This window comes from Toxorhynchites rutilus, chromosome 3, assembly GCF_029784135.1.
Source record: "Toxorhynchites rutilus septentrionalis strain SRP chromosome 3, ASM2978413v1, whole genome shotgun sequence".
NCBI lineage: Eukaryota > Metazoa > Arthropoda > Insecta > Diptera > Culicidae > Toxorhynchites > Toxorhynchites rutilus.
Window position 1 is genome coordinate 208,183,917 of NC_073746.1, and position 127,245 is coordinate 208,311,161.

The window sequence follows — 127,245 nt, forward strand, 5'->3', positions numbered from 1 at the left end:
CATTTTAGTTGGTGCGACTCTTGCCTTGGCAGCCACGATATTGACATCAATGTGTGACTCATATACACTCCTTAAGTATACTGCTGCTGCATAAGCATTCTCAGATGCATCAACGAAGACATGTAGTTCTCGTTCTTTTGGGTGAGAAGAATTGGCATATGAACGTGGTATTCTTATTGCTCTTGCTTCTTCCAGTTTTGTGTGCCAGTTCTCCCATTTTTTCTTTAGTGCTGGGTTTAATTGTTCATCCCATGTTATTCCACTTTTCCAGAGCTCCTGCATTAGAATTCGAGATTGAATTGTTATATGTGATAATAAACCAAGTGGATCGTAAACACTCATGCTTTGTGAAAGCAGTTTTCGTTTCGTAAACTCCTGTGTAACAGGAATATCCACCTTGTAGCGAATAAAATCCTTTTTTGTATCCCAATACACTCCGAGTACTTTTTCATATGATTCCTCAAATTTTCCTAATAAGTCTTCTTTAACTTCCGTTCTATTTTCTTCCGGGATTTGTCCCAATAGCTCATTACTGTTGGATATAAAATTTCTGATATTGAAGTGCCCATATTTGTGAATGGTAATAACTTCGTTCACAATTTTTGAGGCATTTTCTAAATCGTCGAAACTATCTAGGTAGTCATCCACGTAATGGTTGTTTTGAATGGCCTCTACTGCCTGAAGATGACTTTCTCTGAATTTCTCAGCATTTGTGTTTTTAACAAACTGTGCGCATGCGGGCGAGCAGGTAGCTCCAAAGGTCATCACTTGCATCACATACACGTCGGGATCTTCGTCAAAGTTTTCCCTAAATAAAAACCTTTGGGCATTTTGATCTTCCTTTCTTATTTTAACTTGATGAAACATTTCTTTGATGTCTCCAGTTATCGCAAATTTTCCTTCTCTAAATCGTATTAACACTCCAAATAGCGACGTCGTTGCATCCGGGCCTTGTAATAAATTCGTGTTTAGGGACTCTCCCTTAACCTTAGCAGCGGCATCAAAAACAAGCCGTGGCTTTATGGGCTGTTTATTTAGGTTCACAACTGTAAAGTGCGGTAAGTAAAATATTTTTGGATCACGTTGCTGCTGTTCTGTGGGAGTGAGTTTTCTAGCGTATCCCTTGGTTTCATATTCCTTTATTTTCTCAACATACCATTTACGTAGACATTGATTTTTACGCATTTTTGATTCTTGACCACGTAGTCTGTTCATGGCTGATTGATAGCTATGCGGAAATTGTACATCCTCCTGTTTCCAAAGCAGCCCAATTTCATAACTTCCTTCTTCATATTTCAAAGTGGAATTCATGATATCAATCGATCTTTTTTCATCGTTAGACATCAAGGTTTTTACAGGTACTTTTATCCCGAAATCTTCTAGGCTAAAATAATTTTCCATCATTTTATTGAAATAATCTGATGAATCAATTTCGTCGTTCATCAGCACGTGTCCTTTCAATTTTTTATGTTCGTTAGTTTGCCCGAACAAAACCCATCCGAGTTTAGTGTTCTGTGCGACTGGTTCATTAAATTTACCTGATCGCGTCTCCCTACCGCTTATCAAAAACGAATGCGGTAAACCTAACAGTATTTTTGGCATAGCATTTTCATATCCTTCGAGAGTTATATCTTCTAAGTGATTGTATTCTCGTCGTAATTCATGAATATTCATTGACTGTGAGGGAAGAGATAATTCCGACACAGTCCTCAAATTATGTATGTTATAACGTTGATTATTGCATCCTTGTATACTTAGGGAAATTTCTTCACTATCTAGTTCTTGCTGAGTTTCGCCATTAGTCCAAACCAGCGTTAAGGGGTTGTTACGCCCTTGTGTTCCAAGTTTATTTTTAATATCAGCGTGAATCAAACTTACTGATGACCCAGGGTCTAAAAATGCGAAAGTTTTAATTTCCTTTTTTCCGCAGCCCAATGTAACTGGAAGGATTTGATACAGTATTTTGTTCTCTTTATTTACATGACAATTAACGCTTTCTGTATTATTAAGGTTAGCATCTCTCTGAGTTGCTCTATGCAGTAATGCGTGGTGTCTAAGTTTGCATCCATCGATTCCACAAGGCTTTGCGATCCTGCAATCTTTTGCCATGTGGTTTGTATAATTACAACATGCTAAACATAGCCTGTGTTTAAAAATAAAATCACTCCTTTGTTGAACGTTCATATTTTTAAAAATTGAACATTCTGATGTCTTATGCTCGTTTCGGCATGCGAAACACTTTGGTAGGCGCTTCGGCCTATATTTTTGTTCCTTTACAGCATGTGTATTCAAATATCCGCTCTTATGAGGTTTTTCTTTCCTCTCCGACTGTAGCATCGTGGCCAACTCTTCTTGAGGTTTTAACCAATTATAAAGGTCCTCTAGCGTCGGTATAAATGGATCAATTATATCTCTTGTTTTCTTTGTATCAGCTACAAACTTGATCCATTGATGATGCAAGTCGTTTGGAAGTTTTAAAACTAAATCACGAATCAATCTAGGATCATTGAGATATTCATCGTGTTTTAGTATTTTTATATTTGTCACGAAACAATCAAGCGATGTTACAAAATCAATCATTGTTTGGGGTGATCCAAAATGTGGATTCCTCGCATTTAGCATTTCCTTCAATAAATTCGAATAAATGGTTTCGGGATTTCCGAACCGTAGATTTAGTTTTTCCATTATTTTTGGAACATTAGCTTTATCGATTAAAAGAGCGCTCACTAATTTCAGCGCGTCTCCTTTGAGATATTTCTGTAAACGATTTATATTTTCTAAATCGGAAAAGTTTCCTTGAAGGGTAGTTTCTTCGAACGTTATTTTAAATCTAGGCCATATCTTATATGACCCATCAAAATAGGGGAGGTCTAAGAGAGATTGCCGGTGTAACAGTCTATTTGAATCAGGGGTTTCTTCTCTACCCTCGTTCTTAATTTTAAGAGTTTCTACTAGAGCCCGCATAGATTCTCTATGGATATTCATCATCTCTTCTATTGGTGTTGGTTGTGTTTTTTGAAGTCTTAACAATTCGTTCTCTATGGTCTTGCATTTGGGGCATATCCATCTTTCTGTTTGTTTAGGTTTTTTATTTAGGCCTGCGCATGTCAAATGGAACCATCGGTCACATTCATCGCACGCGACTAAATCGTCCCTAGAATCAGGCTCATTGCACAAGCGGCAATTGCCATTCTTATTCCTAATGAATTGATAAGACATGACTAAACTAAAATGGAAAAATCACACCTTTTTTGTTGATCCGGTCCTATCTCCGTCTTTCCGTGTTGGTGCTTGGGCGATTCTCTCCTTGTCCTGGGAGGCCTTCTGGCTCGGATGTTGTTGTCACCTCTGGTGGTGCTACTGCTGGTGCTGCTGCGTCTACTGCTGCTTAAGGTTTTTGCTGGTTAATTCACTTATATTTGTCTCCGTTTGAAAGGAACACTTTTGGCATCCACTGCCGGTTTCTTAATCAATTCACAATGTTTATTTCGGTTGAAAGAAACACTTTTGGCATCCACTGCCGATTGAAGAGTTCGCAAATTATCTTTGAAAAAGACTTTTTATTCGCGATTAACACTGTTGGCATCCACTGCCGATAAATTTTCGCGAATTATCACTTCTCGCATCCACTGCTGAGAAGAGTTCGCGAGTTAACTTTGAAAAAGACTTTTTATTCGCGATTAACACTGTTGGCATCCACTGCCGATAAATTTTCGCGAATTATCACTTCTCGCATCCACTGCCGAGAAGAGTTTCACTTTTGGCATCCACTGCTATTTGAAGAGTTCGCGAATTAACTTTGAAAAAGACTTTTTATTCGCGATTAACACTGTTGGCATCCACTGCCGATAAATTTTCGCGAATTATCACTTCTCGCATCCACTGCCGAGAAGAGTTTCACTTTTGGCATCCACTGCTATTTGAAGAGTTCGCGAATTAACTTTGAAAAAGACTTTTTATTCGCGATTAACACTGTTGGCATCCACTGCCGATGAATAGTTCGCGAATTAACTTTGAAAAAGACTTTTTATTCGCGATTAACACTGTTGGCATCCACTGCCGATAAATTTTCGCGAATTATCACTTCTCGCATCCACTGTCGAGAAGAGTTCGCGAGTTTCACTTTTTTCCACTTTGGAAATCTTCACTGCTCCTCTCTGGAGCCACCATGAAAAATTTCTCTATTGAAAGAAAAATTTTAACGCTTTCGCGTGAGTTCTGTTACAATACTAAAAAATTTATTCAAAAGTTTCACAATATATACATGGTTCCTTAAACTAAGATTGACGAGGAACATCTCCTCTCTCTCTCTTGAAAACCGATAACATATCGGTTTCGTTTAGATCATCTACCTTCCTTGTCCCTTCTTCTAGCGTATGGTAACGTGCAGTCTGAGACGGCTGCACTACCCTAAGAAAATACCTTAAGTTTATAGCACCTCGTCGGTGCGCCTATCTTATTCTTGGATTTCCCCTTTCCATCCTTCGCTCTAAATAACATCCTTTTATTTTATTACACCCTGCTGGTGTATCTGGCTGAGCGCAGCTAGGGATGGAAAAGGGTAATAAAAATGCATCCTAAATGATGCATGCATTAAATTGTTTACCGGACGCTATTTAAATATTCGTCCATTCTGAATTTATGACCGGCAATAATTTCGAACTACAAGCGTTTTCTAGCCTAACAAAACACTTGAGCTCTTACATCTTTTAATTGCCTTACATTGGTCCTTTCTAAACGTTTCTATACCTCGCTTGGAGGTCTTTTCTAAATATAATCTCAAATATTGCTTATCTTATGGATCTGTAACTCGATCCGCGATAAGCCTCAGCTGTCCGTAACAGTCATATTTTGGAAACCTGAGAAGGTAACCGAGAGCTACACGGATGAAAAACCTCTAATTTGAGTTTCTAAATTCAATCTAGTGTCTGGAATTGAAAAACCAAGAACCAAAAAACGTAATATAAATATATAAATGCTTTCAACAAACTAACTCACTCCAAATGAAACCTGAAATTAGAGTCTTCTGACTCAAATTATGAAATTATAGAATTCAATATCTCTAACATAATGAAACCCTGGGCCTGACCATGAACGCCATTCAACGGCGAAAACAAGACGAAGTGTATTTAACCTTGCATACAAATCATCTCGTCCCCACCGCGAAGTGACGCTCAAAAATTCGATGCACCTCTGTACGAAAAAGGAAGCCGAATCGTATGTAATTGCAAGAAGTAAACGGATACACATAATTGCAGCGGTATGGCTGCCAATGCAAACCAAATGAAACCAGTATGATGTATGTGTGAGAGAGAAGAGAACCTTGCTTGAGAAGAGAAGAGAGAACTTGAGAAGAACAGCTCCACTTAGCTCAACCAAACAAACACCCTCTCTACACATACACACAATAAGGAACGTCACCGCAATTAACAGCGTGTGACCTTCAATTGCAATGAAAAGCAATATGTGGCTATGAACCTGCCCTACCCTAGACGTCTTTCCCTGGCCTCTCAAGGAGACGTGTTGTGCCCAGACAAGAGCGCTAATATTTGAGCGGAGAGGACAATTTCACACCATGACTCTCGCCTTTCGCACAAGTACAAGGCAAACATAAGACGATAAAAAGTGAAAAACAAGAACAATCAAGAACAATGTACGAATGCTGCTCGAAATTATGTCTCACTCGCTCTTCTGCTTTTCACCTCTTCCACTTACATTCCTCGCTCGTTCTCACTAGTATAACGATTGAAAAAAGAAAAAAAAAGCCTTCATTGCCACCTATCACACCATTCAAGCTACGATAATCCCTCTCGCTCTTCTAGCTCTTCCTCTCTTCAGCGCAAAATATTAGTCTTTTCTCACTAAGGCACAACAAATATTTTTGTGGTGTTGGCACAGCTAAATATGTAGTCATAACAGTCGTAGCATTATGTATAACTTAACACGTCCCTTTCGCTCCCACACACACACACATACACACATACAGGGTATAGGGTTTGATGGATTACAGTAAAATATCACAAACCCCGAAATTATCGAATTTTTTAGCAAAACACCCAAAGTTTATGGTCTTTGTGTGCTCTTCTCATATGAGGGCAACTAGGTTCTTTCAGTACTTGAACAAATAGCTAAATAGAAAAATACCAATCGCCAGTTATTTGTCTGCTAATATTCAGCATCTAGCCTACTGTGACGGGCCAGGTCAAGGAACGCTTTTCCGCTCCATCTTATATCGATACACTATTGGTGCTGGTTCACGTGTACGTACATGTACATTCATTACAGTACCTGATACGAAGCAAAAATGAATAGTCGAATAAAATATTCTGACATAAAAAATAGAGCTAAATAAATAGTGAAAGAAAACTTAGCTGGATCGTTTTGTTCTCTGTCATAATTCTATTCACAGAACAGCGGGGTTCCATTCCTCGGTGATAATATCACTGCTTCATAACAGATTCATCCTCTTGCGCATAAGTGTGGCGTTCGATTACGATAGCTAATTGTCACATACACGCACTCATCGCAGTACTCCAGAGAGAGAATGTAAACTATTACGCACAAACGAATTGCAGACCCGAACCGTTTTTACCGATAGAAGGAAAATCGGCTTGGGAATCGTAATGCAGAATAATGTAACCAAAACATTTTCAAAATCTCTCGTCTCACTTTACTTATAATACTTATTTTGCCAACACAATAACAAATAACTCCTCTCGCCACACAAATCAAAAAAGAGAAACAAGCGTGGAAACACACAAGTTATTCCAATATGAATCAATTATCGCGGAGCCACGACGAACACGACCGTACTCGATGACTGCTCACTCCAAACTCATCCTTAAGTCACGAGTGTATTTGTGAGTCATTTTACCACTATCCTGAGAGAAAGTTCCCAGAATAGTTTCTAAAGAGGTGGTATTCGTTCCAGGACCTCGGGACTCATGTTATGCGTATAGTGCATACAGTAGAGAGCTGTACGCAGATTACCATTACCATTTACGCCAACGGAACACTCAGCTTTAATCAGCGTGAGTATTTCAAAATTTTAAATCCATCGAAGTTTTGAGCTAGTACTACCATAAAAAGCTCAGTAAATCGAAGCTAGGAAACTGCAATTATATTTCCACTCTCATCTTTCTCTCAAACGCATGTTTTAGAGAGCGTGAGTTGCCGCTCTCAGTGTTATATATTTGTTTTGCCTTTCAAATGCTTGTTATGATCGTGTCGCACTGCATCATTACATTGCATATAGTGATGTCTAGATTTTTCATTTATTCGATTATCGATGATTCCTTGGGGTGGGTCTTTGAATCTTCGATTAAACGAATGAATATTAATTTCTTGAAATAATCACGTATCACGGTGTCATTCTGGTCGCGTGGTCTATCGGGTTGTCGATGTTAGATGGTTGGATAAAACAAATTATATAGCCTCATTCTTAGCCTAAAAATGCATTAACCTTGAGAAAGATTCTTTCATTAATCGTGATTACAGTGACAATTATTCGATGCATTCATATTTTGATTTCAAATTATTCGATACAAAATTAATCGATTATAACTTCAGATATTCGATTATGAGAATTAACCGAATGATTAACCGACGTCTCTATGTATAATCCTTTTAGTGTGCAGACATCGTTAGTAAAGCCACGCAAGATAACATGATTAGTTTTTGTTTATCTCTCATTACCGAAGCATCAGTGCTATTTTTTCGCGAAGATAGAATGTAAACACCGGGGAGTTGAAGAATCAAGTGCATTGATAGGTGTAATGTGAACTTGGAGAGTGATTTTACAACAAACGTTGTGCAATACATGGATTTGACCAGGGAGCCAATTACGAAAAGTAGAGCGGGGTGAAGCAATTGAATTGGTTTTATACACTTTCACATCCAACGCATAGACAGATCCGTAAACTTGCCAACATAATGGTTTTGATTGTAAAGATCTTACGTAATATGAGAATTCCAAGATGGTCCACTATCTTGCCTATACTGTTTTATTTAATGTTTATCATATGCATATTGATGCTGGCGTTTCCTATGGGTACGCGAGATGAAATAAACGGGAAACGAAGTAAAACACCAAATGAGTTTGATAATAGTTTAGATGTTGTAGCAAAGGACATTGATCAAAACACCATACATGAATTGACTAATGCTTTCGATAAGTATGTTTTATAATCATTTCTATATTAGAAGTAGCACTTACATTTGCGCGGCTATTTTTTTAGGGCAGACACCAATGATAATAAATACCTGACAATGCAAGAACTCGCTAAATATATTAATTTTAAAATAAGAGATCATATCGACTACGCAATACGCAGCAATCCAACTATTTTCGTTGATATTGACCAAAAACCTCGAGATGGACTAGTCAGCTGGGATGAGTATCAATCATACGCACTGCGTGATAAACGCACAAACGAAGGCCACTTGAAGACAATATTATTCGATCAGAATAAGAAAAATAAACAGGCCATCGCCCGAGACAAAGCTCTTTGGATGGAGGCAGCCCGTACCGACCCTATGAGCTTGACGTTGGACGAATTCCTTTCCTTCCGGCATCCTGAATCGAGCACAGTAAATCTACTGACTCTAGTGGATGACATCCTTCACCAGTTCGACATGGACGGTGATGATCGGCTCACCGAAACTGAGTTCTCCGACGTATTGCCAAATGGGATCGTTGATACTAACAGTAAAAAAATAATTCTCTCACAAAGCGAACGCGAACGAAGGGAAGAATTCACCAAGGTAATCGATAAAAACCGAGATGGTAAAGCGGATCAGGGAGAACTGCTTTCGTATGTCGACCCACGTCACCCAAGATATGCCATCCAAGAAGCTGCATCTCTGTTTAACTTAGCAGATAAGAATAACGACAAAAGATTGACTCTACAAGAGGTGAGTTCCAATAAGTTATTACCAATTGATTGCTATATTCCAGATGCACCTAAATCTTCACTATCTGTGTTACAGTTCGATACAAAAATCATAAAAATAAAAAAACGTTTTAAATTTAGCTCGTTTATTCATTGAATCTATGTATTCTAAATTGAAAAGATGTTGCTCGGATTGGAAGAAAACACGGTATTGCTTCTCGCGGTTTGTTGACTATTTTTTTACGTATTTCAGATAATGGCGAAATCATCAATATTTGTTTCATCTAAGATGATCAATACTGCAGACAGTTTCCATGACGAATTCTAGCGCGTTTGTTCCATATCGCAACTCTCACATGTCTTACATAATTTGTTGATATTAGTAATATGTGTTCAATAAATATATATTCTGTTCATAAGGTGTAAGAAATCCATCATTTTTTGTATGAACCTGAAGGATTTGTTTGCCAACACAATCATTCTCATAGACAGGAAAAAGGAGAATTCACATAGTGTCTGGTTTGGATTTTAAGATGAATGAAAAACCTCCCAACGAATATTCTGGCGAATCATTATCGATGCCTGGCGTTATGGTTTTGTGTACCTTCACATACACCGATGATTCTGCTGCAAATATTCGTGTTTGACAAGGCTTTGTCACTTTTTTTTAAAGACGTTAGGAAAGCTCTACCAGCCTCGTCTGGAACGTGTTAACCCAGACGTGTGAGGCTCGCACTCACCAAAACCGAGCCCTCTACTCGGTACCACCCGGTACCACATCTAGGCGACTACTTAGGGGGACGACTTTGCTCATGCACTTCACCTGTCTGCAACGCTGAATAGCGTTGTTTATACACTTTTTCTTTTCTATTTTTCGTATTCACGTTCCGTTGTTGCGTCACAATTTCAATTATGGGACAGAGTGCCGCCATCAAATGTTGTGCCAGGGCAAACAGTGAATGCGGTCTTCTACAAAAGTATCTTGGAACGATTATTGGCACGGATACAGCGCGTGTGACCCGATCAGTACCGATCTGGAGAATGGTTTTTGCTTCATGACAATGCGCCCGCGCACACCGCAATTTTGGTAGCGCAACTTCTAGTCAAACGAAAGGTGACTGTCATCACCCATCCCCCTATTCTCCGGTCCTCAACCCGGCAGACTTTTTCTTGTTTCCCAAGCTAAAGAACGCTATGAAAGGTGACCGTTATGACGACATTCAACGAAATGTGACGCGTATTATGAACTCTATACCGACTGAGCAGTTTAAACGCGCCTTCCGATACCTCTACGAACGTTCAAAAATTTGTGTGGAAAACGAAGGCCTATATGTAGAAAACTAATATCTAATCGTGTACCGATTGGGAATTGTCGTCCAACTTGACGCGCTATCCGTAACAGCCACCCTCGCGGGATTTATTACCTGTCAAACGTGTACCAATTAGGAAGCGTCCTCCAACTTGACGCGCGCCCGTCACAGTCACCCACGCAAAATCTCTTCCCAGCGAAGCTTCGATTACATCTACTCTCGTGGGGTATGCACCGGTTTAATGACGTCCTCCTTGACACTCACTCCGTCGAAGCCACCCTCACTCAGTGTGGCTCAGAAGCATGTCTGAACGATCAGCTGAAACTGCGAAAAACGTGTAAACAACATGTAAACTGTTCTCAAAAATATCACAAACAAAAATATAGAATCCCACCAAGGGGATGTCCACATACCACGTGGATAGAAAAAGCACAATTTTAGACACCCCCCCTCCCCCTCCGTGGACAAGCGTGGACTTTATCTATATCCCTCCCCCTGTAGTCCACGTGGACATTTCTCCATTTTGTGAAAAAATATAAAATAATTGAACTGCGCTTCAATTTCATTTTAAATTTGTTCCTATTTTCTTTTCTATGGCTGGACATTGATAGAAATGTTAGCTTTATAAATAGTAACGGTTTGTCCTCAATTTGTTTCCCAACGTTTCCCGTGACGTTATTTGTATAGATGTTTAGTTTTTTCCAAATCCTATTGACCTAGTTATTACGTTATATTATGTTTTTTATTCTTTATTTTTTGAGACTCTAAGCTATCCTCTCCTATTCTGCTAAACTGGTTCGTCGCAGCAAAAACGACCTAATAAGTGTGTTTACTTGATTTTACATACAGATACGGATGAACAGTTTCAAATTTATATATCACGAAAATTTGAACACATTTACACATTGAACTCTTTTTTCTGGTAATTTGGCGAAGATGTCCGATTACCAAAAACCCAGGCCAATGCTGGTGAATCACGGAGGGAAGAAACAAGGATCATTGGATCACAATTTCTTATTTAAATTTTGAAATACCATTTGGCATCTTTTCGGAAACAAAGCAATGTAGCAGTTTATAAAGGCTTATCTTCAAGGATGACCACAAATGCTTCCGCTGATCCCGTAAAAGTTCCGGAGGTTCTCGTATTTCAGGCAAACACAAACGATGTGTTCGACCGAATAGCGGTTCTCGCAAAGATTGCAAAGAGTGAAAGAATCTCCTGTTAAAGTTATGTAATATTTTGCAGTGGCCGGTCTTAATCTGGACAAGATTCGCTGCTCCCTCATCGCTTTCACGTTTTCGATCATGATTATGGAGCCCTTTGTTCCATAGAAACCACATTAGACGATCATCCTAGAAGCCCATGAATAATCAAGCTGGTTGACAGCATAATTTTCACTATTAAGTATTGTTCCAACCTCCGAAGAATATAGACATACTAACAAACAAGTCTTTCCATTTGCTGGAGTCTGTAACAATTTTTGGCGACGAGGTCATTTCAACCCACTTCAAGACGATTCAGATCATGCCCTTGCAAGATGTCTGACCAGGATTTGAGGAACGCAATTCTCCGGCTCACTGAACTGGTAGCTAGCCAACAAGAGCAGATTCAACTTCTCAACCGAACCGGTCAAGCCAACCAACCGGGAAGTGAGAAAATCATCGAATCGTTGGCCACGGGAATTGAAGACTTCTACTACGATCCTGACGGTGGAGTGTTTTTCGATGCATGGTTCGCGCGCTACGAGGATATCTTCAAGGTTGACGGCAAGAATCTGGACGATCCGGCGAAGGTGAGGCTACTCTTGAGGAAGATCGGCACCAAGTTCCATGAGCGGTACGTAAACAGTATCCTGCCAAAGCATCCCCGCGATTTCGGCCTGGACGACACGGTGAAGAAACTTAAGAAGCTTTTTGGCCGCCAAACCTCGCTGTTTAACGATCGCTACCGTTGTCTACAATATGTCAAGAACGAAGCCGACGATTTTTCAAGTTACGCTGCCTCTGTGAACAAGCATTCCAGCTGACCAAGCTCACCGACGACCAATTCAAGGCACTACGTTTTGTTTGCGGTCTACAATCTCCCCGCGATGCAGACATCCGAACTCGATTGATCGGTAAGTTAGAAGCTGAAGAACATGCTCCGCCAGCAGACGGCACGAAGCTCACACTGGAAAATCTCGCCGAGGAGTGCCATCGGTTGAACAATCTGAAGCAGGACACCAAGATGGTAGAGAAGCCCGTTCCGGAAAAATCCGTCGTCAACGCCGTTTCTACCAAGCCTGCTAAGAAGAAGCAACCGAAATCTCCGTGCTGGTTCTGCGGTGATTTACACTTTGTGAATGCCCCTATCAAGACCACAGCTGTAGCAAGTGCAAACGGAAGGGGCATAAAGAAGGTTACTGTTCATCCGTGGAATCAAAACCGAAGTCTGCAAAGAAATTCGAAAAACCGAAATCCAAGGAATATGTGAAGTCCAAAGGAATTTCGGTGAAACGCATCGATCTCCAAGGGAAGAGGAAATACGTTACCGTCGGATTCAATGGCAATGATTCTGTTCTCCAGTTGGATTGCGCTTCCGATATCACGATCATTTCTACGCAAACCTGGAAGGCGATTGGAAAACCAGCCATCAGCGAAACCGAAATCACCGCCATCAGCGCTTCCGGAAATAAGATCGACATGACTGGAGAGTTCCTTACTGAATTAACCATCCAAAGCGTGACGAAAGCAGGCATTGTCTACGTGTCATCAAGCTCCGATTTGGATGTCCTCGGAATTGAAACAATCGACCTATTCGATCTGTGATCAATTCCATTCAGCTCGCTGGTTAATGCTATCCATCATAAACCGGAAGACACTGAGCAAAAGCTGCGTACGAAGTTTCCTGAAGTGTTCCAGAGTACACTAGGCCGGTGCACCAAAGCGAAGGTTAAACTCTACCTGAAGCCCGACGTCCGTCCAGTGTACTGTCCAAAGAGACCAGTTGCATACGCTGCCCTTCCAAAGGTGGATGCCGAACTTCAACGTCTTCAAGACAAGGGAATAATCTCACCAGTGAAGTTTTCCGACTGGGCAACCTCAATAGTCGTGATCCGGAAGTCAGACAACGTTTCCGTCCGTATCTGCGGCGACTATTCTACAGGGTTGAACAACGCACTAGATTCAGATGCCCATCCGCTTCCGCATCCAGATGATGTTTTTGCTGATCTGGCTGGTTGCCGGTATTTCTCCCAACTCGATCTATCTGATGCGTACCTGCAAGTCGAGGTTGAGGAGGAATCTCAGAAGTATCTAACGATCAACACTCATCGTGGACTGTTCAAATACAACCGTCTGCCGCCTGGAATCAAGTCCGCTCCTGCTGCGTTCCAAAGGGTTATCGATAGCATGGTCGCTGGTATTCCTGGAGTGAAACCGTATCTGGATGACATCATGATTGCCGGTAGGACAAAGGAAGAACACGATCGCAGCCTCCATGAAGTTCTGGAACGGATCAAGACGTACGGTTTTCATCTGAGGATCGAAAAATGTCGATTTGGCCTATCGCAAATCAAGTTTCTAGGTCATATAATCGACAAAGGCGACTTACGACCTGATCCAGCGAAGACTACCGCAATTTCGCAGATGCCAGCTCCAATGAACATATCACAGCTTCGATCGTATCTTGGAGCTATCAATTATTATGGGCGTTTCGTCAAGCAGATGAAGGAGCTGAGAGCACCCATGGACTACTTGCTGAAACAAAACGTCAATTGGGAATGGACTGCAAGCTGCCAGAAGTCATTCGACAAGTTCAAAACGCTGCTCACTTCCGACTTGTTGCTGACGCACTTCGACCCGAACAAGGAAATCATCGTAGCAGGTGATGCATCCAAAGACGGCTTGGGCGCTGTTATTATGCATCGCTTCCCGGATGGATCAGTGAAGGCAATTTCGCACATTTCAAGATCACTGACCCCTGCAGAGAAATATTACGGCCAGATCGAGAAAGAAGCTTTGTCGCTGATTTTTGCTGTGACACGATTTCATAAAATGTTGTTCGGCCGGAAATTTACCTTGCAGACTGATCACCAACCACTTCTCAAGGTGTTCGGAAGCAAAAAAGGAATTCCGGTATACACGGCCAACCGACTTCAACGCTGGGCGCTTACGCTGATGCTGTACGATTTCGACATCCAATTCGTGCGCACTGAAGAATTTGGACACGCGGACCTCCTTTCAAGACTGATGAAATGCCATGCGACAGCCGATGAAGAATATGTCAATGCTTCTGTACAAATGGAAGCCGATGTCAACGCCGTTCTCAGTGATTCTACTTCTAGTATTCCCGTGACGTCTGAAATTATCGCTGCTGAAACATCAAGAGATCATGTTCTCCAATCGGTGGTGTTCCATATCAATGAAGGATGGCCCAAGTATTCCAAGGAAATTGATGATCCAGTTGTTCAACAATTCTTCACTCGCCGAGACAGTCTGCAGATCGTTCAAGGTTGCATCATGTTCGGCGATAGAGTCGTTGTGCCAGACCGTTTTCGCAAACGCATTCTCCACCAACTGCATCGAGGCCATCCAGGAATGGAGCGGATGAAATCCCTAGCGAGGAGTTTCGTGCACTGGCCCAACATCGATGATGTCGTCGAAGACTACGTCCGCTGCTGTAGATCCTGTGCTGAAGCTGCTAAGTCACCACGCAAGACGGACCTGGAGTCGTGGCCCATTCCATCGAAGCCGTGGGAACGAGTCCATATTGATTATGCTGGCCCAATCAATGGATACTACTACTTTCTGGTAATCGACGCATATTCAAAATGGCCAGAAATCTATCGCACTCGAAGCACAAGTACAACAAAGACACTGGAGATGCTAGACGAGATATTTGCAAGATACGGCAATCCCAAAACTCTCGTCTCGGATAATGGATCGCAATTTGTTAGCGCCAGATTCAAGCAATTCTGTGAAGAAGCTGGAATCACCCACTTAACGATTGCGCCCTACCATCCACAGTCTAATGGACAGGCTGAGCGCTTTGTGGACACACTCAAGAGAGGACTCAAGAAGTTACGAGAGGGAGGAAATCATCCAGCAACTTTCCGACATCTTCAAACTTTCCTTTCCGTTTATCGTTCCGTTATCACTACTCTCAGTATTTTCAAGGTTTTAAGGCAGGAGATACATCCTCGTTGTGTGCTCCCGTGGCCGAGTGGTTAGCGTCATAACTAACATGCCGGGTGTTTGGGTTCGATTCCCGTTCTTGTCGGGGGAATTTTTCGTCAAAGAAATTTCCTCCGACTTGCACTGTGATCACGCGTATTCTAGAGCTTGCCATTCAGAATGCATTCAAGGCGTGTTATTTGGCATAGAAATCTCAACTAAGTACTAATAAAAAATTACGCAAGTAATACTACGCTGAGACGGCGAAGTTCCTCTAGGAACGTTAGTGCCATTGAAGAAGAAGAAGAAGATACATCCTCGTTGTAAATTTTGACCACCATGTGGCCACTCTTTTGCCCCTAAAGTCGGAAAAAACTCGTTCGAAAGCTCATTTGCCAATGGCATTGGTAGTTGGAAACTGCGAGTTTCCGTTGCATTTATAAAGCGTGTTTCCCGGCAAATAGTGTAGAGCCATACATTGCAATAAATATAAATATTTGTAAAGGTGCACCCGTGGCCGAGTGGTTAGCGTCTCACATTCGGCCTTATTCTGCGTGGCGTGTGAGGTGAGATGACAATTGTCACTTATGTCACGCGATTCCACCAGGCGTATGCCGTGAGAAATCTCACTTGAATGAACTCTCACTTTATTACCGCTCTCAAATATACGTGACGATTGTCACATGAACTGGGATTTCTAGGTGACAATCGTCGACATGTCTTGAGGTGTCGACAGTGCATGAAAACAAATGAAAAAAGGAAGAGGAATAATAAGTGTTTTTTTGGGTCGTATAGAATCGATAGTAATGGTATTATATGTATCAATAAATTCAATTTATCTTCAATTTTCACAGTACGAAAGACAAATTGCAAGTAGTTTGTTTTTTTTGTGAAAGCGGTAGTGAGTCTGTTATTCCTCAATTGGACGAATAAGCACACCGAAATTATTTTCATTTCATGAAATCTATTTATTTTCTCTAAAATATATCTATCATATGGGTCTTGTGTTTCATCTATCTATCCGCAAGTCATCGTCACCGAACTGCATATCCATTTCAGAAGCCGTGGTATATGCCCGAGCCGGAGCCAGAGCAACAATTTAACACTGAGAGTGCACAGAGCAGCAGCAACTACGACCAAAACAAACAAAAATGCTAAACTTTACAGGATGCAATCAACTGTTTCACCAAATCTAAATCAAATACCTGCAAATTCGGCAGAATGTCCTGATACACTAACAACAGGCCAGGTTAAATCAGATCTATAGATACGGTACTGACTGCAGCAAAACAAATATCTGACCTCTCTGAGCGAAACAAATAAAATTCTGGGATGCCAGATGTTTTTTCTCAAATATATGCGATAAAAATCTGAAATATTTGTAAATATGTGCTAATGTCTGACATACTGACCAGCTTCGTTTATCATATGGAATCAATAATGTTTTGTCACTATTTTAAATAGCCTGCAGCAGGAATAAAAGGTTGTGATAAAAGTTAAATGTCTGCAAATTCGTGAACACATGTGCGAATGTGGCATCTCTGATCAGATTTGGCAACCAGCAGAATGAACGCCTTGTCACTTGCTGTTCATCCTCTCACATACATCAAATGAACCTCTCACGGCATCCGAAACGACTGTAGGAATAGAGTGAGGAGAGTTGCGTGATGGTGATGTGACAATTGTCATCTCACCTCACACGCCGCGTAGAATCAGGCCGATTATCATGCCGGGTGTTCGGGTTCGATTCCCGTTCTGGCCGGGGGATTTTTTCGTCAAAGAAATTTCCTTCGACTTGCACTGTGATCAAGTGTATTCTAGAGCTTGCCCCTCGGAATACATTCAAGGCGTGTTATTTGGCTTAGAAAATCTCAACTAAGTATTAATAAATGACGTTAGTTAATGCATACGTTGAGACGGCAAATGTTCCACAGGGAACGTTAACGCCATTCAAGAAGAGGAAGATAAATATTTGTAATGAGTCTGCTATTTCTTGAGTCGTGTACTGAGGATTATTCTTGATCTGCGTCTCGATTTGATTATCATCAAGAGTGACACAAACTTCCTAGACAACCCAATAGAAGTGTATTTCAGAAAATATTACATTTCAACGAAGATTGTCTTCGTTACTGGGTACACTTATCCAGAGATACGGTCTGTGCACCATTGAAAAAGAATTGTTTTCCGTGCTTCATGTTTGCAAAACTTAGGAGTTCTAAAAACTTTCAAAGAAGTAGTTTTTACATTGGTGGCGTTGTTTCCTCTAGGTATTGGAACCTTGCCCTGTGGATGGGTTTCTCCCTCGAAATTACTCGGATGGTTAATTTAATTTTGGAACCACTACGTTTTGTAAAAACGCCTAATCACACAACTTTACTTTATTACACAATACAACTAAAATTCACTAATTTATATTCAAATTTACGATGAGTTCTTGGTACATGGTTTTGGGTTTTATAAAAGGTTTGTCGTCCTATCCTTCCGAAATTGTAATGTTTGGGGTTTTCTATTGGGTAATGGGTGCCTCATTCAAAACCTTTTTGATCTTCTGTTCCTTTTGGAATCTATTTTCAATAGTTGCAATACTTTCCCTTGTATTTATTGTTTTCTCTTTTCCATCCCTTTCCTTTCATCAATGACTCTCTAAACTAAATGAAAGTAAATCGAACGCGCTCAGTTCTGATACGTTATTCTCAGAATACACATTTAAGAAGAAAAAAAAAGTTCAACGATATGAAAAAAATATGGATGTTCGCTAACAGACAGTTTAGACCCTTTTATTGATAAATATGGCTTTTCTGGGAAATGCAGAATAGGTTTCACGTATTGTTGAATACATAAGTGATTGTTTTTTTAAATATTCATTTTACGTGTCCACGTGGACATTATCTGAACCCCCTCTTCCCTCACAGTGGACAAGCGTGGACATTCTCGTAACCCCTACCACCCCTACAGTTGTCCATGTGGTATGTGGACAGCCCCCAAAATCATGTTGTCCTCATAAACCCAAAGAGTTGTCTACAAACCCTATGGATGCGGATTTTTGGTTCTGCTTTCACAACAAAACCTGAACTTTTGATCCTGACATGATTGGAGTGGACGATATACTGTGAAAGGCTTTTCCCACCCAAAACGAAGAAAATTAAAATGGGTTATATTTGTGATATAACCGCAAGGTTAACGCAGGACTATCGTTGTCATAGTAATGATTTGTTTGAACTTGCATCTAATTCAATTCTCAATAAATGGATATTTTGTTTTTCCTTGGAGTTGTTTTGCGGAATTATGCATGCTGTCCGCCCGCTTCCAGGTGATCGCATAAATTTTGCGCTGCTACTTCGAACGCAATCAGCGAATCGAGGCGATCGTGCTTAGGCGGTGGGACTGATTTACCCTTCTGCAGATGAGCAATTCTGGTCGTCCATACATCATCTCCAACGTCACAATTACGTGTGGAACACCTGCTGGTAGCAGCAAGCGACTCCTTACGACTTCAAGGGCATGACCCCTCAAACAGCGTTGCAGTCGGGCTAAATTTTCTGCGTCCGTGTACCCACACACTTGAGTAGAGTTTCGATACGAGCTGATAAACAGCGGCCAGTCTTCTGGATTTTCTGAGAAAGGTGCAGTTCTCTCGACACGACTTGTCTGACTGCCAGTTGTTGTGGCGTTAGGCCAAATCCGTAGCCATGTGGCAGTGCGGAGCTCGTGGTATAATGAGGCAATCCCTATTGCTGCCCAGTTTCACACGTTTTCACACACTTCCCATCAAGTAATATCAACCAAGCTCTATCGATTACTCACAAGATATTAAATTTTCATCTGCTGTCGCACTGTATAGTGAAAAACGTCGGAAAACTCGGGCTAGTGCTCTGAAAGTTAAATTTCATTTTTCAATCTTCGGCAATGGTTTTGTTTGTATTGGTGAAAGCTTCGTTATTTTTTCGACACTGATGCCAGACAACATCATCGAAACAGCTATAACAACCATTCAATAAAATGTTATTCTTGAGTCATAGCGCTTCATGTCATGAAAATCAATAGAATAAAATTGTGTTGATATCAATACAATTATTATTTTTACGTTTGATGGGTCTATAATGTAAGTTTTAGCAACTTTAACATTGGGTAAGAAAATTGTATTGCAGAGCTCAGAACACTGCTACGGCTGCCTATGCTTTCAAAAACAGTCAACGGAAAAGTATCACATTCAATCAAAATGCCTCGGCCAACGAAGAGAAGGGTTAAGGCTCCCCAACGTGAATATGTGAACACAATACGATCAACGAAGGGAAATGTGGAAGAACTTGTACCTTGTTATACCAAAAGAGCCCCAATTCGCATGTGTTATAAATTTGCTCATGTTACGCTCGCGTATAATCAGAATTTTACTTCATATGTAAATGCACTTTCTATACATATTTATATTTGCAATTGTTCATCGGAACATATCGTTCACACATTTCACTTTAGTCTGAATTGTTATTTTTTTTTCAAATGTACTCAAAGGCTCGTGTCAATGAAGCGCCACACAGTATGATAAGAGAATTAATCTATTTACGTGTGCTTTGCTCTTCTCTCACAAACACTATTACCCCATTTTTACGATTGGGTTTACCTATACTACTACAATGGCTAGCTTCCACCTTCACCTTAAATGACTGAGCTTGATAAACGGAAGAAAATGGAAGCTGATGTGAAGACTGAGCTACTTGTGGATCATTCCGAACAAGAGTTTGCGTGTCACTATTAAGCGGAAAATGTTTGCTACCTTCTGCTTCTAATCCCAGGTTACTACTTGGCTTACTTATAGTATTGGTCATTCCACAAAAACTAATATCGGCATTCGATCCTAACGGAATATCTGCGGCTGCTAGACCTTTTGACAGTTACAGTTGACTTCTGTTGGCGACCTGTGAGTGCAGCTCATGCTGAACATCGTTTCTGACGGTAGTCTTCTTGAATGGCGTTAAAGTTCCATGTGGAACTTATGCCGTCTCAACGTATGCATTAACTAGCGTCATTTATTAATGCAAAGTTGAGATTTCTTAAGCCAAATAACACGCCTTGAATGTATTCCGAGGGGCAAGCTCTAGAATACGCGTGAACATAGTGCAAGTCGAAGGAAATTTCTGTGACGAAAAATCCCCCGGCCAGAACGGGAATCGAACCCGAACACCCGGCATGATAATATGAGACGCTAACCACTCGGCCATGGGTGCCATAACGGTTTTTAATAACGAGTTTTTCAAGCTGTAAGTGGGCCCTCCTTGCTCGTACGCTGGAGGTGGAAGAAGCTGCTACACTGCTGCCCTTACTGGTGTTTCGCTTAGGCGACTTTGTCCGGGATCGATCATCGAACGGAATCGTGGATGATGGTTTTTGACACCTTGGGCAATTGAAGGTCCGATCCGCCGCGCTTATACCTTCATCAACACCTATGCAATCGTAGTGCCACCAAACCTTACAGTGACAGCAGGAGTTGTCACATGCTGGGCATTTGGATTCATCCGGTGTAACACAACGTGCGCTCCGTGTCTGACGGGATGATATACTCACTATCAATCTTTTAGATTTTGTCGGAACGGGAGTAAATATTCTTTTGAGCAATCAAACACCATGTGTTCTGGGTGATAATATTGCTAAAAACTATAATATTTATTGTAGTTCAGGGGTTATAATTATTCTTTTTCAACTTACATTGATACTATCCTCCCTTTTAGGTTATATCCACCAAATCAATCTAAATTTCCGGTGTACATACAAATCTTCTGCAATTCATTATATGGATATGTTTCAATTAAAATTCAGTAATTAAATTTACAATATAATGACTTACTTGGAAAATCAAAATTAATATATACTAATATTTAGCCACTGCATAATTTACTATTCTTGTGTACTCAGTTCACTACCTTGTTCTATAGAATGAGACTTGCTTTCTTTCCTGACATTCGCTCCGTCGGCTCCGTCATGCGTTGACAGAGGAAACGCATCGTAATTGCGTTCCGTTATGACCAAGGGGCATAGCGTTGTAGAGCGAAACGCTGTTACACTGTCCAAATGTGTGCGAAATCATATTCTACCCCACAAGTAAACGATTTTGCATGACAGAGGTTGACCAACCAACGCATCTTGCATCATTCACCAATCGTAAACCAATCGAAACTGAAATGATATTTCAAGAAGCTATCTATTTTTATAATGATTTAAATAGGTTGCTTTCCAACTCAGCTCAGTAGATTTTTGAACATTTGAATAATGTTATTTTCATAAAACTTCGTTTATCCGGTAGAGATCTATTAACGCTCAAAATCTTGTACTTCGACCGTAACCCCATCGTTTTCGAGACTTTAAATTTACACCCCAGGACAGAAATGGAAGATGTAGCATGACGAAATAATGAACATAAAAAAAAATAATGGGTGGGTGATATCTATGACAAAACCGATAAACCGGTTGACGTGGGACTACAATCATTTGTTTGTATTGATTTAATTTTTGATTGAATGAAACAATTTCCGAATTCAATATATTTGCTTTGTGAGTAAAAAGATTGTATGATGCCATGTGAGGTCAATTCATGCATGTGGATTGATTATGTTCTTACAAGTAAATTTAATGACAGTCCATTTACGTTTGGTATGATGACATCTTGGTTTTGAAGTCTGTATTAGACAAACACATTTCAGTTGGAACAAAAATGTCCCCGATTTGCATGTATTTGCAATTCCGAGTTCTAGAAGTCTGTAATAGGTTACCACATTTCAGCCTGAATAAAAATGCCCCCGAATTGCATGTATTTGTAATGCCAATTTCCCCACGCTCCTTGGATTTGAAGTCTGTGTTAGAGAAACAAATTTCAGCCGGAAGAAAAATACACCCGACCTGCATGAATTTGCAATGGCAATTTCCTCACACACCTTGGTTCTGAAGTTTGTGTTGGGGAAACACATTTCAGCCGAAACAAAAATGCCCCCGACTTGCATGTATTTGTAATGCTAATTTCCGCACGCTCCATGGATTTAAAGTCTGTGTTGGGGAAACACCTTCCAGTCGGAACAAAAATACCCCCGACTTTCGTGTATTTGCAAAGTGGATTTCCTCAGGCACATTGATTTTGAAGTCCGTATTAGGGAAACACAGCTCGGTTGGAACAAAAATACCCCCTACTTGCATGTATATTTGCTAAGCGGATTCCCACAGGTACATTGATTTTGAAGTCTGTGTTCGGGAAACCGTAAATCGGGCCAATCAAAACTAGGCAGTTAGGGCGTTTAGATAACGCTTGACATTTCACAGTTATTCAATTGTTTATCTAATGCAAAATAACATTTTATTAATTGTGATAGAAGCGTAGAAATATTCCGTATCAATTGATGCAAACATCTTTCCGATCCAGTAAGAAATGTTCGAGTTATAAACATTTGGAATCTTCAATTTTTTCTTGCATGTTCTGTGTTTAGGTTTTCATTTTACCCCCCATATACTTCGGTTAAACGTATTCCCACGTCAAAAACCAAGAAAGATTCTCTAAAATGAACTTTTCCAAAAGTGACTTGTATTGCTAGATAATACCATAAGTAATAACCGGTTACCTTCATTCAAAATCATGGTTTTTATACTATAGCCTATGGCTTCATCTTCTAAAGTTAACGTAAATGTTACAATGGATCTTTTCAAAAGTTACGCGAGATTCCATTAATTACAAGGTTTATAGTGTGTCAGTATCATTGGATGACCCTCTGTGAATCAAAACAAATGTTTTCCTTTTCGACCTGAATTGTCAAATATTCACCGAACGGAATATAAATCTCGCGTAACTTTTGAAAAGGTCCAATGTAACATTTTCGCCAACTCGAGAAAAACGTAGTTGAAGACCCGAACATTATTTCGCGAATTGTCTTAAAAGCTATCAATCTTTATCACTGTTTTCACCACTAGCTGTCAAGAATAACTTCGTAAAACCAATCGTAACAATTGTTCCGTGATTTGAGATTAAGGTTGAAGCCTCGGAGCGAAAAATGTTACATTGGACGTTTTGACTGCCCGCGTTTGCACATTGGACATATTACGTTGCACTATAAAAATTTGAAACTAACTAATAAACAACAATCCAAATATCAGCATTTCGTTCTAAAGACTGATAATTATTGTTATCACTCGTTGAATTGCACTGAAATCGATAACAGCACCTGTAAGGCCGATTACACATTATCCGGTTTCCGCCGGACCGGTTTGAAACCCAAATGGCAAATTTCGACCGTACCAATCTCTTTACGGCGCCGTGATGCAGCCGTCTACTGCGACTGCAATGTCCGGTGACCGGACAAACATTATACGCGATGACAGTAGTATTGTGTCGACATCTGGTGGAGACATCAGTTTGGGAATGCAAACCATTATCTATAACATTCTCAGACAATGAGACAGTTTTAAGTTGTTCAAACTTTGAATGAAAATTTTTACTTCGTATTATGTGATTACTCAAAACACGTAGAACTGACTCTTACTTAATTATTTTTGTATAACTTTCCTGATATTTTCACCAAAACTCATCATTATAATATGAAATCGCTATCAAACACAATTCTTGTTCAGGGTTTTTTCACTACTTGCGGAAGAACGTATTGCTCTATTACATAAAAACATATTTGTTGAAGAAAATGTTTATTTTCATTCATAATTTTTATTTTGTATACGAGTTTACTGCACCTAAAAATCCATTATCATTATCATTTCCCAAAAGCGGAGCACGAAGCTCCATACCATCAACTCGAATTGACAGTTGTTTGACATGTGTGTTAGTATGAGCCAAGGGATTGCTAAGATGGCCGCCTTTCAGTAGCCAGCATAGAAAATCATGAGCATAGAAATCATAACCTAAAATTCAAAATGAAGTGCTCCGCGCGATTCTTCGGCTGTGATTTGAATTGCAAATCGTCAAGAAAGCTTCCGGATGGGTATCCAAACATCGCTTGCCAAAAAAAAACTATCCAACTAATCAAATATTAACATATATGACTCCAAACATTAAACAATACGTGAGCCCCCTAAGCGCGAGCCCTGTTGTATGCTGCCTACGCTCAATTTGCATTGGATGGGATAGGGTTGCCAGAGCCCCGGTATGAGCGTATGAGTACAATTCAGGAAATTTATCGTCCCATGGATTAAGATGTGTGAGCTGTTGACGTTTGTTTGTTGTTTTTGAAATCAATTCAGAAGTCGGATGTGAAATGGATGCAGAAATTTTGCTTCTTTATTTCGCTGCTGTGGAACAAATTCAGCGATGCAAGTTTCTGCTCAAAGTGAATCAATGGTCACAGGCGTACGAGGTCATCATGGAGCATATTGTCACGGACTGTGTTATCAACGGTGGGTGGTGTCTTTCGACATATTGATCGAGTAATTTAATTAACATCTGTTTTTGCTTTGTTCACAGTCAACTTCCCTTATTTGGAATCGCTACTGAACGAGTTCAAATCTCCAAAAAGTTCATCAAAGGGCAGATTTTGAGCGACTATCGAGCTGAATGTGAAGGTTAGTTTTTGTTGATTTGACACACCAAAAATAGCTCTCTCTACTAATATTTTTATTCGGATCTCCACACAGTTTGGTCTGACCCGGGATGCTATCGACGACGATGTGACCGAGGCATCTCATTCGACATTCTCCGCTCAGGATCTGCATATTAACAGCTGTGCGTTCATGCGAAATGCGCTCGACAAAGCGACCTTTGCCCCGGGAGTACGTGCTCGAGAAATTGCGGCTTATGCTAAACGCGTTTCTGGACGAGGATTTACGGAAGTATGAGATAGTGTTTGAAGGAAAATTTAGATGTTAATTTTAGTTTAGTTTAGATTATTACTGCAATAGTGAAATAAAAATACACTCAAGAATAAATGAATGGGGCAAAAAATATATTGTAAAAATATATGGCATCAGAGCGTTTGAAATGAATCATGATATTTGTGTATGTCTGGGAATAAAAATAATTTGGCATATGGATAAGTACAGTGCAACTGGACTGGAGTTTTTATAATACTGTTTACGACAACCAAGTTTTTCTGTTTAGTAAGTTATTTATATTTGGTTATCATTGCAAATTTACATCCCACGGAAAGATTAGATCACAAAAAAAAGATATTGTTTCGTCAACACACCCGGTATATGACTGGATTTCTCCAAGAGTGCCACAAAAAATGTTTGGCGAGAAGTCTGAGCGGAATTATTATGGTGTTAAAACGGTTTACTCCTTTCCCGTTAGCTCCGCCAGAGACCTTGTCGTGTGAGCAGTTCCCATGTACCCCTAGTACATACTCTGCGCCCATTTTGATTCCTGCGCTTCCAAATCTTATTCTTGGATAAATCTTTTTCCTAGAACGATTGTATATTCAGAACAAACAAAAATCAAAATCGAAAACAGCTTGCATGTAGCAGGAATATTTGCAGCATTGTTTACCTGTCAATTCACTGTATAAATAGATGCACCTATGTGTATGTGAGTGATGCACGTTTTTGTGTAGCGTGAGGTGTCTTTCACATTGTTATCCGGTTATCCGTCCAAACCCAGCGGCACTTTTTGAAACCGATCCGGCAGAAACCGAATAATGTGTAATCGCCCTAAGAAACAAATTCCAAAACGACCGAAGTACGACTGCGAGTTGTTTTGACTGCTTTGTTACTTCGGACGTTTCGGCCGTCGGAGGAAAGTGGCGTCCGAAGTAACAGCCGGGTGCTTAAAATTCGAATCTGTACATTGGATATTTTTTGTATCGGCGACAAAAAGATGAAGAAGATAGATACGTGAACGATTGTTTTTGTAACACATTCAATGATTGAAAACTAATAGCGTGCATCCATTAACTCGATTTGTTTACATTTGTTACATAGGACCTTTTCAAAAGTTACGCAAGAAATGCACTATTTAAGTTGACAGCATTCTGAAACAATTTTGTCAGAGTGACTTGTTATCTATAGCGGACCTTACACGGTCAACTTTATTGACAATATGATGACATTTGAAAGCATAATGACAGCTGAACATGGCCGACAACGCAGAAATCCGGATTTTCTGATTTCCGAGCATCAATATCGTGACATTTCATATGGATGCATGATGTTGACGTTTTACCTCACGGACTTCCAGACTGAGTTGCCAGATATGCAAGCGCACATTTAATTTTTGTTAGTCTTTTTTGCGATTACAAATAAAATTTACAAACTGAAATTGTAGGAATCATAAATGGAAGCTTTTGGTTTGGAAAACCGATACTTTGAATAGCAAAATACGATACTTTTCACGATACAAATCAAAACTTCAAAGTAAACTGACAATGTGATGGTGAGAGAGTGGATGAAACTTAACAACGTTTTAGGAATTTTTTAACGTTGAACTCGGTCATTCTCTGCGCTAGTGAGCGGGTTGTGTGTTTCTTCACACTCCGCTATAAAATTTGGAGAATAAGAAGATCTGGGAAAATCACAGATGAAAAAACATCATGTGTTAATTCAAGCTACAGTAGAATCCCGATTATCCGCGGAATAGTCGGGCAAGCTCACCGCGATTAACGAAAATCGAGGATGACCCATTAAAGGACAAAAAATGCAAACACGAAAAGAGATGTTTCAACATAAAAACTATGTTCTATCAATACAGAAATCAATCAACTATTCATCTATAAGGTCGTGTACACCAGTGGCTAAATAATGTAAAAGCCATGACCACAACAAAAGAGCATGGGCCTACCACTCACTAACAAATTCCGGAAAGGCCTATTGATTTACTATGGAACTCGCAGTCACGAATAATCCGCAGGGCGGATCACCCGCTCGCGGATAATCGGGGTTCTACTGTCATAGTCTCATTTATGGAATAAAAACATTTGCTTGCAGATAAAATAACTTGCATATATTTTCGCAAACTAAAATAATCTGGCATCTCTGAAACTGAAAGGAACAGTCTATATTTGTGAAACGAGTATTATGATGTATTTTTTAGAAGAAAAACCGAATTCTAAAGTGTAAATTATGAATGAAAATTAACTTTTCCAAATCAAATTAGTATTCTATGTGAATGCAAATCACTTTTTTTCTGCAAGTGGTGAGAAAATCCCATACAAAAATTATGTCTGAAATTGACGTTATATTATAATAATACATTTTAGTAGGAATATCTGAAAATTCAGGGGAAATAGGTTAAGTTAAGGTTAGGACTACGCGCTTCAACTAATTAAATAATACCAAGTAGATATTTTCATTCAAATTTTACCAATTGAAAATTGCCTTTTAGCCTTCTAATCTGATAGAGAATAGTTTGGATCCCAAACTCAAATGTCGCCACTAGCCATCGCGGATATTTTCGTTGTCTCGGGTTGAGGGCGATATTGACCGTGTAAGGTGGAAAAATATTGATTGAGGTTAGATCAGATGTTGAAAGCCTAGCTGTCACGATATTGAAGACACTTATTGTCAATCCGGTTGATCGTGTAAGGTGCCCATATCAATTAAAACGGAAAGTTTTTGCAATGGAAGATCGGAAAGCTACGCTAAACAATTTCACAAATTTCATTGAAAAATCCAACCAATGTGTTAATGATTTACTGACAGAATTGGGCTGGGAAAGGTCCAAATTGAAGGTAAGAAGTGAAATATATTTCTAAATACTTTGCGCTTTTGCCGAATATTTTGTTGGTTTTGATAGGATCCAACGAATCATATTTTACATCGGAATACGCAGACGTATATTCACACATTTAATGCTTAACCATGGTGTCAAATACAAAAATACGTGAAACTGAAAGTTTTCCAACGCTTTAATTATTTTAAATTTTTGAAGGTTCCCTCGGAAGATCCAGGGCATAAGCGTTCACAAAGTGTTAACCGAATACATGGTGAAGAATTCCCAGAAACATTTCTGGATAAACACCATGCATCGTCTCTCAAAATAGGTAAAATGTTCAATTTTAATCATTCATTCATAATCATTGGAACGTGTTTAATATTAAACAATTTAGATGAACAAAAAACAATATCTATTTTCAAAGAAGCTATGAATACCATTCCTGGTATTCAGACAGGTATGTAAATGGTCATTTGCAGCTAAATACATCATACAGAAGTCGTTATTTTAGCCATACCTGTTGAAAACCTTGTAGACAGAAGTGTACCAAGTAGCCATCAGGATTTGATTATAAACTTTACGAAGGACGAAAGATTGGCACTCTACCAGCATGTTATACGTAATACACCCAAAATTGATCCTCCGGTTGACATCGAGATTAGGTATTGTTCTCATCGAAATAACTGCGAATTTCCGTTTAATTTCCTATAATTATAGTTTCAGGAAATATGATAAAGGAGCCAAAATGACATCACTAACGGAAATAGCTTCGTATCGTCGAGACATACGCCGGAGGAACCAAAAATATCGAATATCAAAGAATCCTTTAACATACAGAGAGGAAATCAAGAATCTCATTCAGCTTCAAACGGAAGCAATTGCCGAGTATCTTGGACAAGGAAGGAATGAAGAATCTAGAAGTGATGTACAAGGACACGATTTTCATAGCAAAAGTCACAAAAAAAGATCACGAAGTCGAACATGTGATAACGAAACGCGACCAAAATACGAAACAAAAAACAGAAGAACCAAGTACAGTGATTCGGATTATAAAACTAGTAAATGGAAACAGCGTAGTTAAACTGTAATGTATCATTTGCACAATTCTCATTTTGTGACATCGATAGCACAAATTTACCCTATTTATTTCATTCTCTGTATTCCGCGATACAAAGACAAGCATTTGTACCGCCAAAACCGAAGGAATTCTTCAAAGCTACTCTTCTTCTGTTACCATTTGGTTGCCACTCCTGAGATGTGTTCGGAACCAAATTCATTCCTCGCATATCACTAGGAACATTCTCCAGATTGATAGTTGGCGGCAGTTTCCCTTCGAGACATGCTAGTATTGTAAAAAGCGTTTCCAAGTTACCAGCCGCTCCTAACAAGTGACCATGTGCTCCTTTCGTCGACGAGAACGCCATGTCCCGCCAACTATCACTAAATAGACTTCGAATTGATCGAGCTTCGATGGCATCCCCAATTGGCGTTGAGGTAGCATGTGCATTAATGTAACCAATATCCTTTGGTAAAAGATTCGCATCATTTAGAGCTCTACGCATGGCAAGAATGGCTCCCGTTCCATCTTCTCGTGGTGCTGTCAAGTGGGATGCATCACCCGAAAGACCATATCCCAAGACTTCTGCTAAAATGGGAGCGTTCCTAGATTGAGCATGCTGAAGTTCCTCTAATACCAAGACAGCTGAACCTTCTCCCATAACGAAGCCATCTCGCTTGTCATCGAATGGTCTTGATGATTTCTGTGGATTGTCGTTGAAAGATGTACTCAATGCACGTAGCCTACAAAATCCTGCAATCGCAAGCGGACTTATACAAGCTTCGGAACCTCCAGCGATCATCACGTCCGCATCTCCGTGCTGGATAAATCGGAACGCATCACCAATCGAGTGCGCACCTGTCGCGCAAGCGGTTGACACCGAATGATTTGGTCCTCGAAAACCGTACTTTATGCTCAACTGGCCAGCAGGCATATTTGGTAGAATTCTGGGAACAAAAAAAGGACTAACTCTGTTGTAACCTTTCTTCAGGGCTTCATTAGTATCACAAACATCCATGAGATCTACCATCCCCATCCCAATGGCAACCCCAGTGCGCTCATGCGCCTGTGTGTCATCAGCCGCTGGATTCCAATCCGCTTCCTGTATCGCTTCTTTTGCAGCAATTAAAGCCAACGCCGTTGCTCGAGCCATAGTTTTCAACTCACTTTGGCTGAAACACTTCTCTATATCGAGATCATTTCGATCGATGTAGGCAGCCACTCTGCAGGGAAGTTTTTCGTATGCAGCATTCGTTAACTGACCGATCCCGGACTTTCCCGATAAAATGTTGCTCCAAGCAGCCGAAACATTGCAACCGACCGGCGAAACAACACCAACACCAGTCACTACAACTCGACGCTTTTCAGAGCCGAAGTATGGCGCACTTAATGATAAACACCGATGTGAAATGTAACAATAACGATAAACCTTTAACTTAGATGTACTGGTATTCATGTTGCAGTCAAATTTATCAATGAAAACATATTTTTACGTCATAATGAAACCACAAGCACAGCAGTGGAACTCCATACAATTCACTGACTAAAAAGTGTACACATTTTCATCCCTTGTTTACGTGAAGAATATATTTTTTTCAGGCACACTTGATTTGAGAGTGTATGGATTTCTACACTGAGAGAAATAATTAGTAAATATAACGAATTTTTTGGTAAATACTACCAATCTATAGTCATTTTCGACCGTACTAATAAACACATATGTCAAGCAGAACCATGATTCGGAAGCCCAATATCGGCTACATTTTCTCGCCGAAAATGCACGTATCAGAATTATATCCTTGTTATACCTCCGTATTGCCTTATGGGAACAATGAAAATGGTTAATACGCGCTTTTCTCACCAGTTTTCAGATATGACAATATCCAAGCTTACTAATGTTATCGAGTAAAATATACTAATCTCTGGTAGGGATGCGGGTTTGTTGACAATATGTACAAAAACATTTGTACATTCTACTAATTTTGCATTACCAAATGTATTTAGTAGTTTTCGACCGAGGATTTTTCTAAGGGTAGCTGTCTTGACGCAAGGTCTTTAATGAAGAATGAGAAGATGGGAAGGTTTATATAAACATGTTTATAATTACATAAGTTTATTCAAATATTAATATTGCTCTTATTTAACTATTCAGTGCAATTTTATCAAAATTTGAAAGAGAAATTAAAAAAGGAATGTTTTTTTTCAATATTTTTCTGAGATGGTTATTAAAAGTCCATGATTAATATTGCTTTATTATTTACCCTCCATTATTTGTTAATTTCACCTGCTTTTCGTTCTTTGACCTATCATTTTAACAATTCAATTTGAGAGGTTTAAAATTGCGACAAGATAAAAATTTGGTGTGAAAGAGCGAATTGTGGAAAATTAAGTCGCAAATTCTCTGAGCGTTATAATTAAAGTTCTTCTGTAGTATTTAATTTATGAGTTTGTGTGAATGACAGATTAAAGTTGATTCATAAAAGAATAAGATTTCGTTTGATATGACGATTTTTGAAATCGACTCAATGGTTGTAAAGTTATAAGGTTTTGTAAGAAATCTTACTTACTTAATCAGCAAGAGGCCCTAGTGGCATGTGCAAACCAACATATCATATCTTTTCGTTATCCGCAAACATGCCAAGCAGTAACTTAAAAAAAAAAACTCATAAACGACAAAAAGAGTCTTAGATTGTATATTTTTTATATATTTTCCACAGTTTTACAGTACCATTTGCTTATTGGCGTTTTTTTAGTTGGAGTGCCTTTTAATTGGCGGTTCACCAGTTGGAGCACGCGCCAATCAAAAAGCAATCATCTGTCATAATTGTATGTCAGTTTTACTATGTTGTTCCAATGCCATTTTTATCGAAGGGTCTTTGAACGTTAAACTCAAAAAATGAAGGCACAGTATAAAAGTATTTAGTTTTGCAGTTTGTTTGACAAATGTATTCGTTTAAAAACATTTATTAATATATATATATACATATATAAAGTGAATTATATCACATCCACTATTCAAGGAAGTTAATGATATTTTCTAGCATCAATCCAAATGTAGTAATTCTAATTAATGGCCGCACTGAAAGACATGAAAAACAACAAGAAAAACGCGAACTTTGAAATTTGTGAACTATTGCAGTATTACTTCAGCCATTCCATGACAAACTGGTATATTGGTTTTCAGATTTTTCGAAAATTGGTAGCTTGTTTTCGTTATGGTAAAACATTGAACCTGTATTATTATTTTTTTGGGTGATTCGATTTTTTCACTTTTTCCCAAAATGACTTTTATCAAAAACTCATAACTTTTGAACCACTAAGCCGATAAAGATGATCGATACATCAAAGTGAAGTAAATTAGCTAGTCTTTTTGGAAAAATATCAAACTTCCAAGAAATTTGAATTTTGTTTTCGTAATTCTGGATTGTATCTGTTTTTATAGTTTACATGGTTTCGGGACCAATGGCGCTATATTTTTCTATATTTTTTCTTGAAAACTGAGGATTTTTTTACACATTTATATTTTTTACTCAAAATTAGATATATTCTTTTTTCTTTTTTGAGTTATAATTTTTTAGAGTTAACCGATAGTTCGGAATATTAATATCTTCCCCTTTTTCCTATTTTCAAAAATTCATAACATTTGAACTGCTAGAGCGATTCAGATGATCGATATATCAAATTAAAGCCAAGAATTCAGAGTTGTTCGAGAAATAATAAAACGAAAAATAAATTTTGGAAAAATATTGCACTTGCGTCAAAATTATTTTTGTTTTCGTGATTAATAATTGTGTCTGTTTTTCATAAATAAAAAAAAAATTTGCACGTGTGAAATTATTGACTTAAATTAACTATGTCGATTATATGAATCGATTCAGTAGATAAAGGTTATGAAGTTTTAAAAAACGTCATTTTTGGAAAAAAAAAAAGGAGAAAAATGATTTTTTGAACCATCGGTTAATTTTGAAAAATCATAATTTGAAAACGAAGAACATATTTTTGGATATGTTATCTAAAAAATCCTCAGCTTTCGCGAAAAAATATAAAAAACATAGCGCCCTTGAATGAAAACTATAAAGAACAATTACGATCAATAATCAAGAGAACAATTTTTTTTTTATGCAAGTATAGTATTTAAAAAAAACTGGCTAACTGGCCAATTTGATATGTCGATCATCTGAATCGGTTTAGTAGTACAAAAGATATGAATCTAAAAAAAAAATTTTGGAAAAAAGGAGAAAAGTAGATTTTTCGAACCACCCTGAAATGGAATGGGATCTAATATTTAACGAAAAGAAACAAAACTACCATTTTACACGAAAATCTGAGAAACACTATGTCGGTTTGGCATGGAATCTATATATAATACTAAAAAAAAATAGTTTGGTGTTAATTTCCCCTGCAACTATAAAACTGATTACTAGAAACTAATTGACGTTAACGTTTTATTACCTTGTAAATTCTAGATACAATACCAACAGAGGGTATTTAAAAAAATAAAAATAGCTTTTTATGGGGTGTGTTCAAAACTAAAAAAAAAAAATTCAGAAATCATATTTTTATGTTGTTTTTTTAAGCGTACCTACATTATTTAGTCGTATAATTATTGTATCATTGAATTTATTCCGATGAGAATGCTTTAAAATATTTCAACTGAGGCTCTTACCACATTTTAATTTTTTTTATTCAATGTTCAATTTCTATGGCGAAGCTTCATTCGTAAATTACACATTTGTCATCATTGGTGGAATACGATCATAAATGTTGTTATGAATAGAGCAGCAAGTTAAGATTACAATACATATAGATTTATTTTGATAATGCATTATACATAAACCGATAAAAATGCATTATAATATTTATCCACAGCGTTTTAGCGTCTATATGTATATTTTTTTCAATTTCAGTTCGTAATTTCTATCCCATTCGCCGTGTTTATCATGATGATGCTAACATTAATAACATTATATACGAACCTCCCACCTTATATATGATGTCTCACACCCTTTTAGAGACATCTTAACATTATGTACAATTTTTAGAGCGTAAACTATCTGTCAATTTTTTCACTGTTTACATTTTCTTGCCACAAATCGTTGCCACTTTTTTCTCTCAAGTTCCACTTTTCTTCTCTGCCACAAGTATTCCATATGATATTATTTTCATTAGCAAATTGATATCAAAACAAATGATAACCGAGCTTAACCAAAATACAATATATCATACTGTCATCCGAACAGAACCAGTATAAGATGGGAATATCTACAGATTTCAAAGTTATTACCGTAAACTGAAGCTACTCGGAACTGATTTTAACGTTCTCCATTGAACTACCATTGAAAAACAGTTTGATGTCAAACGATCTGTTGTTTTAGAGCCCCCGCAGACTGCAGAATTATGTTGGGCATTAGTTTGGTCGGCAGACTTAATCAGTATCGAGCGATATGAATATGCGCACACTACATCGCACTGGCCGACAAAAATGTTTTATGGGCTTCCCGATTGCATTCAAACTGTTCTGTCGGCCATCTATCGGCCGTCTGTTTAATCAGTACTGGCTAGCATCGGTCTACGCACACACGACGATTGTTTATCGGCCGATAGTTCAATTCGCTATCAATTTTGGCATCCGACATTCGTGCCGTGCGAATCACTGAGAATGGAATGCACATAATGCTCTTTGAATCTTTTTTTTGATTTTCTTTCACCGTTCTGTTCTACGTTTTTTTTTATCCCGTTTATTTATTTATTAGGCTCATTAGCATTTTAGCTGTAACAGAGCCGGGTTTTAATCGTGTACATGAAATCACTGAGAATGGAATGCACATAATGCTCTTTGAATCTTTTTTTTGATTTTCTTTCACCGTTCTGTTCTACGTTTTTTTTTATCCCGTTTATTTATTTATTAGGCTCATTAGCATTTTAGCTGTAACAGAGCCGGGTTTTAATCGTGTACATGTACATATGTTTATGTTTTTATAAACTGTAAATTACACAGTAGTTAGTAGCTAAGTGGTGCGGACTCAATCCACTTCATTTTCAAGCAAATTCATGTATGTTTTCAAGCGATTTCTTGCAATAAATTCTCAGACCACCAGGGATGCCAGATTTACAAATATGTTTGTAAATTTACAGACATATCTGTAAAACACTTTTTATTTTTGTTGTATACTTTTTAGATATAACAATATTCCACAGGTTTTTGAAAAAAAAGAGGCTTTATTAATCACATCAAAGAAGCCTTGGTGGATATCCAATATATCAACGAAGAAATACTTATTTTTATAAAAATTAACAACGCGTATGTATGTATGTGTAGATCGTTGAAACATTTAAACACACTTACAACACATAAGTTATTAAGTGGTCCGAAAAATCATTTTTTTCCACTTATTCCCAAAAATGACAAATGAAAATTAATAATTTTTGAATCACTGAACTGATTTAGATGATCGACATATAAAATTGAAACTACCCAGCAAACATTAAATCGTATAACTTTGCACATGATAAGTTACATATAAACTCGTATCAAATCACAATCGCATAAAATATCAATCAAAATATCGATCATGTATATCTAAACTCGCATAAAATACAAAAACACGATGGATTGAGTGGTAACATTGTCGGATCAAATCGCATATCAGTCCAAAAAGCATCGCGTATCGTTATGTACGGCTTTATATGCGTACAAAATATGGCATATACGTATATCGCCTCCACTTTTGCGTGTATATGCTAGTTATGTGCATCATATATCATACAAATGTGTCTTGGTTGTATGTATATCTCCTCCAATTATAGCTATTCTTACGACTTAATGTTTGCTTGCCTTGCCTTTTATTAAAAAATATTTAACTTGCGAAAAAAATAATTATATTTTAGTAATTATTGATTGTTGTCGTATTTTTATTTTTTTATGGCTTTGGACTAGAGGGCACTATATTTTTTTATATTTTTTCTTGAAAGCTGAGGATTTTTTACATGACATATATCGATATCAGAGATGCTATTTTTTTCGTTTTTTAGATATGATTTTTCAAAGTTAACCGGTGGTTCGAAAAATCATTTTTCCCTCTTTGTCCAAAAATAACATTCTGCAAAAAATCATAACAATTTAACTACTGAACCGATTTAGATGATCGATATATTAAATGGAAGCCAATAAGCAAAATTTGAAAAAAATATCACATTTGCGGGAAGTTTGGATTCTAGTAGCATAGGTCTAGTTTAGTCACATATAAATATTGATCGAAGACTTGAGTGTTAAATTTACAAAGTTATAACTTAAAAACGATAATTATAGCATCTCTGATATCTAGATATGTTAGGTAAATAATCCTCAGCTTTCCATGAAAAATATAAAAAAATAATACAAAATAATTACAAAAAATAAAAAATTCAATTTTTTCGCAAAAGTAAAATTTTTTCATAGAAAAATAACTCGTAAGCTTCAATTTGATGTGTCGATGATAGGAATCGGTCCAATAGTTCAAAAGTTATGACTTTTTGTAGTGGGAAAAATGGGGAAAAATTGTTTTCGAACCATCGATTAGTTTTGAAGAATCATATTTCAAAAACGAAAAAATAGCATCTTCGATATCGAGATATTTTATGTAAAAATTCTCAGCTTTCAAGGAAAAATATAGAAAAAAAGCGCCCCCAAAGCCATGAATACATTAAAAAACGACTACAATCAATAATTGTGAAAATAGGATCCATATTATCTGCAGGTTCAATATTTCTCAATTAAAGCTCTCAATTGGCTTGAATTTGATATGTCGATCATCTAAATCGGTTAAGTGGTTCGAAAGTTATAAATTTTTGAAAAAAGTCATTTTGGGAAAAAGTGGAAAAACATGATTTTTTGGATCACCATAAAATGGAAATGGGCACCCTAATGAAAAAATAAAAAAATACGAGTTTAATGTTTTGCGATAAAGAACAAAGTTACCACTTTTGACGAAGATCTGAGAACCGCTATATTGGTTTGGCATGGAATGGTTGTATATATATACAAAATACAATCTTACGTGCATCGCGATATACAAAGTATTAATGAATATGTGAAAATTAACGTTAAAAGACATTTCTATAGATCTGCACACTTTTACAGACTTTTCCACATTTTTAACAGACATTCACATGTTTTTACAGACTTTTTTTTAAAATCATCTGGCATCTCTTCCTTCCACTTTTTATCGAATATTTTCAAATCGCAGGAGTAAACATTTACGTGACTCTGACTTCGTTTGTTTTTATTTCGTTCGGAAAAACGTTATGTCAAAGAGAGGGGACATTAAAAATGCGTTGCTCAGTGAAAGGCTGAGATGCTCTTTCAGAGATGCAATGGTTAATTAAACAATTGACGGAAAAATGTAGCTCGTTCACTTTATAATTTTAATTATTTTTGCCCTTGACAACAATACCTCTTTTATAGTGTTGATTATCATAAGAAAAATAACACTCCTGATCGTTGGATCTCTTTTGACATTTCAATTGGATCTTTTTTGACAGCCGTTTTGATTCAGTCCGCACTACCTAGGTTAGTAGTAGTCCTTTAGACGTTAAGTTTTCTGTTCCATTACATTATGGTAAATTACACAGTAGTAGCCATTCCGGCGTAAGGGTATTCTTTCTGTTCTTCCATTGTTCAGCAGACCGGACAGCGGAGACAGTTGATATTGATCATTGTTGGGTTATTATTATTGTTGGGTATTTGATTGATATTTATTCGATTAAATACCAATCAAAATATCGATCATGTATATCTAAACTCGCATAAAATGCAAAAACACGATTTTCCATGTCATCGATGGATTCAGTGGTAACATTGTCGGATCAAATCGCATATCGGTTCAAAAAGCATCGCATACCGTTATATACGGCTTTATATGCGTACAAAATATGGCATATACGTATATCGTCTCCACTTTTGCGTGTATATGCTAGTTATACCCAGCAAACATTAAATCGCATAACAAGCGTATATATAACATCATATGCCCTAAAATTTGGTTGGCATATAATCCGCCTAACTGGCATATGCATGCAAAAGTGGAGGCCATATACATACATGGCAAATGCTTACCGAATTTGTTTGGATGAATATGCAACTTTGACCGGCTATAATAGCGATTATGTTGGAATTGAATTGCGATCTAATATGAATATATTCATGAGTTGTCAAAGCACCAAATACGACTTTTGCCATACTCATATACGATTTATTACAGACATAGAAATAAAACCAATGGCGCAAAATATTTTCGTGAAATGTTTATTATAACCTCTCGAATCGCCATTTTTATATATGAGTATTTATGTTCGTAGAAATAATAATTGATTGATTGACTTATGTTGGGAGTGGAATATGAATGTTTAAAATGACACAGATTGATGTTTGGTGGAAACTGCTCCGATGTGGGTTCGAACTCCGGTCGTCTAGATTATCATCCACCAGCTATCTCGCGTGGCTATCTGGAATTTAATTCAACAGCGGTGAAAACTTTCGAGTGCATCAGCATTTCATTGACATTTCTATGATGTAATATGTTCTTTATTAGGATCTAATATGATTACTGTTTCATGATTTTCTTCAGCATGCAACACGATTTACTACAGTACTGAATCGATTTAAATTATACGCTTATACGACACACAAACTGCATCAGCGTAATATACGCATATGATGCGGATTAAATATATTTTACGACAATATACATCATAAAATTGATGTTTATTATACCGAATTGCGACCTAATTTGATAATGGTATATAAAATCGAGTTTTTACATTTTATGAGATTTCAAATATACACGATACATACTTTGATTGATATTATATGCGATTCTGATTTATTCGGATTTCTTGTAAGACTTGGCACGTGCAAAATTATACGATTTAATGTTTACTGGGTATGCATCATATATCATACAAATGTGTCTTGGTTGTATGTATATCGCCTCCAATTATAGCTATTCATACGACTTAATGTTTGCTGGGTACTGTGCGCACTCTTGACCAACCCGACTGTATGGATGACTCGGTGAGCGCACTAGCAACCCAGCCCGACCAAACTATCGACCGAAAAAAAAGTCTGCGGTGTGCGGGGGCTCTTAATGAAACTGAACGAAGGAATGTATTTTTTAGTAGCGAAGAGTCCAAAGTTTGTTTTGTTCAGTTTAGTAGCACCTACTTGTGACGGCTCTGGTTGCTGGAAGGGTTTACTGGTACTATTTGGTCACAAAGAGGGGCTCTGCATTATCTTCTTAATCTTAGTGGTACTGCTACTGGTACTTTATTCTAAGATAAGCATGTTTATAGGATATACGAAAATCAACCAAAGATGAATTGAATAGAGTTCAGAACCCATGCTGTGTGGAACCATATAGAGATGTGCCTTCCGCTCATGAGCTGTTCCGAAGAATCGACTCTTTGAAGTGAGTTGACACGGAACAGCTCGCAACAAAAAACAAACAGCTCTTCAGCTCACTTTGAAAATGATGCAGAAGAGAAAAGAGCTGTAGAATTTCAGAGAGTGTATGAGCTGTAAGATTCAAATGAACTGACCGCCTCTTGTTATTCGTGTTATGACATCAGTTCAGTTTCATTTGTTTCTTTTCTTTTCAACTGTTATATTTGCGTTGATGGCGTTGAGCTTTGTTTACCAGTTTAGGGAGGCGTAAAAAAAATTGACCTTTAGGCAGAACGAACACGTTTTAAAAATTAAAATTATGAATGACAACTTCAACAAACTTCTGTGTATCAATTTAGTATTCTATTTTAATGAAAAATACTTTGTTTGCAGGCGGTGAAAAAATCTCAAAAGAAAATTGGTTTTGAAGACAACTTTATATTATATAGACAACAGTAAGACAGTAAGAATGTCGGAAATGTATAGACAAATGGTTAAACAAGAGTTAGGAAAACGTGTTTCAAGTAATTTAGTAACATGGCGTGAAAAAAATCATTTAAATTTTAACATTTTAAAACTGGCGTCGGGTCTTCTAATCTGATGATGTTTACAGTATCGAGTTTGGGACCCAAATCGAAATTCGCCACCAAACGTCGACACTGACAACGAAGCTGAAGAGCTGTTCCTAGAGAACAGCTCTTTTAGATGAGCTGATCTGATCTGAGCTGTTCACCATGATGAGCTGGATTGCACGTTTCTAGAATAATAATAATAATTTTGCCGATATCGCCTATTATGCCGCACAGTAATATCCCACCTTGTATGCATATACTTCATGCACATAATCACGCACGGTACCCCTATCCAGTCGTACAGCAACAAGCATCGCCCATTCGGTATATAACAGAAACGAAGGAGTGATTCGGCTTCGCAGAGCGCGTTGGGTAATTTCCTCGGTAATAGAGGTCACACATTTTGGCGATCCTGCCAGACTGCTGAACTTTCAGCAGAAATTTTGAATATCCTTTTCTTTACTGAGGAATCACCCACACCACAAGTGAGTTTTCTAATAGAAGATGAAATATTGTGAGAAAGTCAGAATTGTAAACATGAAGGGTGGCCCAAGGCGGTGTAATAAGGTCAAACGAGCTGTCAGAAATGCTGTTCAGCCATTACTTTAGTTAGAATTGACAGCGGCTAAACGAACGGCTAGAGCTTTCCAAGGAAGTGGATAACAAATGGCATGCAATGAGGAGTGCATACTGTGGGAAATATGATGAACCTTTTCAAAATCTATGATTTTCAATAATTAGATTCGACAATTTCTTTTCAAATTTCTTTCGGTTTTCTGTTGGGATGATTAGAAGTATGGATGAAATAACACTACAAAATATATAAATATAAATCACAGTGTAGAGAAACGCAAAATCTTATGCGATTGACAAACGCAAGTTGTCGCGTGTGCTGGCATGCAAAAGAGTGATGCATGCAAAAGAGAGAAATAATCCGACAGGGGTTGCAAATAAAAGAGAGAGTGAATTTGAATGCGTTCCGCGAAGGATGTTGTTCTCTCACGTCATTCAGTATTCTATCTTTTGTACAGTAACAAGTGAAACAAGAAAAGAAAATATCGGCAAACGAGGAATACGACACATACCACTATGTATTTGCTGCACATAAACATTGTTTTTATTTACTCTGTTGGCATCATTGTTTGTGTTTCGGTGACTGCTGCAAATTATAGTTTCCATTGCTGTTCGACCGTATGAAAAAATTATAATGATAAGAGTGCGGATCGGGACGACCGTGCTGTGTAAAAATGGATCGGAACGACCGTATGGAAAAACGATAATGATAAATGATGGTAATTTCGAATTAGAAGTAAGGCTTTTATGCTTACGTATGTAAAGGGTGTGTCACATCAAATTGCATCACGGAAAAAACGCTGTAGAAATTTAATTTTTAGGAATTATATCTTCAGCTTTCGCTTATAATCAGATAAGAGTGTATAGATCACGTTGGCTATGCTTCACTGTCAATTTTTCGTAAATTTGGAAAAATGTCGTCGAACGAAAAAGAGCGTCGTGAATTAATCCTGTGCACTCATTTCGAGAATCCGGAGTTGTCACATCGAGACATCGGTAAGATGCTGGGAATCGTCCAATCCACGGTCAGCAGAGTACTAAAACGATACTTCGAGAACCTAACCATCGACCGGAAGGTGAAGAACGGCAAAAATGGATGCTCCGTCAGTGGAAAAGATCACAAGCGCGTAGTTAAGCAGTTTAGACGTGATCCGAGAAGTTCGGTCCGGGGTGTCGCCAATAAGCTGAATTTGTCAAGTTCATTCGTCCAGCGGACCAAGCAGCGGGAGGGCCTGCGTACATACAAGGTTCAGAAGGCTCCTAACCGCGACGAAAGGCAAAACATGGTGGGGAAGACGTGAGCCCGGAAGCTGTACACCGAAATGCTGACGAAGCCGCATTGCCTGGTAATGGACGACGCAACCTACGTCAAAGCGGACTTTCGTCAGCTGCCGGGCCTGTTGTTCTTCTCCGCAGAGGACAAATTCAGCGTTCCGGAGGAGATTCGCAAGCAGAAACCATCCAAGTTTGCCAAAAAGTACATGGTGTGGCAAGCGATCTGCTCATGCGGAAAGCGGCGCGCCCCCTTCGTGATGACCGGCACGGTAAACGGGCAGTTTTACCTTAAGGAGTGCCTACAGAAGCGCTTACTACCACTATTGAAGCAGCACGAGGGCCCGACCATCTTCTGGCCGGATCTCGCTTCGTGCCACTATTCAAAGGACGTGTTGGAGTGGTACGAAGCCAATGGGGTCACCTTCATGCCAAAGGAAATGAACCCGCTCAACGCGCCGGAGCTTCGCCCAATAGAGAAATATTGGGCGATTATGAAGCAGGCCCTCCGGAAGAACCCAAAAGTTGTCAAATCGAAGGCGGACTTCAAGAGAAAATGGATTTCTGTTCAAAAAAAACTACAACCTGACGTTGTACAGAACCTTATGGACGGGGTAAAGAGGAAGGTGCGAGCATACGGGCTTAGGCTCGAAGTATGAATAAAAAGAAAATGCCAAAAGTTGTTTAATAGTTTTTATTTTACTGTCTAAAATTTTCAAAAGGATCGGTCTACTGGGCGAATTTCTACAGCGTTTTTTCCGTGATGCAATTTGATGTGACACACCCTTTATTTCTATTCTTCCTTGTTAAAAGTTCTCGGACCCTGATGTTATTGCTGGAGGTTTGTGGATGAAAAAGTTAAAAGAACGTGATCGATTTCTAAAATTAAAGTAACTTCATTCAACTAAATTTAGGCACCATATACAGAAACTCTAAGCCTAAACTTGTATTAAAAAATGAGAAGCAATCTTTATCTCTTTTTCTTATAACCGAAACACGTCGGTTATCTGCCAGCCTAATTGCCAGCATAAGATAATGTCATCTACGGGTTTCTCTCTTCATTCGCTCTAATCTGCGCCACTCACACAGAGACTAGAACAAAAAAATTAACGGTGCACTGAATTTATCATCTGAGAGAATATGCAACAAATTTTTATCTGTTCTAGTTTTTTCATGATTCACTTATCTTACGCATCGGCATCTTTGTTGACCGTGGAAGACCTAGACCTCTTGAGCGTATTTTCCCATAGACTGATCATTGCTTTAATGTTTGTGTTTCTTTCGGGTTGTTTTGGCCAGGTGCTTGTGGTGCATTCATCTTGCCCCTATTATTTGTAAATTCATCTTGCCCCTATTATACATTTGTACTTGTCGTTTCATAGTTTAACACGTTGATCCCATGGGGAAACTGACACTGAGCCTTCCGACTTTTTTGGACACCCGCGGCTGACGACACACAGGCGCTTGAGCGCACTGGGGTTGCAATTGAACCCATCCCTCTACATTAACAAATACAGTATACTTCGATTATCCGCGAGCGGATATCCGCGAATGCGAGTTCCTTAGTAACTCTATAAACCTTCCCGAAATTTGTCAGTGAGTGGTAGAGTCTTGCTCTTTTGTTTTGTTCATGGCTTCCACATTATCTGATCATTGATGTAAATAACCTTAGAGAGTTCAACAATTTCTGTATTGATAAAACATAGTTTTCATGCTAAAATATCTGCCTCTTTTTTGCCTTTTATTGCGTTATCCGCGTTTTTCATTATACACGGGGATCTAGCCCGACTATTTCCGGGATAATCACTACTGTACTTCGATATACTGATTGAAGCTTTACAACTTCTTTCAAACCAATGGAGAATATGAACAGTGAAGGTAGCGCCCAAGGACTTAACCACAGTATGTGCGACGAAAATTTAATTTGTTTTGTATATTTCCATTGTGCAGCACCATTAAGAGGTGGATGAAGCTCAATTTTATCTGTAAAAAAAGAGGGGTGGGTAATGTCGGGGACATAACCGGAGTGACGTAGGACTATACAAAGGGGACAGCTTTTGCTAAATATATATTTCAAATATATTGTTTTATTTTCTTCTCCTTCGTGAATACCTACCTATCTACCTGAAAAATGGATTAGTTTACTGTTTACTCTTTATGAACATGTTGGGGGTTCTGAAAAGAACTTTTGGTGTTGTGTTTTTGCGTTTTTTTTACAAACTTGATTCTTGATTTTTTTCTGAAGGCTTTGTACTTATTAAATGTTCAAAGCCGGGCATCTTTCGGCGTATTCACATATCGTACAATCAAAATGATGGCTGTGATAGGGAATGCATAGGTGGTCATCATATTATCGTCCCTTAAACTGTGGTTTCGGAGACGAATGAATTGTAAGATTTGTAGTCTCCGCAAACAAAATAATTAAAAATGAAACAGAACTGAGGTTTTGGAGACGAACTCTACGATCTGTCGAGAAATAAACGAGCTATAAGCGTTCTGAAAAACCAACAGTAAATACAGGGACGGATGACCTTCGGATTAAAGTCCTTTAAAATAAGAACAGAGCAGCAGGAAATACATAGCTCATCATGTTGCTCCTTAGTTATTTTTCTATACAATGCAGATGTAACGTCAGTCAATCAATCATCAATCAGTTATCAATCGAAGAAAGCAGTTCTTGCTACCGAGAAAATTCGTTAATGCGATCCTGCATACAACGTGTTGTAATTTGAAGCCACTTTTAATTCGGAAACCATGTATGGGTTTGTGAAAACAAGTTCAAGAACAATTCAAGAACAATCATAAACAAAATAAATCGGTTTATATTATATGTCATATTATGTCACTTTAGAATGCATTGTGAAATGTATTGTGAAAAACTTTTAATAACTCTTCTTTGAAAGGTTTAATGGCCCTGAAAAAGGCCGTGTTTTACGGTGGCTGGTTTTGCCACCAAAGCAGTCTGTATAAACAAACTTTTTCCTTCTACCTGCTGCCGTTTTGCGATTGCGTTTGCCACTCGCTGAAACTAGTTGTTGCCACCGAACCGAATGTGCTCTGTTCTGTAGGCGGGTTTTCTTATTGTTGTGAGCAGCTTTGAAAGCCAACTCGAGCACTCCGGCGGGCGAAATTCTATAACCGCTATTAGGTATACTGGTGCTCCGGCACCAATCCGTTGATGCGATGTGATGTGAAACGATGCCATACAATCGAACTGATTTACGGTTTGAAAGAGAATGATATATTTTTCTGCGGGTCCGCGCGTTTTGTACTTTGGCGGTACACGCTCACAGGATAGAGATAAATCAGCAGACTCAGCCAAAGGGGCGAGTCCAACGAGACGAACGAATGAGCGTTAAAAGGCAGCGATGGCAAAAAAATACATCATATACTGATTTTAACCTCCGACCGAGTAGGTCACGTTTTTTTCAGCTCGGCAGTTTGGCGTTTTGGACAGCGGACTAGGACGTCTCCCCCTGGCGATTCCGAAGGAGTTAACTTTAATTATTTTTAAGTGGCAGCAGAAGGAGAAGCAGATAGCAACGGCTAGTTTCGACCGTTGGGAGCGGGCGCTTGCCGGCAAACCGGAAAAGCGCGCGCTTTTGCGGCGTCACCGACGCCACGCCCCCTTTTTCCTTTGGGCAGTGGTGCCAGTTTCTCTTCTAGTATCGTAGTGATTTTTAACATAAACAAAAAACCAAAAAGAAAACACGCATTACGGACGGTGAAGTGACTGAAGGAAAACAAATTCAAAAGTTTATTCCCCTAAATTGTTCGCGATTATTGGTGGTTTTTGTAAGAGCTCTATAAAAAAAAGTGACAGTGTTTTTCTAGATAATATCCCAAAGTGAAAAGCCCTCATAAGTGTTCTCTCCTTTAAATAATAAATCGATCTGTCGGCTATACCTAGGGGGTAGCCGACAACAGCATGGCTTCCAGTAGCTCCGGGCCTCCGGGAGGCCGGGCTACAAATTTGTACGAGGGTAAACCTACCCAACGTACTGCTCCAAGGTGGGCCGACCCACTGAACGGCAACCTTCAGATCCTGTTACTTCGTGCCACAGGAGAGAACGCGATCCCGACTAACCCGTTCGTCGTGAGTAAGACGATCGCCAACGCTGTAGGAACGAAATACTACACAGCGCGACCGCAACGGGACGACAAAAAGAGGACGCAGTATATCCTTACGGCCAAGGACGAGGATATAATCGGTAAGCTCCTTTTAATCAACAAATTGATCGATGAAACCCCTATCGAAGTAATTTACCACCCTACTCTAAATCAACGTAAATGCGTTGTTACTTGCCGTGATGTAATTGACATCAAGGAATCCGAACTGGTGACAGAGCTTTCCGATCAAGGTGTGATCGATGTCAAGCGAATCACCAGGAAGGAGAATAACATTGTTATCCCAACCGCTACTCTCATTTTGACAATTCGTGGAACTGTTGTTCCCGATTTTATTAACTTCGGATTTATTCGGGCTGGGACTAGAAATTTCTATCCCAACCCAATGCAATGTTTCAAATGCTATAAATTTGGACATACGAGCAAGCGATGCAAACGCGAGAACCCGCTTTGCCGAAATTGTGGACAGGAACATCCAGAACAAAAGGATGGAATTAAAACCTGCAATGCTTCAGCATTTTGCTTGAATTGCCAAGGGGACCATTCCTCTTCGAATAGGAAATGCCCCGTATGGCAAACTGAGAACAACATCACAAAAATAAGAATCGACTATGGTATCTCCTACAAAGAGGCGAAAGAAAGATACAACGGTCAAAATAATGGACCAACTTTTGCAAGTGTTCTGCAAGACAGACTCTCCAACTTGCAAAAGCCAACACCCAGCTGCAATTGCAAATGTAACTGCGCCTCGGCCGCTTCGGCCTCTTCTAGCCGCGAAAGCACACCCCCAATTGACACTACAATCGATACCTCAATGACAGAGTCGACAACTGATAGCTCAACAACTGAATCCGAAAACGAATCAGTCATTTCAATGGACACTTCTGATGTTCCAAACAAAAATAAAAATAAAAGAAAAATGGCGAAAGGATCATCTTCTGATTCAGATCAAAAATCTGAAGATGAAATCCAAAATAACAAGGACAAGAAAAGAACAAAAAACGAACAAAGAACTACACCACCAACAAATAACAACACAACACCAACAAAAAACAACAACAACACACATCAAACAAAAAACAACAATAACAACAACAGCAACGCACATTCAACAAAAAACAACACAAACACAACAAACACTCCAAAGACTTCTACACCAAACAAAAACAACACCAATACCTCAAAGAAAGCTTCTCTTTCCAAGGGTAAAGGACCATCGAACTAATTCTCTTTGAATAGTTCAAACATACACACAATCAAGACTTAGGAATTAGAGTTAAAAACACCAACACATTCACTCCAACACAGCAATTCGGGATACAATGGAACATCAGAAGTATCCGACGAAATATCCTAGAACTGAAAATGCTTATTTCAAACTCTAATCCCACAGTCATAGCCCTTCAAGAAACTATGACTCCAAACAACTTCGATAAACACTTCATCTCAAAATATATCACATATTTCAAAGAGGGTCCCAACCCCTCAAAAAACGGAGTTGCAATCGCAATCAAAGATGGCACTCCACATGATCTTCTTCCCATTACCACTGATCTTCAGGCAGTGGTAGTGCGCATTAAACACCCCTTTCCAATCACCGTCGTTAGCATCTACATCACTTATGATTCCGATCCGAACACTCTACGCGGCCAACTGGACCATCTGTTCGCCCAACTTCCCGCCCCAATCATGCTTATGGGTGATTTCAACGCCCACTCATACGCCTGGGGAGGTGCATACCTCGATCGAAAAGGATCCATCATTGAGGATTTCATATCCGACCATTCTCTTCTCCTTCTTAACAACGGCCAACACACCAGAATCCATTATTCTGGTACTACTTCAGCCATCGATCTCACTATAGTATCAGACAAACTATCTTCAAAACTTTCTTGGAACATCCACGATGATACTTGCGGAAGCGATCATTTTCCAATCTTCACTTCCTTCGGCCAAACTTCTCCAGAGTTTTCAACAAGGCCAAGATGGAAATTTGAATACGCTGACTGGGCTGGCTATCAGTTTGACATTGAAAACCGCCTCTCCGCTAAACGAGATTGGACAGCCGAGGAATTCTCCAAAGTTGTCCTAGAAGTTGCAATGGTGCACATCCCCAGAACCAGTGGCATCCCTGGCAGGAAATGTGTCCCATGGTGGTCGCCTGAGCTGAAGGCAGCGATCAAAGGTCGACGTAAGGCCCTACGCAAATTAAGAAAGGCCCATCCGGACAGCCCACTGAGACCCACTCTGCTTGCAGAGTTCCAAAGGGCTCGCAAAGAAGCTAAGACTGCTATCAACACAGCCAAGCACAACAGTTGGGTTAAATTCGTCAGCGAAATTAATCCCAACGCGTCAACAAAGGAGTTATGGAGTAAGATTGGCAGGCTTCATGGAAAGAAAAGAAGCAAAGAATATAATCTTCTAATTAACGGTCAATACACCAATGACCGGAAAATCGTCGCCGAGGCGTTTGGAGATTTCTTTGCTTCCGCCTCCTCCAATCAAAACTACGACCAAACCTTTCTAACCCACAAAACGGAATGCGAAAGAATTCCCATCGATTTTCATACCGATGTGGAATTTGACTTCAACAAAAACCTCTCCCTCAAAGAGCTCGATTGGGTACTGAACAAAGTCAAACAAGGATCCACAGGACCTGATGACATCAGCTACCCTATGCTTAAGAATCTACCCCATCTCGGGAAAAAAGCACTTCTGAAGCTCCTCAACAAAGTCTGGGACAGTGGAACCCTCCCCAGTTGCTGGAAAGAGGGTTTAATGATCTGTATCCCGAAACCAGACATGAACAATCATCTTCTTGACAATTTTCGCCCCATCACTCTCATAAGTTGTGTTGGGAAAGTCTTGGAAAAAATGATCAATCGACGCTTAACGACTTTTCTAGAGTCAAATAAGCTGATTGATCCCAGACAATTCGCATTCCGTGCGGGAAAAGGTACAGAAGATTGCCTTGTAGCAATCGAAAAAATCCTAGACGACGCAACTGAAAAATTACACCACATTGATATTGTTTCCCTGGATTTATCCAAGGCCTTCGATCGGGCATGGAGGTACCCAGTGCTGAAAAGCCTTTTCGACTGGGGGATTCGTGGGAGATTTGGTCTCTTCGTTAAAAGTTTTCTAGAAAACCGGTCTTTCAAAACCGTTATTAACAACCACCAATCTTCTCTAAAAATCCCAGAAAACGGCTTCCCACAAGGCTCAGCACTTTCACCAACCCTCTTCAACATTGCCATGCAATCTCTATTCGAGATTATCCCGGACCATATAAAGGTCATAGTCTATGCAGATGACATCACTCTTATCTCTACGAGCTGCTTCGGCTTAATCCAGAGAAAGAGGCTTCAAAAAACCTTAGACTCCATCCAAAACTGGGCTCTAAAAACAGGTTTCAAACTTTCCCCGGAGAAATCCAAACACATACATATCGGAAAAGCTCTCAGAAGGAGAACCTATCTTCAGCTCAACAAAATCCCGATCCCTACAATGAGGACATTGAAAATACTAGGGGTTACTTTCGACAAGAAACTCAACTTCCTATCACATTCCCAAAAGACCAAAATAGCCACCAGAAAGAAATTGAACATCATCAAGGCTATCGCAGGCAACCTAGCCTCTGGCCATAGAAAGACGCTGCTAAATGTTGTAAATGTTTGGTTGGTCCCACAAATCCTTTACGGAATAGGCACCTTCAGCCGTGGAGGGGACAGGGTGTTAAACACCATTCAACCAATTTACAATAAAGCAATTCGGCTCGCAATTGGCGCTTTTCCCACCAGTCCTACTCTTGCTGTAATGGCAGAAAGTGGGCAACTTCCCTTCACCCACCTGGTAACAAAAGCCATCACGAATAAAGCCATCCGTCACTTGTCACTCCCCGAAAGCGACCACAATGTCCCATTAATACATAGAGCTAAAACATGGTTCAAAAATCTCACGAACAAAGATCTTCCCGATATATGTGAACGTTCATCTGCGACGGGAAGAAATTGGAACGTCAAACCGCCGAACATTAACCTTGAACTTCTCAAGACAGTTCGAGCGGGAGACCCTTCTCCAAAAGTCAAAGCCTGCTTCAATAACCTCGTTGCATCTAATTTTCAAATCAACCACCAGGTATACACAGATGGTTCAGTCAGTGCCGATGGAGTTGGATGTGGAGTCTTTGAGAGTAGATACACGGGTAGCTTTTCTCTTCCACCGCAATGCTCCATCTTCAGTGCGGAAGCTTTCGCCCTTCTAATAGCTACCCAAGAATGCACCCATGAGTTTCTTCCTACCACAATATTCTCAGACTCAGCTAGCTGTCTCCACGATCTTCTAAGTGGAAACAGCAAACACCCATGGATTAAGCAAACAGAAGAGGCTGCTTCAAATAAAAACATCTCCTTCTGCTGGGTTCCTGGTCACTCAGGAATCCGCGGAAACACAGCCGCCGACATACTGGCCGGCAAGGGCAGCAAAATAGAACCCCCAGACATGCCCTGTCCTCCATCTGACATTGTCCGCTGGGTAAAACAGCAAGTCCGTGAAAGCTGGGACATAGGTTGGATAAACAGCCGTCCCACTCATCTTCATAAAATTAAAAATTCCACTCTTCCTTGGGAGGACCGTCTCAATAGTAAGGAAAGGCAAGTCCTTACCCGTCTTCGAATTGGGCACACTAACTTCACCCACTCACACTTGTTCTGCAGAGCCGAAAAACCCCAATGTGCTTGCAACGAAGCTCCGGTTTCCGTTAGCCACCTTTTACTTGAATGTCAACATACCAAAGATGCTCGAGTCCGACACAACATAGGTCAGAGTCTCCGAGATATCCTCAGTAGAGACGAGACCCAAGAAACCAATTTAATTGCGTTTCTGAAAGAAACCGACTTCTTTGGTAAAATCTAAACCGAAATACTAAATACCTTGGAAATTGCTTATTAAAGTTCGCCACTTCACAGTCATGTATGCGTGTTTATGTGTGTATACACATGTATGTACGGGTCGGAAGGAAGGTATTCATACATGTATATACACGCATTCAATAATAATAAATAACAAATAATATAATATATACTTTCATACCCACATCTATCTTCTATCCATTACATTATACTTTAATCAACTTCCTATTCCTACAGCCACACTCACCAAGGAGGATAAATTCATTAAATAAACCTCTCCATTTTTCAGCTATACTATATACCATTAAATTCAAAACCACTATATTTTATTATCTATTCAAACTGTATTTCATTTCATTTCACCCCACCCCACACCCACTCCTCCCCTCTTTCCTTCCCATACCACTCCCACCCCCTCCCACTCCACTAATCCCACCCAAATCCTTTCCATTCCTTTCCTTCCTATCCTCCTGAGAGGGGCCGTTTTGTTTTTTGGCTTTGGAACACGCCTTTCGCTAGGTCACTTGTGCTTCGTTGCTGCTTTGGTCCTCGGATCAGTAAATTTTTACTTTTCTTTACAGCATATATTAAATATCTTATGAAGCATAGGATCCCTTCCTACCTTCTTCTTTAACCGAGAGTCGAGCGGACGGGTCTGATGAGTGATTTTGTTGGTTTCCCTTTCGCCAGTCCCCTCTGGGCTGGTTTTATTGTGGCTCTTCACTGGGCTAGAGGCGAATGAACTGCAAAGTTTAAAGCCTCTTAAAAACAAAGAAAGAAAGAAGAAAAATACATTCATTACGATTTGTTCGCTCGTTGGATTCACATGCAGTTGTTTCTAACAAACACAAAGGTACCGAAGACTAGTGGAATAATGGAAAAGCCGCCAAAAAGTTCGGCACGGCGCAGAAGAATATCTCGGAAACCGACAAGAAGGAGGAGAAGGAATAATATGCTATCTACATCATAAGGTGCTGCATCCGGATCATCCCGACACCGGTTTCTCATCGAAGGCGATGAGCGTCATGAGCTTCGTCAATGCATCTTTGAGCGTATCGTAGCGGAAGCCCCGCGTCTGACCCACTACAATAAGTGGACAACCATTACGGCGAGGGAAATTCAGATCGCAATCAGTCTGTTGCTGCCCGGTGAACTTGCATGCGGTTTCCGAAGGTACCAAAGCGGTGAAGAAGTATACCAGCTCCAAATAAAGAGCGTTTTCCGACTGCTGATTCGAAAGCAAACACTAAAAAGGGTCCTTTTCAGGACCACAAAATCATCTTTAATCTAAAGAGTTTATTGTTTTGTTATCACTCGATATACCCATCTTGTTCGGCTAAACCTTCCTGTTTAGCGATTGCGTTTGCCACTCGCCACAGGATTCACAGTTGGAAAATTTCTTCCCATCCAGCTTGGAACATGTTGTACTGTAAATTACATTTAATGCGATATGCCGAAGCACCACTCAGTGTCGCATTGGAGGCGATTTTAACCTGTAATTAAACATTTGCGATGACAGTGGTATAGCTTTCACAGTTGGAAAATTTTATCCCATCCAGCTTGGGACATGTTGGGTCATAACTTGGACCCCGAACTCCATGTTTACAAAAATGTCCAACTAAATATGTCGCATTACAGGTCCGTCCAATTAGCTAAATGTCGAACTAAATGTAAATTAATGTACTTTCAATCTGGAAGCAATTTAAGAATTGAATAATCGAGAAAGTCTCCAACCATCAATACGCTCAGTACAACTGCCAAATTCTCAAACTCATCATATTCTGGCAAACAAATTGTGAAAAAATCAATTTGTGTTTTATTATTATTTTGGATAACATTTTAGAATGCATTGAACTGTATTTCGTAAACTCTTTTTTGAAAGATTTAATGGCCCTGATAAGCGCCATGTTTTATGGAATGGTTCCAATTTAGAAAACTTAGTACTCGTGGTTTGAAAAAAAAAACCATTTCGAACGCCCTCGATGCCGCCTTGTTCTGGATTTGCCACCAAAGCAGTTTGTATAAAGAACAAACTTTTTTCTTCTGCTACCTGATGCCGTTTTGCGATTGCGTTTGCCACTCGCCACTCGCTGCAACTGCCTGTTGTTGTCTTGATGTCCACCGAACTGAATGTGGTCTGTTCCTAATGCGGGTTTTCTTATCGTCGCAAGCAGCTTTGCCAGCCAACTCGATCACTTCGGCGGCCGAAACTATATAACGCCGGCTAGGTGGACTGGTGCACTGGTACTAACGCGCTCGGCCTAGCTACCCTTGCGGAGCAATTGGCGGATACACATACGGAGAACTGGAGACCAACACTGTTCGAGCGGGATTTTGCCTTTCCCTTCACTTTTCCTCCTTTGCCATGTCCAGACATGGCTGCTTGTGTTGGTTTGTTGATGTGATGTGATGCGAAACGATGTGGTGTACGGTTTGGATGAGAATGATCGTTACGGAAGGAAGGAAGGTCTTGTATTATAGAGACTTTAAACTTTTGCAGTTCATTCGTCTCTAGCCTTGAGAAAGGCCCTTTGAAAACTCCAGCTACCACCTCCACCCTCTTGCCTTGAGAAAGGCACTCGATCCCTCGCCGTCCAGCTCGTCCAGCAACGATGTTGTCCAGTCGGTGTCCACACAAAGAATGATCGTTACGGCAGAGGAGCGGGGATTTTTAAGCTGACTGGCTGGCTCGAGAATTACGCATGTGTGAGACTGTGACCAATGTTTAAAATACAGTTTGAAATACAGTTCTAAAATGTTATCCAAAATAATAATAAAACACAAATTGATTTTTTCACAATTTGTTTGCCAGAATATGATGAGTTTGAGAATTTGGCAGTTGTACTGAGCGTATTGATGGTTGGAGACTTTCTCGATTATTCAATTCTTAAATTGCTTCCAGATTGAAAGTACATTAATTTACATTTAGTTCGACATTTAGCTAATTGGACGGACCTGTAATGCGACATATTTAGTTGGACATTTTTGTAAACATGGAGTTCGGGGTCCAAGTTATGACCCAACATGTCCCAAGCTGGATGAGATAAAATTTTCCAACTGTGAAAGCTGTACCACTGTCATCGCAAATGTTTAATTACAGGTTAAAATCGCCTCCAATGCGACACTGAGTGGTGCTTCGGCATATCGCATTAAATGTAATTTACAGTACAACATGTCCCAAGCTGGATGGGAAGAAATTTTCCAACTGTGAATCCTGTGGCGAGTGGCAAACGCAATCGCTAAACAGGAAGGTTTAGCCGAACAAGATGGGTATATCGAGTGATAACAAAACAATAAACTCTTTAGATTAAAGATGATTTTGTGGTCCTGAAAAGGACCCTTTTTAGTGTTTGCTTTCGAATCAGCAGTCGGAAAACGCTCTTTATTTGGAGCTGGTATACTTCTTCACCGCTTTGGTACCTTCGGAAACCGCATGCAAGTTCACCGGGCAGCAACAGACTGATTGCGATCTGAATTTCCCTCGCCGTAATGGTTGTCCACTTATTGTAGTGGGTCAGACGCGGGGCTTCCGCTACGATACGCTCAAAGATGCATTGACGAAGCTCATGACGCTCATCGCCTTCGATGAGAAACCGGTGTCGGGATGATCCGGATGCAGCACCTTATGATGTAGATAGCATATGATTCCTTCTCCTCCATCTTGTCGGTTTCCGAGATATTCTTCTGCGCCGTGCCGAACTTTTTGGCGGCTTTTCCATTATTCCACTAGTCTTCGGTACCTTTGTGTTTGTTAGAAACAACTGCATGTGAATCCAACGAGCGAACAAATCGTAATGAATGTATTTTTTTGCCATCGCTGCCTTTTAACGCTCATTCGTTCGTCTCGTTGGACTCGCCCTTTTGGCTGAGTCTGCTGATTTATCTCTATCCTGTGAGCGTGTACCGCCAAAGTACAAAACGCGCGGACCCGCAGAAAAATATATCATTCTCTTTCAAACCGTAAATCAGTTCGATTGTATGGCATCGTTTCACATCACATCGCATCAACGGATTGGTGCCGGAGCACCAGTATACCTAATAGCGGTTATAGAATTTCGCCCGCCGGAGTGCTCGAGTTGGCTTTCAAAGCTGCTCACGACAATAAGAAAACCCGCCTACAGAACAGAGCACATTCGGTTCGGTGGCAACAACTAGTTTCAGCGAGTGGCAAACGCAATCGCAAAACGGCAGCAGGTAGAAGGAAAAAGTTTGTTTATACAGACTGCTTTGGTGGCAAAACCAGCCACCGTAAAACACGGCCTTTTTCAGGGCCATTAAACCTTTCAAAGAAGAGTTATTAAAAGTTTTTCACAATACATTTCACAATGCATTCTAAAGTGACATAATATGACATATAATATAAACCGATTTATTTTGTTTATGCTTGTTCTTGAATTTATTGGGGTCTTTTAAATTGATCATTCAGTTTTCACAAACCCATACATGGTTTCCGAATTAAAAGTGGCTTCAAATTACAACACGTTGTATGCAGGATCGCATTAACGAATTTTCTCGGTAGCAAGAACTGCTTTCTTCGGTTGATAACTGATTGATGATTGATTGACTGACGTTACATCTGCATTGTATAGAAAAAATAACTAAGGAGCACCATGATGAGCTATGTATTTCCTGCTGCTCTGTTCTTATTTTAAAGGACTTTAATCCGAAGGTCATCCGTCCCTGTATTTACTGTTGGTTTTTCAGAACGCTTATAGCTCGTTTATTTCTCGACAGATCGTAGAGTTCGTCTCCAAAACCTCAGTTCTGTTTCATTTTTAATTATTTTGTTTGCGGAGTCTACAAATCTTACAATTCATTCGTCTCCGAAACTACAGTTTAAGGGACGATAATATGCTCAATAGTGAAATATATGATAGTGAATGAGCTGATGACCACCTATGCATTCCCTATCACAGCCATCATTTTGATTGTACGATATGTGCATACGCCGAAAGATGCCCGGCTTTGAACATTTAATAAGTACAAAGCCTTCAGAAAAAAATCAAGAATCAAGTTTGTAAAAAAAACGCAAAAACACAACACCAAGAGTTCTTTTCAGAACCCCCAACATGTTCATAAAGAGTAAACAGTAAACTAATCCATTTTTCAGGTAGATAGGTAGGTATTCACGAAGGAGAAGAAAATAAAACAATATATTTGAAATATATATTTAGTAAAAGCTGTCCCCTTTGTATAGTCCTACGTCACTCCGGTTATGTCCCCGACATTACTCACCCCTCTTTTTTTTTCTTTTTCCTTTCCAATCGTGCTTCATTGTATTTCGCTGCTGCTCTGGTTGCCCGTTTTGGTCGGTACGATTTGAGGAGCACAAAATGGACCAATCAAAAATGGGCACGTAGTGCATTTGAACAATGCTTGATATTTCACAATTATTCAATTATTTATCTCAAGAAAAATGAAATGTTATTCGTTATGATAGACGCGTAGATATATTTCCTATCAATTGATGCAAAAACCTTTGCGATCTATTGAGAAATGCTCGAGTTATAAGCGTTCCAAATCTTGCATTTTTTCCTACTTGTTCAGTGCCTAGATTTTCATTTCACACCCTATATCTTCCGGTTAGACGTAGTCCTACGTCAAAAAAAGTCACAGGAGGGTTGTGTCCGAGACACGACCGCATAGTTGACGTAGGATTCCGTTAGGCTTTCTGTTGATTTTGGATATGTTTGAAGACTTACATCGTTAAACTCCTTGATAATGATTTGGTGGCCCTGAAAAGAGCCGGTTTGTTTGGTTGTTGGATATTGTTTGTTCACTCCACCAGTGTTTACCGAGTGATGATGACAGAAGGATGATAAATAGTCGTTAGATGGTGCGTATTAGATAAAAGGGCGCCGAAGTGGAACGAGATATGATGAAAACCGTTCTCTGTGATCCTAGACGAGATGCCTCCTTCGTTATGTATGGATGAAATAAAGAAAAAAAACTCAACAATGTAATATAAAATAATTACCAATACCGAACACAATTATTGACTTTTTTCATCAGTATAAAAATGTTACTTTAATATAGAGAAAATATATTTGAAAAAGGTAATTTTCTTTTATAATTTTTACTTTCTGAGTATTTATCCAATCCAATGCGGATTTTAATTGGACTAACAGCACTATGGGAAATCACTTTTTCTAATATTTCTTCACTTTTTCAAATTTATCGCCGTATAAACTTTCCTTGGGTGAAAATGAACACAACAAAACAGACAGCTTGAACTAAACGACCCGTTCTCGAGTGGGAACACACCTTGGTTTTAATTTATGAAAATTGAAATAAATCGTTCCATATATCAAGACATTTTTAATACAACTGCTATCATATACAATTTTACACTTACACTTGTGCTAAATTTTTCAAAATACACGATCGGTCATTGATATGAAATTTCACGAAGCAAGCATCATTAAAGCTCCAAATTTAAATTTTATTTGCTAGAATTAATCGTATCAGTCACCTTACTTGCAATATAAAAATACCCCCGACTTGCATATAATTACAATGCAGATTTCCTCCGGGCACCTTGGTTTTGATGTCTCTGTTAGTGAACACATTTCGGTAGGAACAAAAGTTTCCCCTATTTTCATGTATTTGTAATACTTATTTCCCCCAGGCAGCTTGGTTTTGATGTCTCTGTTAGGAAACCGCCGCATGTGTCGTCAATTTCGACTAATCAGAAGTGGGTATTTCCGTTAGGATAGGGGTTGAGATTTTTCAATTTTTCTATAGTTAGTTTCATGACATATATTATATTCTTCAATATAAAAAATTGTTATGGAGTGCCGAAATCGATTGACGCAAAAATTTCATCAATCCATCATGAAATGACTGAGCAATAAGCGATTGAAATTGGACAATTTTCAAGTGCTGGAATTTTTCTTAGATGAGAATAGCTAGAAATAGGTAGATGAATTTTCAAGGCATACGGCATTCAAATGCATCGAAAATCGTGGATAACGCAGCACATTTTACATATAGACTACAGTGCTCCAGCGTTTCTAATATCATCCATTAACGAAATAAGCTTTAAGTGCGCTACACATACAGGGTCACCGTCACCGTCACCGTCCCGTCAACTATTCTCTAGGACTTATTTTGCCGACGTCAAAGTTGCCGGTATGGTGTATGTGTGTATGTTCGTTTCCATAGGAGAATATTTGACATTTCATTCCTTTAAATTTACTTCACGATGACGGGACGGTGTATGTGTAGCGCACTTTACTCGTTCAATCAACTCAAAATCATGGCCTTTCATGTTGGCTGCTCTCTTCTCACGTCCAGATGAAGAAACATCTTTTCTCCTTTGTGCACGCTACTTTCTCTTCACGTTTATTCGTTTCATTCTTTAAACTGAATCGAAGTTTTCAATTGTCATTTTCAGAATGAAATGAAATCTTTTTTTATTCCATCAGTTCATATTCATATGAGTGTTTCGTCGTTGTATTCGAAACGAACAAACGGAAATACATGGGAACGGTGAGGTGAAAGGCAAAAATGAACGAAACAGAAGAATCGGTTTTTCACTATGTGCAGAGGATATACCGATTTTACTTAATCCCGATAGGTTGAATTGAATCAATCAAAAATTATTCTGGTTCAAGTGAAAGGAACAAATAAAAAATCGCTTTCATTTCATTATTTCGAAAAAGACAAAGCTGATCAGGATGATCGGTTTACAGATCTAAATACCCTTAATCTTCACAACATACTAGGTGTAATCATAAAGGTGTAATCCTTTTTTATTCAATCTACACAATAGCCGAATGGCTGCACGAAGTGAACGACTATGAATTCAAATCTCAAGACCCTTGACTGACCACCTATGTGTGTTATTCTAGAATAATTCTGTCCACGCAACAATAATGCGATGCCTTCTTCCTCCATTCACTCCGCTCTTTTGCTTGCAACAAAGAAATCGAAACATTCAAACGAAAATTAAGTATGTTCGTTTGGATGTTCAAATGTGTTCAGGATGTACAAAGAAGCGGAAATGAAGAGATAATTCAAACAATCTGTGAAAAGAAGTGCTGATTCAACTAAACACGATACATACAATGCTTGTGAAAGCTTTCAAGTACATATACAACAGACATAGACCTGAGCCTAAGCTTGGGTAAACGGTACACCACACCGGTACACCGAGATTGATCTGAATAAGCGAAACTGTACAAAGAACATACTGAAGTTTCGAGAATTCGAACCATAAATTATCAATAATGGCACCGGGCCCGTCACCACAGTTACCAAGGGAAGGGAAGGCTAACAATCCTTCCCTTCCCGTAATATTCGTGGTTAGCTCTATAGAGTGGCTCCCCGGCGATTATCATTCAAAATAACAATGCTCACTCTTAACCACTCGATTTAATACGACAATGGGTTCCAATACGACGGCGGCGGAGGACATTAACCCTGGAAAACCAACCGAGCGAACTCATCTAAATAAGTTGAACAATATTTCGCGTGGAAATAAGCGGTGAAAATCCACCCACCTTAGGCTGCCATCGTAGTTACTTTGGTTTTGAGTCGTTGGATTAATTCATCGCACAAGAGTTTTGGGTGATGATCAGGCTAGAAGAACAAAAGAGGTGACAACACCAGAAATGATTTTAAAAATGTTTTATTAAATTATCGAAACGTGAAGTTAAGTGAGATTTCTTACGATGTAAAAATCTTGATAGAGCCTTTGGGAAATATCTGACATAGCCATTTTCATAAATATCAGGAAAAAAAATTAAAACCTGGAACATATAACACCTTCTCAACAAGGATGAAAATATCCATTAAAAATTGGAAAATCGTATTAAATGTATGAAACTGAAATGTGGATGGTTCTTGTTTCTAAGGGTCAAAGGTCATTCGTCCCTGCGACTGAAAGGTGGAGGGGATCTGACGTAGTGGTAACATCCGTACCTCTCACGTTCAAGGTTATGAGTTAAATTCTCACTCCCGACATTCTTCCAAAAAATGGAAGTTAAAGTGACGAACCAGCTAAAAGTATAGAAAGCCACTATAATATAAAAAACTAAAAGGTTACGTTAAAAAATCAGCAAAAAACAAATGATACTCAATCGAAAGCCGTGAAAATAAATAATTAAAAAACCGATGGATTTTTTTTGGCGAAACAATTTGTTCGAAATTTGGGATGGCGACAGTTCAGCGTTTCGTGGTAAGGCACTGGTCGTAGACGGAAAATTAAATGAGTGAAAGGATTCAATTCCTTAAAGAGGATTCAATTCCTTTCATTATCGCATTTTAGTCTCCAAACTCAGAACGAAAATTCGCATCCACACCAGCGAAGAGTTTGTAAGAAGATTGACATTTTTATTGACACAAACTTTTTTCTATCAATTCCCAGCATTCACTGATCTTGTGTTTGAGAAACCTACAATATAAAAACTTAGTTTGGATCAACGAAGGGGTAAATAAGTAAACTGTCAAAGAATCCACATGTGCGTTGTTATTGACAAAGACCAACTGTTACGAAAACAACGTAATATTTTGTGCTGAATGATCTAAGCTGAGTGAATTATCGTTATTTCTTCAATTTATTATACGAGGTTTGTATACGACCCGATTCTGTTAAAATATGGGTAAGAGGAAACTAAATGACACAGAGCAAAATGAGGAAACATACGACCTACCGGCTAAACACATGAATTCCTCGCATATTCGATCGAATGAACGGAAATTGATTGTAATTTTGGAAGGAGCTCAGCTCGAAACTGTTAAGGTGAATAGAACAAAAACGATCGTAATTTATGTAAAAATACAATATTCTAAACAATTTATTACAGGTTGGCTCAGTCTTTGAATTGCTGAATTGTGATGATCACCTCAATATATTGAAAAAGCACCATCGAGAGCCGGGAAGCTGTCGGCCAGATATCACACACCAATCATTGCTAATGCTCATGGATTCGCCACTAAATCGAGCAGGGTTGCTTCAAGTGTATGTTAAAACACACAAAAATGTTTTAATTGAGATAAACCCGCAAACCAGGATTCCCCGAACGTTTAAACGATTTGCAGGATTGATGGGTATGTAGGGAAATCTGACGCACAACGGAAATTATGTTCATACTTTCTTTCCTTTCCAGTACAATTGCTTCACAAGTTCAGTATCAAAGCCAATGATTCTACAAAGAAGCTCATGCGTGTCATCAAAAACCCGATCAGTAACCATCTCCCAGTAGGATGCCGCAAATACGCCATGTCCTTTAGTGCTTCCAAGGTAGAACACCCACGTGAACTGGTACCCAAAAAAGACGAACCTCTGGCGCTGGTCGTTGGGGCATTTGCCCATGGTAGTCTAAACGTAGATTATACCGAAGGCGCTTTTTCTATCAGTAACTATCCGCTATCAGCAGCACTTGCTTGTAGCAAACTATGTTCGGCTTTTGAGGAGTCATGGGGAATAATTTAACATCGAATAAATAATGTTATGTTGCAACGATAAATTATTTCTGTTTCATTTAGAGGTGTGCAAATCAGCTCATCATGATGAACAGCTCTGATCATATCAGCTCATCTAAATGAGCTGTTCTTTATGAACAGCTCTTCAGCTCAGTTGTCAGTGCCGACTTTCAATTTGGGTCCCAAACTCGATAGCCACGAAGCCAGTTTGAAAATGTTAAAATTCAAATGAAATTTTTCACACCATATTATTAATTACTTGAAACACGTATTCCAGACTATTATTTACAACAGACTCGGCGAGTACAACATTTCCGACATTTTTACTGAGGCTTTACATTACAATAGAAAGTTTTCTTCAAAAAAAAAAAATCTTATGAGATTTTTGCACCGCCTGCAAACAAAGTACTCATTTGATACACAGAAGTTAATTTTCATTAATAATTTGAATTTTAAAAACGTGTTCATTCTGCCTGAGAGCCATTTATTATTTTTGGCGCCCCCTAAACTGGTAAACAAAGCTCAATGCCGTCAACGCGAATATAACAGTTGAAAAGACGAGGGACAAATGAAACTAAACTGATGTCTTAACACGAAGAGCGAGAGACGGTCAATTCATTTGAATCTTACAGCTCACACACTCTCTTCAATTCTACAGCTCTTTTCTCTCCTTCATCATCATCAAAGTGAGCTGAAGAGCTGTTTGATTTTTTTTTGCGAGCTGTTCCGCGTCAACTCACTTCAAAGAGTCGATTCTTCGGAACAGCTCATGAGCGGATGGCACATCTCTAGTTTCATTCCAACTTTGCCATTGCTACGAATAACATCTAAAAGTTGTGTTCTTGGATAAGTATTCGCTAGCTTCCAACAGATGGCGTTACGAGAATTGAATGTGTCTAGTTTAACCTCTTGCCGTACGATTTAATTTCAGTGCAGTGCACAATGAGTTGTTTCGATACTCTGCTGAGTGTGTTTATCTTACTCACGATCGTATCAGTCCCGCATCAACACACGCCTGAAGCATGTATCCATTCTACATCGATAGACGACGAGTGAGGTTCGATGTTGTACGTTTTGGCACAGTCTAATCGCTACGAGTATGGTTCGATGTTATACGTGAAGGGGTTAGCACAGGTTTGTATGTATGTTTGAATGTTTGTAGGGTTGTCCCACATTAATCGAAAATTGACCCCTTTCCTGTTGACTGATTGATCTGAAATTTGGAAGACACTTATAATTCTACTGTCATTATAAAACTGCATATTCCATGATCTTGAAAAATCCAATTTGGCTGTCACTAAAAATTGACTGAATGGCTTGACTTGGAGAACACAGAACATAATGAACAACATAAATTCAAAAAGGTCACCGCCACTAAATGGTCGACTATGTATTTTTTGCAATCCCCTCAATATCGGTAACAGATGAAATGATTTGACTAATAGAATACAGTACATCATGAAAATATTCCGATTAAAATTAGGTAAGAAATAAACGTTGTAATTCCATTATCCACAGTTAATTGTTTCATCATATACCACGCGATTTTATTTTAGTCTCATCTCATCTAGATTAATGAATTAACGGATGTGATAACTACTAGCTGCTACTTACTTATCCACGCTTTATGGATTTAAAGTCTGTGTTAAGGAAACGCATTTCAATCAGAACAAAAATGCCCCCGATTTACATGTATTTGCTATGCCTATTTCCCCACACTCCATGGATTAGAAGTATGTGTTAGGGAAACACAATTTAGTCGGAACAAAAATACCTCCAATTTGCAATGTTGATTTCCCTCAGGCAACTTAGTATTCAAATCTCTGTTAGGGAACACATTACGGTGGGAACAAAAGTCCCCCTACTTCCATGTATCTACAATGCAAATTTCCCTAAGGCTGCTTGGTTTTGATGGCTGTGTTGGGGAAACCGTAAATCGGGCCAATCAAAACGAGGCAGTTAGGGCGTTAAGATAATGCTTAATATTTTACAGTTATTCAATTGTTTATCTGATGGAAAATAACATTTTATTAATTGCAATAGATGCGTAGAAATATTCCCTATCAGTTGATTTTTGCGGATAAAAATTAAAACTAGACCGTTCAGGTTGGGTGTTAGAAGACTAATGAAAATTTTATTCAAATCAACAAACTACGTTACTACGTTATATATAACAGAAGTACATTTCGTTGGTTACATTTTAGGCAATGTCTACTGCGATCACAACACTCCTCCTTAAACAACGAATCCAATTAACCTTTTATTTTCTTCCAGCTTCCGGATTGTCAGGGCCTTTGTGAACCCTTCAGTGGGCTGCTGCTTCGTGTTCACATATCCCAGCTCCACTACTCCTTGATCCAGGACATCTCGGACGAAATGATACCTGATGTCTAGATGCTTTGTTCGTGGATTGTACCCTTGGTTCTGAGCGATACAGATGGCTGATTAGTTGTCACATCGGATGGGAATCTGATGCATGCCGAAAATCTGCAACTGGAACTGGTGCCACCAAAGTGCTTCCTGGACTGTGCGGGAAAGCGCGATATATTCCGCTTCGCACGAGGACAATGCGACTGTTGGTTGACGTTTGACGTTCCACGACACAGCTCCTCCCATGAACGTGAAGACGTATCCGGTGGTGGATTTTCTGGAGTCCGGTTCTCCTCCCCAATCGGCATCTTTGAAACCAACCAAGCCTGTGCTATTCTGCTTCGAATACGTTAGACGGTTCGAACGCGTGCCTCGCAAGAACCTCATGATACGCTTGACAGCGTTCCAGTGGCTACGTCCGGGATTCGCGTTGAATTGGCTGACTTGGTTTACTGCGAAACTGATGTCCGGCCGCGTTGCCTGCGCCAGATAGGTGAGACACCCGCGCATCTTCTCCTGTGTCGCCGGAGACATGGACTTGCCCAGTTTGACGCTCGCCTCTGCTGGTGTCGAAACTGGGTTACAATTCACCATGTTGAACCGTGGCAAAATACTGTCTATGTAGTGCTCCTGATCTACCCACAGTTTGCCGTTCTTCTTGTCACGCGTGATCCTCAGTCCCAGGCAGAAAGAAGCTTCACCAAGATCCTTCATTCTGAAGCGGCTGTGAAGGAACGATTTCAACATTTGCTTCAGCTTGGCATCATTGGTAAAGATCATGAAATCGTCCACGTAAATAGTGACGAAAATCATTTTCTCACCGCTGATCCGGAAATACAGGCACGGATCAACCTTTGATTGGTTCAGTCCGAACTCCTTCAGCGCGTGATCCAGCTGGTTGTTCCACAGACGGCTTGACTGTTTCAGCCCATAGAGTGCCTTCCGTAACCGACAGACTTGCTTCGAGGTACCAGCCAATCCTTTCGGCGCCTCCATGTAGATGACCTCGTCCGATAGCTTGCCTTGAAGGAACGCAGTGACCGCATCCATCTGCTCCACATCGAGGTCATGCTTCACCGCCAACGCCAGCAGATAACGAATGGTGGAATACCGTACTACGGGGGAATACACCTCGTCGTAATCGATGCCTGGCCGCTGTGAGCACCCTTTAACAACCAGCCGTGCCTTGTATCGTTCGATGTCACCAGTTGGTCCCCGCTTTCGTCTTGAAGACCCATTTGTTTCGGATTGTCTTCCTATCGCTTGGAAGGCTGGTTAGCTCCCACGTTTCGTTTTCCTCCAGAGCGGCGATTTCCTCACGCATGGCCGCGATCCAATTCTCGCGACCCGGTCCATTCAGCGTCTTTTCGTAGGTTTGAGGGTCATCGATCCATGTCTTGGAGCACACCGGTGTGGGCTGGGGGGAAACAACTTCGCCAGAAAACGAACTATAGGTAACGTAATCGGAATACTTGCCTGGAATTCGGCGCTCCCGGTCGCTTCGCCTAAACCCTTGCTGCTCAACAGCTGGTCTACCAAGTTGCGACGGGAGCGCAGGTTTATTATCGGCGTCAAGGAACTCGGGATCACTTGAATCGCTGTCGGATGTTGCAGTTTCTTCAGCTTCATCATCGAAATCATCATCGTCGACATCCGGTTCCACACGGACGTTCGACTCGTCAATTGAATACAGCTCCGTGAACTGTATCTGCTGCTGACTCTCGCTTATCTCGACCAATTGTTGCGGTTCTCCCTCTTGAACAATGACGACGTCGCGGCTGATCCGGATGTCACGCTTGACCGGATCGTACAATCGATACCACTTGGTACCGTCAGCATATCCCACGAAAACTGCTTTTTGGGATTTCACGTCGAACTTCTTCCTTCTTTCCTTCGGAACGTGGACAAGCGCAAGCGATCCGAAAACCATCAAGTGTCGCAAATCGGGTTTCTTACCGGTCCAAGCTTCTACTGGTGTTGTTTCGATGGACCTCGTCGGGCTTCTATTAACGAGGTACGCTGCTGTCGAAACCGCCTCGGCCCAAAATTCCTTCGGCAGGCGCGAGTCACTCAGCATGCTTCTGGCCTTCTCGACGAGTGTCCGGTTCATTCTTTCCGCTACACCATTTTGCTCAGGGGTGTACGGACAAGTTTTCTCGTGGCGCACTCCATCTTTCACCATGCTGCTTCTGAAGGATGCATTAACGTATTCGGTCCCGTTATCCGTTCTCAGAACCTTGAGTTTCCTTCCGGATTGGCGCTCACTCGTGGCCTTGAAACTTTCATAAGCTCCAAATGCTTCTTTCTTCTGTTCCAGGAAATAGAGAAAAACCTTCCGGCTCGCATCGTCGATGAACGTCATCACGTAACTGCCACCGAGAGAAGGAACTTCGATAGGTCCAACCAGGTCCGAGTGGACTAAATCCAGTAGCCTTTCGGCTCGCGACTCACTGGAAGGAAATGGATTACGTGCAAGCTTACCCTCGATACAAACACACAGACAAACAAGTTATTCATAATGTAGTTTTTTTCTCTATTATAGTGTAAGAATTGAACTCTTGATCTCTGCGTGAGAGGTATGGATGTTACCACTACGCCAGAGCGCCTCTGTGGGAGATAGGACTAGGAATACCGAATATTATTAGAATTCATCGGACGATATAACTACTAGAACGGAAAATAACTAGCGATTCATCTGGTTTGTAGCTTTGATGAATTGACGAAATCTACACTTGAAAATATGAAAGCTCAATAATAAGAGAAAAAGAAAGTGCAATGAGAAAGCGTTACACATAAAGAATTGAGAATACCGGAAAACCCGAACACATTCTCCAATCTACTGTGCATATGACAGTATATGGAGAACTGGGTGTTCGGTAAATCGAGAGCTTGATTTTGCTCAAATATTGTGGTTGATTGTAACAAACTTTCATTCTCTGGATTATTGTTGGTGTGAGTAGACGTGTTTTAATTCGGCGAAAATCTTGGTTACGACAGCCTCCACTTCATAATGTAGCGTATTCTCCAAGTCAATCCATTCAGCCATTTTTTAGCGGCCAAATTGAATTTTTCAATATAATAAAATACGCAGTTTTATAATGACAGTAGAATTAAAGGTATGTTCCAAATTTCAGATCAATCAGTCAACAGGAACGGGGTCAATTTTCTATTAATGTTTGACAACCCTACAAACACTCAAACACACAGACAAACAAGGCAAGCTGAATGAAACCATTAAAAAATAATTGTTTATTTTGCATTTTTCATAAATGACTGTGTTCTACTAGTCAAGCCCTTTCATTTGATATTCATATTGATGGGGTTCTGAGAAAATATGTAATCCGCCATTTTGTAGCGGCTGCCATTTTGGATTTGCATTTTTCATAAATAACTGTGTTCTACTAGTCAAGCCTTTCCATTTGATACCCATATTGATGGGGTGGTAACAAATATATCTGGCGCCATCTTTATATTTGTTCACTTTTCTTGAAATAAACTTTCAACCTATATAATAATAATTAGAAATCTTGAAGAACCTATCAAGCATTGTTAAAAATTAAGTAATGCATTTTAGTTTCCTTCAATATGATTGTGAAGACATTTGAATACATTTTTTCGTACCATGTGAAAACATCTGAACAAATCACCTGGCATCCATGATTGAAACACAACGAACGCAGAAATCGAAATGTCAACAGCAATTGAACGAAAAGGTTGCCACAAATCGCCCCCGACTCGACATGCTAGGTTGAATCGAAAAAGTTGGTCCGACCTAAGTTGCCAGTTGCCTAGTGTGTATGCTCCCATTTGATTACACATGCTCTCAACTTTTTTGACATATTCGTTATGTTGCTTTCCAACTCAGGTTGCCTAGTGTGTAGATGGCCTAAAACTCCTTATGATTTTTTGGAAAAAATAATGAAAACTACAAAAAACTAGTTTTGGACTTTTTTTTAATTCTGATAGTTTATTTATTTTGCATTCGGGATTTGGCGTAGAGTTGCTTTATGGTATGTAAAAGTGAAGGGAAATCAAGCCAATTAAAATGCACGGGACAATGGTCATAATAAAATTGAAACCAACCGCGAGAGCAGTGTGTTGCAGCAGAGCAATATTGTGTTACCTCGAAAAAAGATGACTCTGTATCTTAACATTATTTACAATTCGCTTACAATAAATTTACACGAATTTGTCTTTTGTTTTTAATAATAACATAATAATAAGATATTAACAATGGGCCTTATCATGTAAATCGAATCGAGAAGTCGATACAATCGCTATCACACCGAGCAAAATTTCGTATTTTGTAAATTGAGATAATTACTTACCGAGCTCGAATTTCATGTGATGTAATTGCATATACAGTGGAACTCCGATTATCCGCGACAGCAAGCTGCATAGTAAATCTATGGGCCTTCCCTTAATTTGTCAGTGAATGATACTTTTTTATTGGTCATGGCTTCCACATTATCTGATCACTGGTGTACACGACCTGGTAGATGGATAGGTTAATGATTTCTGTATTGATAGAACATAGTTTTCATGTTGAAATATCTTTTTTCGTGTTCGGAACTCATTTTAGTCCTTTATAGCGTTATCCGCGATTTTCGTTATTCGCGGTGAGCTAGCCAGACTATTTCGCGGATAATCGGGGTTCTACTGTATTTAGGCGTTTGTTAAATGTATCCTGAAGGAAAATATCCGGGACGCAAACGAAAACAAAATAATTCTCTTAAGATATGCAACAAGCAAACCAAACAGTTCGAAAAACTGTGACACTTGAAAACCTTCTCTCGGTCGATGCAATCGGTATCTATAATAGTAAAACAGAGCTCACGAGCAAAATTCTTATCGACTGAATTTCTATAATAGGGCCCAAAATAAAATAAAACAATTCTGAAATGGATTATAAGCGAAATACAATCTTTAATTTTAAATTCTTTATAAGGACGTAGAAACTAGGCAAGGAATCAACTCAAACTTCGGAGAACATAATCCTTACATGAGGAAGAACACATATTTATCTTTGATGAAAAATAAACTATTAAAACAATTTAAAAAATTGGTGGCAATATTGTTGCCACAGTCCGTTATACTTATGACAGACATACAGCTGTACTTGCGTTGTACTTCGAAAATTGTATGTCTGTCACCATGTACAGCGCTAGAACCATGCAAGCAACTCGGTACAATCACTGTACCTGTACCGACCTATTTTACCGCTGTACATGGCTACAGTTGTACTGTGCGCAGCGCCATATACGGTTAGTGGTGGGTAGCATGAACAAAACGAATCAAAACATTTGGTATACATTCTTTTCAATGACTTTCTCTTGAGTTAATAACTCAGATGGAAACATATTTGTTGTGTTCGATAGTTTAGACGCTAAATAAAAACCTTTTTCATTGAAATGTTGGTGAAAATACAATGCAATAAATTCAAACTTCTGATTGTCAGTCTGACATGCGGTACAATGTACAACTAAAGTATGTGTGTCATGCTATCGTGGTACCTGTACAACGCTGTACACGTACAGCGCTAGTACAGTTGTATGTCTGTCCATGGTATTAACTTCAGAAACACTGCTCGACGCTATTTCAATATTTCTAGTACAGTAAAAAAATATTTTTCATATACATAGAAAAAATTTTATGTTTCGTCAAATACACCATTCATTTTATTGAAAAAATTGCATGATATTATACAGTAGATCATAAACAGAAAACTTATCAACTTGTTGCATTTTCAACGAGTTTAAACAGGATATTCTGCCGGCGCTCGTAAACTTAAAAATGAATCCCAAATTAACATCGTACATTTTTAGCAATTGGAGTATTACCAGATACCTTTACAAGTCTTTGGTTGAACAAAATATGTTGGTGTGGGTGGCAATATAGTTGCCACGGCCTTATAAAGGGTTAATGAATAAATGGAAGAATGTCCATGTGGTTAACAGAGAGAAGGTTGTAGTGTTTGCCCACACTTGTTCACGGAGGGGAAGAGTAAGTGTAAAATCGTGCTTTTTTGTCCACGTGGTACGTAGACTGCCCCTATTTTTTTTTCGTAATGGCCTTTGAAACCTTTCATAATTTTTAATTCATAATTCAATTTAGTTCATTCCGGCTGCAAAAACATCTGGAGTTCTGGCTGCTGCGCCACATGCGGATGATTCCAGGAACCTTGAATTCATGTATATATTATTGTTATGCTTGTTCGAGATGAAGAATAGAAGGTGGGAAGATTCACGGGTTTTGGTTGTGTTGAACTTTGATTGTGTTAGTAGCCAGGAAGATAGTAAGTTCACATACCAGGCATACCAGTCAGTAACTCAAATGGTACAAAATTGAATGTGTCAACGAATAACGTTGGAAGAGGATATACAGAAGCTAATTACAGATTTCCATATGATTCGGGAACATATCATATCATATCACGAACTAAAATGTTTAATTTTTCTTTGATTTCAGAAATAGTATTCTAATGTCTACTATGTTTGGATTCTAGAGCAACTTCATGGAAGTTTGCTTTTGTCAGCAATTGTAATTACTTTTTTCACAATTAGGGTGCTGAAAACTTCAGTCGTCCAAAACTAAGACGCAAGCGGAAAACTTTTCGTCTCAATCTAAGTCATACGGAGTCAATACAATTTATTTTTCAAGTTCATTTTACATGAAAAAAACTTGCAATCTTTTTTCCCTTGCACAGTCAAATGTTTATTCGTCAAAGGAAAAAAAGATTGTGTGACTCTGACTTTGTTCGTTTACGTTTTTGGTCGACGTTACGAGAAGATAAAAATGAATTGAAATTAAGTTTAGAACACCTCAAAAATACTGAAATTTCAGTTTCTGTTAAAATGTCGGGCCCTTATGATTTTGAACACTAGCATTTTTTTTATCCCTTTTTGTTTTATTTCAGGCTCATTAGCATTTTGGCTGTAACAGAGCCGAATTTCAATCGTGTACATGTCACATGTTTATCATATCTATAATTAGCACATTACACAGTTGCCATGTTTTCGGAAATGCTAGCATTGATTTAGGAAGAAAAACTAGTTCATTCATTTCATTTACTTCTTTTTACTTTTAATAATAACACTTTTCCTATGCAGTGGACTATTATAAGAAAAGTAACATACATAAACAAAATCTGTGACGTCACAGATTTAAAAAACCTTCCCACCTTTCATTTTCCATCTCGATGCTTTTTGGTATTAGGTATGTTCACATGGACATTGAGAACAACATTCGCCACCCTCCATCTTTCAATTGTTAACATGATACAACACTTATTCGGTGTAAATAAATAAAATGATACAAATCAAAAAGGTACCCTACAATGGTGTGTATCTTTGGCTCAACATAAATCGATTTATTTTTTCCCCTGCCTTATTATTATCTGTGATTTGATTTGACGTGGTTCTTGAAAATTTCTCAATACCACAAATTTTCTCGCTGCCTTTTTCGCCGTAAGCCGGAAGTATTTTCTTATTAAGCGGGGCGAAATAACGCTATGTTTTCGAATGACTTTTTCAGCAAGATTTTGTTTTAGTATGTGTGAAATTGCATTCGAGTCGAATCGTTATCGCGTGTGAAAGGGTGGTTATTCACTTTTCCTGTTGTTTTTTTCTCTTGTGTGTGATTACGACTTTTGCGACAGTGTGAAACATGCGTACGTGTGTATTATATTGAGGACTCTGCTCCTTCATTTCGTTGAATTACTCGGTGTTTCGGTTCGTCTTATTCTTGAGTGATTAACATGCTGAAAAATTGTCAGTGTGTTTTTCCAATAGGATCAAGTATGAAACGATGTGCTCTATTCAAAATTATTCCTCACAGCAAACGGATTAACGAAAATGATCACTGTCGGATGAGTGATGCTTAGAAAAATGAATAATATGTTACGGAAGATGGTGCAATTTGTATTTGTATGAAGAAAAAAAATGAAATAAAACAGTTATGTTGAAAGCATCTCAAGCGGTTTACTCGTATTTTGTTAATTTCCCCTGCAGATCGAAAAAAGTGTGGTTTATACAATTGTTGGAATATTTCCACATTGTGAATAGAGAAAATTTTGTCGTAGCCGTTCGTGTTCCAAGTGCTTGTCACAGACCGATTCATTCGGCTGGTGAAGAAAATGGAAAAAGAACCGTGTGCCGCCATTTTATTTCTCATCATTTAAATTTGCAGTCTCAGTACTATTGACATATACACTCGTGTGTATAAAGTTAATGTTACGAACACCAATAGAGTGTCAGCCAAGAAGAAAAGTTTCCTGGCATTTGGTTTCGTACATTTATGCGGAAAATCGTGCTGTAGCAGATGGAATTTTCTGAAATAGATTGGTAGTGGCCGTAGTTAAGTACGCATAAAATACATGTGTTATGAAGTTACATGCAAAAAAGTGGACGAAAAGGTGAAAAAATTGAAAATAAAACGACTGATTTTTTTTCACTCAAGCGGAGCGCAAAGTTGCTGCAACTTCGCACACATAAACGAAGCGAGAGTGAAAAGCAACCGAATCGCACATACACATAGGACCTACATTTGACGGACTGGCGGTAGCACTGCCTTCAAATTACAGAAAATCGACTCATCGACTGCGCCTAAAACCGCTTATGGGAAGTACGTGTTCGTTGACGTACGTCTGTATGGGTGCGTGTGTATAAGCGCCGCACCGTAACCGTAAGGGTCAAGTGAAGCGCCTGTGTTTTTCACTAGTGGCTTGTGTATTGTGCTGAGGTCGTGTTTTTCTTCGCGATTTTGATGCGGGATATCTCACTGAAAACACAGGTAATTAGCCACTATTGTGTTGTTAATGTTTCCAACTTGCTGCTCAGCTCGAGATTGCCCTACTCGTTCAGTATTTTAGGCGAAAAACACTATTTCAATCCACTATGACCGTGTATCATTCGCAAATGCCGCCCGCCATATTTGAGAGGATGGAAAATAAAAAAAAATCGATTTTCGGCACACTGAATTACCCGAAAATGCATAGCACGGTCCGTTTTCATGCGAAATTAACAAAATTGAGAAGTTACCCCGTACTGAAGCTGTCAAATTTAACAAAAACAAATCTGTGGGATGGCGCAGCGTTTCGGTTTGACACAAAAAGCGAAATTTCTTCCTACTTTCAGGATTCGGTGTACCTTCTTATTCGGTTGATGCTGTGTGTGTGCGTGTGTTTTCAACTTCATATCCGAGTTACGGGATGAATGAGTGTGTAGGTTACGCATTGTTCGCCGATGACTGTCGGGCACCGCGTTCGCTGTGAAGTGTTGCTAGTATCTATTATGTCGTCATCGCCAGTGTGGTAGAATGGACCAGAAATAAACATTCGGTACGGATCGCATTGAAGAGTTGAAAGGAAATAATGTCAACAGTAAACATGCACACTGCAATGTCCACGAGATTTAGCTAACTGATTATGCGTGAACCTGTTCTTATCTAGAATAGCATAGCATATCTTGGGATATGTTCAATACATGATATTCACGGAATAATTCAAACTTGTGTTTTAGGTGCAAAGTTATGAAAAATTAAATAAATGCAGGTGAATAGAAGTGATGGTGATTTATTGAAATGTAATTTTGATTCATTCAAAAATGTCATTACTGATAGTTGTATGTGGCCTATTTAGTGAGAATATCGTAAAACAAAAAAATAAAATTTCTCTCGAAGCAGTCGGATTTTCGTTCCACTGCTACGGCAGAATTATCCGATGAGCACTTTTAGACTCTGGAAAATAAATTTATACACCTGCTTTTCCATTAATTACATTTTATGGATTTCTGTGTAATTTCTAATGGAATGGATCATTAGAACATTGTTAAATTGTATTTTTGTGTACCTGCTATGCTATGAAAGCATAAAACATCAAACTCTACAACACAAACTGAGGCTTTAAACAAAACATTTTATTTCAAAATTATATCGTATTTAGCGCATTTTTTTAAATACAATTGTTGAATTTCTTCTTACTTTTATGGTAGTGTATCTACCTGGTATAACCACTAGTTCTGTCAGTCGTTGGAAAATTCATAATTCGAGTACAAAATGTGATTAATAGATGAAATTTTTATTGAAGATACAAAAGTAAAATTATTCGAAATGGTCCCGCTTGGGCCAATCGACAATCGCTGCAAAGGTGGTTGCAATTGGAAATCGGCTGCCCTCTCGATAGAATTCTTCAACGATTGCAATTTTCGATGAGAATGTAAGAAACACAGCACGTGAATAATACAGTGAGTTAAGGTCTACCGGATGTTCAATTATTTGGGAAATGAAATCTGATAGGTGTCCTACTAGCCGTTTTTGAACCGTTTTAGGAGGTTTTGCCTCATTTCATTAGTATTTTTTTTCAATCAGGGCGCCACGAACATCCCTGACTGAATATATCTTCCACATCAATTAGTTCTTCGTATCGGATTGAGCGGATTGAGCAGCCCAAATATCTGTTTCCTGCACTTAAATGACGCGACAGTTCTAAAATTAGCGATGATGTTATAAGGAGTGTATCGAAAAGTAGTCTCAATTTATTCTTCTTTTTTCAATTGTTTTTATGCATATATTTTTCGTTTATTGAAAATAAAAGAAGAATTCAATTTTTGATTCATCCCCTTAAAGTCAGAAAACACCTTTCTCGCATGAAAAAAATATTTTTTTAAAGAATCTCTCAGGGGTGACAGATGATCATTTTTAATGGAAGAAATCCTTCTACGTATATGTTCAAATTTCAACAATGACAGAGAAATAGAACTTTTTTTTTGTTTCGGACTCTGTTGCCTTAAACTGACTACACTAAAGGCATCCGCACCAATGCGTTACTATTCAAGGCTTCTAGTCTCGAGTTTCAGCCGTTGCCAATTTATTAATTCGCACGATTAGCGCACCCGTCGTTGCTATCGCGGTAACTATAGTATCACTTCTTTTTCGCACCGCAGGTTGCTAAATACGATTGCTATAACTAGAAGAAATGACAAGTGTCAGTTGATTCTCTTTTCGTCGCGTTCATTTGTTGGTAGATAAATGTAATATTATACACTTCAGAAATAATACTTCAGAGCAAAATCACAAAAAAACGAACTCTTGAATGAAACCCACAACAGATGTTTGACATTTGTTGAAAATAGCAACACATGGCTCGGTTGCTATCGCGTTGTTAAATTTGTTAATTCACTATTCACAACTATTCAAATTCAAGCAAAATCTTCAAAAATCACGATTTTTACCCGCTCTACATATAGTAGCCACTTAAATTTCACCATAACGTTCAGTGATTATGTTTTTTCTTGAAACAAGTCATATTTCAAATGTAACAAAAAAATTATTTTTCAAACTATATAGTCCAAAATTGCATAAAATCGAGTTCTTAGTTTGCTTAGCTTAGTTTGGAGGTCCTTGTAATTACTAACCCATGAGAGAGGCATAATGAAAGTACTTTTAAGATGTCAACAAGATATCGAACAAAACAATGCTGCATTCTAATTTCCGGATTCCTTTTCATTACATCCTATACATAAAGATGACTCCTAGCGGATGTTCTATCTTTGATAGCACACTCCCACTGTGAATCTTTAATTGTCAATTTACAGTTAATCACTTTTCTTTTATTTTGATTACTGTTTCTCAGCATTTTTACAGACAGACAGTAACAGAGATTCAATCTTGTGAATCGTATCAATACATATAATAAACTGCGCACTATCGGCTTTTGGTGTAAGAGCAATGTTCAAGTTGGAACGTTCAGCGAAACAGTTGACATGAGGCTTTCATTGTTGTGTTAGTAATAGCACAATAAAATCCGATGTTTCTCATTGCAAGTTGAAATGCCTAAATTTTCCGTTTCATCGATTATGGATTAACCGTTCGGGCATTTTGCAATTATCGATCCATCTGAATAATTGTCTTTCAGTATTCGATTTATCGAACGAATATTCGTTGAACAGGCATCGACAATAAAAGAGGATTATGATGTCATAATTTTAAAAGTTACTTTCAAAATAAACATCGAAGTGCAAAGTTTTTGAATGTAACGATGGAAAAATTAGTACATTGCGAAAATGGTTCATATTGCAAAAACGTGTGTTTTTCCTGTACAAAAACAAAATTAAGTGCGCGAACACATTCCGAATGTTGGTTGTGACATCTGGTGAACCTATCTTGGAGCAAAAAACATTTATCGGAGTTCAAAAAAATGTTCTCGGAGGGTCAAAAAGATGTAAACGACGCAAAGGGTGCCGGAAGTCCGAACACGTCAACAAAAATCGTGATACTTTTAGAACAGCTCTTGTAGATAGAGTGGTCAACTCTATCCCATTTCATTAAGCATTTCCATAGCCATAGTCGATTTTGCTTTAGCACTACGGAGAAATTTCTCTAGAGATAGGCAGGGTTTCCTAGTTTTTGCTATTTGTTGTTTGTTGTTTTCTGCTGAATGTTATTGAATTACATTTTTTGTATTAAGTTGTAAGAGGCTTTTTTTACACCACGTGTAGAATACATTTATTTCATTGTGGAATGCTTCAAAGACGCTGTCATTTCCAAGCTGCCGCTGTCATTGCAGTTTCATAATTCAATGTTTTTCCCGGAATGCTGAATCAGTTTATTGCATTTATTCACATACTATTGTTCTTTCTTTTCGAAGTTATAAAAGGTTCCTTCTCTACACACTACATCTACATCTACATCTGTCAACGGTTCCGTTATGACAGAGGTAGAATACAAAGATTCAGATTCTTGGGTGCATTTCCTCTAATCCTAGAGATGCGTTTGTCATGTGACCGACCGCTTGCTCGAATCATAATCCGTTTGCTTTCCAAATGTTGGTTTTCTCGATAGTTTATGAATTGTTCGCGTAAATACGATCTTTTGCATAGCATAAATCCATTAAGTTAGCAGTCTTCGAAAAAATTAACATATATTTCACGTTGCACAGTCATTAAACTTTTGTGGTAGGAATTAATTTCCCTAGAAAGAGATCTCTTATCTTTCCACGCTTATAACCTTTTTCTTATACAGAGTACCGTTATCTAATATTCATAGAATCTACGTATTAACCAGTCCACTAGACATTATAATTCATTTCGAAAAAGTACAAACGGTTACCATGTAACCGTATTCAGTGTTCTCTATATAGGTCGGACTCGATTATATGTGATTCGATTATATATAATTTTCAAATGACTTATTTCAAGAGGAAATGTAACCTTTCAACGTTAGGGTTAAGTTTAAGTGGCTATTACAGTGGGGTAAAAATCGTGATTTTTGAAGATTTTGCTTGAATTTTCACCAGGACTTGTTTATATCGATATTGCAGCCAAATTAAGAAAGATACAAGTTCGGTTTCAAAGAACAAATTGTAGAGCGGTTAAAAAGCTAAAATTTAATTCATAGAAACAATGTAGTTTAAAATAAATTTTTAGGATAAAATTATAACATATTAAACACATTAAAAATTATAAACTTTTAAGTTTTTCACTTCCAAAATGATATTAAAATCCACTAATTTAGTTGTTCCACTACTATATCCTGTACTAAATTTTCTCATCTTTCAAATGAATCGTCTTCCGTAGCATACTTTTTAATGTAGAGCCAGTTTGAGGCAATAGTGTCCGAACCAAAAAATCTTATAACTCTGTCATTGTTGTAATTCGAACATATGCGTAGGAGGATTTTTTTCATCAAACATGATGAGATAATCTGGATAATTTTTTTTATGTGAGAAAAGAGTTTACTGACGTTAAGGGGATGAATCAAAAATCAAATTCCTCTTTTATTTTCAAAAAACGAAAAATAATGCAAAAAAAAACAAATAGAAACATATTTTTGACTCGATTATATACATGATTGGATTATATACAGTGAAAAGAAATCAAAAACTGTATATAATCAAGTCGCGCTATAATTCCTATCTGTGGTAGCTGAGAACAGACAAACGACCGCAGACAAACAAAGGGTTAAACAATCCATATTGTGAAATGGGAAACATGAAATTTCAGTTTGACAGCCATCGATAACGGGTATTTGCAATAATGCTTACGTGCATAATTTATTATTTTTCACAATTTAGTTTTTAGTTTTTTTTTGTCATTTTGATTTGCTTGTCGATTGTTGGGTGTAAGTGAACCGCTGATAACGCTCTTTTGTAGTTGTTAATGTATTCTGGAACGAACCAAAAAAAAAAAAAAAGAAATGACAGTTATGATTGAATGAATTTTAACACAGACGCGAATGAATGTCCAACCAACTATCTAAATTTTAACGTTATTTTTTTCTCTATTGCAGAATTATACGGAATAAATTGTGATGATACTTAGCTGACTGCGCACGTCATCGCGAGACCTATGTCGGTATGTAGCTCTCTGCCTTTAGGCTCTACTGATTCCAACCTGCATCTTCGTTGTTTGGGATAAAGAAAGATGAGACACGAGAAAAATAAATCATGCGCATAAAGGACGATTCCCGCAAGTGATGAAATGGAAAACCTTGATTTGCTCAACATAAAATTTCTCTGCTCCAGTTCAATAACACAACATTGTTGTGTAAACAAATTCTTTTTGTGACTTCATGAATGTTTTTGAAGGTGAGATGGCAAATGTAAACATACTGCTCATTACCAAGGGCTCTGAAAGGTATAGCAGATTGAGTACAAGTTTCGACAGTATCATGACCACAACTCCATATTTACCTGTTCAAATTTTAACGCGCGCTTTTTAACGTTTTTGTTGAATGAAACATGCGGGTGTTCAAAAGTAGGAACTTGCTACTTTCATCAACAGGGAGGATCATGGTGCCATTCCACACACACAAATACTTACCTGTCCTCGTTGGTACGACTTGAAATTCCGAGTATTCTTTTGCATGTCCAGTTCGGGCCGAACTTTTCTTTACACCGCTCCCTCCAAATAATCAAATAATCACCCACAAACGAGCCGAGCCTGGTTGCATCTCAAGGAGTTGCAGCTTGGTGTGGCCTCTAGACTGCTAGGAGAACTATCGAACAGAAGTAATGAACTAACGAACGACCGTGTGTGCGTGTCTGTGATTACGAGTGGCAACTTTTCGCACATTTTTATAGAACTTCGACGCGCGTTTTCATTTCCTTCACTACATCACACCGGCTACGGGGCGAGTTTGTCCATACACCGAAAGATTTAGCTCTTTTCACAGTTTGCTTGCCTACCCTTTATCGATTGTCTCCTTTCATCTCATTATGTATGGTGTCGAGAGCTAATCGTTAAACGCACAGCACATACATACATACAAAAAAGTGTTTCCCCTGTGCTTAGATGACGTAAACGGGGTATGCACTGTGAACTTCGGAATGAATGTTTCACAAACACCACTGACCAGACTACATTTCTGTTGTTATGCTCTTTCACTTCATAATACTACACGGCATACAATCCGTTTCGTGGTGTGAATGAAATGAGTAGCATCAAGGCGGTGTTAGTTGTGTATTTTTTCGAATACTTTAGGTAGTTGAATGCGAGCAAAAGACGCTACATCGTAACAGTGCAGACATTGAAGAAAAAAAGATGAATTTTGTAATGAAAAAATGTGTATCGCTGCGACAAATTGTAGAAATCATCAAGTTTAGGTTGTGATGAAAGTGAATTCGAGAGTGAAGATTGGAAAAATAACACCGAAAGACCCAATCTCTCGCTAATATTATAAGATCCTGACCTTGAGTGTACGTTGATCTCGCAAGAAGCAAGATTTGGTTCCTCATTTTCTCCTGTGATATCGCGACCCTGTGTATCGTTCGGTGCAGTAGTTTTTACCTTCAGCGTATTGAGTGTCGATGTGTGGGGTGTCCAATAGGCTAGACAACTTGCAAAACAGGAAAAATGTGTGTAGAAAATACGAAAGTAAAATGTTGTATATAGCCGCAAATGCAGGAGCTAAGCTGGAGGCACAGCGCCTAGTCTGTGAGATCTGTGACAAAAATGGCTAACTTACCTTGATTCGCCGTGGTGATGATAGCAGTAAGGATGCAATGGTAACCTAATAATGTGCTGTGAACAGGCTTGGCGGATATGGAATGAAAAATCAATACGCTCTGCTGTATTGTTCGATTTGTGCAAATATTACGGTATATTCTGTTCTCAGTTCCTGCTGCCAGTATTCTAGCGCAAGTGTAAATGTCCTCTATTATCCCAAACTTCGTGATGCACGGTAGCTGCTCTGTTGATACGTTAATGACAATAAGAGCGCGTCAGTAGTGAAGATGTGGAATGAAAATTATTACGATGAGTGTGCCAATGAAGAATTTGGTTTCAGGCTTAGTCCAGTCACTATGCAACAAGGATCAGCATCAACCACTCCGAGCGTGGTGCCTGTAAGTGTCAATGAACTACACGATATGTTTTCATATGACTTAGTTTTTTAGGAATCTGCTGATAAGAAATTTGCAAAAGAAAAAAAGTCGGACATAGTATTGTAAACAAACGTTAACTTCAGGTTAAAATTGATGTTGCAAAAAAAAATTAGATAAGAGATTGCATTCTTTCATCTGAATAGATAGACTTGCTGAATTAGCTTTAATCTTGCTTATTTTTCTTTGTAACAATTTATGCATTATAGGATTAGATGGATCAATAACGCACGAAATTATATGTTGATTTCTAGCAGTAAGCATAACATGTGTAATCGTTTACTACCAAAACAAAACAAAGTTGACATTAGGAACTCTGAAAAGGAAAATGAAACCCCTAAATATAAATAATGAATCGAGATTTGCTCAATTGAGACTAGACTTATAAGTATTCAAATGAGCTTCTGGACGCGTGTCTTCAGTTATAAAGATATCTATCTTGAGATATAGATGAGACTTCGTACAAATTGGTGCATACTTGACCTAAATTGGATCATTCTAAGTGTGATGAATGAAGCCGACAATTTCAAGCACAAACAATGAATATCTTTTCACTAAAGCGAATATGTGAAATTTGTAGGAATCTTTGCTTTTCAAAAGAATTCTTTGTTTTGATTCATGTTATTGGCGAATAAAAATGTCACAAAGCAATACCGTGGTTCTATGAAAGAATAAAAAATTACCATTACTGTATCATTCAAGGAAAATCAATTCCGATCATTACGATAGAATACGACCTCACAAGGCGCTATTGGTATGGATATTTGCTAAAGTTCGAACAAATAGAGGAAATTCGAAGAAATAGAGGAACAAATCAGGTATACAGTTAAGAAATATTACTTTTCCTTTGCTATATCTTCAACACATTTAAAAGGGAACTCCACTCTGTAAGGTTGAAAAATAACGTGTTTTTTTTATTTTTTCCCGGGTGTTGGAATTAAAGTTGAGTGACATTTTGGTTATTAATTAAAATATATTATTTTTTTGGGTACCTTTATAGTGATTATTAAACTGATGGCGACTGGGCGCTTATGTGCTCTCGAAATCAGTTGATTACTGGTGGTACGATTTTCTCAGATTCCTGCTTCCATGGAAGATTATGTTTCATAATGGTTCACTCAGAGAAAAAAAATCAGCAACGGTTTTTTCCAACAATGAAATAATCAAATATACAAACAATCACGATAACACGTATACACAATAGGCCAAACAATCGATTGAAAACAACGACAAAACTTTTTTCTCAACTTGCCCTCTTTAGAAGATTTTATGTTTACCTTATTCATGAGTCGCCCCAGCTTCCCCCAGATTTTTTTTTCTGATAATCAAAAAGTATATGAATGTTACGCGGAATTGAAAAAATACATGAAGTTGAAAACATAAAGCTTTGCCTTTGATACTACAAAAATCTAACTTAATTTTTAAACCCAAAATTGAGTATACATCAACAAAATAAATCCTGGGTTGCTTGTAAATGACAATATCGTTTTATTTTTCTTACAAGCGTCCTCGTTATATTTATACATTCCGTCCAGCGCAAATCAGTTCAGCTGCACTCGTTCGTTCGCAATCAGTTCGCCCGCAAACACTTCGTTCTAGAACAGTTCTTTCACATACAGTTCACTCTCAATCAGTTCGCTCTCAAACAGTTCACTCGCAAACCGTTCTTTCGGAATCAGTTTGTTCACAGATCGTTCGCTCGCAATCAGTTCGTGGGGAGAACTATCGTTCTTTGAAAAAGAACGACTCTTTTCGGCGAACTAGTTCTTTCGTACCGTTCGTGAAAGGTTTGCCCATCTCTAGTAGTCACCAATACCTACACACTAGAATATAAATTGAAGCATTGTTTGCTTACAATGACATAAATCAGCAAGATCCTCACCTGGTTTTATAGAAGTTACAGAGTGTATTCCAGGCAGCGTTTGCCGTTCGAACGTTTTTCTGAATAATTCACTTTCGTTTGCTCAAATATGCAGAAGTCATTTCCCCCAGTGGCATTTGTTTGCTGTGACATGCTACGAATCATGACACAATGACAATATAACGATGAGCCAGTCTAGTGCGAGCCACCGGTGGTACGCGCTGGCGTGAACGTGTTAGAAAATCATAAAAAATAAAAATAGCGGTATCAAAAAACAGTCACGTGATTTAGATCATTCATTTTTACGTACTGAAAAAAAAACGACCAAATCGGTCCACCCCATCGTTTTTGCTGTAACTTTTGAAGGAGATGAAATATCGACAAATCATTTTGGCATAACATTTCTGAAGGTGTATGTGTAAGCCTCCTGAAAATGCACATAAAAATTTTACGACTATCCCCCTTAAAGAATTTTGTGATTGGCCAGAGTTGTTTCTCGTTCCTCGGTTTGCTGGATATGATATAACCGTAGCAATAAGAATTCCATATCTCAAGCAAAATCTTTCCATTACGATAAAAAATACGTCCAGAGCGTCCTAAGTTTGTTGTAGTATTGAAGAGTATGACATTCCTTACATTGTTATCGATGATAGTCTAAGGACTCTCGATTGGGCTAAGATTGTGATTTTTTGAGTGGCCGGCCGGGTATGAGTAAATCGTACGTGGATACCGCAAATAAATCGTACGCTCGTTTTGGAAACCCTGGCAGATTTGGATTTTTGGAGAATTTCACCACAAGTCGGACCTTGGAGGTCAAAATAGGAAACACCAGATCTAAAAATTTGGCCGAGTGGTAAGCATCACACATGATTATGCTGGGGGTTCGGGATGTCGTTTCTCGTATCTCCTACCCAATATCCCAACGGCTCATTTATGTGATTGTTTGCGAAAATCAGTTGTTCTTTGGGAGACTGGCTGATAAATAGTCGCTTCAAAGTAGAACTCTTACAATGAATCGTCAACTGGTTCGATGGTTTGCTGATGTCGTGGAACATTGTCGGCAGAAGCTTTGAAACGGTAGCAGAACAATACACTAAGATTAAGTACGGAACAGAGTGATTTGGACTGAGCATTCTTCCGTCTGAAACAAAATACATAGAGGAAGCTAAATACGAGCATATGGCATGTGGTCCGATTAGGCAGATTAGTGATCAACAGCAATGAGTTCGAGCTAGTGGGCCAATTTTTTTTGCCTTGGTACAATGGTAACGACAGCGATAACAGTCGCGAGATCCGGAGATACATTATCAGTGGGAGTCGTACTTTAGCACGTACTTTAGCTCTACAAACACTTGAGGTCAAACAGACTTAGTAATCGTACAGAATTTTCCCTGTACAAAACGTCCAAAAGACTGATTGCCCATTACGGGCACCAGGCGTTGATAGTGCCCCAGAGATAGAAGGATACGCTGGGCAGCACATGATACAAGAATGCCGCATAACTACCTTCCAAAAAGGTATTCATCGGGAATTCGGCGACTACAAGACATTTAGGAGCACAGTATGCAAGGTCGCTGGAAAAGACCTGGCGAGCACGGGATACCCGCTGATTCGGAAGAGAGAAATCCACGAGTCGAGTTCATTGGGAAAATATTGTGAATCAGACGATGTTGTTGAGACTTTCAACTAAAAATAAATTGAAAAAAGAAGAAGAAGCACTAGAACCCGTTTTGATAAAATAATTACTAGTAACTATGATATAAAACTACTGAGTCTTCATTATGAGCAAGATTATATCACTACCACGTTATTCACAATACACCACTGATGTTCAACGCTCCCGAGTACCATCGGTGGCCAGCACTAGACTGCCTCACCCTTATTGTGTCTTCGTGTCATGATTCATAGACTGTAACTGTAACTGTAACGAATGTCACTGGGGAAATGACTTCTTAATCATATTTGAACAAACGAAACTGAATTATTCAGGAAAACGTTCAATCGGCAAACATTGTCTGGAATGGCTCCCGTCCGATAGAGCGAAAAGCATTGAGCGCAGCTGCCAGTTGGCAAGGAGCATGGATTACAGAGCCGGCGTGAACGTGTTAATGGAGCATCTACAAGTCACTTACCAAATCAGTAGTCCTGTATGGATATGTACGATTGATACAATACAAAGAAAGAAACACTGTTCAGAGACATTGAGTTCTGTTTTCATCAAGCCGTATTTAAACTCGGTTTCTGCGATGGTGTTGACAAACAAATTGGAATATGCGTATTCCGTATAGCTACTAAAACTTCAGTCGAGAATAGGTGCCACGGGGTCTTTGATTGCGTCAGGAAAGGAAATTAATAGATGTTATCAGATCCATATGTTTGAGGAATTTGTCCTGCAAGACTGAGTAGAATTGTCTCTAGGGTCTAGGGTCATGCAATGATTTAAAACATGGAATTTTCTGTTGCGAAAACGTTCAATATTCATTTTATCACTTCACATTTAAGAGAGCACTAGAAAAGAGATACATGTCTGTTTTTGGAAAAGCTTCGCTTTCCAAACGTAGCTTTTCTTCTTTGATACAAAATTTTCAAAAAACCGTAATTTTCTTGACCGAATTGTTTACACTACATTCCTGTGAAAGAAATCTAATTAACACTAGATTTCCCAAGTAAGTCATTTTGTCTGCTTTTCAAATTCAATGAGGAAAATAATTATGACACATTATGAATTATGACATTTTATGAAATTGTGTCATAATTATTTTTCCAATTGAAATTGAAAAGCAGTCCAAAATGACTTGCTAGGGAAATCTAGTGTCAATTAGATTTCTTTCACATTCGCGAAATAGAAGATACAAAATTCAAACTAATTGGTTTTTGTTACTATGTAGAGATTTTCACTTTGAAAGATTTGATCAGTATATTGAATATTGTTTTAAAATGATAGAAAACATATAGGGAAATGATCGCTTGATATACGGTTTTTTAGATGAACAACCTTCTAAAAACATGCTCAAACGCTATTTCCAGACGACCGTTCCGTCAGTTTCATCAGAAAAGATGGATGAGCCACCGCCACGCAACGAGCCGGTGGTCGAGCCGGTTAATGGCATTGTTCAGCCGCCGGTGGTGCCGCCGCCTGAACGACCCGGCCGACTGACGAATCAACTGCATTTTCTGCTCAAAACAGTGATGAAGGCCGTTTGGAAGCACCAATTCTCTTGGCCGTTCCAGCAGCCAGTGGATGCGAAAAAACTGAATCTTCCCGATTATCACAAGATTATCAAGCAGCCAATGGATCTAGGTACAATCAAGAAGCGTTTGGAGAATAATTACTACTGGACTAGCAAGGAATCCATACAAGACTTCAATATCATGTTCTCAAATTGCTACGTGTACAACAAACCTGGCGAGGATGTTGTAGTGATGGCTCAGACGCTGGAAAAGTTGTTTCTCACTAAGGTATCGTTGATGCCGAAAGATGAGGTGGAAATGGATGTCCCGGCACCTAAAGGTGCCAAAAAGAAACCGGTAGCGCGTCAACTGGCTCCTCCTGGAACGTTGGTTGGTAGTGTTCCGGTAGCAACGGCTACGGCCACAGTCACTGCTGCGACGGCTGCGGCACGTGCTCGGCCTAACTCTTCGCTTGGTAGTGCGGTTACTTCGAGTGTTCCACCCAATACTGCAACAGCAACGGCTGCGACTGTAGTGCCAAGTGTGCCTCCGATTGGTACACTCCCTCCTCAGACTGTGCCCGGTAGCACAAACACAACCACAACAGCAACGCCAGCCGCATTAAGTGCAGCGCACAATTCAATCGCCACACCGGTGGTGCCAGTAATGGCAAAACCGGTGGTACCAACCACATCGCCCTACATCGTAAACAGTTCACAGTCCGGAATTGAAACGGTTTTACCTCCTCAGCAACCTGCTAAAGTCAAAAAAGGCGTTAAAAGAAAGGCCGATACCACCACACCAACTGCTACCGCGTATGATCCGCACTATGGCACCAATCTAGACCCGAGCAATGCAAAAATCGCAACCCGAAGGGAATCCGGACGACAGGTAAATCTACCTTTTGTTATCGTATCATGCCCTGTTATATAATGAATTGCTAAGTAGTTCTTTACTCATTTTCGCATTAAACATGCTTGCTTTCCTGATCTGGTAGCGCAATTTTTGTAATTCTTTATTCATGTTTCGTTCTCTCCAAAACCCAATCACCAGGAGATTGCACCATTCCAGTCTGCAACGTACCCCATATCGCCATATCAGGGCTCGGCCGCTGCTCAGAATCCACCGAAAAATAAGGAGAAACTGTCGGATGCCCTGAAATCGTGCAATGAAATTTTGAAGGAATTGTTCTCCAAGAAACATTCGGGTTACGCTTGGCCCTTCTACAAGCCAGTGGATGCAGAGCTGCTGGGTTTGCACGACTATCACGATATTATCAAGAAGCCGATGGATCTGGGCACGGTGAAGCGAAAAATGGATAATAGGGAATACAAATCGGCCAACGAGTTTGCTGCGGACGTTAGGCTTATATTTACAAATTGCTACAAGTACAACCCACCAGATCATGACGTTGTAGCTATGGGCCGTAAGTTGCAAGATGTTTTTGAGATGCGTTTAGCGAATATACCGGACGAGCCGGTGAATAATGTTACACCCAATCAAAGCAAGGAAAGTGATTCGTCCTCGTCTAGCGAATCCAATGCTAGCGAGGAAGATTCGGACTCCGACGAGGAGTGTAATCAAAAGTTGAAAATGCTTGAAAAGCAGCTTTTCGAAATGCAAGAACGCATGCGAAAGCTGGCGGAAGAAGCATCTCTGAAAAAGAAGGCAAAGAAGAAACTGAAAGAAAAAAAGAAACAGATGGCAGCGACGGGTTCGAGTGATGTGAAGCAGGGAATGGAAGTGCACGCCAATCCGCCACATGCTCCAGTTAAAGCAATCCATCAAGTGACGGCCCTTGCACAACCACAAATTACCAGTGCAGCTCCTGCAATCCCACCCGCGGGTACCACCAAAACTAAAACGAAAGGTCAGCGTGCACAAAAAGCCGGTGCTACACCGAATCCTCCTGCGAAACGGGCAAAAGGAGCCGGAGCGGCTGGAACCAATGCAGCTAGAGGACCCAACAAGAAGAAAAGTTCGCAAAACGTGGCGAATTTCGATTCCGACGAGGAAGACACTGCTAAGCCAATGTCGTACGACGAAAAAAGACAATTATCACTCGACATCAACAAATTACCAGGTAAACATTGTCAATCCCATTCTCAAATGCAATCAATTCGGGTTCTTATTTGTGAAATTTGATTCTTCTTTTTTAAAAAATCAAGGTGACAAACTCGGACGCGTTGTGCATATTATCCAGAGCCGAGAGCCATCGCTGCGGGATTCCAATCCAGATGAGATCGAAATCGACTTCGAAACCCTTAAACCTTCGACTTTGCGAGAGCTGGAATCCTACGTTGCATCCTGTTTGCGCAAAAAAACCCGTAAGCCTTACTGTAAGTTTTCCAATTTAACAAACACTGCTACTGATGAAATATAACATTCATTCACTATCATTGTTCTGTCCATTTCTTACACTTCTCACTGTTCTATGATATTCTCATCCTTAAGTCTACTGTCGTGTATTTGCTATTATTACATATTGTTACAGTTTGCGACTTTCGAAATTAATGGAGCACTTGTTCGAAATTCTTTGCGAATAATTTATTGCGGTGCCATACATTTACAACTTCAGTAGTGTCTGTTAATTGGAAAGAGACTGTGTCGAATACAATATCAGTTCCATGAGTTTGAATATTTAGCTGAGTTTTAAGCTGATGTAATAAGTTTTCGTTGCCCTAGAGTTGTTTCCATGAGATTATTTTACAACATATAAAATTATTCGAAGACAAATTAATTTGGCAAACTCATAATCTCGGATATTACTTGTTGTATTTCTAGATAATAAAAAAGCTTCCGGAAAATCAAAGGACGAACAAATGGCAGAGAAGAAGCAAGAACTTGAGAAACGACTGCAAGACGTTACCGGCCAACTGGGAACTGCCAAGAAGAATGCTAAAAAGGGTACGTATATCTCAGGGTACAATATCACTGTTACGTTGTTTCGGTGGGGTTTTCTGTTCGCGGAGGTTTTTTGTAGAAAAAATCACCAAGGTTTACGATGATATCATATCAAAGCTGATAGTTTATTGGTTCGAATCAATTCAATATGTCGCACCCACTGTAGGATAATAATTTTTATGTACCCACAATCGGTTTCCTACTAAGTATTTCAAAATAATAAATTTAATATAATAGAATATTACAACTCGTAATTTCGTATGCTGATAGGGTCCTGAGGGGGCTCTCCCAAATAAAGAAGGATTTTATCTCTTGTTATGTTGCACTCCATACATGGAGCCCTGAGGGAGCTAAACCTCAGTGATGGGGACATCAAATTTTCCATTTTGCTATATTTGCTTAACTTTGGTTTGCCTTCTCGTTGTCCAATTTCGTGCGCAATGTTTTCCTCGTAGATCCTTTGTTGCTGTTTATTTTGCTGTTTTTTTCTGTATTATAGTGATTTTCAACTCATTTGGCTGGTTCGTCACTTTTACTTCCATTTTTGGAAGAACTTCAGAAGTGAGATTTGAACTCGTGACCTTTAGCGTGAGAGGCATGGATGTTACCACTACGCCATATCGTCTCCCTTTATTTTGCCGTGTCTTTCGTATTAATTCATTCGACATAGTTTCCGTTCTCGTTGTCGTAGTCTGTATCTGTATCTGTACTTCATTGAGCTGATGTTACCGTTTCCATGTCGTCATAATTTTTTGATTTGTTATATGTCATTGAGAGATGTTGGGTCCTCCACCTACAAGTAGCATCCCTTCTCGATTCAGATGGTGGTCGTTTTGATGTTGTTATTTACGCCCGGCCGTATATGTTGTTGTCTTTCAAGTATGCAATCACCGCAGCAATTGTGGATGTTTCATTGCGTCTTTGATACTCCCAGGGTTCTCGTGTAATGTCCTTGGTACACCGTATTGTGGACAGTGACATAAGACATGTTCTACTGACTGGGGACTACGGAATAATCCGCATTTAATTCGGAAGCTGTCTCTGTTCCTGCCCACGTTGTAGGCAAACGCAGTACGGTTCTCAATCTGGAGAATACCTGTGGATCGCGGTGTCCCCGGGGACCATCCCATTTAGAGATTGTCGCTTTAATCTTGCGTAGGAAGAATATCTGGGTACCATGTTGGTCAGCGTCGTACCATTATTGGGCCCATCTTTGTTCAATTTGTTTGGACACTCATGTTTTCACGTCATCTGTCGGAACTAGGTTCGTCGGCCCGATGCTGCAAGACGATCTGCTTTTTAGTTCACAGGCATCCCAGAGTGGCCCGATATCCACATAAATATGACATCGGGAGGTGTGTTGATGAGCATTGTTGAATCCACGTGTGTGTCGGTCTTCCCGAGTCAATTGTTGACATCACATTGCACAATGGCCCAGGAAGCGCATTTAAGTGGAAATGAGCATCTAGAGCTCGACAGTTATTCTCTAGTCAAAAACTGTCTTCGACAAAGTTACATATATTGGGCGTTCATTTTTATGTTGTCAAAAATAGGGCGACCAACATTTTCGATTGTTTATATCTTAATTCTACTTAAAGTTATTGTTGTTTTTCCCCAAGAAATACACCCTTTTTATTTGTTTGTCGTTATTGTTTATTAACCGCAGGCTTTTTCTTTCAAACGAAACCTAATGATGTTATTTCTTATTTTTTGCGGAGGAGAAATATCAATGCTTAAGAATTATTTCTTTCCGATTAGCGTTTTGTCTCATATTCTGAACACTTAAGCTTTGGTGGCCATTATTCAAAATTACTCAAATTACTCAAAATGGTACTCTTTCGCGAAATTAATGTGATTTTTGGATACAATAGAGCCTTCATTTTCATTTGACTAAGAAAACATATCATACATATTTATGGTGAAAAACTAAAAATATGTTTAATCACTTTTGTCTCAAATTCCGCACACCATTTTTTCACTGACTCATATTCCGAACACTTTTATCTCAAATTCCGAACAGCAAATATGATTTTTTTTTAACTTTAACTTTTTTTGAACTACTGGATCGATTTATATGATCGATATATCAAATTAAAGTCAATTAGCTAGACTTCTTTTTTAAATATTATGCTCGCAAAAAATTGTATTGTGCTTTTGTAATTATTGATTGTATTTGTTTCTTATAGTTTACATGGTTTCGGGACCAAAGGCGCTATATCGGTATCGATACCTGTAAATGATGTTAAAATGAAGTCTATAACCTAAAGAATGTCAGGGTTTTGAATATTACATTATTTATAACATTAAAGTTCAGTAAATGCAAATTTAAAAATGAAATGTTCGCAATTTGAATCATGCGTGGAAACTTAATTCATATTTCGAACACTAATTTTAATGAACATTTCTACATAAAATATCATTTTATTCCATCCATTTATTGTAGATTTTCACCATTTCTATCACGGTAGTGCGTGATAGTGAAAACAACAAACAAAACAGTTGAAAAAACTACAAAAACTGAAAAATTAACGATGTTTGTTTTTTACAGAATTTGTTAACGCAAACATTTTATCATTGGTTTTGACTGTGACTTTTTTGCAAATGCTTAATATTATAAATTATAGGCTGTATCGATACCTGTAAATGATGTTAAAATGAAGGTTATAACTTAATGAGTTTCAGGGTTTTGATGATACAATTATTTATAACAATAAAGTTCAGTATATTTACATTTGAAAATGATGTTTTCGGAATTTGAATCATGCGTAGAAACTCGATTCATATTCCGAATACTACTTCAATATTAATTTTAATGATGATTTCTGAATAGAATATGGTTTTTTCACACTTTTATTGTAGGTTCATACATTCTCTAGCACTTAACATCAAAACAACGAACAAAATAGTTGAAACAATTACAAAAACTGAAAAATGAAAGATGACATTTTGTCATTGGTTTTAACTGTCACTTTTTTGCAAATGTCTAATATTATAAATTAACGATACCTGGAAATTATGTCAAAATGAAGCCTATACCTCAAAAAATGTCTGTGTTTACATTTTCAATTATTTATAACATAAAAAATTTGTAAATTTACATTTAAAAATGAAGTGTTCGGAATTTGAGACTGTTTGAAATATGAGCCCAAACTGTATCCATTTCTCGAACAATCTAACATTTTATAAAACCTGCAAAGCACAAATACTTATCGCATACCAACCCAATGGCATTGAGAGTTGGGAGGTTATTATTCAGTTGAAAAGAATCATTAGATCATCGACGAAGAGATGAGATCGCCCACCGGATCCAGCGGAAGAATATTTACACAATCTGATTAGAATCATTTTTCCATGTACTGATGATTTCCTCCAGTTCCTCCACGAGATTCTACGGAACGCCATCACTTAAGGTTATTGCGGACAAGAATGCAACTTTTCGACAATATTTGGTAAATTCATCGATACTTACAAACATGCTAAATTGAAAATGCTGCGGAGGATAGATGTGTTGGAATTGATTGAACAGAAAGAAAAAAAAGTTCGTTATGGCATAAAATACATACATTTGTTTTAGGCACCTTCCAGACGCTTCTTGGATGGCGCTAACGTTCCCAGTGGAACTTTTGCCTTCTCAACATAGGTATTACTTGCGTCATTTTTATTAGTAGTACTCAGTTGAGATTTTTATGCCGGATAACAGACCTTGAACGTATTCTGGAGTGGCAACTCTGGAATACGCGTGACCACAGTCGGAAGAAATTTCTTTGACGAAAAATCTCCAGGCAAGAACGGGAATCGAACCCGAACCCCCGGCATGATAATATGGAACGCTACTCCTCGACCACGGGAGCACCACAACCTTCCAGACCCACTGCTCTTAAATAAAATTTATTGCCCAATAAAGTTATACAATATAGAATGAAATCGATGGTAACAAATTAAGCTTTCTTTTGGTGCAAAAACTTTCCAAAGACATGAAAAATTATCAAAGTTGCTGTTCGATTTTTCGAACGCTTGGCACAAAATGGGTTAAATGCGCTTCCTGGACCATTGTGCCGAACGGGGCGACCCGATGGATGGGTCGCAACAATATACGCTGCGGGTGTATCTGTTTAAAACGTTGCAAGCGTCTGGAATGCTGGCGAGCCATCCGAGTAACGAAACACTGTGCTACGCGTACCTGGTTTTTAAAAGTCCCGCAATTCAGAACAGCTATGTGGTTCGAGCCGGCTTTGTAGTGATCCTTTATCGTTGTATAAATTTTTAATCGTTTCTGGTTCCAGCTTCTCGATTCACTCCAGTGGATTCCAGATCGGTGACAGAGGGATGGCGCCATTGGATGTGGGGTCGAACTTGTCCAGCGGGACTTGGATGCCTAATACCGAGAGCTCTAATCCATAGGAGAGGCGGGAGTTCACTATGGTATTACAGGCGTTTAACCTTGTGTTCCGATTGGAGTTTGTGACATGGCATCTGAGTAGATTGATGCGGCTGTGGCAATCATTCTTGACTTTATCGCAGTGCTGGCTGAAAGACAATTTGATCCTCTAATGTTATTTCCACGCAAGGTAGTAGTGATCGCTTCATACATAGCTGACTGCGTTTGCCCTGTCGCACTTGAGGTTGCAGAAAAGTGTTTGGATTACTGTGGGTTCAGACAAAGAGTTTGAACCCGGTTGTCATTACTGCTTATTCAGATGTGTTGTGTTGTTTGCGTACGAGTTGTGTGGTGTAGTCAAGTAGTCAATACATTTTTCACGATGGAGAAGTTCACCCAAACAGAAAAGAAAACAAGTTTATTCGGGATAATATTGAAATTACAAATAAATTGCCTTTGATAATTCCTAATCCATGCTACAGATGTGAAATAATAAAAAAACAGATTTTTTTTTGAGATCGTCTATCTGTCCTACGAACAGTTTGAACAGACGGACGTGAAGCCACTTCGTCCGCGTATAAGTGTGTACGAAAATACGGATGCCCCTTGGTATACATTTTTTATTTTCGTCAGGAAAAGTACCACGGCTAACACAGGGCCTCCGGGTTTTTCGGAGAATTCCCTTGATTTTTGGTTCCCCCGAAAGGAACAAAGGCTCAGGAAATTCTTCACAATGTGAGGCATGTGACCTACGATGCCCCAGCTGTGTAACTGCTGCAGAATTGCCGGGATCCAAGCTCGGTTATATGCTTTAGCAATATCCAGTGCGGCTAGTCCGGGGTGATGTGTTGATCCCGAAGCCGGTCCCGATCGGAAAGCGTGTTGTCGGAAATCTAGTAGACTACTCACCATACTCTCCATGGCCTTGGAGGCGCAACACGTCAGTGATACTGGACGATAGTCCCCTTGCGACCGTCCGGTTTTGTTTGTTTTTTAATCGGGACGACCATGCCATTCTCGAGGGAAAACGCGTTCAGTCCAGTACTCTAGCAATAAATCTCTAGCAATTTCGACTTGCCTGCCCGGTTCCACTGATTTGCCCTTGGCGACAGAGCAGTCAAAATAAAACGGACTTCCTCCTAGTACCTTTTGTACACAACGATTTGCATAAGTTGTACGTAATCGTTGTGCAGTTGGACGCAAGCGCAGCGATACATATTTCGACGCACACACCTTTCAAGGCCGAGTGAATAAAGTACCTCGCGGGTCACTTATGTGCGGCTTAGTGAGAATTTCGATGTCAGTTTTCGAGAGGCGATTCTGAAACTCGTGTATTTAGAGATCAAACTCATAAACCCGCTCTAATGCCGGAATTCTTGCCGGGCCGACATCGAGGGAGTGGCCCGAGGTGGTGCTTAAGCCACTCACTTTAATCCCGTTTGATGGAAATGTGCTCCCATTTCCTTTTTTCTGACAAAGAGTTGACCTGCCGCAATAACTCAGTCGAAGTGTTGTCACTAGATAAGCAGTCGATCTCTCGAACTCCTGCCAGATTTTCGGGTTTCCACTGCGTATCGTTCCCTGCATTCGTTCCTAGCCTGCGATAAAGCTCAACCGCCTTCATTTTATCATAGTGCTCAGCGGGTATTCGGTTGGCCGCCTGTAAAGCCTTCCTCCTCAATTTAACTGCAGCTCTCGCTTCGGGGAACCACCGTCGGGTTGCCCTCCAGCCAGGTACGGAGCTGTTCCTCGGTATTGATGTGAAAGTTGCGTTAAACAGACTTTCGACAGTTGGTTCATAGTTAGGCATGGTTGAGTTGACCCAGGAGATCTTCGACGTTGGTTGGATAGGGTGTCCATTCCGCTTGGTTATACTGCCTTCGTAATCGTCTGGTAAGCACCGAGGGTTTACCATAAGTCCGAATGATGATCGGTCAGTAGTCACTCTCCATTAGGTCTACAGCTGTTTCGATACGACCGTAAGAAGGTGGGGGATCCGTAATTTGAAACGACGAGGTCCACTTTCTCCATGGCTTCTATAATAGTAACTTCACATTGGCTGTGGTTGGAAACTCGAAAACTTGAAAACGAGTGGTATCTTGACTTATCATTTACAACAACTGCGTCGGGGAGCACGATGGTGGACTCATCGGACTAATCCGTCGTAGTAATCACTACTAACCATTATTTAGGCTGTACATAGAAAAAGCTAGCAGGCGCAATGATCATTACAACATATGTCCAATAGAAAACAATTAGTGTATTGCGATCATAGACGAATTTGTTCTATTTTTTCTTTCAGCTGACGAAGCAACGAAACAGGACGTAGCCCCGTCCGGTGGCAACATTTCGTCGAGTAGTAGTTCTAGCGATTCATCATCATCCAGTTCTAGCGATTCCAGTTCGAGTGATTCCAGCGACAGTGAAGCAGGTTAGGATAAAATTGTTTTGTACCAGTAGAACCTACTACTCTCCCTTTAGCGTAATTGAGAAGCAAAAAAAGGGCGCGAAAGCGGTAGAACGATTGAGCGATGAGCACAACAACACACGGAAAGACAAAGGAGAAAATTGCAAAAGAAAAACACAACAAATAGTTTGGTTTAAACTTATATTCTAACCAATCAAGCACCACATTGTACGTTTTCAATCGTAAAAATGATTAGCAGATGGGACAAATTTCTATTTTGCAGTAAAAAAATAGAAAACACAGAAATACGCCCAGTCGGTTCTGCTGCAGAAATGCGCATATTTTCTCATTTTTTTCTCAACATTTGCCATGCGCCAAACACAGGGTTATATCTGTTTTGGAACGACAATTTATTGAACTTAATATCTTAGCATCGCAAGATAAGATTAAATCCAGAGCAGTTAGAACACATATAGATATGATGATCGATAGTCCATGAATAAGATGATCGCTGTTTTTCGTATAGTAAATACTTGCCACAGTAGCAAAATTGAACCCACATAGTGGAGAGACGGATGTCTTTCGGGCGACAGGATACATTTTCACTTTTCTTTTTTCAAAATTTGCTAGTAATCATTATTCCCAAACTAACCGACACTTACCCAAGTGAGCAATGAAAGTCCTTGGTCAGCAAAGAAGAGATGACATTTAGCTCTCATCGTTGTTGATTTCCCGTGTGCAATACTGATTTCTTCACTAGCAGGCGATTACTTCCATTTGTGGCGTATAGATAAGGAAATTGATAGCATTTCGAATCTGAATCTCAAACATGTTTGGGAATATGCAACAACAGCTTGTTTCTCAACATCGTATTGTGTTCGACTAGCGGCAATTACTGTTGGACAACGGTTTTATTACGAAAAAACAAGCACCACTAACTGTATTATTAGTTTACGCATACATGAAGATATATTACTTTTAGTTGTCTAACGCAAAAAGAAGATAGTTACAAACAAATAGTGGTATTAAAAAGCTAGGTTTCTCTATACAGAATAGAAACACCGTCGTATCATGCGTACGTTGTTTCTAAAATTTTCTTTGGTTTCTCTATTCTGCTTTGACAACGATGAATGGAAGATCCAATACACGGCGAAAAACTACAAATGTAACATAATATTAATACAGTAACATTCTTTTTAGTTTTTGTTTGTTATAAATGTTTTTTTTTTCCTATTATTAAACAAAATCATTGTACAGAGTAGGTGTAAAGTTCTATTTATGTATTTGTAGTGAATGATCAAATCTATAGGCTTAGGAGAAAACAATAAAATACGTTGATTATCGTATGCATTCTATAGAGAGGGAGTGAAAACGACAACATGAATAAATTATTATTAGCCTGCTTTCAAGAGCGAAGTACAGTATACCCTTGTCAGGAACTCGATAGGAACTCTTTAGAGAGTACGTAGTCTCGAAGCTATTCAACAACAGTTTACGATCTTTCTGGCATGCTGAAATTTCCATTATTCCACAGATTGTAACATCCGAATGTATGGAAGATCATAATATTTATTGTAATTTCGATCATTTCGTTCACGTCAATCATCATATGTTGTGTGTTATCTTTTATTGATTTCTATATTTCCTCATTAGTTTATTTCGATAAAGTAAGAGGTTTACTTCTTCAACAAATTTTCTCGTGTGTAGCAAATGTGTAATTGGGGACAGCCAACAAAACTGAAATGCGCGCGCGCGTTGTATTCTCGCGCAAATTTCGTTGCATAAATGAAAAAAAAACAAACAAAATGAAACAGCAAATATCAAAACAGTGATTCATGCAAGAATACGAAGTATGTCAGTATTGTCAAACAAATAGAGATACATCTTGTACAAAAAGGTATGTTTTTCAATGTTTGATCTTTTCGTGATAAAACAAAGACTTATCACAAGATTCGGGATTTTGATCCTTTTCAACAATAATGGAGTCCGTATTACAAAATCTACATAAAAGCACTTCTTAGCCATTCAAGAAAAAGATCACAAAAAGATTAGTCGTACGGAAACATAGAAACTACAGACATTCTACTATCCAATTTTACCTATCAGCGCATTAAAACAATAAGGTTGCAATCTATATTTTGTTGATTTTTCTTATTCTTCTATTGAGTTTTGGATCAAGTAGCTGGAGCAAACGTGACACTGTTTTACATCATATTTGTATTCGCAGACAATGTGTAAAGAAAACAACAAAACAGTACTAAAAAATTAGAGGCGAATGAACTGCATAAGTTTAAAGCCTCTTAAAAACAAAGAAAGAAGAACAGTACTAAAAAGTAAAGAAGAGAATTCGAAAGACGGTTTCATTCGGGCCACTCAAGAATTCGTAACATGACGCAATGGTTATGCTTAAATTTTTGTGTGTGTTTTAATCTTAGTGTAATACGAGCTTTGTTATGAAAAGAAGAAGAATATCCGTAAGTATAGGAATACTATTCTCGAGCGTTAGATTCCCGTTAGCTTCGTCTCTGAAGCTGATCAATTCGTCCAGTTCCAGTTTGAACATTGACGAGTTCTTGAAACAACATTCTTGCTTCAGTGATAAAATAGTGCAATTAGATTTACTCATTCGGCTGTCGGCGGCGCCAAACCCGTTACACATTGTTTGCACGTGAAAATGAGTTTATGTCGTTTTCTTCTTAATTTATCCTCAATTGAAAAAATGATACAAAAGATTTGTGTTTCTCCTGATAAAGAAAATCCAAAACGAAATGATTGACAACAATAGATTTCTGTGACAAATTGTTTTGTTTATTGTTGCCGGGAAGAAGGGATAAAAACAAAATATAGACAGACAGGCAACGTTTGCATGCATATGTGTGCACACTTTCATATTTTCGTCTGAATGTATATTTTGCTTAGTTCATATTTAGAGGTCAGCAGTAGATAGAGAAAAGGTACGTTGAATACGCGTATAATTTTTTTCCTTCCTGGTATTAATATTCTATACTAGTTTAGCAGAGTTTAACGCCAACATATTCGTTAAGATTTTTTATTGATTGAAACTATACTACTAAGAGCTCCATAAAAGCGAAATTAAAACTTTTCCGCTCTAAATACTGTTATTTGTAAACAAACCATAACAGTTCTGTCCTTCTGCTGCACTACAACAGCAGTAGGTCATGGCAAGCGTTAAACAATATCAATGTTCGTATTGTTGGGAATACCATAAGATCGTCATTTCAACCTAATGTTCTTACGACCCAGAGATGTTTAAAACAGAAATTTACCAGGATATGTAAGACGCGTGAGTGTGAATACACAAGGACACAAGTTTATGAATGAATTTTTACACCAATAAATATTTGATTGAGCGAATACTACTTTGCGTAAGTGTACTTTTCTGTTTGTTTTCTTTTCTTCTAGTGGCTAAGAAGTTCTTATTTAAACAGAGATAATGAAGCATTCGAATGTAATAAAAAGAAATAGACGGGATGCTATACAAACAGTTAATCAAATAAGAATCATTATAAATAAAATGTGTTGCAAAAGAACGTCAAAGATAACGTCAAAAATTCTTGCAACAACAGTAGACACGAAAATTAAAAAAAAACAAGACTACTAAATCGCAAACTAATGGAAACATTTTTTTTACATACACACATGACTTCGATTACGGACGCTAAGGGATGAAAGATTACATACCCATTGAAACATAGAAAGTAAACGTAAGCATTAAAGAAGTTCATTACAAAAAAAAAACTGAAACAAGAAAAAGTCTACTATAACAGCTATAAGAAAGTACAGAAAAATATATAACAAATAAAACCAAGTAATATGTTTTTAATCTTATACGACGCTCATGTCACTCATTTCACGGGCCATTGAAAAGAAGGAAGTTCAAAGTTGGTCGACTGTTTCTTTTTGTTTCGTAAAATGAAGATATTTTGCTGCTGCTCGGTTTTGCTGGCTGTTCATATATTGCATTTGTTTCTCTATACATTGTGTTACAACAGTAGTAGTGTTTTAAGTGTCACGAGAAAATTTGTTGGCGAATATTAGAGATTAAGGTATTTATATGGTGCGCTATTTGGTAACTGGTAGTGATTTAATATCGGAAACACGTTCGTTCTTGCAGAGTCCGGACGACCAACAAAGAAGAAGAAGAAGGAATTTTCATCTCCAGTGCAATTATCTGCCGCAGTGCCGAATCCGGTAAGTTATCTAGCAATTTCAGTCAATCATGTAACACAATCAGTCGTGGATGATCAAAGCATTAGAAGGCAAAACTACCCACGTATGTGTTATTTTATGTAGGCTTTGGTAATTTCTTTTAAAATAACGAGTTTGAAACACTTATGCGTACATGATTGGGAGGATCGTTAATTACACTATATGTTCTCATACAAATCAAGCATATAGGGAGGCGATCTGGCGTAGTGGTAACATCCATGCCTCTCACGCTAAAGGTCACGAGTTCAATTCTCACTCCCGACATTCTTCCAAAAATGGAAGTAAAAAGTGACGAACCAGCCAAATGAGTTGAAAATCACTATAATACAGATATAAAAAAAAAATATAAATCAAGCATATATTAAACGGTTTGAGTCTGAGCGATCACGTTATTTAAAAACACGTTCTTCAAATGAGGAGGAATTTATCGTGTATTAGACTATAGAAGTTCAATTTCATACTGATCCTGAGATTTCATACAATGGTGGTGAAGACAAACGTTAGGAAACCATTCAGTCACTTCTATCCAAGAACATACCCATTGAATGGGTTCTCCCTTCTAATGGTTCGCAGAAAATACGCCACGAACGGCTTCAAACTTTCGTATCAATTGGAAGCCCGGCTCTGGATGCCGCGGTCACCCTCTGGACGATGTTTTTTTCCTCTTCCGCAACTGAGTGCTTTCCAGGGCGTTTCACGTTAACATTTGATTTCAGTTGGGCTCGGAGATTACTTTCCGGGATTCCTGGATATTTTACTGCTCGGCGTTTTGAAATACTTTTTCTTGTCATCTCCATGGACAGAACAAGCTGCTGTCGGGAATAGCGCATGTTTTTCTTTCCCAGAACCGTCCTTGTTTCACCCTGCGCAGAGTAAGGAACATAAACGAAACATTAGGATCCTATTCTGCGCGTTATAAATTCTCTTTTCCTGAGAATTTATTTATTTTAAACACTTCAAATAAGTCGCATTCAGATACAAAATACTCAAAATTACTGATTTCGTATGAATTCCGAATCTGCAATATTTTTTTGCATTTTTAAGAATTCTTTGCATTTTAGCGTCGATTCTAACAGGAACAAAAGATTATCATGTCCAGTAATGTTGGGTTTGCTTTAAATATTTTTTGTACTACTCATTTTTTGGTGAAATATCAAACCATTCAACAGTATTAACCCTTTGCGGTCGTATGTCTGCTCTCAGTCACCACTGCAAAGAACCGCATTAATCTTATATTTTACTCAACCATGTATCAGTTTACACTTTTTCTAAATGAATCTTAATATTTAGTGAATCTATTCACGAATCAAGAAGTGTTCATAATAGATAAAGGTGTTCAGTAGCAAAAAAGGTAGCTCTCACGCAAGTTATTCGACTCTTGTGCTTAAATAGACAAGGTTAAATTGTAATTGGGCAGTTCAGTTCTTTGAAATATTTGAAAATAATTATACTAAATGGCAGAAAAAACCCATCGAAAAACTGGGAATGTACTTTGAAAATTGTAATTACTAACGCTTTAAACAGAGCAACCTGGTGATTACGTCTAGCTATGCGGATAAATTTTTCAAAATGTCCATTGAAACGATTGATTGTCCACATAAATAGACGCAAGCGTTTTCCAAATGGAAAAAAATATGTTATAATCTGCAAAATCACCTAGGCCCTCTTTTTGTCGATAATATCCTTCAACTGGACAGATCATCGGAAATTTGCATAGTTATTCTTGTAGGCCAAAAAAACACAAAAATGCATTTTCCCAATACTAATGGTGTTGTCGATTACGTCTCCTATGCAATCATGGTCAGTATAGTGTTTATGTTTCATAATCTAATAATATGGGTGACACTTTTCTCGTTCAAATTGAAAAGGATTTTGAAAAGAAATTTCATAGATTAGGCACCTAAGTGTAACTATAGGATATGTAGAGAAATAATAAAATAGTAACCATATCATTATAATGTTTATACTATACTTTTTTTAATTTATAGTTTGTACTGCAGCTTTTTGCGAAACCCATATAATATGAATTTGGCATGTGTTATTGTTGTCAATTCATCTTTAAATTAAATAAAATATTGCTAGATCACGTAAAAGTTGTCTACAAACTAAGTTTGATCTACATTTAATAATTTACCCGCAAGTTGGGCTCCGTAAGAAACCCAGAAAAGTCGCTTTAGGCGACGAACGTGTTAAATACGACAGCGAAGGGTTAATACGCACATCCAATAGTCAATTGGTGCGAGATGAAGAATAGAAGGTGGGAAGATTCACGGGTTTTGGCTGTGTTAAACTTTGATTGTATTAGTAATCAGAAAGATAGGATATGTGAACCAGACACACCAGTTATTTACTCAAATGGTACAAAATCGAATGTATCGACGAATAATGTTGAAAGAGCATATACAGAAACTTATTACATGTTCACAAAAAATATTTCAAATTCATCATTTAAAAAACAGAACATGTTATGAGCTAAAATGTTTAATTTTTTCTTTGATTTCTTCTTATATCAGAATTATTATTCTAATGTTTATAATTTTTGGATTTTAGAGCAGCTTTAGGAAGTTTATCTCTTGTCCACAATTATAATCACTTTTTTACAATTAGAGGGCTGAATTCTTCTAAAACTTGAACACAAGCTGAAAATTTTTCGTCTCAATCTAGGTCATGCGGAGTTAATTAAATTTATTTTTCAAATACATTTTGCATGAAAAAAAAACTTGCATGTGCATGAGAAAAACAATTAACTATCTGTCGAATGTTCCTCCGATCATAGGAACAAACGGTTTTGTGACTCGGAATTTGTTCATTTCTAAAATGAAATTGAGACGGCGCCAGTGGTTGTATGGTTAGCGTAACAGCCTCACAATCCGATCGGCCTGGGTTCAATCCCAGCTGGCGTCGTTGGGATTTTCTGAGGCGAAAAATCTCTGGTTACGTCTTCCTTCGGAGCGGAAGTAAAAGAAGTTGGCCCGGCTCATGAGTTGTTGAGTCTGATAGGTAGGAACAGGTGGAGTCGCCTCCCTGATGTCGGTGATTGGCACTAAAGTGGCGGAAATAGGCCGACGAAAAATAAGCGAAGATAAAAAAAAAAAAATGAAATTGAATACGGATAGACCTTGGAAAATGAGAAAAACCAGAGCGCGACAGACGAAGTATTTTCATTTAAGGGGGTATTCTAGTGTAGAGACACGAATTTCGGACGTTTTTTCGAACTCCGTAAAAATAAAACAAAGAATATTTTTACTATCCATTATATCATTAATTATTCGTTTATCTATCTTTCAACAATAAAACAAAAATAGGACGGAAAAAAAATATTCATAATTAGAATAGTTACATGCTGGTGAAGTGAGGGTGTTCAAAAAAAAGTTGTGCCATGGCGTACACGATTCCAGTCCTTCTGGTTATCTGAAACAAAAAAATCGAACAGATTCTGAATCAGTAAAGATGTCGCTATGGCATGAACCTCGGACAAGTCAAAAACATGGGTTTTAACAAAATGGCGGCCGTTTGAAAACAAAAATGCTGTTTAAAACGTTTTTTTTTGCGTTTACCGATTTTTAAAAAATAGTAAAATTAAAAAGTTATAATTTTTTATTGGTTCATGCGATAGAGAGATGTATGCAGATTATTTTCATATAAATTTGACATAAATCGGTTCAGTAGAACTTGAGATATCGTGTACGCCAGTTAGAAAAAAAACTAGTTCCGAGAGAAACGCGTTTGAAGTTCATTGTGATGGCCGTAACAGGTTAGATACCACATCACTAAGATGGCTCTAACTAGGTAAATAATAGGATTTTCGATAAGTCCTTTCTAGAGTATATTCTTGAATGCCTAAACTACAGAAATATGGTAAAAAAAAAATTTCGATTTTTTCAGATTTCTAGACTAGAATACCCCCTTAAGTCGTATGCATTGATCTTGATTTTTCGCATTTTGAATGTACTTGAATGAAATGCTGTAGTTTGTGTAATTTAAATTTTTAGCTGTTTTAATGAAAGAAAAAGTTCAAAAATTTTATTCTAGTGTTATCATTTGACGAGAAGTAAAACTGAATTGTAATTAAGTTCAGAACACCTCAATAACACTGAAATTTCAGTTTCTGCAAAAGTGTCAGTTGGGCCTTTATGATTTTGAACATTAATTTAATAAAAAAAACTAGTTCGTTCATTCGATCCGATTATTTTTACTTTTAATAAAAATACTTTTCCTATGTGCTGGAATATTTTAAGAAAAGTAACATACATAAACAAAATATGTGACGTCACAGATTTGAAAATCTTCTCACCTTATATTTTCCATCTCGCAATTGGTGTATCTAGTCTAAATACACGAAAGTGCGCAGAGTTAGTTGATTTTATTTATCTTACACGTGTACACTTTTATCTTGTAAATAATAGACTAATTTAAAAATTTGTTATTCACCATAGTGTGGTATCTTTGGAAACAATCTCTCATGTGCATTCTGGATTTACTTGTGCGTTCGGGCAGACGAAATCGACCGAGCTGTGCAATGTGGGTAACCTTAAAAAAGGTAGAAAATTGCTTAATCCAAACAGTACAGAGACTGAGCACTAATGTGCCAATAAAAATGGTCATCTCGAATTTCAAAAAGTTACCCCATAAAAAATGTTCACGCCCTCGAAAAAACGATTGTGTCACATTTACCCGAAATACAGTTACCCAAACGACAGCAACCCGAAAGACATTCACCCGACTTCCAATCACCCGAATGTAACAAATATCCGAATGCGACAGGTACCCGAATGGAACATCTACCCGAATGAACATATGCCCGGATGCGACATTTACCTGAATGTAACATTAACCCAAGTGTGACATTTATCCGAATGCAATATTTACCCTAATGTAATATTTTCAGCGTTATTAACCCTTTCACTACGGCAGTGTACTCCGTCGGTGTGCCAACGCTCGTACACACAGGCCATCGAGCGGATGTAGTAGCGAAAGGGTTAAAATAATAATATTTATACATTGACTGGTGTATTGCGTGGGTAAAGCAAAATCGAGAAAAAGCGGCGTTGCATACTCTATTTTCAAAGTTATGAAATAGATTCACTTGTATATCAATAAAATTATCAATTTTGTATGAATGATGAATTTCAAAATTCTGTCATAAACATTATCCAGCCATTTGAAGAAACAAAAAAGAAGTAGAAGAAAGTTGTCGATATAAAATTTATCGTCGCTCGCTAACACTTGGTCGGACCCAACTAAAGGATTGTCTCCTATGTTTCAAACTAACCGGGCAATCGATGGAACACAAATTTGCTTCCCTCGGTTCCTCTTATCCACGTACATTGACCTCAGAATAAATTTCATCACGAAATAATAAATTCATGATGAAAATTGAGCATTTCTAAATGATCTCTTAGTCTTAAAGAACAATACGGAAAGAAAACGGCATGTTAATTGTGTCTACAATAATTTCTGAAAAATTACACAGCGAAGTCTTCAACATTTTCGAATTTCCTCATTTCTATTTCTATTTCTATTACTCATTTTAATGTCGCATTTGGGTAATTGTTGCATTCGGGCAAATGTTGTGTTCGGGTAAATGTTGCATTCGGAAATTTGCTGCATTCGGATATTTGTTACATTCGGGTAAATGTCATTCGGATATGTATCACGTTCGGTTAAATGTGCTTTGGGTAAACCTTTTTCTGGCGAATGTGACACAACCGAAAAAAACACCCTATGCAAAATATCAGCTCAATCGGACTTAAGGTAGCGTGTCATTTGTCATTTGTGACATTTGGTATCAGAAATAATATTTTGATTTTCCAAAAAACTCAAACTTTGACCGTTTTGCCCACTCTCCCTTGAGTCCGATTGAGCTGAAATTTTCCATAGGGCGTTTTTTCGAGGTGGTGAACATTTTGTATGGGGTAACTTTTTGAAATTTTAGGGTCGATTTTTTCCCATACATTTATTGGTACCCCTACTGAGCACGTTTTAACAAACGACGGATGGCTTCGTAGCGGAACCAACAGACCACTAAGGTTTAAGCTGGGTACCTACATGACTCTAGTTGATTGTGATATTATACACGACCACTGACCGGTACATCTACGGATCGGGTCTTAAGGTCATCAACAAAGGGCTTTTCAACAACGGTGTCCTTGAGTTGGCATGTGTTGAATATCGATCCGAGTTTTTTTCTCCAGCCGCTGGAGATTTCATCTTCGCATTGAAGTCGCCCATGTAGATTTTTATAAACCCTTTGAGGATCATTTCTGCTGGATGTAGTAACTCTGTTTTTCCTGGAGCTCGGCAGCGTTGGTCTGTGCGTAGCTCTGGACGATAGAAAAGTTACGCACTCCTGTCTGAATCTGGTAACGATCAGCTGCAGCAGTGCAGCTTGTTAGGAAGCCGACTTCATTGTTATTTTCAAGATTATTTATTGCTATAATTGGGGATGTCAAAGGATGTGTTAATAATTAATTCTGGGTGTAGTATTTGTAGGTTTTCGTAAGAAATTAGCCCAGAACCCCTATCCTCCATGACGGAATCGCCTTCTTGGGTATAGCAGCGGGGGAAAGCATTTCAGTTTCAGTCGTCGGATGATAATCAAACGCTGTTTAACCCGGCGGTTTTAAAAGTTATCATACTAGTATAAATGCTCGCCGCTAGGCATATACTATGAATTGACTGAATTGACATTTAAAATCAATTTGAATTTTTTGCATTAAAGTGGTCTCAATGTTTTGTTCGACACTGTACATTATAGACATATTATTATAATAGCATTATAGCTATTATATTATAGCCGTTGAAAAGAACTTTAGCCATTTTTTTGGGTTTGATTTATCGCAACGTATACACAACGTAAGAATAAATATTTTTCTATTTACTTCGGTTTACATAATGTCATCCATATATCATTTGACAAATAAATATTGTTTTTAGGTATATGTAGTAAATTACACCTGTATGCATCTATGTTTTTCCCATGTCACGCATCGAAATGTATTTTTTTGAATAATCTTTAGAAAAAAATAGGCGTTCGTGTGCGTGCCAATACTAATTACACGTCTATACTTCTTTATTTTATTTTGCTCGTTGACAGCTCATACCCGCATCATCATCTTCGACCAACACAAACATCCCCACAGTAACAAATACAACAGTGCCGCCAGTAGCATCAGCTGTTGCTAGTAGCAGTTCATCCCTTCCTAGCTCAACGCCGAATACATCTGCATCAAGTACATCGCAATTAACGTCACAAAATGCACCAAATCTATCGGCAGTAGTTCCTCCAACATCTGCGGCCTCCATTGCAGTTACGCCTGTTCCCAGTACACCAAATTTGCTGAGTACGAATTCGAACTCGGCTCATTGTCCATCCACCCCTCAATCTCAACCTACCACGTCAATAGCAACACAACCCACCACCTTATTACCACAACAAACACCTCAACTCCCGTCACAGCAGGGCTTACCCTCAGCAGTGTCCGGTAGCAGTAGTGGTGTAAATAACACACTTAGTAATAATAACAGTAACAGTTGCAACAATAGTAATAGTAACCAAGTTCCATTGCCAACGCCGTCACCAAATACGACAACAATGTTACCTTCCATTTTGTTGTCTACTAGCAGTAATAGTATGAATAACATCAACAATGTTACTCAGCAATCGCAGCAACAGCCAAACCAACAACAATCTCAAACCCAATCCCAATTGGGTCAGCCTAGTAATAATGGGTTATCGTCCAACAATACCAATTGTATCAGCAATGCGCACAATTTAGCGATTCCACAGATTCCAGCGAGTATAACGGCTATCAACAGCATGACAAACCTGGCAAGCGTTGGTATCCAACAATCGATGCAATTAACTTCGACTCAAAGTCAAAATACGCAGCAACATCAGCAAATGGGTAAACAGCAGCAGCAGCATAACCAATCTGGGCCTATGTCGGTTCCATTGCCTACAACGCGCGCTTCTTCAATTAATCCACAATCCCATAGTATGTCGAACTTCATAGATCCGTTGGAACATTCGTTGGCATCATTTGAAAAGAACGATGCTACAGCGCTTGGTCTGAATCTGCTGAATGATCTTCAAACCTCGTTGAAACAGGAGCTGTCCGCTAACAATATGCAGACTCACCCAAACTTACTGCCACCTCTGGATTTAATGACGCATTTGCAGAATCAAATGCATCATTCCAATAATGGGTTTAACAATGACTTTAACGGTAATGGACCTCTGAACGGAATGGGAAGTCTTGCGTCTAGTGTTGGTATGAGCCAAATGCTGATGAATTCGATGGCAACGACCAATCCGATGCTGGGCAACGTTCCAATGCCTTCGTTGTTCGATCCGCTGCAAAACTTTATGCGGCCGTCCAGTTACCAAAATAACCCAAATCTCAACGACCGCACCATTGATTTGACCGGCGGAAGTAGCAGTGTCGGATCGGTTCCCAAAAAAGAGGAAGGAAAATTTTTGCTAACACCCAAACCCATTGAGGATCTACTGATGAATCCTAACGAAAAGAAGATGAGCGGAACGCCCCCTGACGTGAAAGGGAACTTTGCACATGCGTTCAAATCTTCAGCTCACGATCAGAACTTGAAGAACGCCTGGTCATCGCTGGCATCCGCAGGCTCACCCCAGAGCACTTCTACCTCCAATAAACCAAAACCGGCAATGGACACGTTTCAGGCGTTCAGAAACAAAGCGAAGGAAAAACTCGATAAGCAACGACTACTCCAGCAGCAGGAATTGAAGCGTACCCAGAAGGAACAGGCGGAGAAAGAACTCAAGCGGCAGCAGGAACAACAGCAGAAGGTTAAACAGGATGAAATAAACAATGGACGGTTAGTTGCGCGTTGTTGCGGCTTGGTTTCGATTGGTGTGCTATACTGAATTATTTTTTTTTAATTTTGTAGTAAACTATCAGTAGAACCAGTGCCCGTTCGCGTTGTCGAGGATATCAAGGCGTCACCCCAAGGCAGTCCGTCTCCGAGTACACCTAGTACTCCTCATAATTTGGATCGGTCGGCAGCCAAACGCGCGGAACTGCGGAAATTGGAGCAGGAACGTCGAAGAAGAGAAGCGGTAAGATTGCCATAGCGGTACCCCAAAAAGCAAAATTTGGGATTCGAAATTCCAACGTTCAATTACGAACTTTCCAGTATCTGATTTGCCGAACCGATTTTAGGAAGCAGTGTGTACATAATTATTTCAAAATTTTCCTTTAGATAAATATGTTTATTTTATATATTTACAATGATGCTTGTGGCTCCTAGTTTAGTTTGACTGGCTCTTTTCTCTCTGGAGCCACCAATCGTGTTTCCTGACTTAGGCGAATTTGTACAGAGCCGGATAGTGAAGGAAAAAGGGTAAGAGGAGAAGGGAGGTTTGGGTGAATTTCGGATTCCTTGGCGAATTAGAATTCGGATCTTATTGCTCACTGGCGGCCTGGTCCTTCCTCTGGTGGTGCGTCTCCGTGGATCTTCCTTTGATGGTTCTTCTTCTAGCTGTGATATATACCTGATTGATTGTGCTCGGATTGAGAGTGAGTCTGAGCGTGAATTTTAGTTAGTCCAAGTTTGTTCTTTTATACGGAATTTATTTCCTATATTTCCTCGTGAACGAGGCTTCATTTCATGCCAGAAGGGTGTAAGGGTGAAAACAATTGTTTGTCCTAATGCTACACCTAAACAAAGGGGCAAAAGATGGAATTCGGTTCAGCCTAAATTTGATTATCTTGTTCTATTCCTTTCTTCGGGGTCGTAAATCCTAATCATGTTATGGCTTTCTCCCGTCCTTTCGTGTAATTTGCATAGAAATAAGCTCTGCGATGCCTTAAACATGTATTGCACTCATTGCATATGGTGCAATGAGTCGATATATGCTGCCTGCTTATTGTTTGTTTTCCACCTTTGTTTCCGATAAAGCGCGGTCTAACCACACGCTCTATGGCTATGTAATGAATCACGCTCTGAAATCGTGATCTTTGCGGCGACATTGATACATCTCATGAAGAGATTGAATCTTATTCACAACACTGTTCCGCTAATGAACCTGGTCCATAGCTGCAGTTCTCCAACTCCCGGCTGCACTGTTTTTTGCTCCACTCCACAAGTCCTGCTCCACCTGTTCCAACCCCCTCGATCGCTGGGGTCCTTCTTGTTCGCTCCGGATCCGACGCAGAGCTGTTGTTCGGAAATCTTCCAACATGCCCTGCCCATCGCATTCGTCCAGCTTTGGCGACTTACTGGCTGCTGGGTTCGCCGTATAGTTGGGACAGTTTGTAGTTCATCCTCCTTCTCCATACCCCGTTTTTCTGTACATCACCGTATATTGTTCTGAGCACTCAGTGTTCGAAAACACCAAGTGTTTGAGGATTGTTCTTCGAGCATCGTCCATGCTTCGTGCCCACAAAGAACAACCGATCGAATCGGAGATTCGTATATGGTACACTTCATACGGGGTCGGAATTTGTTGGGGTTTGCGGAACCCACAGAACTACATAGACATCCGTTGAATATACGTCTTCGAATTTCACGGCTGTTGTTGTTGTCAGTTGTTATCAACGAGCCAGGGTAGACACATTCCTCTACCACTTCGAACTCGACACCGTCGATCACAACATTGCTCCCAACAAGAGTTCTGTTACGATCAGTCCCTTCTTTTTTTGGATGGGAGTTATGTCCCCAGTGGATTTTTTGCATTCTCAAAGTAGGTAGGTCATTTTGCGTCATTTTTGTTAGTAATACTGTTGAGATTTTTATGCCGAATAACACGCCTTGAATGTATTCTGAGTGACAAATTCTAGAATACGCGTGACCACAGTTCAAGTCGGAACGAATTGCTTTGACGAAAAATGTCCAGACCAGAACGGGAATCGAACACGAACTCCCGGCATGATAATGTGTGACGCTAACCACTCGGCCACGGGAGCGCACAGTCCCTCCTGCTTTGTATTTAGTCCTAAACGCATTGATCGTGTTTCGTGTTTCAGTCGGGTATACAAGTCCGCTACCGTCGCTTACAGTGTGGAAAATTCGTTTAAACGCAGTGACTTATTTTAGTGCTTTAGTCAACAAACAATTGCAAATGTTTGGCCCCTCCAAATCATAGTTTATTACAGTATTGCTTCCAGTTCTAAGTTCTATGTTCTTATTTGGTTGAATAAAAAAAAATAGGGTTTGAGAGAGGAAATTCGCTTAGACGCACTTAAGCTTTTATTAATGAAAACAATGATTTAGTTAACATTTTAAAGAAAAACAACAGTCAATATTTAGTTTGCTTTCCGTTCTAGCGAATCGAATCGAAAATTAGGTTTGGCATGGATGCTCCGAAAACCACTGCATACTTCTCTTACTGACATGGATGGCTGCATTTTCTTGCTGAAAAGTGAAGTCTTTAGGCATAAAATCATCGGTGAATGTTACGTGAATGGAACGTCTTCTACTAATTCCATGTACTATTCGGAGTTCATTCTGGTACAAAAACCTGGACGTTAAAAACCAGTCCAAACCATGAGTGTTCCGCCTCCATAGTTTGGGCTCAGCTTGACCTCGGGTTCCTTCCTCAAATCATGCCAGTAGTATGCACAACAATCAGGGCCATCTAGATTGAACTTCTTTTCATCCGAAAATACATTTTCCCATTCATTTCGCCATGCCAAATGATTTTTGCCGAAATCGAGCCTCGAGCCTGAATATTTGTTGGAGTAAGATTCGGTTTCTAGGCCTTTTCAATGTACTTGAAGTAACCAAATCCTCGCAATATCTGTGCAATGCGCTTATTGGTAGTCGAGAGTCCAAGTTCCTTCTTAATTTCCGATGCATTGAATAACTCAGTTCCGGCCAGCTCTAGAATTCGAATGCCTATCACGATTACTTATTTTGGTATTCATCTTAGATTTCTTCTTAACGCCATATTTTTCACCTTTCTACAGCACATATCGAATCGATGTTACGGATCTGTTTACTCTCCGGTTTACGGTTACTCATACCAGATTTTTTCATTACGAACAACTCTTTGTTCTGATTCATTCAAATATCTTTTTTAGCATTTATCTCCTCAGATCAACCAGCACCAACAAATGTTTTGCGCATTAACACAACAACAAAACTGAAATGACAGATTGCCAAGGTTTTTAATCTCATAGGTGCGCCAGTCGCATTTCAACGAATTTCCCTCCTTAAAATGCAATTCTGCCTCCTATTAAAGGTATACGCAGTTTTCAAATTAAATGATTGTAGGTCTAAACTATACACCCAACAACCAATCAAAAATAGTTGCGAAGCCAGATTTATGATCGCTTTTTGGAGGATTTCGAACAAAAATTACTTGTGTTTAAACGAATTTTCCTCACTGTATGTTCTTCCGATTATGTTCACGCTGACGGCGAAGCAGATAAATTGACTGGACTTGATGAAAATCGTGCCCCGCATATTGAAGCCTGCTCTACGCGTACCACCCTCCAACGCCACGTTGAATAGCAGACAGGAGACTCCATCGCCATCGTTACCGACGAATCGCCTGAGATCCGCACACCGTTTATCGTTAATCAGCCTTGTCAGCTTTCGAGGAAAGCTGTGTTCGTCCAAGATTCACCATAGCTGTCGTCGGGCGATTGTATCATATGCGGCTTGAAAGTCAACAAAGATGTGGTGCGTAGGGATCTGATACTCGCGGCACTTTTGTAGGATCTGCCGCAGTGTAAAAATCTAATCCGTCGTCGAGGAACCGAGTATAAATCTCACAAATTTGTTTACTATTGCCGATAGACGGCGAAAGTAGATCTGGGTAAAGTAAGAGGTCTGCTTTTCGGTTCGGGATTTGCTCTGTTATTCTTACCAGTGTTTTCGAACTCCTTCACTATTAGGAGTTCTGACGTTGCGAATGTTGGACTTGGCTGGTTGGGTTCAGCTAGCTGGACTCGACTGACTTGATCCTGATGGTTAACTTGATTTTGAGAAATAAATACGTCCTGGTTTGCTTCCGAAATTGAACTGTCTATTTGCTTGCTGTCATGAGCCTTTTGGTTTGTCTAACTAAATTGAACTGAGGATTTGAATTAACTTATTGAGTAAGAATCCGGACTATACATACACGAATTCTTACTCTAGCTTAAAATTAAAAGGGAGAGAAAAGATCTCTCTTTTCCTACCCAGATAACCGCAGGGTGTCGACTACCTTGAAAATCCTTGAAAATCAGGGAATATCAGGGAATTCAAACAATACCAGAGAAGTTCGTCACCAATCTGGAAAAAAATGAAATTCTGTCAATTAGAATTTTGAGTATTGCAGTAATTAAAAAGTTACTGATACCAAAGAAGTTGTATATGACTAGTTTGATTCTCTGTAGGTTTTTCAGTTTACTTTTGCCTGTAGGTGAACTAAGTCCATCCGAAGGGTGAACAGCGCAGAAAGAGACGGCTTTTACATTTGCGATGTTTTACTGGCATTTTTGGCATCAGTATCTGCCGTTCAGCTTCAACCAATTATCTTCCTTTTCTTCTTCTAAAGCTATCGATAAATTGATGCTTGAAAATCATACTATGAAAGTTGAGCTCCTGTGGTGCCTGGAAATAGTTATGTAGCACAAATCACTCCACACTGCTGAAAAATACATGGTTGTATTGAGAAGAATGTTTCATGACAACCAGGAAGCTGAGAAGGTTTAACTAGGGCGTGATAAAATGAGCTTTATGATGATTTTTGATTCGATGAAATTTCATAAGCTATACATTGTCGTTGGTTTCGGCGAATCTTTGAACAAGACTGCAAAGAGGCTACAGATGAATCTGAATGTCAGATTGGGTTTGACAAATCTTGAAATTTCGTCTGAGATGTGAAGCACTGCGTTGATGTATCTATGATGTTTCCATCATTGATTCCGATAGAAAATGGAGGGAAAACGATTCGAGAAGCTTTTGACTGTTGGCTTTCTTGATATTTGACGGATTTTGGTCGTATCAGTGGAGCTCCAGCAGATTTATCATTGAAAGAATATTGCTAGCAACATAAACAAGTTTGCTCACTATGATCCGAAAAATGAACGACTGGACCATTTTCGAAAAGGACATGCATTTTTGGCATCAGTATCTGCCGTTCAGCTTCAACCAATTATCTTCCTTTTCTTCTTCTAAAGCTATCGATAAATTGATGCTTGAAAATCATACTATGAAAGTTGAGCTCCTGTGGTGCCTGGAAATAGTTATGTAGCACAAATCACTCCACACTGCTGAAAAATACATGGTTGTATTGAGAAGAATGTTTCATGACAACCAGGAAGCTGAGAAGGTTTAACTAGGGCGTGATAAAATGAGCTTTATGATGATTTTTGATTCGATGAAATTTCATAAGCTATACATTGTCGTTGGTTTCGGCGAATCTTTGAACAAGACTGCAAAGAGGCTACAGATGAATCTGAATGTCAGATTGGGTTTGACAAATCTTGAAATTTCGTCTGAGATGTGAAGCACTGCGTTGATGTATCTATGATGTTTCCATCATTGATTCCGATAGAAAATGGAGGGAAAACGATTCGAGAAGCTTTTGACTGTTGGCTTTCTTGATATTTGACGGATTTTGGTCGTATCAGTGGAGCTCCAGCAGATTTATCATTGAAAGAATATTGCTAGCAACATAAACAAGTTTGCTCACTATGATCCGAAAAATGAACGACTGGACCATTTTTGAAAAGGACAGGTTCACAGAAGTTTTTACCCAAAATGGTCTTCTGTCTCTCATAAGAAACCTCAACGTTGAGAGGGCTTTTCCATTAGCGAATGTTTTTATGAAAATATGTGGGAGGAAACGGTTGTGCTATGCGACAAGGTTATGATGCTCTACTTCACTTTGGAAGGATAGCATCAATAAAGATGTTGAACTCTTTTTGTCGTCATACGAATCAAAATTAATAAATCGGCTACGGGAAACAAAAGTGGAATCTCTGGAGGTAAAACGGGGAAAATTTTGCAAAACGTACAGAAGGGGACCGAAAGATTGCGAGATAGAGCATTTCGTTAAAATCGAAACAGTTTCATGAAATTGATCCGAATCAAAATAAAGATGTCTAATTCTGTACAAGTATTTGAGACTCCTTCAGAATAACTTTGAATTGTATTAGTATATTATTTTTTTTAAATCTTTTACGACATTTATCAGTAGTCGTTAAACTCAATTAAAAATCACAAACAATTCATTTATTGGAAAATATTGACAGGCGTTCCTAAATTTCATTGTTTAAGCTAACTAAATGTTTTAGGAGCTACAGCTAAAACACATTTAGAGAATTCAATTACTAGCCCACATCTGGAATTTTTCTGAAAACTTACTGGAAAATCAGGGAATATCAGGGAATTTATTTTCGGATTTTAAGTCGACACTCTGAACCGAAACCGCATCGGTTATCTGCCTGCCTATTTGCTACATAAAAATCATCCAATGGTTTCCGTCCTTCGCTATCGCTGAAGGTGCTCAATTTGGTGAAGATTTTACGACCTAACTGTTGATTGGAAGCAAATGAATACCTATCTATATTTTCCTGTTCTTATCCTCCACTATGCCACCCACGTGGGATCCTAGATAAACATTTTTGTTTCTTTGTCCTATTTCTTCTCTGCTCTTCGCGCTCATTCAATGCGCGATAAAGGGTGAGACCTAAACAAAACAATTTTTATCGCCTCTCGAGTGGTCGATTCGATTCCCGTTCTGGCCGGAGGATTTTTCGCCAAAGAAATTTCTTCCGACTTGCACTGAGGTTACGCGTATTTTAGAGCTTGCCACTCCAGAATACATTCAAGGCGTTTTATTCGGCATAGCATTCTCAACTAAGTAGTACTAATAAAAATGACACAAGTAATACTTACATTGAGAAGGCAAAAGTTCCACTGGGAACGTTAGTGCCATCCAAGAAGAAGAGTGGCCCATACAGCGCTTTCGCCTTGGGACTTATCAAAACATGCTTTCTACGAAAGAGGTTGCAGTGGGAAACATTTACCTAACTGCCGGCCAATGCACTATCTCTGGCGCGCTTATCTTGGGAGCTATATAGCTATATAGTTTCCAATTGAAAAAAAGGGAACGAAACATGTGGTTCCCTCATGCTGGCATTATTTTGTTTTTCAATTGCGTTACGCTACAAATTTGATATTTGATTATTTTCATTTATTTTTAGCCCTGCTATCTAAGCTAGGTCCGTAACAGCACCTTTATAGTCACCATCCACGTCACCTTGGTCTCCTGTCTCCGTGCTGTTTATCGTAGTGCGATCTCCACCTTTCAATCACCTCACGCTTATTCGTCAAGATGCCTCCTTTCTTGATCCTGCACATTTCAGCCCGCGACACAAAGCCTTTATTCCAGACGTTTAGTTTCTTGAATAACTTCAACGATTCTCGAGAACAATAAAACAGCTCCATCTCCTCGCATTCTTTCTCTTCCAGGTGGCGCTTTTACCTCCGACAGAGATATGTTTGCTGCCTTCACATTAATCGATATCGTTCCACGTTTTGTCGAGTGGGTCTTTCTAGCATGGCTGCGCGTGCTGCATTCTTCTCGTTCAGAAGCGTTCGACACTCGTTGTTCATTCTGTTGTTCACGTTGTTCATCCTCGATGGCGATCTCTGCTGTGCTGCTGATGGCTGCTTTCAGGTTGTTCCAGCATTCATCGAGGGGAGCAGCATCCAGTTCGTCTACCCCCGGTAACGCAGCTTCAAGACGCTGCGAGTATGTTGCAGCAAAGTTCGACTCCTGTTTGGCCATCACCAGGTAGTGGTCTGAATTGATGTTAGCGCCACGATAGGTTCGGACGTCGATAATATCCGAAAAGTGCCGACTGTCGATCGAAACGGGATCAATTTGTGTTTCCGTTTGTTGAGATGTTGAGATCTCCAGGTGTAACGGTATTGGAGGCTGTGCTGGAAGAAGTTGTTACCTATATCCATGTTCTTGAAGGCAGCGAAGTCGATAAATCTTTAGCCGTTTTCGTTGGTTCGAAGATGGGTGCTGAACCTACCAATTATCGGTCTGAACTCCTCCCGGCCGACCTGAGCGTTCAAATCTCCGATAACGATTTTGTTGTCGTGTTTTGAGCAGCGATCGTACTCACGCTCCAGTTGCGCGTAGCCAGCCAATCAATCGTTTCTGCATCACACTCATCACGATGAAAGTTGTACCCAGTTCGTGTGTGTTGCCGCAGCTCTGGTAGCACACTTCCTGCAGCGCTACGATGTTGAAATTGCGGGCCTTCAATATTTCCGAAAGAATTCGGGGACTCGCACAGAGTTGAGGGACTTGCAGTTCCATGTCCCGAGTTTCCAATCTCTAATCCGTGTTTTTTGCGTGGGTCTAGTCCGATTGTCCTGTACCGAATTTCCTTGTGTTTTCTTCTGTGCGTTTCATTTTTACGGATGACCTTTACCAACCCCAGTCTCAGCGAAGGACCATCGTGGTCCTTAGCTCTGTTTAGAGCCTCACGTTGGCACGAGGTCGTCGGCACCAGGACAGGTCACATGGGGAACAGACGTTGTTTTGAGGCGCACCTTCAAGGCGAACAGACGCTCGGATAGATCCTCTTCCCTGTTAGCATACGACCAAGAGCCCACCGGAGTTGGGTGCCCGATCTTCACTATGATTATTCGTAGCCCAGTCGGCACGGCGGGGAGGTAGGAATAGGATTTACTGGCCAAGAAGCTAAGGACCACGAATGATCAACCACAAAGCTGCTCATGAATTCATGGTAAAAGTAGACGAGGTTCCAAAAACTATAGCTTGACATTGATCATGAAATTATTTGTACACCAAGCTTTTTTAAAAATCGGAGTTGGAAAATCTTCCAGAAATATGTGAAGCTCGACTTTTCATGATTAGTTGCAATATAATAACGCATTTGTTTCCTATTTAGATGGCTGGACAAATTGACATGAACATGCAAAGTGATTTGATGGCGGCTTTCGAGGAATCACTGTAAAAACCGCTGTTGGGTTGGTGTTTGTAATTCTAAGTCAATACACACATACGTAGCTGAATCGAACACACTCACGGCGCTTTCACGGTGAGGCCTCTCTGAACATTCATTTCCTCCCGCATACCACCGATGCACAGCAGACTCCAAGGAAGCAAATCCTATTGCGGTTTACATTTGATGGCGGTACTTCCGTGTGTATATCGAAGGCGCGTTCGTTAGGTGGTGCTTACGCAGAATCACAGAAGAGTGATCGATAGAGGGAGGGGAGGGGGTGAAGGAAATCATAATTTTTTCAAGACGAAATGATAAGATTATGTAGTTAAATAAGTGACATTATAATTTGTGATATATAACGTAAATATATTAAAAATATATATTTAAACAGAAAAGAAACGTAAAATGTAAATTACAAAGGCTCGAAAAAGAGGAAAACCATTTTGCGAAAAAAACTGGTCTAGTGAAGAACAGGGAATGATCATGGATAGAAGCGCGGTTGAAAAACTCCGAAGTTTTAGGGAATCATTAATTGAAAAATGTGAATCAATGTTACTCTAACGAGTGTTAGGATTAGAAAGTTCAATAAACAGCCAAAAAAATGAGATATTTAGGAATGAATTCTGGTTAGCTTTATTTTGCGGGATGTAGTTTTCGGTTATATCAATTCAATTCAATTTCCTATTCTTTAGTACTCTTCAATGTGCTGGAGAGAGAGAGGGTGCGCTGAGTTTTAATTATCAGATGTAATTTACGTGACTGTCCAGCATTGATCAAATCAACATAGTGTAATTGCTGTAATCGCTTAGGGTAAATATATTTGGTACGTTTTTATTTTATTACAAAATATTTCTACTTCATTTTCTGGCTCTTGTCCAAAGGTTCGGATGGGAGTATTATATAGACTACGGAAAAAAAAATCATAACTTTCATCGTATGTATTCTCACGTTGAACCAGCAAATTTCATGCATTCATTTTGTGGTTCCCTCGAACAAGTCGCTATCATTATACACTCATGATTGTTGACTCAGTGATTTGTTCATTTTCAACTGCATGATGTAATAATCACTATTTGTTTCGCGAAAGAAAGGCCTTCGAGCATAAGGTAGGGATCTTTTCCGGTTGGATACATTATATCATCATCTGTAAATATTCCATCGATCATTGAATGAGTCAATATGTTATAAATTATACTTAGCAATAAGTGATACTGTGCATCCATTATGAAACTTGATATCGTGGGCAGTTACACGCACGAGATAATGTTGTAAATTATGTTAATAAAACGGTTATGAAACCCTTCTTTGTAATATACAATTGTATGATTAGTGAAATGTAGAAGTGAAAACCAACGTATGTAAAACCGTTCTTGGATGTGATTCAGATAATACAACATTGAATGGAGTTGGTCTCCGACGAATTGTTGCAGAAATCTGAACATAATTGGAGAAGAACCACTCATCAAACCCCATTTGGAATGAATCGTGTAGTAACACGACTTCAATTCCATGATTTTTTTTCGATCGGTGGTCCGATTTTCTACTAGTTTTGAGAGTATTACTAGGATTTAAAGAATGAGACAGCACATTATATTTGCACTGAAACGTCGGCAATCAGCAGTAGAGTTTTGTACCCGAAGGGTAGTGGTGCAACAGTGTTTTATTTTAAATTTATTAGTTCTTTACGCATAATCTGCGTGCGCGCTGCTGTCACTATTTGGCAGAACGCTATGTAAAACAGTTTGAACAGAGCAATAGATGTAGTAGAGATTAATTAAGAGTCAAATCATGATAAACAGAAAAAAATAATAAAAATAATTTTTAATGGTTTAAAAATAATAAAATCACACACATATAAAATTGTATAAAAGTAAAATTGCTGAACGTTAACAGAAATTATAATGTCAAGCAGTTTGCGTGCAACAAGATATCACTGCCTGAAAACTAACGAGGAGCTAACGAGATTCAACCGCAAATCGATATATTGGGCCCTATTATAGAAATCGAGCAATAAAAATTTTGCTCATTAGCTCCATTTTACTATTATAGATACAGAGAAAGTCGATAGCATCGAGCGAGTGAATGCTATCGGTACAACTGTAATAATTTTTCGAGCAGTTTGTTTTGATCAGTATTTGTTTCCCGGTGCTGCCAGAACAGTCTATACAAAGTAAGTGTTCAATCCATAATCATTTATATCCATCATGTTAAACTTTACAATGCAGGGTTTACTTCCAGCGCATATTTCATTGACTGGAAATGAATGGACCGAAGAAAAAACAAACAACTACCAGTTTGAACGGCTCGTAGACATTGCTCGAGGCTTTCGTGGAGGCAGTTCAAATAGAATCCCGGTTAAGGAAAAGTGGGAGAAATTCAGTGAGGAGCCTAATGCACTGGGACATTCCATGCGTCTTGGCTCAGGATGGCAAAAAGTAAGTATTTCTTCTATGATACAAACAGTAAGTTACCCCTATTTGACATACCGAGGCACACCTCAGTGTTGCATTAGAGACGCTTGTGACCTGTAATTTGATATTCGTGAAGACAGGGGTACAGTGTCCACCCTCAATCTGGGGCCGTAATTTGGGTCCCAAACTCGACGTTTACAAAAATGTCCAATTAGAGGCGAAAATGTCCAATTAAATGTTCGAATCGAAGAGCTATCGTTTTGAATCATTGTTCCATGGACTGTGATTTGTCTTAACTATTATCCGTGAATTACGAGCTGTAAAATCACTCCATCGCTGTTTGATGTTCTATGTACGTGCCGTGAAGTGAAATCGTGTGTGTTTGTTCTAATTCGCACATCCGCCGTAGAGATAAAATATCAAAACACTGCTTTGGGCATTAGCAGTAGTTTGGTTGTTGATATTCAGCCATTCACCGATTGCTTCCCACTCCCCTCGTCTATTGTTTCAACCCGAAGCGACATCTGCTGGAATAAACCGCAACCTGCGACAGCAAAGCTGATTTATACTGCTCGAGCTTAATTTCGTCATCTGTATCACCTAAGCACAGACGCTTTAGCACCAGCTGTATCATCTAAGCGTAGGCGCATTACTATGGCTAAAAATTGTGCGAAGTGCTCAGAAGCAATCACCGGCATCGTCGTCGTAGTTTGTCGTGGATACTGTGGCGCTTTATTTCATATTAATAATTGCTCCGGGGTAACTCGTGCGATGCAATCTTACTTCACATCCCACAAGAAAAATCTTTTCTGGATGTGTAACGGATGCGCGGAGCTATTTGAAAACTCACATTTCCGTGCTATATCGGATGTAGCTGATGATAAATCTCCACTCCGTTCTTTGACGACAGCTATCACCGAATTAAGAACTGAGATCATAGAGCTGCACTCTAAGCCTGTAGTTCCGCCCTCACAAGCAGCAAGTGTGCAGTGGCCTGCTATCGAACCCCGAAGGCCTACTAAAAGACTGCGTGAGTTTGACACTGCTCCTCGTGTCCCTGAATGCCGTGTGGGCTGCAAGAAACCATAAGATAATGCTGTGATGGTTCCCACATGCAACAACGATATCGACCAGAAGTTCTGGTTGTATCTTTCGAGGATTCGACTAGACGTCACAGTAGAATCCGTTACTGCTTTAGTTAAAGCCAATCTTGAAATCGACGTCGATCCTATGGTGATGAAACTCGTCCCCAGAGGAAAGGAAATAGGGACGCTGTCCTTCGTCTCTTTTAAAATCGGCCTTGATCAGTCGTTAAAAAACAAGGCCCTTGATCCTGCAACATGGTACGAGGGTTTAGTATTCCGCGAATTTGAGGACTACGGTTCCCAAAAATTTCGAGTACCCGAATATCAACAACAACGCATTTGAAGCCGACATTTACAAACACATCATCAAACATGACGCTTTCATCCCGGGACGCAACGATTTTTAGCCACATGGAAGCCTCTTATCCCCCCATCACAGTCGAGCCTACGCTACCACCGATCAGCAGTCGTCCCGGCCCTGTGTTTGGGTATGGAGACGGGGACTTCCACACTGTCGCCACAGGCAAGTACACGTCCGATGTTCGAACGCAATTGATTTTTGTACCTGATACTCCATACGATTCCAGCGAACCGACACCGTCTATTGATCCATCCTCATCATCAGTTTGGATACCGAGAAGCATCCCCGAATCGACCGACCATCCTTTCTCGGTTTATTACCAGAACGTCAGAGGTTTGCGTACTAAAATTGTTCAATTACGATTACTGCTTCTCAGCTGCGATTACGACGTGCTTGTTCTCACGGAAACGTGGTTGCGATCCGATATTGATAACGCCGAAATTACATCTGCATACACGCTTTTCCGATGTGACCGTAGTAGTCTAACCAGCAATTTTTCTATGGGAGACGGGGTGCTGATAGCGGTGAAAAAGCACCTGAAATATGAGCATGTTCCACTTCCGAATTGCGAACAGCTTGAACAAATCACAGTTCGTGTGAAAACCGCACATCGCTCAATGTATATTGTGGCCATCTATCTCCCACCGTGCTCTAGTCCAGACTTATATCTCGCACACGCATACGCAGTGCAACACATAGCGGATCGTTCTTTTAGGACTGACATCGTCATATCGGTAGGCGACCTTCCTCATCTCCGGTGGCTTTTCGACGATGTCATAAATGGTTACATTCCATCGAACGTTTCATCCAAGGCCGAGCAGTCTCTTATAGAAAGCATGTTTACTACTGGCTTCCAACAAATCTGCAATCTCGTGAACACGAATAATAGACTTCTGGATTTAGTATTTGTTAATAGGCCAGATGAACTAGACCTCATAGCACCGCCTATTCCAATTTTACCTGTGGACAATCATCACCCTCCTTTTATTTTAATACTTGACGAAAACGTGGACGATTCAGCACCTGACGACTGCAATGAAAATGTGTCATTCAATTTTCAAGCTTGTGATTTTGACCGTTTGAACAACATACTCACCAACATCGACTGGAGCGCTTTAATGAGTGACAGAACCGTGGACGAATCACTTTCGACTTTTTACGATAAGTTGTATCAAGTTTTCATTCAACATGTTCCTCGAAAAAGACGCGCATTTACCTCGGTTATTGGCAAACCATGGTGGACTCCTGAGCTGCGGCACCTACGTAATAAACTTAGGAAAGTACGTAAAAGGTACTTCCGGACGAGAATTGAGAGAGAACGCAACAAACTTCGGGAAGTGGAATCAAATTACAGAGCACTTCTTCTGTCCACCTACGAAAATTATATATCTAGGATTCAGTCGAATGTAAAAAGTGATCCTTCGCTCTTCTGGGACTTTGTGAAAAAACGAAGATCATTCACTCGTATTCCATACCATGTTAAATATGGAGAATCTCATGCAAGCTCAAATGCAGAAGCAGCGGAACTTTTTGCTGCATTCTTTGAGAGTGTGTTCAGCAAAGTGTCGCCCGTTAGTCGTCGCAATTGCTTTGCTAACATTCCATCGTATGACATCGCATTCCCGGTTTTGCAATTCACCATTGAAGATGTGAGGAAATGTTTTGAAGAACTTGACACCAAGAAAATATCGAGTACCGATGGAATACCTCCCTTGCTTCTTAAAAACTGCTCTTCCACCTTGGCGACGCCCATCGCATTTATACTCAACCGTTCACTGCGCGACCGAACGTTTCCGGCTGCATGGAAACGCGCCTCTATTGTTCCGATCCATAAATCCGGAAACTGCATTTATGTCAGCAACTACCGTGGCATATCAATACTGAGCTGTCTGAGCAAGGTCTTCGAAAAGCTAGTGCACAAGGCTTTGTACAACGTGTCAGCTCCAATCATCTCTGATACCCAGCATGGCTTCATGAAACTTCGGTCTACTACAACTAATCTGATGTGTTACGTCACCGCTGTATTCCGTGAAATAGAACTCAGGCGGCAAGTAGACTCGGTGTACATCGATTGTGCGAAGGCTTTCGACACTGTTCCGCATATCCTTATAATCAGCAAGATGAAACACATGGGATTTCCCGATTGGTTTATGGAGTGGCTGTGGTCATACTTATCGGATCGTTCCGCTTATGTGGTGGTTAATTCTTCACAATCTAGACCATTCAATATTTCATCTGGCGTACCCCAGGGTAGTGTTCTCGGCCCGCTGATTTTCAATCTCTTCATAAATGATTTGTCTTCACTGCTCTCTTCGTCTAAGCTATCTTTTGCCGACGATCTCAAATTTTATCGGAGTATTACCTCGCCTCTGGATCATGCCGCCCTGCAAGACGACATAAACACTGTGCTGACATGGTGTGGCGATAACGGTATGCGGGTAAACAATAAGAAATGCAAGATTATCACCTTCAGTCGACGTTATAACCCTGCCTACCACGAGTATTCCATGGAAGGAAAATCGCTTGATCGAGTCAAATCCATCTGCGATCTAGGAGTGACCATCGACGCTAAACTCAGGTTCAACGAACACATAGGAATCACGGCCGCCAAAGCTTTCTCTGTTCTTGGATTTATCCGTCGACACGCTTCCGATTTCACCGATGTTCACGCATTGAAGGCGATATACTATTCTCTGGTGCGCAGTATCCTGGAGTATGCTGCTCCTGTCTGGTGCCCGTATCACACATCGCAGATAATCACCATTGAACGCATACAGAGGAAGTTCATACGGTTTGCACTACGTCATCTTCCATGGAATGACCCTGTTAACCTTCCTCCATACTCCGACCGTTGCCAGCTGATCGACCTGGGTACCCTATCCAGCAGACGGGTTTACATGCAGCGCTTATTCGTCTTTGACATGCTACGAGGCTACATTGACTGCTCTGAACTTCTGGAACAAATTCCATTCTACGTTCCACCGCGTCGTTTCCGGAGCTCCTCGTTTTTGGCACTTCCCCGCTACAGGACCAATTATGGTTACAACAATCCGTTCGACTCGTGTCTTCGTGCTTTCAATAACGTGAGTGATGAGTTCGATATGAATTTGCCCAAAAGCTCGTTTCAAAGAAGGATTAGGAATATTTTATAATTTAAGTAGTTTAAGTTAAGTAATAATTTCAGTCTGTGCGGCTAGGGCGAAGACGGTGATAAAATAAATAAATAACGCCAACATAAATAAATAAATTATTCGTGTCGCATTTCAGGCCTGTCCAATTAGCTAGACGTCAATATATATTAGACTAATGTAATATTAAATATATATTAAAACTTTATTGTCACGGTTTTTTCAAATAAAACAGATTTTCTCAACTCTGAATCTTTATACAGAATATCGTTTATACTTCGATAACTCTATCACCATTTCCCCAAAGAATGTTACTACGCAAATTGACGTAATATATCATACAGCAGTGAATGAAAATCTGATTGAACGTTGTTCACACATGCTAGTCCTAAACTCTAACCACTTGTTATTTCATGCTAGAATGAATTAAAAGATTACATACAAAAAAATGTTTTGCTAAAAAAAGTGAAACTCATGCGTGACTGTCGTTTTTTACACATTAAACAATGCATGCCTTACGCCTATTAAGCTTCATTCGTTGAAGGAATATCAGTTTTCTCCAAAACATTACCATTACACTGTTGGAAATACAGCTATTTAAAATTTTCATAGTAGATGGCATCCTTTCTATAGTGCTTTGTGAAACATTTCAAACCCGTTTCAAAATATTTCAGCACCACCGCTGACATTCGAGTAACGGTAACGAATCGTGCTGTTTCCTCGATTTCTATCATACCAGATTTCACTCGGTGCGATAGTGTTAGTGATTGTATCGAATCCTCGATTCGATTTCTATAACAGGACACATTCAAAACACAGTAACTTTTGAATAATTTCAGCCATAAGTGAAATTTTTCATACAAACAGAGGAGGGTGTCTGTACTAAAAGAGGGTATGTTTGATTCTGCCATTCCATAAGAGGCTGTCCGCATACCACGTGAACAATTTTAAGGGGAATGTGAGGGGGGGAGAGGTTGGTTGTACCAAAATGTCCGCGCTTGTCCTTGGTGAGGGGAGGGGTGTTTAGGTAATGTTCACGTGGTCATATTAGATGAATATTTTTGAAAATGCGTTCACATCTATAATCAAAAATGAATAAAATCTGGCTGTAAATATACGATATACAGTACTGGACGAAATCTGCATTATGCCCTGTGTATGTTAGGATATGAAAGGAATTCTGTATTATGAACTGCTACAAAGCTTCGAACTCCAACAAGTACTGCTAGTATCTGAACTGAATTACAATCGGAGATCCAGAACATACCAGAATTAGCCAATATGATAAGCGTCGTGTTCCACCAGGACAATGTTAAACGTCATCTTCTTTGACAACACGGCCGAAAATTTAAAGTTTGCCTGGGTTGTGCTATTTCACGCACCGTCTCCACCAGATATTGCACCTTCAGGCTATCACTTGTTTAGTTTCTTTTTCTCAAGTCAAGAACTTCGATTCAATGGATTGCAAGAAAATGAATGGAAGTTTGAACTTCACCATTAACCGTACCATTTCTTTGGATCTCTTGAAATTTTTCTTGATGAAAACGTACTATCCGACATAGGAGCTGTCAAAAATCACTTGACAAGTTTTTCGCCATAAACCACAGAAGTTCTAAGCGGCTGAAATTATGAAATATCTCTAAAAACTCGACGTAACGTACAACGCGGCATTCTGTTCCCATCTCAATTCTCAATTTTCCCTACAAGTCCAAAAGCAGACGGGTGCTAGGTAGCGAGGGTATTATTTAACCACTTCGAAACTCGTTTCCCGACTTTTCATAGGCAGCGTAGGCAGTTTGCAATAATCTGTTCTATATTTTCTTCGAGCTGATGATACATTCGGCAAAAGCCATAATATCTTGATGTCAGATGTACCGCCTGAAGTTTATGGTTGGCATAATCCTGTCCTGGATGACTACATGCGGCCGCCGTGCAGACAGCCCATTGTACCGCGTTTTGCTTGGTTGTTGGTTTTTCTACTTGGGTAACACATAGTGCAGAAATGTCGACGATTCCAAGTCCCCCTGCTTTGCGTGGTAGTGCCACTTTCTTCAGTGTCGATTGCAATTGGGGTATTCCAACCAGTCTGAACGCTTGCCTTATCCTCCTTTCAAGATCTTTTAGGTCAGTTTTGCTCCATTTGACTTCTCCAAAACTGAAGATCAGCAGGGGTATCGCGGAAGTGTTCATCGCGCGTAGCTTTAGTCTTCAGAACACATTTTACTCGATTCAAGAACTTGCCTTTCAGCTCCACAGTGTTTGCCAAATGTTCCATTCACTGAAAAAATCGCTTTCGTTCGTTCAAATATGATCATACACAAATCATTTCCCCCAGCAATATCCTTTTGCTGTTACGTGCTGCAAATCACGACACAAAAGAGAACGAGACAACTCTGCATCGGTTCGCACTTCATGATACACCGACACGCAAGCAGAACCATCATATACGCTTTCGGTGCAGAAAGTTCATGCATCTTGAAACAGCAGGATCGTACGGACTACGCAAAGCGAATGATTCATATTCAGCTAATGTAACAGATCCCGATTTTTAAATCTCAGAGAGACCGCATAGTTTTACTAGCAACACCGCTCTCTTTTCCCATTCGTTGCTCTCCGCAAATGGTGACCGAATGATGACGTAATTTTTCTTGTATCATTTATTGCTTTGCACTTGTCTGTGCAGTGGGTTTCGCTATAGTAGAGCGGGACTATATATGCGGTTCAAACTTGTATGCAGGCTTCGAAAATGGTTTGCGATGTTTGATACAGCTCGAATATGCAAACAACAGTCTTCGTTCCTCTCTTGATTTAATCATGTAATGTTGCACAAGTGATTACTGTCATTCATACAAGTATCTGAATGATCCTCTCATATTTGGTTACATGTTCGTGAGAGGTTACTTGTATGACACATTGTGGCTGATTATGAAAGTCACTTCACGGTGAAAACGGAATAAAATGCATACAAATGCAAATTCGTTTTCACCGTGAAGTGACGTTGGTGATCAGGCCCATTGTGTAATTCGATTTTGATCGAAATCCAAACACTGCAGCTCCATGTTGATGTCGGAGTGGTGAACCTCAATGAGTTGCCGGAATTCAAGATATCTTTAACATGTCCCTTATAAGCTCTTCGTCGTACACCTCGTAGCCTCCTAATATGATAAGTTGCCCTTTCAGCAGTCACTGTTATGGACAACCCGGATAGCTACGGCCAGACGATGATGTGAATCAGAGTAGACTTCACCATGTCTATAGCCATGA

The 127,245-nt window shown here is 39.1% G+C and overlaps 6 protein-coding genes and 1 long non-coding RNA gene across 18 annotated transcripts; 5 read left to right on the forward strand and 2 right to left on the reverse strand.

The window, feature by feature from the left end:
• The first annotated feature begins 7,630 nt into the window (after positions 1 to 7,630).
• On the forward strand, positions 7,631 to 9,310 carry LOC129776928 (45 kDa calcium-binding protein). Its single transcript, XM_055782873.1, has 3 exons — positions 7,631 to 8,174; positions 8,238 to 8,913; positions 9,145 to 9,310. The coding sequence occupies exons 1-3, from the start codon at positions 7,933 to 7,935 to the stop codon at positions 9,217 to 9,219; spliced, it is 993 nt and encodes a 330-aa protein (XP_055638848.1). The 5' UTR covers positions 7,631 to 7,932; the 3' UTR covers positions 9,220 to 9,310.
• A 2,429-nt stretch (positions 9,311 to 11,739) lies between these two features.
• LOC129773886 (uncharacterized protein K02A2.6-like) lies at positions 11,740 to 18,730 on the forward strand. Its single transcript, XM_055777546.1, has 5 exons — positions 11,740 to 12,193; positions 12,298 to 12,517; positions 12,565 to 12,894; positions 13,024 to 15,407; positions 18,666 to 18,730. The coding sequence occupies exons 1-5, from the start codon at positions 11,740 to 11,742 to the stop codon at positions 18,728 to 18,730; spliced, it is 3,453 nt and encodes a 1,150-aa protein (XP_055633521.1).
• Positions 18,731 to 19,814: 1,084 nt separating this feature from the next.
• On the reverse strand, positions 19,815 to 21,592 carry LOC129777762 (uncharacterized). Its single transcript, XR_008743288.1, has 3 exons — positions 21,195 to 21,592; positions 21,056 to 21,126; positions 19,815 to 21,004 (listed from the first exon to the last, which is right to left on the reverse strand). It is a non-coding gene; the product is annotated as an uncharacterized LOC129777762 (long non-coding RNA).
• Positions 21,593 to 27,317: 5,725 nt separating this feature from the next.
• Positions 27,318 to 30,962, forward strand: LOC129778925 (uncharacterized). Of its 3 annotated transcripts, none has more exons than XR_008743530.1 (6): positions 27,318 to 27,993; positions 28,194 to 28,305; positions 28,372 to 28,434; positions 28,489 to 28,639; positions 28,695 to 29,471; positions 29,528 to 30,962. XR_008743530.1 is itself a non-coding variant. In XM_055786101.1 (6 exons), the coding sequence occupies exons 2-6, from the start codon at positions 27,883 to 27,885 to the stop codon at positions 29,056 to 29,058; spliced, it is 801 nt and encodes a 266-aa protein (XP_055642076.1). In that variant the 5' UTR covers positions 27,318 to 27,563; positions 27,648 to 27,882; the 3' UTR covers positions 29,059 to 30,962. The 3 variants fall into 3 exon arrangements, 2 of the variants coding, with proteins under 2 accessions (XP_055642076.1, XP_055642075.1); XM_055786101.1 differs by having other exon boundaries at positions 27,318 to 27,563; positions 27,648 to 27,993; positions 28,695 to 30,962; XM_055786100.1 differs by having other exon boundaries at positions 28,695 to 30,962.
• Positions 29,055 to 30,613, reverse strand: LOC129778924 (3-oxoacyl-[acyl-carrier-protein] synthase, mitochondrial). The gene has a single exon (XM_055786099.1). The coding sequence runs from the start codon at positions 30,488 to 30,490 to the stop codon at positions 29,126 to 29,128; it is 1,365 nt and encodes a 454-aa protein (XP_055642074.1). The 5' UTR covers positions 30,491 to 30,613; the 3' UTR covers positions 29,055 to 29,125.
• Positions 30,963 to 60,362: 29,400 nt separating the features above from the next.
• LOC129778113 (ribosomal RNA small subunit methyltransferase NEP1) lies at positions 60,363 to 61,381 on the forward strand. The gene is made up of 3 exons (XM_055784802.1): positions 60,363 to 60,654; positions 60,719 to 60,962; positions 61,022 to 61,381. The coding sequence occupies exons 1-3, from the start codon at positions 60,511 to 60,513 to the stop codon at positions 61,345 to 61,347; spliced, it is 714 nt and encodes a 237-aa protein (XP_055640777.1). The 5' UTR covers positions 60,363 to 60,510; the 3' UTR covers positions 61,348 to 61,381.
• Positions 61,382 to 71,277: 9,896 nt separating this feature from the next.
• On the forward strand, positions 71,278 to 117,843 carry LOC129777808 (homeotic protein female sterile-like). 10 transcript variants are annotated; one of them, XM_055784301.1, is made up of 13 exons: positions 71,278 to 71,376; positions 71,544 to 72,497; positions 77,991 to 78,055; positions 79,989 to 80,046; positions 84,971 to 86,005; positions 86,168 to 87,197; positions 87,283 to 87,453; positions 87,899 to 88,021; positions 94,699 to 94,827; positions 98,939 to 99,015; positions 106,130 to 107,886; positions 107,959 to 108,127; positions 116,940 to 117,843. In XM_055784301.1, exons 4-13 carry the CDS (start codon positions 80,005 to 80,007, stop codon positions 117,003 to 117,005), a joined length of 4,599 nt encoding a protein of 1,532 aa, XP_055640276.1. In that variant the 5' UTR covers positions 71,278 to 71,376; positions 71,544 to 72,497; positions 77,991 to 78,055; positions 79,989 to 80,004; the 3' UTR covers positions 117,006 to 117,843. The 10 variants fall into 10 exon arrangements, with proteins under 10 accessions (XP_055640276.1, XP_055640281.1, XP_055640279.1 ...); XM_055784304.1 differs by having other exon boundaries at positions 71,359 to 71,376; positions 71,895 to 72,497; XM_055784303.1 differs by lacking the exon at positions 71,278 to 71,376 and adding an exon at positions 71,389 to 71,503 and having other exon boundaries at positions 71,895 to 72,497.
• Positions 117,844 to 127,245: the final 9,402 nt, after the last annotated feature.

Coding starts and splice junctions, on each gene's coding strand:
- LOC129776928 (XM_055782873.1), top strand. CDS start 7,933: ATGGTTTTGATTGTAAAGATCTTACGTAATATGAGAATTCCAAGATGG. Junction 8,175..8,237: donor TTGACTAATGCTTTCGATAA/GTATGTTTTATA, acceptor CTATTTTTTTAG/GGCAGACACCAATGATAATA. Junction 8,914..9,144: donor AAAGATTGACTCTACAAGAG/GTGAGTTCCAAT, acceptor TACGTATTTCAG/ATAATGGCGAAATCATCAAT.
- LOC129773886 (XM_055777546.1), top strand. CDS start 11,740: ATGTCTGACCAGGATTTGAGGAACGCAATTCTCCGGCTCACTGAACTG. Junction 12,518..12,564: donor CAACCGAAATCTCCGTGCTG/GTTCTGCGGTGA, acceptor TCAAGACCACAG/CTGTAGCAAGTGCAAACGGA. Junction 12,895..13,023: donor AAGATCGACATGACTGGAGA/GTTCCTTACTGA, acceptor AATTCCATTCAG/CTCGCTGGTTAATGCTATCC.
- LOC129778925 (XM_055786100.1), top strand. CDS start 27,883: ATGGAAGATCGGAAAGCTACGCTAAACAATTTCACAAATTTCATTGAA. Junction 27,994..28,193: donor GGGAAAGGTCCAAATTGAAG/GTAAGAAGTGAA, acceptor AAATTTTTGAAG/GTTCCCTCGGAAGATCCAGG. Junction 28,640..28,694: donor CCGGTTGACATCGAGATTAG/GTATTGTTCTCA, acceptor CTATAATTATAG/TTTCAGGAAATATGATAAAG.
- LOC129778924 (XM_055786099.1), bottom strand. CDS start 30,490: ATGAATACCAGTACATCTAAGTTAAAGGTTTATCGTTATTGTTACATT.
- LOC129778113 (XM_055784802.1), top strand. CDS start 60,511: ATGGGTAAGAGGAAACTAAATGACACAGAGCAAAATGAGGAAACATAC. Junction 60,655..60,718: donor CTCAGCTCGAAACTGTTAAG/GTGAATAGAACA, acceptor AATTTATTACAG/GTTGGCTCAGTCTTTGAATT. Junction 60,963..61,021: donor ACGATTTGCAGGATTGATGG/GTATGTAGGGAA, acceptor TTTCCTTTCCAG/TACAATTGCTTCACAAGTTC.
- LOC129777808 (XM_055784298.1), top strand. CDS start 79,936: ATGTGGAATGAAAATTATTACGATGAGTGTGCCAATGAAGAATTTGGT. Junction 86,006..86,167: donor GAAGGGAATCCGGACGACAG/GTAAATCTACCT, acceptor CCCAATCACCAG/GAGATTGCACCATTCCAGTC. Junction 99,016..106,129: donor CTGCCGCAGTGCCGAATCCG/GTAAGTTATCTA, acceptor GCTCGTTGACAG/CTCATACCCGCATCATCATC.